General features: G+C 46.8%; 2 protein-coding genes across 2 annotated transcripts; one reads left to right on the top strand and one right to left on the bottom strand.

The window, feature by feature from the left end:
- Window positions 1–27838: 27838 nt before the first annotated feature.
- Window positions 27839–102813, top strand: NMNAT2 (nicotinamide nucleotide adenylyltransferase 2). The gene is made up of 11 exons (XM_030573810.1): window positions 27839–28019; window positions 75521–75609; window positions 76646–76713; window positions 80170–80248; window positions 85821–85947; window positions 87247–87327; window positions 88113–88157; window positions 90475–90551; window positions 97572–97673; window positions 98158–98225; window positions 98856–102813. The coding sequence occupies exons 1-11, from the start codon at window positions 27935–27937 to the stop codon at window positions 98956–98958; spliced, it is 924 nt and encodes a 307-aa protein (XP_030429670.1). The 5' UTR covers window positions 27839–27934; the 3' UTR covers window positions 98959–102813.
- An 877-nt stretch (window positions 102814–103690) lies between these two features.
- Window positions 103691–140133, bottom strand: LAMC2 (laminin subunit gamma 2). The gene is made up of 23 exons (XM_030572320.1): window positions 139901–140133; window positions 127967–128155; window positions 123955–124090; window positions 122708–122806; window positions 121347–121483; window positions 120213–120335; window positions 118956–119145; window positions 118226–118338; window positions 117617–117835; window positions 116178–116357; window positions 115054–115299; window positions 114124–114260; window positions 113211–113367; window positions 112552–112757; window positions 111710–111789; window positions 110866–111003; window positions 109675–109819; window positions 109112–109261; window positions 108689–108803; window positions 108025–108224; window positions 106990–107148; window positions 106804–106903; window positions 103691–105853 (listed from the first exon to the last, which is right to left on the bottom strand). The coding sequence occupies exons 1-23, from the start codon at window positions 140001–140003 to the stop codon at window positions 105603–105605; spliced, it is 3573 nt and encodes a 1190-aa protein (XP_030428180.1). The 5' UTR covers window positions 140004–140133; the 3' UTR covers window positions 103691–105602.
- Between the last annotated feature and the right edge of the window lie 4046 nt (window positions 140134–144179).

Here is a 144179-nt window from a genome sequence, read left to right as displayed (position 1 = left end):
TAAGAATATATTTGAAAAATGGAAAATCCTTTAGAACACTGGGTTTCAATGAGGAGGTCATGATCCTCAGGCACAGGCGTTCTCAGATTGGGGGTTGGGATCCCTCAGGGGGTTGTGAGGTTATTACATGGGGAGTCACGAGCTGTCAGCTTCCACCCTAAACTCTGCTTTGCTTCCAGAATTTATAATGGTGTTAAATATATAAAAAGGTGTTTTTAATTGTAAGAGGTGTCACACTCAGAGGGTTGCTATGTGAAAAGGGGTCTCCAGTACAAAAGTTTGAGAACAACTACTAAAGAAGGTAGTGGAAAGATTGGGGTGGGTGGTCATGCCACTCTCCCTTTCTTTATGGCTAGATGAGAGGGGAGATCCTGATTTTTCTATTGCAGTATGTGAAATCTAGAGAGGCTGACATTCTTAGTCCGGGACCTGAAAAGGTAACTTTTAGATACAAAAGTAACAAAGACAAATTATTCAAAGGGAAGTATTTGGAGAAGTGAAATCCAGAGCTAAAAGGTGTAACAAAGTAAGCATTCAAAAGAATCAACTTGTAGATTAGATCAGAAAATGTAGTTACAGTTAAACAGGACAAGGAAAGTTTTTAAAAAGGGTTACTCCTGATCTTCATTAAGAATTAAAACTATGATAAAAACAAGTTATGGCTGAGAGTACATATCGGTAATTTACAAGTAAAAGAATATGACAATCACATAAATGTTATTATCCCAACTTCACGCATTACAAACCCAGGAAATTCATAGTTAAACATAAAAGAGTTAAACATATGGAAATACAAAGCTAAGGCATCCAAACAACCTTAACTCTGCTCTGTAGTGATACCATTAAGGAGAGAGAAGGGAAAAACAAACAAACAACAACAAAACACACAAAACCAACTCTACCCCCCAAAACCAACCAACCAACCAACCAACCCACTACCATGTCTTTCAAATCAGTTTAATCTAATCTGAGACTACACTCTACAATGCATTAATCATAACTGAACAGTTCTTGCATAATGTCACCACAGGAACCAAAAGCTGCTCCAATTTACTTCAGGGCAAGACAGAATCGTCTGCACAGCTCCAAAATATAGGGAGCATAAGGGTTTCTTAAGACTCAACCTAAATCCCACTCTGACCCAGTTTTTCCTGCGGAAATGGAGTTCACTGAGATTTAGGCCTTCACAGTGGAATGGATCAATGGATAGTAAGAGATTATTATTATTATTTCTCAAATGCGTGATTGTCTTGTAGAATACTTAATTATGTCAGTATATAAACACTACCTATGAATTCATTATCTACTTCAGTATTCATTTTATGTCTGAACCTGTCTTTATGTAGACAAATCTGCCATTGAGTTTAGTAGTGCAGGGGCCACCCGAGGGGATGAAGCTGATACAATTTCGGGCCAATCACACACAAATGCTCTTTGCATATGCAAATTCTGAGATTTTTGCATGCACACGTGAGTCAGAGCAAAACTAGAGCTGATGTTTTGAAAACAAGTCCCTTACCCTTCTAACATGTTTCAGGTTAAAATGTGTTAAGGAAAAACATGTTAATTTAGCTGCTTTAAGTGTGGCCTGTGTGCGGAAACAGTGGCCTCTCAGGATGTCGGACATGAGTTTAGTTGTGTCAGTTCAGTTGCAGGTGGCATAATCCCTCCAGTGCAGAGTTGAAATTTGCATTGCTCTTGCCTGGGCAGTCCCTGTCCTAGGGATAAATAGAGCACTTCAGTCTCCACGACTGTTATCTAGAAGGAGGATGCTCAAAGGGGAGGCTTTTTGCAGCTGTGAAGTCATATTCCTAGTACTCATAGGCACATGCATTCAGACAGAGTTCCTCTGAGTGACAACCATTGACTCCTTGGACTCCTTCTAAGGGCAAAGGGTGTTGTCTGGGATTCTGTGCTTGACGTCCACCATCTGGATCTTTTGTTTTGACCCTGTCACCTGCAGCCCCAGCCCTGCGTTTTCATGTTTTGTCCCCTGCTATTAATTGTTTCCTGGGTTCTGGGGCTCCTCTGTTCACCTGAAGGAGTTAGCCCTTTATTCTCCTGGTGGGCTCTGCCCCCCATTGCTGGAATCAAACGGGCAGGAGGAGGAAAATTGATGGGAAGGCTCTCTGTGATTGTGAGGCTATATTCCTAGCGCTCATATGCACACGTATCCAGGCAGAGTTCCACTGGGCAGCATCCACTGATGCGCTTGACAATACTTTGGAGCTCCTTCTTTGAGGCCAAACAGAATGACACAACCACATTGCATATTTAATGTAAACATTTACGTTACATTTAAAATGGCATATGACATTTGAGCTGCCTTATGTTTCATATCTGAGCTCACACTGTCCCATGGATAACTTCAGTAGTATTACTTTAAAAGAAAAGATGGCTGCAATGCACCAATTTTTATTTTTTGTAATCCAAGTTTAGCATTGGTTTCAACCTTTAACTAACCAGAGCACAGATTTTCTTTGACTGCTAGCACTTGCATGAGTTGAATATGATATATGTGCACAAATACACGAGCCTTCATAACTGCAAGCCGGCCCTCTCTGCTTTTGCATGTGGATGTTAAAAGGAAACTTTTCAAAGTCAGAGCTTGAGTTTGGGCATTCTGCTCTAGGTGGGACAGCCCATTTTCCACCTATTCATAAGAAGTTGTTCTGCTTTTCTTCATTGTCATCTTCTGCAGAAGAAAGTGAGTCCTCTCAGTTAGCATGTGCAGTGCCCGGAGGGAGCAGGACGAGTCGCCTCACATCACGTATGTATATAAACTATGCAAGGAGTGCCAATTGCAGGATGAGAGGGCATGGCTGTCTTGTTTATTCTTGTTTGAGTCAGATGAGATTCAGCATGTTTTGGCTTTAGGGTGGATCTTGAGAGAGACTCTGCTATAGTAAAACTAGTTGCTTATACTTTGCTGACTGTCATATCGGAAGGAAAATGGACCTGTGGATTTTCAAGTAAAGCTAGTTGTGTTGCTTACTGAAGGCTTAATTTGAAATGTCTTTTTGCGCAGGATTATATTTAAGATCCTTGAATCTTCTGGAGTGTGAAGTATTTAGTACTTTTGTCCTTTATTGGTTCATCAATTTACTGTGCTACTAAAATGTAGTGGGTGCCATCTGAATAACAGGGGTTTCAATTACATGTCAAAAGCACCGATTAGAACAGTGGATTATCATCAGCAAAATGAGTTAAAATCACTTCCTTTTAGGCTGCCTAAGTGTCAAATTTCACCTTCAGTGGCAGTGGAAAGAACCACAGTTTCGTCTATGATGCCATCAGCTAAGCCTTGATTCATATCTACCCTTTTTGCCCCTCTCCTCATGGGTGCCCCTTGGAAGGAAAAAGAAAGGAGAAGGGAAACTTTTCACTGATAATCTCAACCTGCCCCACTCCACATCTCTAAATAAACTGCATACAGTTGGGTCAAATTTGCTTTCCCAAAGTGACTGTCTCTATGGAGACAGGTTTCAGAGTGGTAGCCGTGTTAGTCTGTATCAGCAAAAAGAATGAGGAGTACTTGTGGCACCTTAGAGACTAACAAATTTATTTGAGCATAAGCTTTCATGGGCTAAAGCCCACTTCATCAGATGCAGACCTAAAAGTCACAATTCTTTAACGAAAAAACTTCAAAAACAGACTCCAATGAGAAACTGCAGAACTGGAATTAATTTGCAAACTGGACACCATTAAATTAGGCTTGAATAAGGACTGGGAGTGGATGGGTCATTACACAAAGTAAAAACTATTTCCCCATGCTAATTCCCCCTGCTACTGTTACTTGCACCTTCTTGTCAACTGTTTGAAATGGGCCATCCTGATTATCACTACAAAAGTTTTATCTCCTGCTGATAACACTGCTCCACAGCCAAAATGCTTCTGAAATAAATGTAGTCCAACTTTACTAATTCTGGGTCACTGAGAATGAAAATGATGCTTAAAATTGTTGATTGGCTCTAGTTTTCAAGATATGCTATTGGGTCAGTATATACGACCCTTGACTTGGGAATGCCGGAGGATAAGTGAGTTATAAAGGGAAGGGATCTCAATTTAAACCAGAAATGACTAAAATACATCTTTGACTGGATCTATGAACAAATCTATGACTGGGTTTGGACAGTACTTGGTTTTTAGGCAAAACAATGAATGATGCAATCTGAAGCTGGTATTGTGTCATACATGATATGAATTGCATCATGTTATTCCTAGAAGTCATGGATGATGCAATCATAACGAAGCTTACATCACTCTGCTGAACAAATTGCCCTATATCAGCTCTAGAAACCATACAGTGTCGTGCTCTCTTATTTGTCAGTGTCTGATTTTGCAAAGGGACACATTTCTTTTTAGCCAAAGTGAGCAGAGATGCCTCGTACTTGTGTGAACAGTGCAGATAACTTCTGCTATGTTTGTGGTGAAGTGACTTTTGCATGACAAAAGCGTAGTATAACCACTATGGTTAAGAAAGCCTCTCACCTTTATTTTGGTTGCAAAATTGGAGATCAGGACAAGAGGTGGGACCCACACATATGCTGCAACGCTTGTGCAACAAATCTTGGCCAGTGGTTGAACAGGAAAAGGAAATCTATGCCTTTTGCAGTGCCAATGATTTGGAGAGAGCCAACAGATCATACCAGCAATTGTTACTTCTGCATGGTGCCTCCAGTTGGGAAAGGTGTGTCAAAGAAGAAAAAGTGGACTGTGTATTATCCAACCATTCCATCAGCTATACGCCCAGTACCCCACGGAGAAGGACTGCCAGTTCCTGATGCACCAGAATCATTCTCACTTGAGTCAGATGAGGAAGAGGAAGAGGATGAAACTTCTGGTCCTGAACCATCAATGTCACAGGACCCACATTTTCTCCCATCCTCCTCCTCTGAACCACACCTCATAACACAAGGTGAACTGAATGACCTTGTCAGGGATTTGGAACTACCCAAGAGTAAGGCAGAGCTGTTGGGCTCCCGACTACAGCAGTGGAATCTCCTGGCAGGCTATCAGGGCAAATGGAGCCCATCAATGCTTGCAGACTATTGCTGGACAGTGACAAGAGATGCTCCATTTAATGAATACAAGAGACAAGCCAAGAAGCACCGAGTAGATACTGAATAGGACTAAACTATGTACATAATAGGTTTTTTGCCTTTTGTTTCAATTTTAGTTATATAACCCTTTTGCTGATTTTTAAAGTGTTACATAAACAGGACAGGTGAAATATCATGTAAAGCAACCATAAACACATGAAAAGACCTAGGTTTACAATTTATGATTAAAACTCTACTTTCTACACAATATACATAGACATAAAATGTAAAAACTTAAATATCTTAGAAACAGTAGCCAATTAGTTGTTTTAATTGTCATATTTGAATTCAGCACATCAAAATACATAATAAATAGCACATTTTATCTCTGAAGCAGACGACTTCTCAAAAATTGTAGACCAGTGTAATAGCCTACCTTAACTGGTCTCATTAGAGTTGATATGGCAACACTCATTTTTTCATGTTCTCTGTATATATATATATATCTTCCTACTGTATTTTCCACTGCATGCATCTGATGAAGTGGGCTTTAGCCCACAAAAGCTTATGCCCAAATAAATTTGTTAGTCTCTAAGGTGCCACAAGTACTCGTTTATCTCTATGGAGTATTTTTTTACTTCCCAGGGAAATGTACCTCCCCCTGCCACACTCCAGCGAACAGTAGGGAAATAGACCCTTGGCCAGCTCACCCCACAGACAGCCTGCTTAATAGAAATAGTTGTATTAATTGAAGAGAGCTTCAAAAAATTTACTCCACAGCTGAGTAAGAGAGACCAGATGGTCTTTGAATCCAGGTACACAGCAACCTACACCTCTTCTATACCCACAGCTCAAGGGAATGCATCAGCCAAGTGGCAGGGAGTGCAGTGCTGTCATCATCCCGAGCCAGAATCTATTTTGGGTGTTTATTATTGCCATAGCAGCTGAATTCCTCACAAGCTGAGATGTATTTATTCTCATACCGTCCCTCTCAGGGCTGGTCCACACTGGGGGGGGGGGGGGGGGAATCGATCTTAGATACGCAACTTCAGCTACATGAATAGCTGAAGTCGAATATCTAAGATCGGATTACTCACCCGTCCACACCGCGCGGGATCAATGTTCGCGGCTCTCCGTGTCGATTCCGGAACTCCGTTGGGGTTGATGGAGTTCCGGAATCGATATAAGCGCGCTCGGGGATCGATTTTAACCTGCCGATACGGCGGGTAGTCTGGACATGGCCTCAGATAAAGAAGCGATGGTCTCCTCATTGTATAGATGGACCTAAAGCGATTGAGATGCTTGCTTAAGGTCACACTATCCAGAGCAGGGAACTGATCCCGGGCTGCTCACGTACCAGGTTAGTGCCCTAACCACAAGGCTATTCTTCCTCTCGAACACTACCCCTCCATCCTTAATTTATCTGAGGGTGTCCTATGTACATTGTGGCATCCTAACATTTTCCAAAGGTTCCCCCACTCCCTCTCCCAGTGTTTTCCCATAATGGCCTAGCCATTGGACTAACCTTCCTCTTAGTAAGCTACCTAATCTTTTTTGACCATGAGATCTTTGATGCAGTGAGTATTTCTCCCATTCCTAGACAGAAAACAATGGATTGAGAGTACATATCTGTAACTAAAGGGTGAAAAAGAACAGACAAACAAACTAACCATTCCAGGGATGTTATAGTCATCTCAAAAATTAAACCCAGAGTTAAAGTTACACTTAAATCTAAATATGTTAAAGTAAGAAATGCACAGTTAAGGCATCCAAACAGCCTTATCTGTGCCATGTTGTGATCCCATGCAATAAGCACACAATTATGATTAAGTCATTTTAGTTTGTGGTCCGAGGTTAGATTAAACTGATTTTAATAGTCTTCTGCATAGGATGTGTCATAAACAGATAGTTAAGGGTTAATGTCTCTTTTACCTGTAAAGGGTTACAAGCAGTGAACCTGGACCACCTGGCCAGAGGACCAATCAGAAAATAAGATACTTTCAAATCTCGGTGGAGAGAAGTCTTTGTTTTGCGTTGTTTGTTTTGTCTGTTGTTCTCTCTGGGTTCTGAGAGTAACAGGCTCTCTAATTTTCTGTTCAAATAATAAGTACCAGTAGAAGGCGGTTTAGTCTTTTTGATTGTTTTCTTTATTTGCAAATGTGTATTTTGCTGGAAGGATTTTAATTTGTATTTGTGCTGGGGGGAAGGCTTCTCTCTAGTGTCTATAGGCTGAAAGACCCTGTAACCCTTACCATCTTAATTACAGAGACAACTTTTACTTTTTCCTTTCTTTTATTAAAAACTTTTCTTTTTTAAGACCTGATTGATTTTTCCCCCTTGTTGAGGTTCAAGGGAATTGAGTCTGTACTCACCAGGGAATTGGTGGGAGACAGGGAAAGAAAGAGGAGGGGGGAAGGTGCATTTCCCTTTGTTTTAAGATTCAAGGAGTTTGAATCATAATGATCTTCCAGGGTAACCCAGGGAGGGAAAGCCTGGGAGAGGCAACGGTGAGGGAAAGGGTTTACTTTCCTTGTGTAAGATCCAGGGGGTCTGGGCCTTGGGGTCCTCTGGGAAGGTTTTGGGGGGACCAGAGTGTACCAGGCACTCCAAGTCCTGGTTGGTGGCAGCACTACAGGATCTAAGCTGGTAATTAAGCTTAGAGGAATTCATGCTGGTACCCCATCTTTTAGACTCTAAGGTTCAGAGTGGGGATTTATACCATGACAGGATGTATAAGGAGAAATTAGATGCACAAGATTTTAATTAAATTTAACTATATGGAGAGTGTGAAGTATCTGCATTATTCACTTGTTAAGATCATTCAGGACAAAAATCGAAAAACAAAACAACAAAAACACAGCCCACAACTAAAACTCTGAAACAGGTACTACATTTCTTAAAGTGCCCAGTTTTTAATTAATTACCACTCAGACTAATTAATATAATTACTTGTAACATCTCAGAAAATCCATTCTGTACTCAGAAATAAATGCTATAGATCTGAGGAGGAGATGCTTTATTTTTCACATAAAACAAAGGCTGAATCCCTTCTTTAAGTGCAGACTAGAAACTAAGGACCAGATCTTCCATAATGTTTAGTACAGCTACACCACCAAGCCCAATGCTAGTGCTCAATAAGAATAATTCCTTGCAGCAGCTTAGAAATGAAATTGGGGCAAGGAAGCAGCTTCTTAAAATGTAAGGCAGGTTATTGGAAACTATTCAGCTATTTTACAGACTTCGTGCAGAGCTGTGGCCTTGAAAGTGACAACCCAAAGGCATTATGAGCATGATGCCAGAACAAGCACTCCTCATATGCTGCCCAAACAAACAAAAAAAAGCTTATGAGGTGCATGCATAAAATGTGATATTACAGTAACTGTGTCACAGTCAAAGATCCAATTGAGAGGAGAAGCAAAACAGTCAAAAGATTTTCACAAGTGCTATGTTCCTCACACTTAGAAGTTTTGTACTAGATGATTAATTCTTTCCTGGATCATATACATTTACCACAGCTTGGAGATGCTGAGAGGTCCGCACTGCAAGCTCCCACCTACCCCCATTTCAGAGGAAGCCGTAAACACCAAGAAAGTATTTGCCCCAATTTTCAAAGACAATGTTAGAAAAAAGTTTGCTCCAATTTTGCCTTAGCTCTTTCTTTGCTATTTGCTGTATTTAGTGCCATTGAAAGGGGCCAGCTTTACACCTCTAGAGACCATCCCTAGAAGGTACTTACATAGACCTCCATTACCTTACAATATTTAATGTCACCACACCCCTGTGAGGTAGAGCAGTGCTATTATCCCCACCTGAACTGAGGCCCAGAGAGACTAAGTGAGCTACACAGGAAGTCTGTGGTGGAGCCACAAATTGAAAAGCGGGTCTCCCAAGCAAGCACCCTAACCGCTGGACAAGTTTTCCTCTCAGACTGGACTCCACTGACCAGGTACGTAACACAGTCAGTGACAATGCAAGTTTTCCATGAATATAGCCTATTAACATGTTCCAGCGCTGAGCTGGAGATACCTTCACCAGAGGTGGAAGAACGACCATTTAGTCTCTCGTGCTAGTTAGTGCTTGGCCCCTTTGCTGAAACAGTCATTAATGGAGCCATTTGTGATGTGTACATGAGGAAGAAGCTGTATGGAGTGCACTAACACATTTCACACAGGCCACCCACGAGCCTGCAGAAGGTGATGTCTTTCAGTCATCACCAACCTGAACTAACTTAGAACCAGAGCTCTAGAAGTGAAAGGTATTATACCTAGTTACCTTAGCTAGCCACACCTAGTTGGCTTGTTATTTCCTTCAGTCTATATATCTCAGTGCCCAAAAACATAGCTCAGGTTATTACTATGTAGACCTATAAATCTAGTAAGGCTGGGCAATGGGTTATATAACCTCATATAATCCCTAATGAAGATAGAATTAGATCTGTGAAGATACTTAAATAAATAATTAAGTTTGTGGGCCAACTTTCAGCTGCTGAATATAGGCATAATGGGAAATTTATAAGTAGGCTGCTCTTGCTCCTTGGAATGTCCTGGAAAGCCAGCCCCAGACCCCATATGGACTTGAACAAATGTAGTAGAGACCATCTCAAAGAGAATTAATTTCATGTTTTAATATAAGACCCTGGGTGAAATCCTGACCCTACTGAAGCCCACAGGAGTTTTGTCATTGACTTAATGGGATCAGAACATAAGAATGGCAATACTGGGTCAGACCAATGGTCCATCTAGCCTGGGGTAGGCATACTATGGCCTAGGGGGCTGCATCCGGCCCTTTAGATGTTTTAATCCAGCCCTCAAGCTCCTGCCCGGGAGTGGAGTCTGGGGCTTGCGCCACTCCAGTGCTCCAGCCAGGGAGTAGGGTTGGGGGCTTGCCCTGCTCTGCCTGTGCCATGGCTCTGCATGGCTCCCGGAAGCAGCAGCATGTCCTCCCCCTGGCTCCTACATGGAGTGGCAGCCAAGGGGCTCTACATGCTGCTCCTGCCCCAAGCAGTATCCCTGCAGCTCCTACTGGCCGGGAACCATGGCCAACTGGAGCTGCAGGAGCAATGCCCGCAGACGGGACAGGATGTAGAGCTGCCTGGCTGAACCTCTGCGTAGGAGCCGGAGAAGAGGCATGCTTCTGGGAGCTCCTTGAGGTGAGCGCTGCCTGGCGCCTGCACCCCTGAGCCTCCTGCCACGCTCCAACCCCCTTCCCCATTCCTGATCCCCCTTCCGCCCTCCAAACCCCTCGGTCCCAGCCCGAAGCACCCTCCTGCACCTTCAACCCCTCATCCCCATCCCCACCCCCACCCCAGAGCCCATACCACCAGCTGGAGCCCTCACCCCCACCAGCTGCACCTCAACACCAAATTTTGTGAGCGTTTATGGCCCACCATACAATTTCCATACCCAGATGTGGCCCTCGGGCCAAAAAGTTTGCCCAGCCCTGATCTAGCCCAATATACTGTTTCCTAACAGTGGCCAATGCCGGATGCTTCAGAGGAAACGAACAGAACAGGGAAATTTTTAAGTGATCCATTCCATCGTCCACCCTCAGCTTCTGGCAGTTGTAGGTTTAGGGACAACCAGAACATGAGGTGGCATCACTGACCATCTTGGCTAATAGCCATTCATGGCCCTATTCTCCATGAACTTATCTAATTTTTCTTTTGAACCCACTTATACTTATGGCCTTCACAACATCTCCTGGCAATGAGTCCCACAGTTTGACTGTGCATTTTGTGAAGAAGTATTTTTTGGTCATTTTTTTTAAATGAAAACTGTCATCCAGTTCTTTAGTTCCCTCCTTGCTGAAGGTGACTTTGTTTGGCCCATGGCCTTTGAAAGGGATTGCTCTGTTCCAAACAAGCCAACTGGCTGCCACTGTCGTGTCCCTGTCCGACACCTGATTATGTTCACAGACAGCTGTGTCTGGCTCTAAAGCAGGTTCAGATGCAGCTGTTTCCACCTGCCACAAGACACCATCCAACGCAGTCCAAAGTGGCCCTTCTGCTGACAGTCTGAGCAGAGGGCAAGAAGCGTCAGGGTAGAGGTGGTTCTCCTGCTCTGGGTGGAAGCCTCGTTCCAGAGTCTCTGCCTACCCTGCTGCTCCTTGGTTCTGCCTATTCTGGGGCCATGCAACACTTCATTCTCCAGGGCTGTCAATCCATCACTGTTCACCAGCACAGCACTGCCCATGATCCAGCTCAAACTAAGGGTTTGGTGACTGTTCTTTGTCAATGTTTTATAGAGGGTTGGCTGTCAATAGCCAGGCTCTTGCGGGCAGTGGCTAATGACCACTTAGCTTATAAGTAAGCTTAGGTGTTTGTTTCCTGCTCATGTTAAGCTTTAGTCCCATGGGGTTATGCTACTTCAGGAGTTGCAGCTTCTATAGAGGGCAGGGGAAAATTAAAGTTATGCTGGATATCTGAACACGGTTAAAAGATTTAGAACATAAGACTGGCCATATTGGGTCAGATCAATGGTCCATCTAGACCGGTATCCTGTCTTCTGCCAGTGGCCAGTTCCAGATGCTTCAGAAGGAATGAACAGAACAGGCAATTATCAAGTGATCAATCCCCTGTTGTCCACTCCCAGCTTCTGCCAGTCAGAGGTTTAGGGACACCCAGAGCATGAGGTTGCTTCCTTGACCATCTTGGCTAATAGCCATTGATGAACCTGTCCTCTACGAACTGATCTAATTCTCTTTTGAACCCAGTTATACTTCTGGCTTTCACAACATCCCTGGGCAAAGCATTCCACAGGTTGACTGCGTATTGTGTGATGCGCTACTTCCTTATGTCTGCTGTAAATCTACTGCCTGTTAATTTCACTGGGTGATCTCTGATTCTTGTGTTCTGTGAAAGGATAGATAACACTTCCCCATTCACTTTCTCCACACCATTCACAATTTTATAGACCTATATTATAACCCCCCTTAGTTGTCTCTTTTCTAAGCCGAAAAGTCCCAGTCTTTTTAATCTCACCTCATATGGAGCTATTTCATACCCCTAATCATTTTGTTGCCCTTCTTTGTACCTACGGTGACCAGATGTCCTGATTTTATAGGGACAGTCCCAATTTTTGGGTCTTTTTCTTATATAGGCTCCTATTACTCTCCACCCCCTGTCCTGATTTTTCACATTTGCTGTCTGTTCACCCTATCTGTACCTTTTCCAATTCTAATTTAATTTTTTTTTAATAGGGTGAGCAGAACTGCATGCAGTATTCAAGGTGTGGGCATACCATGGGTTTATATGGTGGCATTATGATAGTTTATGTCTTATTATCTATCCCTTGCCTAATGATTCCCAACATTCTGTTCCCTTTTTTGACTGCCGCTGCACACTGAGTGGATGTTTTCAGAGAACTATCCACAATGACTCCAAGAACTATCCACAATGACTCCAAGATCTCTTTCTTGAATGGCAACAGCTAATTTAGACCCATCATTTCAAAAGAGGCCTGTGCTCTGTATACATAGGGTGCATGGATTTGCAAATGTATGCTTTTTGAGAGCTACTTTAAAATGATGTATTGTAAACAGAAATAGCAACAACTCTTTTCATTCAATGATGGAAAACATTCTGAACTCATCTGGACTGAGGAGAATGGGAAAAATCGGCCAGATTCTGCACTGTATCCACAGTGCAGCCTTGGGGAGGAAGATGCTCACCCTCTGCCTATCCAGGACCCAGCACACCCTTATGATGGGGAATACGAGGTGGCAGCTTGGGGATGCATTTTGCCAGCCCTACACTGCCTCTGCTCTAGACAATTCCCTGAGGGACCTCTCTTCCTGCTTTATGACTACTGAAGGAGTGTAAGGGGGCGATAGCAGAGACCAAAACCTGTCCAAGCTACTCTCTGATACTTGCTTGATGTGGTCCCCAGGTTGCTCTGACACATGGCTACTCCTTTAGCAATTGTTGAATCTTGTTACACTCATACTCATTAAATCGGACATCCTAAACCATTATGTTTTTGCAGCCCAGTGCCTTATTCTCCATGGACTGGATTTATAGGCCTGGCTTTGTTAGGTGTATTAACAACACAGCTCAAAAAAACAGTGTAAACACAGAACCTGCTGCTACTCCCTATCTTGTTGGAACCAGTGGGTATCATTCTAGATGTCTCCCAGAGCAAGTGGCTCCTTCATTTTTAAGGATGTACAAGTGTCAGAGGTTTTTAAACTTTGGAATGTTGCATTGCAAAATTCACTAGGGGAGGAGAGCTGGTTGCTAGGGTTCTGTAAACAGCAGAAATCTCTTATTTATTAGCTCTACACACCAAGGAATCCAATATCTCTCCATTTAAATGTCTTAAGGGGAAAGGTCTTCCCTCCTCCCACCCAGCACAATTGAGTTGACAATGTGAAAGTGAGACACAGACTTGTGAATAGCAACTTCGCTCTCTCTCTCTCTCTCACACACACTCCCCCGCTCTCATTCTTGTCTCTCCTGCTTTCTTCTTGGGCATCCCCCACTCTAGCATTGTCTGACATTCTCATACTGTCACACTGGAAAGGGAAGGAAGAAATCAGAACACATCCCCAAATACATACCTTGGCTGTGAATCCTGGGCACAGAATTAGATCATTCTATACAAAGCCAAACTGCTCTGTGAATTCAGTGTTAAGGTTTATTCTGAAGCTATGAACTGATTCAGTCAGGGCTTGATCCAAAGCCCTGAAGCATGGAGGGGATAATTCACTAGGAGAGGGGAACTGGAGTTTGAGGATTTACAAGATCTGTGCTCATTTCCCAATGTGGCCACACTTCTTGTGTGATCTTGGGCAGCTCATGCCATCTCTCTATGTCCCATTTCCCCATCTATAAAATGGGGATAATAATCCTTCCTATCTCCTACTCACCCTGTCTGTCTTGCCTATTTAGCCTGTGAGCTCTTCAGGGCAGAGGTGTTTTTCTTACTATGAGTGTGCATGGTGCTTAGCACAATGGGACTGGGACTGTCAATAAAGGGTCTCTAGACACTACTGTAATGCAAATAATAATAATAATAGCTGGCTGTGGGAGAATCATCATCCAGTGGCACAGAGCTGACTGCCAACGTAGAGCGCAAGGTGACAGGAAAAAGAAAGTAGAAGGTTTCCTTGTGCCCTGGTGATGCCAGCTACAGCCATTGGCAGCAATGCGTGTTAGAGGTGACCTCAGCACCAGGGTGGGACCTCCGCACCATAGGGACATGGCTCAAGCTACCTTTTCATCCCCCTGCCTCCTAGAGAGTTGCACTGTGTTTTTTGTCAACTGATGAGAATTTGGACCACGGTGTCCAAGTATTCAACAAAGGGACAGAAAAGAAAGGTACAGGACAGGCTGGACTGTAAACTGCTTTACAGATGATGCGACACAAAATGCTGCTTCATATTACAGCTGATGATTCTAAGTCAGGAAAATGCATGCACCACAAACTCATTCTTAGATCCATCTAAAGCCTCTCCTTTTAACATCTCCTTTTTTCCTTTGTTCTGCAGCATGGCTGTGAGAATAGCAAGTGTTGACAGCCCCGTATTACCTCTTCAGCATTATTCCAACACCCATGAGCACCTCATCTCACACACCCAGGGAAGGTTGCTAAAAGACATCAATGTACTTACCTGCCACACCTCTGCCAAAACCCAGGCCCTGGAAAATGAATAGTCAAGGACATCATAGGCCAGATCCTCAGCTGTGGCCTAGGAATGCACAGACTATGGAGGCCACCTTAAAACTGCCCTGATCTAGGATTGACTGCATGCTGGGCAAATCTCCAGTGTAAATTAAGAGTAGTTGGAGGGCTGCTTAAACTTGCACAAGTTGCCAACATTTCCAAGGGGCTGCTATGCCAGTCAGGGCTCACTGGGGCTCCTGGTAATCTCAGCCACACCCCATTTTCACCAGCTACACTTTCTTCTAGAATAGCTGCTGAGTGGAGGGGTGGCATAGGAGCCATTATGCTGGCCCTGAACCACAGTGGAGGGTCTGATCCTCCTATGCTTGGTTATAGTCCAACCCTATTCTTATTGAAGTCAATATCAAAAAAGATTCCTACTATCATGAATGCGGGATTTAGAATTGGGCCCAAAACATCCATTTGAAATGACTAGTACATGATTAGACCCAAAATTATTTTAATAATATTTACTTTCCTGAAATTCAACCTGTTTACTTCAAATGTAGCCAGTGCAGAAATTTTCAAGAAGATTCCCTTTATGTTCACAGCACACAGACAGAGAAATTAAATAAAAATCCTAAAATATGCTTGGTGGAAGGTTGCAATGCAAAACTACTTTATTTGTTACAGTCCAGAACCCTGACACACAAGAATCAAAAACAGAGAGTGAGAAAACAGACTGCTCCCTAAGGTAGCAAAGCACAACTCACCCCACCTTGCTTTAAACTGGCTCTTTCCAGACTTGTTGCAAAGGACCTAGCTCAGATGTTTCCTTCAGAACCCCCTGGCTTGCAAACAGGACCAGGAAACCCCTTAGGATTTAAAGTGAGAGATTGTCGGTAATCCTTAACAGTAGCCATATTTTCTAAGCTATGTTACTGGATAGAGTACAATAGAAGAAGTCTAACGAGTGCCCTGTATACTGATCAAAGCATCTCTTCTCCTAGGTGTCACATTTCTTTAGCAGTCCAGTCCAGCATCTTATTAGCACTGCATTTTCAGGCTAGATGGAAGGTTTTAAAGGTTTTCTTATCTTCCCTTTCCCCTAACCTGACTCCACCTTTTTCTCATTCAGCTGCTATTCCCACTTTTGAAGTCATTTGCTTCTAGACACTCATTATCCTGCACTCACTGAATAACAGTATATCCTGTCCATTAACTCTGGCAGTTAGACAATCATAAACCACCCCAAGATCACTGCATCATTATTTAGTTCCTCGCAGCTTCCTGAGCCCCATCTTGCAAATGGTTCTTTTAATCCTTTGGTGTCACCAGGGCTAGCGCTACCATTTAGGCAGCCTAGGCAATTGCCTAGGGCTCCAGAATAAATGGTGGGCGCCGTTTTGCCGGAGGGGGCGGCAGGCGACTCTGGTGGAGCTGCCGCAGTGGTGCCTGTGGAGGGTCCGCTGGTCCGCAGCTCCGGTGGAGCTGCCGCAGTCGTGTCTGTGGAGGGTCGGCTGCTCGCACAGCTCGGGTGAACCTCCCGCAGGCATGACTGCAGCAGCTCCACTGGAGCCACGGAGCACCGGACCTTCCGCAGGCACCACTGCGGCAGCTCCACCGGAGCCGCGGACCAGTGCGCGGGGCAGCGAAATTCCCGTCCACCTACGGCGCTCAAACCCCTAGCGCCGGTCCTGGGTGTCACTTGCTAGGGTTCTGCTGTGGCTTTTAGCCATAGCCCCATACTGATGCTGGGAAAGGGCTGCACTGGGAGCTATTATACCTCAGGAACACAGCGTGGATCAGGTCTCACAGGGACCGTGCTCCGTCCCATGCATAGTTGGCTGGATTTGTTGGAGGTGTAGGAGGAGAGTGGGGTCATTGACATGGCTTCTGAGCCAGGTGGTGTTATGCCGGAGCAGTCTCTGTGCTCAGGAGAGGGCAGGAACTGCAACTGGGGCTGGCCCTTACCAAGGAAGAGGCTTTTTGAACCCTTCTCCACCATTGTGCACCCATCCAAGGGTCGGATACACCCAATCCAGGATGTCAGATTTACCCACAACTCGACACCCTCAACATCAGCGACACTTTGGTCAAGTGCTTTGTGAAAAGGAAACTGACTTGATTCACCTTCACCCCCTTTTCTGGGCTGTCAGGCTTTTGCTGTGTAAACTGCAGCTCTTTGTATAGACTCCAAAGTCCCTACTTGCTCATGCAATGGACTTTTGACTGCCTCACACTGCTCTTCCTTTATGTGATCATCATCCTTGAATCAGTAACTTCAAACAATTGTCTCTTCTCCAGCCCGTTGGTAGAGTGGAACATATCTGTAGGATTCAGATTCTGTGGTGATGGGAACCAGAATAATAATTTAGATGGAGAAAGGGTAGAAGAAAGAAAGGGACTTATCTAGTTTCTGAAACAGGTAGTAATTTGGGGAATAATGCTGGAGCTCCTATGAAGGTAAGGAAAGCATCCTCCTTCTCTTAGTTTCTTCTCCCTTTCTACTGAGGAGTAACTGGATGGCTCAGAGGACTGCAAATAAGAAGTGAAGACTTTGTCTCTATTAGCAGTTTAAATCTGAGCCAAGCTGGTAGTGTCTGAAAGGTGTTACCATCTGATAGCTACCCAGAAACTTATGTGAAATGATTTGATGAACTTTGGCCATTTCCTTGCGTGCAGGTGACCACATCATAAAAGCCACCATCACAGCTCTGTTTAGCACCATTACTGGCTGCGTTAACAAAGAAGTGAAGGTTGAAAGGAGAATGGAGGCTGAACTAATCCTTTACCTAGAAGCAATGCCTCCAGAGAAGAGCTGATGCCTGAGAGTGAGACAACATGGTGCAAAGACTGCACTGCCTGAGCTTCGCATAAATAGAAATATTTGCCATCAATATAGATATCGAAGCACATTCCAAGGGAAATAAGAACAATTATCCCCATTTTACAGATGTAGAAACTGACTTACTCAAAGTCACACAGCAGATTAATGATGAAGGAACTGAAATGAGAACCCAAGTCCCCTGGCTGCCATCTAAATGTTTTATCCAACAGACACCTCAGTCTCCAGGGCTGTCAGGATGGAAAATTAACTGAAAATTTTAAAAGGAACAAAAATCAATGTGTTATTGAATCAGTTTTGAAAAAGCCCCAAACCTAGCAGTGCCCCAGTGCACAAAGGATTATATTAACTAAATATTTTAAATGCAGTGCATCATTTGCTCATCAGTGCTTATAACTAATGGCACTGTCTGACCCCTAAGAACATGGCACAGACTTCACTAAGTGCATCTCATGGATCTTCTATATTAGATTTGGCATGTGTCTGAGCCTTGGGCTGCAGTCAGAGAGACAAGAGAAGAATGAAAGTTCAGTCTGATTGTTCAAATTTCTCCTGTCCTCAATATTTGCTGGAGAGCGACTTTAAAATCTTCTGCTCTGCTGAGAAAAGATGGACTAGTCAAGGCATCTTAATCTTCAAAGTACTGAATTCCAGAGTATAATCCATTGATGTCATTGTGCAATAATTTTGTAAGCTCAGTCTGCAGGAGAGTTTGTGACACTTTCATATACTTTTGATCATCTGGTTTATTTTAGGCTGAAAATTGGATAAATTAGAAAGAGTGACCGATGTGTCTCCATAATCTCAGCCTGTAGTCCTGTGAGCAGCCGTTTCTCCTTGCAGTTTAGAGTCTGAAGTTTGTGACTCTTTTCTGTTGATGGATGTAATGCTCTAGATTCCCCCCTCCTTCATATCTGTATATGATCCCCTCCCATCTCCTCACTTTACACACACACACCCAGACACACACACGACAATCATATTTCTGCAACCACTTGCTAAAGTATATTTAGACCCCGATCCTGCAAGCTGCTCCTTGCACACGGCAGCTTGAAGGATCAGAGCCCTATTTTGCGCTTTTGGCCAGATAATCTACACTCTGCCCACAAATCCATCTCCACCAGGACTACTAAGATTCCAAGCCTCTGAGCAGCCTCAAGTAGCCACGCTCTGATCAACAAAATAAAAAATTCAAGCTTTTAGAGAACTGATTCCTCCTTTCCCAGGGAAAGCACAATTCCCCCCGGCCCATTGCTCTGAAGTCCAGGAAGGTCTAGGCCCCACCACATTTTTAAGGTCTGACACCTTGTGATGGTGTCCACTCACTTAAACATGACCCTCCTGGCTCTGGCTAGGTGTTGGGCCTCCTCAGGTGGTGTTTCTGCCATTGTCCTCTCATCCTGTGGACCCCTCACACTCCAGGAACCACAGCCTCCTCTTCAAGACTTGGCCCTCCAGCTGGATCACCATACTTATTCCCCTTTCCAGGCTGATGGCATTACAGAGTGTGGCGGAGTCAAGGCTTCCTGCAATTCATCATGACTCTCAGCCAGCCAGAAAACAGGTTTATTTAGACGACAGAAACACAGTCCAAGACAGGCCTTGCAGGTACTGACAACAGGACCCCCTCAGTTAGGTCCATCTGTGGGGCTAGGGAGGCCAGAGGCACATTGGGAGACCAGAGTCCCATCTGGGCTCCCCTCCATTCTCCCTGAAACTCCCTCCAGCTGTCTCACTTAGCCTCCCCCCAACTCTTCCCCAATCCTTTGTCCAGTTTCCCCGGGCAGAGGTGTCACCTGGCCTCCAACCCCCTTCCTGAGTTCTCATGTTATGTGCTCAGGTATCCTCCCTCAAGGAAAGTCTCCCATACCCAGTGCAGACAGTCCCAGCAACATTCCCCACTTAGCATTCAAAGAACACATTAAGACCATTCCCAGTTAGTCATAGATGCAAAAAAGTCTGTCCTTGCACACACAGTCCCAGGCCAAGGCCTGCACTGTCTTGCCTTACTGCTTTTCCCATCTTTCTCATATCCCTCTCTCTGGGTTTGCCAGCCTCAACTCCCTCCTCTCAGAAAGTACTGTGGACTATCCTCTAGCCCAGGGGCGGGCAAACTTTTTTCTCTGAGGGGCACATCAGATTTCCAAAATTGTATGGAGGGCTGGTTAGAGGAGGCTGAGCCTCCCCAAACAGCCAGGCGTGGCCCCGCCCTCTGCTTCTTGCCCCCTGACAGCCCCCGTGGAACTTCTGCCCCATCCAACTCCCCCATTCCCAGTCCTCTGATGGCCCCCCCCAGGACCCTTGCCCCCATTCAACCACCCTGTTTCCCACCCTCATCAGACCCCCATCCACACTCTTGCCCCCTGACCACCACCCCAAACTCCCCTGCCCCCTTATTGCACTGCCTGGAGCACTGGTGGCTGGCGGCACTACAGTCATACTGCCCAGAGCACCAGGATAGGCAGCCGTGCCACCCAGCTGGAGCCAGCCACGCCACCATGGAGCTCAGAGCACTGGGTCAGGCACTCTGCAGCTGCGCTGCCCAGCCAGAGCTCGGAGCTCCAACCCCCAGAGCGTTGAGCTGGGGTCGGAGCGAGCTGAGGCTGCAGGGGAGGGGGAACAGCAGGGGAGGGGCCGGGGGCAAGCCTCCCAGGCCAGAAGCTCAGGGGCCGAGCAGGAAGGTCCCAAGGGCTGGATGTGGCCCACGGGCTGTAGTTTGCCCACCTCTGCTCTAGCCCCTAATGCACCTCTCTTCTCCCAGGGAGTGGCTGCAGCCTACTTTCCTGCAGCCCCCTTCTGCTGTCTGCTCCCTGGCTTTATGGGAGTCCCACCTGTTCCTGCCCAGCTGAGCCTGCTCCCAATCAATTCCCTGCTCCCTGGCTGCTCCTCCAGGTACTGCCTGTGGAGTTAATTGGCCTGCCTGGCCATCTTAACCCCTTCCAGTCTTGTATGGGGTGGACCTCCATCACACCCCTCATGAACCATTAAAGCTAGAAACTCAAGACTGGATCCATTGTAGAGCAGGGAAGTCTCCCTTCCCAGTGACAGAAAACATTTTTAGCAATTATGAACAACTCGTAGTTTCAGAAAAGGCAGACCTTAAAAATCATGACCATTTTATGTATAGCAAAAGCTAGAGGTTTAAAAATGTATTCTCATTTTCACAGAAACGTAGGGTGGGAAGGGACTTCAAGAGGTCATCAAGTCCACCCCCCTGCGCCGAGGCCGGACCAAATAAACCTAGGCCATCTGTGGTAGTCGTTTGTCCAACCTGTTCTTGAAAACCTCCAATGATGGGGATTCCCCCACCTCCCTTGTCTATCACCCCAGTGCAGGTACATGGCCATGGAAACACTTGTTTTTAAAGGCAGAATGACACAGAAAAAAGCACCCCTATAAAACTGCAGTGCTCTAAAGGATTTCCTAAAGTAACTTTTCCCTAACTTGGAGTGTAAGCCAAGGGGTCCCCAATTTATTTAGAGTCTGGACCACTCCATTGTAGAAAGACTGTTTGGCAGACACTTCCCTCCATTCATCATTACATAACACCCTGGTGACAACAAAATTTCATTTCTTTTGAATCTTTTCGCAAAATATACTTCCCTTTTTTCAGCTAGCTGTAGTGCTGAAGTGACATTGCTGCACCTCTTGTAGTAGGCTATGGCAGGAGGAAAATAATGGGGACCATAGAATAAAAGTATCAAGAAGGGGGGTCTGTGCCCTCAAGCCAGCCAAACAAGTCCCCTTTACTCCAATCCCTGCTCTGTATCTCTAGCTTCCTGGTCTGATGTCAAAGTTCTTGGTCCAAGTTGAGGTCACTAGCTCAGCAATTTTAGCATGCCAGGCTGATGTGAAGGCTGAAGGTTACTGGCTTGCTTTTTGCTTGATTTTTGCTAGTCTAACGGTAAAAGACGGACCTCTGTGACTTCATAGACTCAATATCTCTAGCTTGCTAAGTGACATCAAGGCAGGGGCCCTGCTGGGATCACTGGCTCAGCATCTCCAGCTGGCTTGGGGTTATTTCAAGGAAGAAGCCTCTGAGATCTAGCTCTAGCTCGGTCCCGCTAGCCCGCTGGTCTGAAGGGAAGGCTTAGGTTCCTCTGAACTTGTATTTCATTTAAAATACATCATTGCTTTAAAAAAATGTAGAGCTGATTGATTCAGACTACATTTGTGGTTCAATATGAAAAATGCTCAAGAGACCAAATAGACAATAACCAAGCTCAGCCAATGCATCAACAAAACAGTATGATACAGGAAAGAAAGGATTAATACATCACCTATCCATCTGGGAAGCTGGTTCTTGCATTGTGTTCAGTTCATCTTATGCAGTTGCTGCCCAAAATACAGTCCCCAAATCACTGCTATTTATAGGATAGTTGATTACAAGTTAGGAAGCACTTTATAGATCACCTAAGATCCAGCCCCCCAGTTGAGACCAGTTCGTTAATTTTTTGTCCTGTATCTTCCTTACCTGTGCTTTGGAGACTAGCATTCCAGGTATTGGTCCATGGAATTATTGCCCCAGCTTGTACCTGGCCAGCACATTAAATGTATTTCCCCTTTGACAGTTTTCCTATCCACTTAGGCCAAATGCTGAGTTGTTCTGTTCCAAGACATTGTGGGACATTCCAGTGAACCGCAGTGTGGGAAAAACAATACAATGCGGCTGGCATAGCTGCCCAACAGTCATACATACAACAATCTCACCTTGTGCTTGATCCATATTACTATGCTGTAAGTGATACATGTAACATATACATTGGCAAATGCTGCAAAAGAAAATGAATCATAAAAGTTCATAGGACCCCACAAAATCTTAAAGATTAACCAAGAGCATTCTGTGGACACCAGCCTCTCTTTTTGCAGAACGGTATTCATATTAATAAGAAAACCAAATATTCAGCTTCTGACCAAACACAGGAAATTAAAGGACTATTTTCAAGTGACACAGTGGATTTGACCTTCCACTCTTAACCCTACTCAGGACAGAGTCAGTAACAGCCCTTTCCCAGCTGGAAGAGAATGCCCCAGGTGCAAGCATCTTGTGCAGTGTCACTTGCAAGCCCCAGCATAGCATGCAGGAAGTGGGGCAAGGGCAGGGCTGTGGACAGGGCCACAGAACACAATACTATCGGAGATTTTGATCTGCTCCCAGGCATGGCTATGATAAATTTACGCAGCTTCCTGAGCTGCCTAAGTTAGGCCAGTGTTTGTTTTGGCCCCCAGACCACACCAGAATACGCATGGCATAAAAGTGGGCTTTAAGCTACCTTAGCTCTCCCTCTCCCTGGACTGCCCATCTAGGAGGCATAGCACAAAAGTTTCGCCTTGAATCACTAAAATGTTGTTATTTTTACTATTAATGACACCTTGGTTTACTATTAACACTGAGAGAACTTTAAAAATTGAATATGCCTTTCTCTCATTGGGGTTGAGAGTTTATTTTTTGCCTCTCTCTTAGCCCATGTAAAGATAATAGACCAGTCAGCTTTACCTTTAGGGTCTCAAAGCCTAGCACAATGCTGCAATGAGGCTGGCAGGAGAATGTTCATTTGCTTTAAAAAATGGTGTACACTTGAATTGCAAAAATAATAATAAAACAATAATAATAATGGAGGCATTTCTATAGGTCTGCCTAGTTGTGAACACTTATTTTTATAAAACCTAAATGCAAGGCCAAATCTGACCTCTGCCAATGTTCCTTTAAAAGAACATGTGTGACCAAATATCATATGTATGTCTGGCTCATTCACTTACTCTGTTCCATTTTATTTCAGATCCTTAAGTATGATGGTCAAGGGGGATCCCATGGATATAGTGTATTAAGATTTTCAAAAAGCCTTCAACAAGGTCCCTCACCAATGACTCTTAAACGAAATAAGCAGTCATGGGATAAGACAGAAGGATCTCTCTTGGATTGGTAACTGATTAAAAGATAGGGAACAAAGGGTAGGAATAAATGGTCAGTTTTCAGAATGGAGAGAGAGAAATAGTGGTGTCCCCCAGGGGTCTGTACTGGGCCCAGTCCTGGTCAACATATTCATAAATTATCTTGACAAAAGTGTAAACAGTGAGGTGGCAAAATTTGCAAATGATACAAAACTGCTCAAGATAGTTAAGTCCCAACCATACTGTGAAGAGCTACAAAAGGACCTCACAAAACTGGGTGACTGGACAACAAAATGGCAGCTTAAATTCAGTGTTGAGAAATGCAAAGTAATGCACATTGGAAAATATAATCCCAACTATACATATAAAATGGTGGGGTCTAAATTAGCTATTACAACTCAAGGAAGATTTTGGAGTCATTGTGGATAGTTCTCTGAAACCATCCACTCAATGTGCAGTGGCAGTCAAAAACAAACAATGTTGGCAATTATTAAGAAAGGGATAGTTAATAAGATAGAAAATATCATATATACACCCACATCTTGAAAACTGTGTGCAGATGTGGTCACCTCATCTCAAAAAGATATATTGGAATTGGAAAAGGTTCAGAAAAGGGCAACAAAAATGATTAGGGGTGTGGAACAGCTTCATATGAGGAGAGATTAACAGGACTGGGACTTTTCAGCTTGGAAAAAAGATGACTAAGGGAGAATAAGATAGAGGTCTATAAAATCTTGATGGTGTGGAAAAAGTAAACAAGGAAGTGTTATTTACTCCTTCTCATAACACAAGAATTAGAGGTCACCAAATGAAATTAATAGGCAGCAGGTTTAAAACAAACAAAAGGAAGTATTTTTTCATATAATGCACAGTCAATCTGTGGATCTTCTTGCCAGAGGATGTTGTAAAGGCCAAAACTATAACAGGGTTCAAAAAAGAACTAGATACATTCATGGAGGCTAGGTCCATCAATGGCTATTAGCCAGGATGGGCAGGGATGGCGTCCCTGTCCTCTGTTTGCCAGAAGCCTGGAATGAGCAACAGAGGATGGATCACTTGATGATTAACTGTTCTGTTCATTCCCTCTGGGGCACCTGGCATTGGCCACTGTTGGAAGACAGGTTACTGGAATAGATGGACCTTTGGTCTGAACCAGTATGGCCATTCTTATGGTGAAATTCACCCCCAGGCAGAGAACCAGCACAAAATATTTGTACCACTTAAGCCCTCTGTGAGGTTTTAGGGCAGTACGGGGACTATTATGAACACCCATGTCTGATCTCTTGCATGATGCAGGCCATAGAACCTCACCCAATGAAGGCTTCCTCTAATGCCTGACTGTGGCACATTATTTTCATACTAGCTGATGGCTGGAGGGGTTTTTTCAAAACAGTCATGTGAACTTTGAACTCTCAGGATCTCCAATATTTTTGTGTTTTGAGGAAACAATGTTCCCTTAAGGATTTTTCCCTGAAATGGCTGAGAGATATTGGAAATCTTAACACAATTTCTTTCTGCCTGGGAGTATTTTCTAGTGCTTCTTCCATTTCAGTTGTCAATGTATTTTCTTAAAAGAGCCCTCGCTGCTGCATTTAAACTGCTTCCTGTTTTCTGTGCTTTGTGCAGAGAGTGCTGTTTGTTTAATTTTGACAGATGATAAGTATGGATAGAAATGGTCCCTGTCAGACTTTCCAAAAGTCTTCAGCTTTCAAGGACTATTCAGAAGGGGGCTTCGAGGTATCAACCACGAAGAAGTTTGAACAAGCTTGTCTAGAGAGAAAAATGCCATCAACACTCAATCTTCACAGTAGCTTATCCAGGGCGCCAGTTCCTCTGGAATTCTAGACAGCTGAATAACACAACAAAAAAGAGGCAAGGGAAGAAAACATTCTTTCAACATCTTGGCAGCTTTCTCACTGACAATGGCAATCCAGTAGGGGGACAAAGGACAGCCTCTGTGTACAGTGGGTCTAAAGAAACTCCATGTGTGTGTTTTACTGGGTCCCATCACTTTTGGGATGGATGGACTGTCTCTAGTTATGTATTTATGCATTGCCTATTACAATGGGGCCCCTAGGTGCTCCCATAATGCAAGTAATAAATAAGATTTTTCCTGCACAAATGGGCTTGAATTCTCTGTAGCTGGAAGAACTTTCCCATTAGCTTAAAGATTTCATCGATTGCTATCAGAACTTGGATCTGTGGCCTTTCGCAAAACAAAACTTTTCAAGTCCAATCCAGGAAATAAAAAGATTCATCCATAGTAGCAAACAGGGGATTGTGCAGATTGATAGTGAGAACCATAAAGAGGAATACATAAACTGGGGCCATACAGACCTTTGTTGTTAGCAGAGATGAAAGACAGAGAGACAGAAGGAAGAGAGAAGAGAAGGATGGGTACAGTATCGTGGGACTAGCAGAGACAAAGAGCCTGCAATATAAACAATAAATGTTTGGTACTTTGAAATCTCTTAAGGAAAAGGGCATAAAGAAATCTGTGTTTTTGTTAGAGGAAGGGCAAGAAAGAGAAAGCTGCATGCAGAATTACTCTGTGTGAGGAAGGAAGCTGCTTGCAACAGACAGAATCTCCCTGGTGTTAGGAGGAATTCAAGGGGTAGAGATACTCTTGAGCTGGGAGGGCGGGGGAGAGCATTTGTGAGTGTTTGAATCCAGTCTGCTGTAGCCCACCCTGGTGTGAGTGTATAAATGTAATCCAGTCCTGGGGGTGGGAGGGAGAGGAGATCCAGTCTCCAGAAACCCCTTTGTGCTGTGTGTAACCCTGACTCCAGCAGTCCCTCCTAGCTACGTGTGTGTATGAAATTCAGTGTCCATTAGCCCCCTCTTGGCATATACATATGGGGATCCATCTCCAACAGTTCCGGCTAGCTGTGTGGTGTTGGGGGAGGGGAAGCCTGTCTTCCGAAACCCCTCCCAGGTGTGTGTATATGAGGGAGGGAAATCCAGTCTCCAGCAGCCCTTCTCTGGGGAAGGTAGTGGGGTGTGAGCATGTCTGGATTGTCTATTACTATGTGTACAGAGCCTAGTACAATGAGGCCCTGATTTCAGCTGAGCCCCTAGGTGCTGCTGTAATACAAATAATAAATAAAATAAATATTATTGTGGTGCTGCTGTGCCAGTGTGCAACAGGAGGCGGGGCGGCAGGAGGGGGGGAGGGTTGGTGCACTGGGAACTCCTATAGTCCCCTCCCCGCCCAACCTCCCTTCAGACAGAGTTTGGAGTAAAAATTGGCAGGATCCATTGACTCAGATTCCAAAGCCATAAGGAGCCCATTTTGATCATTTAGTGACTAGTCTGACTCCCTTGTAACACAGGCCACAGACCCTGCCTAGAACAACTCCTTTTAAACTAGAGCACATCTTTCCCAAAACAAGCTAATCATGATTTTAAAATTACCAGTGATAGAGAATCCACCACAACCCTTGGTAAATTGTTCCCATGGTTAAACATTTATGCTTGATCACCAGTATGAATTTGACTAGCTTCAGCTTCCAACCATTGGATCTTGCCAGGTAATAGATGTGCGTTTTTCCAGGGCTATGGGCCAGGCTGCATCAAGATCCATATTTTCCTAGCAAAGTAGGAGGGGCTAGACCCTGTTTTCTATTTAGTTTATACATACTGGGGTTTGAGGCCAAACATTTTGAAGATCCAGCTGCCAGATATGTAGTTTGTTGGGTTGTCTGTGGCATTAATGCTCTGGGCTATATTATGGTTTGGAATATTTTAGTGCAGCAGGATCGGCTACACTTGGTTTGTGCTCATACCATGCTCCTTGGGTGGTAAGGGCAAAAATTATATCATTCTGGCAGGTGTCATGTGCTGGGGCCTGAGTTTTGTGGTGCTGATGCATTGAGGTGTGCCAGGGTCCAGAGTCTGGGGGCAGTAGGAGTGGCTAAACTTGTTCTCTAATCAGGCATTTTAATTTGGCTGGCTCCAGAAAGATCCTGGTGTGACAGCTAATTTGGAGTGTGACCCAGTCTCCAGCTGCCCCTCTCTGGTGTGTATGTGAATGTGACCCAGGTGCTAGCAGCCCCTGTCTGGTGTGCATGTGTGAGTAAGTATATATCCAGGCACCAACAGCCCCTCTCCAGGGTGTGTGTGTGTCTGTCTGTCTCCAGCAGCCCTTGTGTGTGTGTGTGTCTGTCTGTCTCCAGCAGCCCTTGTGTGTGTGTGTGTGTCTGTCTGCCTCCAGCAAGCCCTTGTGTGTGTGTCTGCCTCCAGCAAGCCCTTGTGTGTGTGTCTGCCTCCAGCAAGCCCTGTGTGTGTGTGTCTGCCTCCAGCAAGCCCTGTGTGTGTGTGTGTGTGTGTCTGTGTGTCTCCAGCAGCCCCTGTGTGTGTGTGTGTCTGTCTGTCTCCAGCAGCCCCTCTCTGGCTCTGAAAGCGTTAAGGGAGGAGGGGAGAGATGCTGCTTGCGTCTGGCTCGGCTCCTTGGAGCCCACAGCGCCGGCTGCGCCTCGCCTCCCTCCTCCCTCTGCAGACACATCGAGACACAAAAAGAGGCTGGAGCGAGCTGGCAGAAAGGCAGCACCATGACCGAAACCACCAAGACCCACGTTATCCTGTTGTCCTGCGGCAGCTTCAACCCCATCACCAAGGGGCACATCCAGATGTTCGGTGAGTCCCACCCCCCCAGCTCCCAGCCCCTGTATTTTTCAGTGCGATTGAATTTGCTGGCGCCGGGCCACCAGGGAGGATGCTGGATGCATCGGAGCCGGCCTGTTCTGCGGGGAGGCCACATGCCCGGGGCGCAGGGAAGCTGGATTGCACCAGCCCTGGGCCTGGGGCTAAGGTGGCCAGGTAGCAGGGGTGAAAAATGGGGACACATTTTCAGGGGAGATAGTTGCCTATACAAGACAAAGCCCCTAATATACAGACACCTGCTCACCCTCCTTGGGCCCCTAGCGAGCAGGGCTGCCCTGCGTGGCTGGCTTGGCAGGGCTAGGACCCTGGCAGGGGTCACTCGTGAGAGAGAGAGCCCAGGGCAGGATGGAGGTGCAATGGCTCGTTGTCAGGCAAGGGGCCATCAGTGCCAGGGGCAGCCAGGCTCTGCCTGCCTAGGCTGAGGCTGGGAACTGCAGGGGCTTTGGGGACAGGGATCTTTTGTTAGTGGGATGGGTAGGGGGATCAATCTGGCGTGTGTGTGTGTGGAACTCCCCGGGGGTGGGAGTGGGCAGGAGGAGATGGGGCATTGGTTGATTCTTTAGGGGCTCTGTCAGTCGGATGAAGATTTCATGGCGGCGCAGGATTTGGGGTGAGTGGGGTGGCTGGGGGTGTGTTCAAAGGCAGACGGGTGTTTGCTAGACTGGACAGGGGCCTCGGAAGAAGAGGCAGCTGTTTGAGCTTTGGTGCCTGTGGAGAGTGGGTGGGGAATATGACTGGCTGGGATCAGGTGGCAGTAGGACGGGAGAGGGGCCCTGCCTGGCTCAGAGCTGGTGGCACTAGGCTGGTAGTGGGTTTCCCTGGTTGTGTGGGATCAGCTGGCAGCAGGAAGGAAAGAGGCTTTGCTGCTGTGGGTCTAGGAGCACCGTGCCCAGAGTGGGTTCACTGCTTGCTAGCTGGTGTCAGAAAAGCGTCAGCAGCTATTGTTTGGTGCCAGTAGGAGAGAAGTGCCAGGGGTAGGTGAGAGATCAATGCTAAGGGCTGGGCGCTGTCCGCAGGGAAGGTGCTGAAATGTCCTGCTTGCTAGTAGGAGCGGGATAGGTAAGCCTGATATGTGATATATTGAAGCACACGCAGTTTGGTGGGGGTAGGGAACTGAGGGGACAAGGTCATGTTAGCTAAGAAGCCCTGGAATTTTTAAGGGCTAATTACACACCATTGTAGCTAAACATCTCATTGAGGGATTAATGAAACTGAATAAGTTCCTGCTACTACTCTAGAGAAAAGGCCCATAATATTCCCAAAAGGACCTGAGGAAGAGCTCTGGGTAAGCACCAATGCTAGTCTCTCTCACCCGTAGAAGTTGATGCAATACAAGATATCACCTCACCCACCTTGTCTCCCCAAAGGGATAAACATGAGTGAAGTCAGGTTAGTAGATGTGGGTACTATTCACAACCTATTTTAATTCAGTATAAAATTGTGTGCATCTATATAGCTAGAGATGAGTAAGAATCCACTAGATCTTCCTTTATTTACACAGGGCTCTATATAGAACTCTATTGTCCAAAAATCCTCTCCTAGACTTTAATTTGCCCCAAAGTTCTTAAATATGGGTCTGGAGAGATCTGCACACTCATACCTCCCCCCCAATATATATATATATACACACACACACACATATATACACACACACACACACACCATCACATTTACATTAGAAACTGAGCAACATTCCCTTTGAAATGATCCACCTACCCACAAAACTGGGTTGGATCTTGTTTAAACAACAACATCTAAGATAATGTGTAAAGAAATTCAAAACAAAGCTACTGTACAGGGCAGAAAGGTATTTTGAGTATTTTATACCACTTTACCATGCAGAGAAAGGGTGGGAACCAATGCTCAGTTTGCACCTCCACAACAGACCATAATGAGAACCATTAAGTACTATTTTCTAACAGGTTCTTGGTGCATCTTTTCAAGTTCTTGGATTCTCCCATTTTAATTTCCCCTGATTCAACACAACCAGAGACAAACACCAAACATGGCCTTACATGTGGCTGGGATGCCTTTTGGAGTGCACTTATTCTCTGGGATATTCTCTTCCCTAGGAACTTATTCTCTATGGCATTTTCATTTCCTATCTGTCTGGAAAATGTGAGACTGGACCAAGGTGTCAGCTCCAGCTCTTGTGTGTGATAGACCAGGGTACTAAACAGAGAGCCAAATAAAATATTAAGTGCTAGAAGCCTGGGTGATTTTTAAAAAAGGGAATTAGAAACACTAATTTCTGAAAGGAATTTGTTCTGATTTGTATTAGTGAAACCTGGTGGGATGATTCAGATGACTGAAATGTTAAAATCACTGGAAACTCCTGAGTTAGAGCAAAGAATGGACAGAAGGGGAGATGTGTTACCTTCTTTAGAATTACTGACAGTTTGGAAGGAGAGCACCTGAAATGCTTATGGATCAATGCACTAACTGATAAATCACAAGACAAGGTACTGGGGAGAGGGGGCAGGTCTGCTATATACTATTGAATCAGAACAAGGAACAGAAAGAGCAGCTCCTTAATCATCTATCAATAATGTGTGGAAAGAACAAAGTGCAATATCATGGGGGATTTCAGTCTGATAGATATATGCTAGAGGTCTCATGCCAACGCTTGTAAAACATACATGGAGTTTATAAAAGTTATCAATAACTTTCTAATACACAAAATAATATCACTAACTTAGTTGTTCAGTATTAGTCCTCATTCTGATGAGGAAAGATGAATTGATAACCAAACTAAAAACTGATTGTTGTGTAGGTGCAAGTGATCACAATTTAATTTCCATTACTATGTGCAAGCAGAATATAGTCCTCACCAATAATATACTTGGTAATTTTAAATGGCCAATTCCCCAAAGCTGAAAACAATTATGAGCAAAATTGGATGGGAGGAAATATTTAAATATAAAAATGTGAATAATTGGAAATTGTTTAAGAATGTTTTATTAAGTGAAAAATAAATACCTTCACAATGCTGCAGTCATAAATGAAAGATGAAATCAACAATAAAATAACAAATAGAAAAATGTGGACACTGATAGTAATGAATACAAATTGGCAGTTAGTAAATGCAAGTGATTGATAAGGAAAGCTAAAAGTATCAGTAAATAAATCTGTGGCCAATATGATTAAAGGACAAGAAGTAGTTATTTAAATATACCAGGAACACATGAAATTCTAGTAATGGCATAACTCAGAACTAGATCAAGATGGTAAACTTATCAATCCTGGTCCAGAAAAGGCAGAAGTAGTCAATATTTCTGTTCTGCATTCAGAAAGAATCTTGAGGATGTATTCATATCTTACAATGATAAAGAAGTACTTTCTATTCAATCAGTAATTAGGAAGGATGGTAAACAGCAATTATTAAGGTTAAATGTTTTTAAATCATAAGTGCATAACTTGCACCCAAAAATATTCTTTTAGAATTTGCTGAGGAGTGCTCAGAAGTGTTATAGCTGATTTTTTTTAACAAATCCTGAATCACTGGGGAAGTTTCAGAGGACTGAAAAAAAGCAAATGTTGTGCCAATATTTTAAAAGGGTAAACAGGATGACCCTGGAAACTATAGTCTGACATCAGTCCTGAGCAAAATAATGGATAGGCTAACATCAGATGCAGTCAGCACGGAATTAAAGGATGATAATATAACCAATGCTAATCAATATAGTTTTATGGAAAATAGGTCTTGTCAAACAAACTTGTTATGGTATTTGGATGAGATAAGTTTTGTTAATAAAGGTAACTGTGTTGACATAATGTACTTGGACTTCTGTATAGCATTTAGTCCTCATGACGTTCTGATGAAAAAAAATCAACATTTAAAAAAAAAAGATCAATGCCTCCCATATTAAATGGATTAAAATCCGTTTAACTGATTGATCATAAAAAGCAATTGTAAATGGGAAATTGTCATCCAGTAGGGGTGTTACTATCGGGGTCCTACAAGAATCTGTTCTTGGTGATTGCTATTCCACATCTTTATCAATAACCTGGAAGAAAATATAAAATAATTGCTGGTACAATTTGGAGATTACCACTCCACCAATTTTTTTGTCATTAGTGATGGGACCAGGTCAGCTATGGTAAAGTGGGCTCATTTGAACAACATATGTTTTAGCACAGCAAAATGCTAGGTCAAACACCTAGGAATGAAGAATGTAAGTCATATTTATAAGATGGGGGATTGTATCCTGGAAAACAGCAAGTCTGAAAAGCATTTAGGGATCATGGTAGATAACCAGTTGGACATGGGCTTCCAGTGCAATGCTGTAGCTAAGAGAGCAATTGTGATCCTTGGCTATATAAGCTGAGAAATATCAAATAGTACTAGAAAGGTGGTATACCTTATGTATATGGGATTACTGAGACTATTACTGGAATATTGTGTCCACTGATGGTGTCCAAACTTCAAAAAGGCTGTTGAAAAATTGGAAGGGGTTCAGAAAAGAGCTACAAGAATGGTATGAGGTGTGGAAAACATGCCTTCTAGTGAGAGACTAAATAAACTTAATTTATTTAGTTTATCCAAGTGAAAGTTAAGAGGTGACTTGATCAAGGTCTATGAGTATCCACACAGGGAAGAGATTGCTGCTAATAAAGGGCTCTTTAGCAGAAAATGGTAGAATGAAATCCAGTGGTTGGAAACTGAAGCTTGACAAATTCAGACTAGAAATAATGCTCACATTTTAAAGTGAGGGGAATTAACCATTGGAACAACTTATATAGGTATGTGATGGATTCTCCTTCACTTGGAGTCTTTAAATCAAGACTGGGTATCTTTCTAAAAGATATGCTATCGCTCAATCAGAAGTTACAGGCTTGGTGCAAAAGTTATTAAGGGAGGCTCTTTGGTCTGTGTTATGTGGGAGGTTAGATCACATGGTCATATAGGTCCCTTCTGGTCTTAAAAATCTATGAATACATTATAAATTTGGACCCAATTCTGCAACCTTTACTTAACCATCAGCCCATACTTACCCCAGTAGGATTACTGGTATGAGTAAGGGCTGAGAACTCTCATAGCAAGTAAGGACTGCTCCTGTGAGCAAAGGTTACAGAACTGGGCTTTTAAGACCACATCCTGGTCATCTTACTCACGGAAGCCAGCCACTAAGTCAGTGGGAGTAACCAGGTGAGATAGGCAAGTAGGATTTGGTCCTTAGTTTCTGTGGCTTCTTTGACTCTGTCCTCAACAAAGAGCAGAACAGTGCTGCTTTCTGTAAATAACATGTTCCAAACAACTAACTAAATGTGTATTCAAAAGACCATCTTCGTCTCTCAGGTAAAGAAATGGCCCTCATAAACCAGACAGAAAACACTTGCTCGTCAATATCAGAAAAATTATATTAGCTTAAAATACAAACTAACAGAAAGAGGAAATGCCAGGTAAAGGCTGATACTCAGTCTTTCACTTATGGAGCTGAATCCTGTAGTCTACTCAGGCCAAAGGCCAGCTGAGTTTGCCTGGAGGATTAGGACTAGGGTGTCTTTTTTTTGATCCATGCTATTGTCGACTGGGTCCTTTCTTCACCGGTCACTTGAGTTTAATGTGGAACGTCCTCCTTAGGTGCAGATTTTCAGGTGGTTGTGATTTTGTTACAACCATGCATTTTACAACATTCTCCACAACCATGGCAAATCCCACTGACCTCAGCACGGCTCTGGCCACACTTTGTAAATTGCAGGATCAGGCCATTAACCCTATCCAAGTTTAATTTTATTTACAGAAGTGTGTACAATATATGCAGGTATAATGCAGCTGAAATATAAGGCTATGCACCCACCCATATGAAGTAGTTCTGATGACACCATAATAGGTTGAAAACACACCTTGAATTGTTTGTAATGTTATATGTACTCTGAAATGTATGTGTAGCCTGAGTCACAGTGTTTGAGTTGCATTTTGTTTATTTAAAGGAACATTGTCCACTTTGCTTAGGATCCAAATTTCAGTTTTGTTTATAAGAAGGGGAAGTGGGAGGGACGGGCTTGTTTTGTAAAATCTAAAATGAATAGAAATATTTGTGATTCTTTTTAATTTAAGTGAAATCACATTTCCTTTATATTCCAAAACAGGCATTACTATATGAAAACAGACCCTATGCAAAAATCACAATAGTATGCAATTGATTGTGAGTCTCAGAACAAAGTCCTCAGTAAAAAACAAATGGAAAAGACCTCAAATATTAGACATTAAAAGCCATACCTGCTTGCCTTAGTCACATGCATAGGGTGGTTCCATTGAACTCAATTGAATTCAGTTTTCATTTCAAGTTAATACTCAGCAAAATATTGTGTGGCATTTGCCTAGCTCTGCACAGTATATGTATTACTGTAAGAAGCAGAACTTCTGAGGCAAAGCCTACTTCTAAGTAATCCCCAGCTGATTGCAATTCTGTGTGCAGAAGGATGGGGCAGCTGCAATGAGAGATACGCCCATGGCCCACACCCTGAGGTGCCAAGACAAGAAAACCAACAGCTGTGAAGGGGATCTGCCTATATCACAGTTCCCCAGCACCTTCTTTATGTTAAAAAGGCAAAGCAATGCCACCAAAGGACAAACTGTACAACAAATGTCAAGAGCAAAAAAAAAAATCTGTGCAGTGCCACTAACAAAACAATGCAAAAAGTGCCAAGTATCCAGCTGACAAGAATGTGTTTGCTTTTTAATGAAATCATTCCCCTCTATCATAGGTAATCCCCATGTAACAGCAACCTGCTAAGGCACGAGAACCAGGAAGCAAAGCTGATGAGAAACCAAAGTTGAACCCACCAGTCTAGTTTAAATCTCCAGCAGAATGCAAAGTCAAATGTAAACAAACTGCATAGAGGGTGAAAAGTACATTCAGGTGTTAAATGACCTAGGATGTGACACTAGAAAAGAAATGTATCAAGGCATGAGGCCAGCTAGCCCGACCAAGATTTACATGAAGCTCTCTCAGTCTGTCCTTAGCCATAAGGGATACAGCAAACAGGCAGAGCTGTAGGAAAGAGATCTTTATTGAACATGCATAGAAGGCAGTATTACCTGTAGAGTAAGAGAACTCTGTTTAGTAGCAACCTGGCCTGAGCTTGCATTCCACAGCTTCTGGTGACCCACCAAACTTGGTCTCCTCCTGAAACCCAACCCTCTTTTTTCAGTTCCACTCATCATACTACAGCCAGAAATGTGGGAGGATCAGCTGCCTCCACAGCACCCTCCCCTCCTGAGTTCCCTGGATCCTGAGCAAAGCCCTTTACAGGGCTAGGGGGTGATAGGTTGCAGGTGTATATATTGTCCACCCCTAAATCCATAGGGAAATCATGTAAAAGTTAATGCAGCTTTATTCTGATCTCCCTGCCTTTCTCCTAGGCTGTGGAAGCCCTGTTCATGGTGAGTTCCAGAGGCAGCCACTGATGGAAGATGCCCTTGGTAGTGTGGGTCCAATGGAGCCCAGCTGCCTGGGGGCAGGGAGGTCCAGTGCCAGTGGGAGGCCCAGGTCTCTCCTTATCCTTCAGGATCTGTGGATGGCTCGCCTGGTCCTTGTGCTCGGGGCAAATCCCTGACGGAGTGATTTGGGGAGAACACTGCAAGGGGAACCTGGTGTATTTTCCTTCCTCCCTGCAGAACCTTCTCCTACAGATTTTCCTGGTGAGACTTTACTAACTAACCCATGGTTTTAATTACATCTATGACATCCATATGCACACAACTTTACTAATCTCCTGCAGGCTGGGTTATTGTAAGATTATATTTGATACAACCCTGTTATTGCAAGAGGGAAATGCTTTTCTCTTAGGAGCTTACAAAATAGCATAAGAACAGCCATACCAGCTCAGATCACTGGTCCATTTAGCCCAGTATCCTGTCTTCCAACAGTGGCTGGGGCCAGATAGTTTAGAAGGAATTAACAGAACAGGGCAATTATCAAATGATCCATCCCTGTCATTCAGTCCCAGCTTCTGGTAGTCTAGAGCCCTACATCACTTAGGTGCTTTAAAGATTTTTTTTTTTATCCAAGATGACTCTCTCAGCCCTCCCCCGCCACCCTCCATTTAAGGTACATTTGCTTTTCAGACAGTTACAAAATAAACCATTGGGATTGTGGCATCACAGGCAATGTGGTGAGCAGAACATAGCGCCCTCTAGTTCACATTCATATTGGCAGTGAATCACAGCTGCAACCCTCTATTTTTTCTTTTTGTCTAATGTGAAGTGAATTTCTGCCCATATCTATTCATCTATGTACCTACTAATGGTGAGTGCATGCCAGCTATCTCCTCACCAAAAGTTTAGATCTGAAACATTTTTACTGAAGAAATAAGGAAGTGCTTCGCTGCCCAAAGTAAAAACTCCATTGCAGCACAGTTCAAAGAAAATTCCAGCAATTAAAAATCCCAGCGGGCTGCGCTTTGATTAATCAAAGTAACCATCAAAGGGGAGCCACTGAAATCTGTTACATTATGTAAATAGGCTTTAAGATAAAGAGACTAAGTTTTGTAAGTAACGAACAGAAAGGAGATGGAGAGTTTCTTTGTTTTGTTATTTTAATCGCTTGAGTTTTAAAAATAGGGTTTTCTTAGGGGTGGAGATGACTGGACTGCAAAAAGAGCTGAATCAAATGATCTCTTCTCAGAACCCCACAGTTGTGAAATCCCATGTCATCAACGAGATGTTAACATTTCCCTTTTCCTACTTTCACTTCAATTGTGATAGTATCTGCACATGACCACAAGCAAAATTCCCATCCCATGAAGGGCACTCAGAAATCTAAAAGAGGAGATTTTTTTTCTCAGCAATATGTGAGTAAGACCTAAAAGCTTCTGTCAGGCTGACTTGCTTTTCCATTGCATTTCACTTTTGAATCCTTTATACAAAATTATCTCAATCAATCGATAGAGCTGTAGTTGGTAATGTGACTTTAGCAGCTGTTGGGTACATCACAGACAGATAGGCCTGATTTTCCACCTTGATGCACCAGTTTTAGTTCTGTGGAAATAAAGTGGGGTAACAGAGTGTAGACTCAGACACACAAACAGTGTAGGGAGATGCCGTCCTTACACTGCTCTGGGTGTACCATTAGTGGGGCTTTGGAGAAACCACCTCTGAAATTGAAACCACTGAAAACTATGACAGAGAACAATGTAGAAAAAATGGGAAGGACCAGAGCTCCAGCAATTCCCACGGCCCCTTGTTGACACTGGAAATTGCTGGTGTGGGATAATCCCCAACCCATGATCCCAATTTAATGCTCCAGAGGAAGGTGAAATCCCAGGGCCCTTACTAATGTACCCCAGGGAAGGGAGCATTTCCTTTTTGATCCCCCTTATGTGGAAATAAGTCCAACTCTGTACATGTAATCACCCTACATATGATTCTAATCCTAGTTAATGCATCACATTTCTGTCTAGCATAGCCAACAAAGGCGGGAAAGTTGTCCAAGCATCTCTTCTTCAACCTGTATAAGTCTAGGGTGACTGCATGGTAGCATCCTTCCTTCCTCTCTTTTCACTGCAAACTTTAGTCTCTTCTGGCTGGGAAGTAACTGATTTCTAATACTTCCCCAAACAATAGAGGAGAATAGCAGTTCTGTAAGCGCTTTGGGGCAAGGGGAACCAACTTTGTCTGCATTTCAAGGTGGCAGGCACATCTATGGTGCAGACACAGTTAGAATAAACAGTGTTCAGTATATAAAGCTGTCCACTGTATGGCCATTTAAACCAGTGGGCCTGGTTCTTGTCTCACTCACACTGACATCACATTCTGAACTGTGGTAGAGTTAGCCTGACTTGTGCATGTGTAAGCGCGAGCAGACTCAGGCCAATAATAACTAAAAAGCCTTATTTTGTCATAGAAAATGATGGCATTGGATCACCCCTCCCTGTGGTAAAATGCATGGGACGGGAGCCAGGGGAGGAAGTCTTTGCAAACATCTCTCGTGGAGATTCCCTCACATATTCCACAAGGCAGGGATGTGGAGTGTGTGCTCTGTGATGGTACAGACCATCGCCCCCAGGCCCTCCAATTTTCTGGGGTCTGCAGAGATCCCAGGGGTCAGTGGGAGGCCAGCACCATCCTTATCTCTATGCCAGCTCTGGTCCCTGGCAGCTCCATTAGTGCCACCCTAGCAGGGACTCCTGGCCACACCTATCCTGAGATTCTCCCTTAAGAGGAACCCCCTGTTGCAGAGGGAGCTGCATGGAAAAGACACTTTAGACCCAGGCCATATTAGCCATTTCTTGTAAACTCCACAGGGATGAGAGGGAGATTGATACTCACCTTGGCCCAGCCCATCTTTCCTCCCTGGGCAGCCCCCAGCCCACAGAGTACATTGTGCTGGGTCTAGGGGGAAAGAGGGACAGTACTCTGCAGGTGACAGTCTCCTTTCTATGCAGAAAGGGGGCAGTCCCTGCTCAGAGGGCCTCCTCCACCACACAAAGATAGAGAAGGGAGAGGCTCCTTGAGAGGCAACACGGTCTAGTGCCCAGGGTACTAGGCAGGGAGTCCCAAAACACTTGGGTTCTGCTCCTGCCACTGACCTGCTTTGTTACCTTGGGTAAGTCAACTTTTCCTGAGTGTCCCCTCCCAGCCTTTGTCTGTCTTGTCTAGTTAGACTGCAAGCTGTTCGGGACAGGCACTGGGTGTCACTGCGTTTGTACAGCACCTAGCACACTGGGGATCTAGGTGCTGCCATCCTGCTAAGAATTAAGATCAATACATTCTTCTCCCCTGCAATAGACTCTTTTTTTTCCAGCATTCTTCTGTAGCTTCCTGCGGCCCAAGCCTTTGTCTTCTTTATGCCTCACAGAGCTTAAACTCCATCCCTAACCCTTCCTGGGTCTCTCTAAAATATTTAGGCGCTGTTAAATATTTAGCAGTGTTTATTACATTCCATAGACCATGGTGCTGTCTAAAACAGCACCGTTTAACAGAATGGGGGAAGGACTGGATCTCATTTTCAAATAAAAAGATTAAAATAAGCCCAGACTGGAGAAATGTAACCCAATAATTTCATTAGAAAAGAAACAAAGGCCCCAGTTCATTTTAAAATACTTGCCATTTATTAGTATGCCCACGCAGCTCTGGCTACTAGTTTGTTATGTTTTAATAAGGGGAGCCCATATGCTGCAAAGAAAACTAACGAATTCACTTGTATGATTAATAATACATATTCCTGTGTGTAGGGGTGCCAGCCTGGGACTAAATTCAAGTCCCTGCTCTGTGTGATCTTGGGCAAGCCACAATCTACCCAGGCTTCAGTTCTCCATCTCTCCAATGGGGATATAAGAGCACTGCCCTACCTCACAGGGGTGTTGTGAGGACAGATGGGATAGTCAAATCTTTGAGGCAGGGACTGTCTCGTATTGTATGTCTGTGAAGCACCTAGCACAATGGAGCTGCTCTGGTGGAGGGCTGTAGGCACAAATAATAATAAGCAATACCAAAAATCAAGCATAATGCTTTGTACCTAGAGCGTCTTTCATCCGAGGCTAGCAAAGCACTTTACAGACACTGGTCTCACAGCTCCATTGGGTAGGTATGAGCCCCAATTTACAACTGAGAAAATGGAAGGGCAAAGAAGATACCATATGACTAACCTAAGGTCCCAATAAGTCTAGGGACAGACCCATGAAGAGGACCCAGGAGTCTTGGCTTCCTGGTCCCCTACTGTAGCTGCACTCCTCATAGTTTTACAAGAAACTCCTCTGAATCACGATGCCCTCAGTAAATAGCCTTTCAGACTAAGAAGGAATTCCCCACTAAAAGCACTAGCTGCACTGGAAAAATAGGGACTGCAACTGCTGCCGAGCCGGCGCCCGGGGCAGTAAGGAGATGCCTGGTTAGATTCCTCTGCATGTGTCACTGGTGTGGTATGAGCCAGGACCAGACAGTTGAAACAATCCCCAGCAGCTATGGAAAGACTGGAAGGTGTTAAAAGAGCAGACAAATCAGCATGGGACTCAGATACACAGAAGGTCCACTTCAGAATCCAAAGGCATCCTCCCAGTTAGGGGCCTGATTTTCAGGGGTGTTATCAGCCCCCAGAACTCCTGCATGTGCTCAATACCTCTGAAAAAAATCAGGCCCAAGGCAGAATTCCAATCCCCTTTAAGCAGCAGCGCTATTAAAACTATTGGTCTTAAGTCAGCTTCCTGGAAGATGATGTGATTCAGTGATTTGGCTGGTGCTCACCTGTGTTTTCCCTCTTTCCAGTGGGAGCTGGTTTCCTGCAATGGGTCTGAGCACAAGATTCAAAGATACAGTTTTATCTTTTGGTCCCCAAGGCAGAACAATCCTAAGACACCAATGCATTTTGTCATTGGAGGATGCTACCATGAGCGACGCCCAGGAGTTCACCCCAGTATAGGGGTGCAGTTAGATTCACGCTGCTTTCTGGTTTGGGAGATAGGCTGGCAAAAAGAAAATCCAAACAAGGAGGAACTTCCCTTTGCATACAAATGGATTCTTCCTTCCCAGGGGAAGAGTGTCAGGAATTGCTCAGCATCTGAATCACAGCAATGTATGCTTGGGAAGGAAATCCAACAGCCCTAATTGAGCTCAAGACCTCCCTGAGGAGAGCCCATTTTACTGTGCCTTAGCATCAGGGGAAATGCATAAGAAATCCGCTTTGTTTCCAAGATCTTGCAGCTGGGTCTGTGAGTCTGAACGGAAAATCTTTGCTTCCAGCTGCCTTCCTCAGTGCAAAGATGTTATCAACAATCTCTTATGAAGAAAGCAGGTGCTGGGTATAGATTCTTAAAGAAAGCTGGTGTTTGCTGAACTGTCCCATTAGAGGAGACAGGGTTGTGGTGACAGGCTGCAAGTCTCCAGTGTGTCACTGTAGCGACTTCTCAAGTTTCAACATTGACTCAATGGGTAGCAGGTGAAAGTGATGAGAGGCAGTGGGGTCTATGGCTAGATCACTAAACTGTGAGTCATGAGACAGATGTTCTTTTCCCAGCTCAGCCACTGACTTACTGCATGACCTTGGGCAAGTCACCTGATTGCTATTTCCTCTGCTAGCCTTGGCTATTTACATGGTGAGCTCTTCAGTGCAGGGATAGCTGTGTCTGTACAATGCCTGGCTCAATGGAGCCCAGAGCCCCACCTGGGCCTCTGAGGTGCTGCTGTAATACAAATAATTGAAGTGTAGAAGATGACAGGGCTACCGTATGGCAATCTGGGAAGTAGAAGCCACTGTAGTTCAAATTGTGCTCACCTCCCTTATGTAAGCAGTCCCATGGATTTCAGTAGGACGACTCACACACATAGGAGGAGCTAAAATTTGGCCCTTCAAAGTCAAGGTGATATGTTTTCAAATCCACATTGGCACAGGCAGATTGCCTGCAGCTGTATGCACCTTACATACAGTGCATACCATTGACAGGGAAGTTTGTCCTGCTTTCCCACCCCCACATTTGAGAAGGCTCCCAAGCCAAGTGGCATTGCGACCTGGCGGGCCAGATCACAGCGCTACTAAGGTTTGGTTCAGCATCCTGTTGATGAAGGAATCACTGGGCCAAAGCAGAGTGGCACTGCAGCCCCACCCGCTCGGTCACAGTGCCATTCGTTGAAATTTGGCCCATTGGCCCCTTTCACAATGGAAACATGAGTGACACTGTGACCCTCTGCACTGGGTTGCGATCCCCAGAGCAGCGAGCTGGAGCCAGCCCCATGTGCCAGGAGCCACCGCTGCTCTTCCAGACAAAGCACAGCAAGTGTACATTTCTTTTCATTGGTATTTTTGTTTTTATCAGTATCTAGGATTAAAATGCATAATACATTTTCCTGCTCATTGCTGCAAACATACAAGTTGTGTTGTTTTTGGTTTAGTCTTTTAATTGCCTGTTTTAGTCTTAAATCAACCCCATTTTCCTGCCAGTACTGGGGCTTGCAGCTATTCTTCCTTTCTTCGCCAGCTCCCTCCTAGCCAAGGCAATGTTGACTGAAATCGCCTTGATGCACACATTATGATCTTGGTCACAGATTCTCCCTTGCGCTGTGGCCACCCATACAGAGGATGCAAAGCAGCACTAAAGCTGATAAAGAAGGATCACCTGGGTGTGCAGAACCAGTGCAGCAAGCTTCTCCTCTTCCAGTCCCATCCCTGCAGCTGGCAGAGGGAGCACAGCCAGGGCTACCTTGTACTCCAGCTACAATACTGGTCTCTTGGGTGTAGTTAGGGCACTAGCCTGACACATAGCCAACCCAAGATTGGTTTTGAACACCACCCCACTGGCACAAGCTGTCCAGTGCACTCCTGTGCCATGGCCAAGGGCCTGGGACTGTAAACCCATTGCTTCTCAGACTCCTGTGCTCAAGCTGTGTATCTGCCTAAAGGAATATCGTCACAGATGCCAGAAGCTACAAAGTACTCCCCTTGCTATGATACAATGGCTCAAAAATTAAAACAACTAGAAATGCTTAAGAAGGGAAATTAGGCCAGAGAAAAAAACTGAATTTAAGAAAAAAATGTTACTGACACCATTTGACAAGCCTGATATTGGCTGAGCTGTGCATCACGGCCTCTTCTGGGCTATCGGGCCAGGATGCTGTCCCATTTCAGTCATGTGGGTTGACTTTTGATATAAAGCAAATCAGGCTACTCCAGAGGGAGGAAAAGGAAAATGCTCATACAGCAGGTTTTCTTTTCACATACTTACCATTTAAAAACATTTGTGGAGCCAAGGCAGTAACAATCTTTTCAAAAGGGAGCTGTGAAATAGCTGGAATACATTCTTCTCTGTTTGCCAAATAGCTTGTTTTTGACAAGAGTCTAACTGAAATAAAATGTAGCCACATGATGCAGATTCTGGGTTGGATCCTTAATTGGTGTAAATAGGTGCAGCTCCACTGAAGACGACAGAGTTATGCAGATTTACACCAGCTAAGAATCTGTTCTTCTGTATGGTATTTATAGAGTAATGTTTCAACCCACATAATCTGCAGTGTTAACATCCAAACGATTCATTGCAGGTCTGTTTTCAAGTTATGCTGCTTTGATTGCATCCTACTATAGCGTGGCTTGCTTTTAGATATTGTCAGAGCATCACCAGTGTCCTGTGCTAATGAGCTCATTTAAGCCCAGCGATAGAGCCCATATCAGATTTTCATCTTAGGGTATGTCGACACTGCAAGTGAAGGTATAATTGTAGCATATCCAAGCTAACTTTAATCTAGATAGCATGGGTAACAATAATAGCATAGACACAGCAGCATGGGCCTTAGAGTGATCTACCAGCCCTAGTATATACCCTGCCTGGTGCCTCAGCAGGCTTGTACTCAGCTGACTAGCACATTACAGTACTATTGTCACGTGGGCTAGTTACATCAAAGCTGGCATGGGTCTGCCTACTCATGCTATGTTCACAACTTAACTTGCAGTGTAGACACAGTCCAGACGCAGGCAGCTGCTGCCTTCCTAACCCTCCTTGGAAATCAGACAAGAAAGAAAAGACATACAGAGGTGAAATCTAGTTTGCAATAAGCATTTTGTGGGTTAAGTGGGAAACAGAGAGCATGTTCCCTCTGAGTGGCAGACTGTCCTCTACTGATCAGGCAGAGATGCTACCACAACTATCTTTATTATTGAATTAAGCCTTTCAACACCTTGGGTGGTAGGTATTTTTACAGATGAGGAGAGCCCAGTCCCCCTCAGAAGTGGTAGTGGGGCTGAACCCTAACTCCAGACATAGAAATAATACATGCAAACAAATAGGATGAACACACTCAGAGGATTATAAGTTTTGCAATAATACCTTACAAGAGACCTTTTGCATGAAGCATATTCCAGTTACATCATATTCACATTTATAAACATATTTTCATAACGCTTATGGAGTGAAATGTCACAATCTAGCCCTTTGTAATCTCTCTCTCCTAGCTCTTGGTTAGAGGAGAGAATGGGGGGCAGTGCAACACTGACTGTGTATTGTGATCCAATTGTATTACTGTAAAGCTTAGTACTGAACTAGAGCCCCATGGAGCTTGCACTGGTCAGACACATTATAACAGAGAGATTCTGCCTGAAGATCTTACAGTGTTTACCTAGACAAGACAGTCAGAAGGTGGGAGTGTAAATAGAGGCACAGAGAGGTGAAATGGCCTGGCCAAGGTCACACAGCAGGTCAGTGGCAGGGCCAGAAATAGAATCTAGATCTCTCTGCTAGACTGCACCGCCTGTCCATAATGCAATGTCTATTTCACAATCCTTGGTGTAACTTATTTTAACTAAGACTGAAACCCTCCAGCATCCTTACTTCTCCTGGGGCCAACTCTGATATTTGCAGCACTTTGCAAGTCTCTTTGCCTGGGACCAGCTATTCCACTAGTAACTCCTCTCCTTATCTGAGGTCAAACTTTCCCGAGGCACCCACAGCAGCTAAGCCCCACTCAAGAGAAGACGTCAGGTTAAAAAAGAATACATTCTTAGACAAACAAGTTATCTGTATTACAAAAAATACCTAGGATAACAGATGCTGAAAAAATATTTAAAAAAAATCACATTCACACCTCACTGCTTGCGCAGTTGATTTGACGTCGTCACTTCTTTCAAAGTCAAAACAGTCTTGGGTTCAGAGTTGTAAAAGAATGCTCCATAGACCACCAATGCTGATCTACCCAGTGAAAAGTTCTTAGAACCAAATGGTGGGTGATGGGGGAGCTCGATATGTTCACTGAGTGGGTTCTCTCTTTCTCGTATAGAGATCTGAAGAATTACAGAGTTGTAGTTCCACCGGATTAATTAATTTTACTTTTGTTTAGAGCCAATTCTTGGTCATTTTTACTTTCAGGTTCCCATGTATTGGCATAACGATGTAATGTTTTGGTTATAAACCATGCAGGGACTTATTTATTTATTTTAAAGAAAACTCTGCCTATGGCAACAAGTTTAAATAATGGAAACATTTTCTATTGGTCTCAGTCTTTGTAAACGATTCTTGTTTTTATTATACAAATCCTACATTTTAGGTCAAGTTTGACCCAAAAGTATCTTTTTAATGAACAGCGCTGTGTTGAGTGCATCTTAGTTTCACCTCCATCAGCAGGATATTTCATAAATCCAATCAAACTAGAAACATTCCTATGTAAAGAATAAATCCTGGGAGTGTGTGTCACTTTTCAAAGTGCCTGAGACCCCCCCCAAAGCAAATAATATATTAAATCAGGCCTTGAAAACTAAACACAAAAATGTCTGATTTCACTCATGTAAATTGTATGTGACTGGAGAAATGCCAGAGGAGCTGAAACACTGATGATTAAACTTATTCAGTGTGAACGACTGAAAATAAATGCATAAATAACCAGTACTTTCCAATCTGGGAAGCAGGAAACTTTATTTATCTAGATTGCATTAAATGATCACTTATCTTTTATAACCCTGCAGTGTGTCCTGTGATCAGTCTTTCCTCACAGTGATCTTGCTAGAAATAAAAGTGGCAAAAATAAACAGCATTCATTTAAAGTAGAAGAAGGTAAAGGTGAACTGGAGAAACACCAGTATAAGTGAAGAATTTACCTCTCGGGGTTATATGATCTGAGGGGCCTCATGGGGATTTGTTAGGATCAGGAGCAGGCCTGTCAGGTCCCAACGAGCGCAGTCACGGCCAAAGGTCAGAGCAGGGGCTAACCTGAGGCTGGGAATAGTAGAGGAGTTCGTAGTGATGTCCCAGGCCAGACCTGAAGTTCAAATCAAGCTGAGGTGAAACCGGGAATTCAAGAGCAGGAACAGTCATGGCAAGCCACAGAAGATCCATCCTGATGCCTGGACACTTCTTGGAACACCCTTTGGGTTTACACAGGGCAGGGAGCCAATCAGGAACCATGGGGCTGCTGTCTGACAAACCCCTGAGACGGAACTTCCCATGGTCTGTATCCACAGCAGGTCCTGGGAAGTGGAGCACAAGGTGGTTACAGCTGCTGCTGGGTAGCAGCCTGGATCTGCCATCTCTACAGGTCTAGGTTCCAGACCATGGGGCCTTAGGTGGCCTGAGCTCTGTGCTGACTTTCCAGGGATAGATGTCAGTCAGTGGATTGTTTTCCTAAAACTGCCTTTTACAGCAATGCACAGTTAGTCTGTGGAACCCATTGCCATATATTATTAAGGCCATAAGTTTAGCAGGCTTCAGAATAGGATTAGACAGAAATATCCACAGCTAGCCCAGCAAATATGTGAAGAAACTAAACAAGAGTTTTGGAAACTAAGTAAAACCTCTTGCTTCAGAGCATAAACCAGCCTCTATCTAGTGGGATTTAGGAGGAAGCTTTCTAGGGGCAGGTTATCCTGTAACCGTCTACTGTGGAGTTTCTTGCTTCTTCCTCTAAAGCAGCTGATAGCATTGCAGCCTGAGGTGGGATGGCAGCAGGTGGATTAGCTCCATCCCAGGAAGAGGAGAGTGACAAAGATGTCACGGGTCATTCTCTGGAGCGGCATAGAGCACAGATGATGCTTTCCCAGGAAAGGGACATGCACAGATGTTTTTGGCATTTTCTAATATAGGCTTTTACCCAAGGGCTTCAGGACCTAAACTATTCAAATTTCTGCAGGGTTAAGGAGTTGTTGTGGAATCTCATCATGTGCAGGTTGAAGGCTCTGCACTATTAGTGGACAGTGGTTTGGGTTAAAAGCTCTGAATTTCTTAACTGTGGCTGGTAACTCATGATCATTGCCAAAAGGGGATCTGTCACTTCAGATAGAATCAGGATTTAATCAATCCAAGAAACTCTGGGCATCACTGTCACACTTCTCCATCAACACCCTGAGGCTGAGACACAGCATGGAAGGCCAATGTGTTCAGTTAGCCAGCTCTGCGACATGTCCCCCACCAATGAATTAGCACTTACTTAAGCACTAAATCACAGCAAGGTGTGCATTATGGGGGCACTGGTGCACACCTTAGGAGTGTTATGAGGCAGAAGGCTGAATGTTTTTCCCGACAGGCTATTGAACACCTCGGCAAGGTTTATTGCTGTTTTATTTATTTATGTAGAAAAAACTGTTTGGAGCATTAAGAACAATTTACTTTGGAAAAGAGACACGTTTTTCTGTGCAGGAGCATCACAGCTCATGTGCAATTCCTAGAGAAAGAAAACAATTCAGGAGAGGCCATTTGCCAGTTCCACAGGTGCCATTGAACCACTGATGGAGAACTGACAGGAGGTGTTGAATAACTGTAGGTTCTTACACTTGACTCCCCATGGTCCAGTGCCATGTTGTGGACACTGCATGTGTCTAACTGGAAGTGCAGATGTCAATGGAAGAAAGCTAGAGAGACAAGGAGATACTTTGGGAACTCTGAGTGAGAAAGTAAATCCCATTTAGTCCATTACATTCCACATGTAATAGTTCAATTATAGCATTTAACTGAAAACTGAGATTCCCAGCTTCTTCATCAGTACCGCACTCACCCTGCACCATTCTCCCACTCAAGGCTTCACACCTTCTTTCAAGGTCCCCGCTGAGGCCATCTGCATTGAATTTAGAGGGAGTAGCACAAGTTGCAGGAAGGAAGAGTTTGGAGGAGGCACCAACAAGACAGTCTGTGTACATGTGGCTGGAATGTTGTCTGCAATTGCAGCTTCTCTCTCTCTCAGTAAAGAGCTAGTTTAGTTTTAGAAACATGGAGTCCTCTCATGTTGTTACTCAGCACACGGTACCTGAAATACCCACCATGCGTGGAACTTTGTGTTGGGACCTACCCACAGTATAAATTCAACCATCTTGGAGAGACTCACGGTTATAACCCAATTGACCCAACATAGTCAAAGCAATTTCTGCCTTGCAGCATAAACAGAACTTAACCTTGTCCCCATGTCATGCTAAAGCCTTGACCATGCAGTGAACAGGTGACAACTGCAGTCCTGAAGAGACATTAGAGATGGGCTCAAGTTATGAAATTTAGATCCAAATCTGGGTCTGAATCCAAACTTCCCTCAGAGTTAGTAGGGGTTTGACATCTGGGTCGGTCCCATCTCTCCCTTCAAATATCTCCTTTACGCCCACTTCATTTTTAGTGAAGCTTTCCAGTGTTTATCTCCACAGATGGCCCTTCCTCACGCAGTCAAACTGCTGCCAGTCTATAAATAACCCAACCCAACAACACTGTTGACTTTCTGTTAAATTTATTAAATTAGTGCCCACGTACAAAAGCAGCAGTGACAAAGCTTTACAGTTAAAGAAATGAAACATGCAGACATTTGGAAATGCTGTTTAATTGATACACGGAAAATTAGAAAACTAACCCCTAAAAATGGAACCTTCACTTGGCACTTCTGTGTTGTAGTATTATTACATGATATTGCAATGGCACCTAGAGGTCCCAACTAAGTCTAGGGGTGTGGCGTGCCAGGCGCTGTACAGACATATTCTAAGAAACAGTTCCTGTCCCCAAGAGCTTACATTCTAAATTGGCAAGACAGACAAAGGATGAGAGGAGTAACAAGCACAGAGAGGCTAAGTAACTTGTTGCAGACCATAGGCAGAACCAAGAATATTGTAGTGTCATCCTCAATGTTAATCTTCCATAGATGTATAATCCAATAACTGGCTTTTCTCAGTGTCTATATCCTGCATCTTCTTGCATTTATTTCCCACGATCTATATTTATTAAATTGCAAGCTGTTTGAAGCACGGATCTTGTCTTTTTATATGTCTTTTTAGAGCAGCACAGAACTCTATAAATAATCATGTCCAATTTAAAAAGTGAATGGGCAATTTTTACAAGCAAGCACAGAACAATACTGTGTGCATCTCCATAATAGTGTAGCATTCTGTGGAAGCAGAAAGGACAATTAAATATTAACAAGATTTGAAATGATTTATGCTACCAAAGATACTGTCATGCCTATAGAAAGTTGTGAATAATTTTCTAGTTCAAGTTAAATGCATCACAAATGTTTTCTTGCATTTCTGGGCAGTGCTAAATCTTCCCTTGAATATATTCATCGGAGGTGAAAAGTTTGTTTCTAATGGGCAAGATTTTAAAAAATGACTAGTGATTTGGGGTGCCTGTTCTGGGGAGCTCAGCTTGACACCCTTCAAAGGGCCCTGATGTTTAGAAAGTTCTGAGCACTCACCCTATCAGAATCAGATGTCTTCAAGATATGGACAGGCTGCAGGAATCACCAGGTGGGATTATATGGCCTGTGTTGTACAGGAGGTCACACTAAATGGTCCCTTGAAGTCTTAAAATCTGTTAGTTTATTGTATGTCAAAGTTGTCCACCCAACAACTGTAGCAACCCAAAATCACTAGTCACTTAGGAAAATGTGGAACGGTGCTTTTTTTAGGATGAGTTCCGATTCCATTTTTAAGAGTTAGTTTGTAAATTGAGTAATATAATATTATAAATTCATGAGACTGTGCATAGACAAACTGAAATTAGTATTTCTAATCTTTTGTTAAATTTTCTTTAACCATAAGCTTACCTTCTTCCTCTTGCTGATTTGTTAAGTGGGGAACAATTCAATGATGCTAAAGTTAATGAAGTTTTTGCTTGGGAATTTCATTTTTTTAATTGAATTGTGATGGGGGCTAAAGTTAAGCAATCTGAATCCAGATTTAGGCACTTTAGTGACTTGATTTTCATTTGTGTTCAATACTGGCGATTTCTATTGCAGTCCCATTTCAATACTTCTGAAAATCAGACCACATATTTAAGTGCTTAAGTTTAGGCACTCAGGTTTGAAAGTTCTGAGCCCTACTTTTGTGTGTGCTTAAACTACTGTGAATATGGTGCTGCAATCTTCCTGTAAATTTCCACCTCATTTTGAATCTCATCTGAAAACATATCTTTTCTCCTCTAATTTTTCTCTCGCTTGACTTCCAGCTTTATGACACAGTGCTTTAATTTATCTACACTAGCAAATCTTTACTATAGCAGTTTTCTGTAATTTATATCACACAGTCTTCTGCTTAAGGCTGTAAGGCAGGGGTGGGCAAATTATGGCCTGGGAGCCGCATCCAGCCCTTCAGACGTTTTAATCCAGCCCTCGAGCTTCTGCCCAGGAGTGGGGTCAGGGGCTTGCACTGCTCCGGTACTCCAGACAGGGAGCAGGGTTGGGGGCTTGCCCCATGCCACACATGCCATGGCTGTGCATGGCTCCTGGAAGCAACGGCATGTCCCCCCTCTGGCTCCTATGCACAATGGCAGCCAAGAGGCTCTGCACGCTCCCCCTGCTTCAAGTGCCACCCTCACAACTCCTATTGGCTGGAAACCACGGCCAATGGGAGCTGCATGAGCAGCTCCTGCAGACGGGGCAGGGCACAGAGCTACCTGGCCGCACCTCTGCATAGGAGCTGGAGGAGGGATATGCTGCTGCTTCTTTGAGGTTAAGCGCCACCCAGAGCCTGCACCTCCGACCCCCTTCTGCGCTCCAACCCCCTGCCCCAGCCCTGATCCCCTCTTCCTCCCTCCAAACCCCTCAGTTCGAGCCCAGAGCACCCTCCTTCACCTCCATCCCTCATCCCCAGCCCCACCCCAGAGCCCCACCACCAGCTGGAGCCTTCACTCCCAGTCCCGAACCCCAACCCTCAATTTTGTGAGCATTCATGGCCCGCCATACAATTTCCATATCCAGATGTGGCTCTTGGGCCAAAAAGTTTGCCCACCCCTGCTGTAAGGTGTCCTGAGAAATTGTTTATATCAGTGATACTCAGATTCAGTGGTTCAGAAGCTAAATTAGCAATCAACATTATCCAAAAGAGCCACAGTAGTGTGAATTCATTGTTTCATTTTCACAGCAAAATGACTAAGTATTATTATTTAATCAACAACAATTGGTTAGTAACCTAGTAAAATCATCCTGATTGGTTAATAACTTAGACTGGTTAATAATTAAGTCACTTAATAGTTAAGTTTTAATATTATGTGTTGCAAAGAGCCACAGGAGACACATTAAAGAGCCACTTGCAGCTCCCGAGCCTCCGTCTGAGTATCACTGGTTTCTACAAAAGACACTACGGAAAAGGATAGTAGAAAAAGCCTGTCCCGAGAGAATCCATTCTAGGTTTTACACCGAGCCTTTTGAATTGGGAGAATAGTCTGTGCTGGATAAATATCCATGCAGGGCAGACAGGCTCAATAAAGCTCCTAGTTTTGTTTATCACCAGAGAGTCTCGGTAGCTAGATTTAAGAAGCTCCCAGTAAACAGGAATGCAATAGTATTACCCCACAGGAAACAGTATGAGGCACATGACTTTGCCCAGGTCACACAAGAAGTCAGTGGAAGAGCAGGACAGAACCTCAGAGTCCTTGTTCCCAGTCCCCCACTACAAGGCATCAGGTCAGTGCTATGGATCAACGTCAAGCACAGAAAGGAGGCAGCAGACTACAGCCCACACAGGCATTATGAAGAGGGGCAAGGGAAGAGGTTTACCTTGTCAGGCTGACCTGGATTTAAGATCAGGACAGCAATGATACAAGGTGTGTGTCTCTCCGAATTCAGTGCAGAGGGCTGGTGATGCATCTCCAGCTGTGGCTGAGCGGAGGATAATTTATACTAAGGAACACAGCAGGATAAACATTATCAAACAAGTAATTTAGAAATAAACTGATGATCCCATAGGAGCAAATGCCCAGCTCGCATAAACCAGGGTAGCTCCATTAAAGTCAATGAAACTATGCTGATTGATCCAGATCCTCAGCTGGTGTCAAACTAGTTGTGTTCCAGGGTATGTGGTTCTCCCACACTCTTCCCCAAAGTCATCAACTTTTCCCAACCCCACTGCCTCTTGTTTCCTCTTCTTTCTCCCGCTCCTCTAAGGATGAGAGGATGCAGTTAGGTTTTACTCAAAAGCTCATGTGGTTTGAAATTCACAAGCAGTTTCTCCTCCGCTCCCCTTAATTTAAGCTAGTTTCCAAGGGAAATTTTATTCCAGAGCATTTCCCCCTAATTAAACAGAAGCCTGCACTGTGCAAGCAAGAAAGCAGATTCCTTGCCATTAATTCTCACCCTGCCTCTAGAGCTACCGGGGAATAAAACAAATGTGCAGGCTCTAGAGCTCGAAAGCTGATCCAGAGCCCATTGAAGGCCACCAGAACCTTCCCATTGGCTTTGGCAAACTGAAGGCCCATTCCAGAGCATGAACTGTGACAGGTGCAGATTCTGTTCTGAATGTCGAATCTCATCCAAAAGGGTGGGTACCCAAACTGAGTCCCAATTTCCTTGTTCAGGGCCTAATTCTGATCTCACTTATACTGGTGTCGCCCCGTTGAATTCAGTGGAGTTACTCCTGATTGATGCCAGCATGAAAGGAGAATCAAACCCTCTCTCTCCCCATCTGCCCCCCCAGTATATTAGAGAATGAAAACTCAGATGCAGCAGAGCACAGCTCATTTTATCTCCATCTCCATCCCCTGCTCGAGAGCGAATTCATTCCCAGACTCTGTTCAACACAGCAGTTCCCTTCTCCTCTCTCATACATCACCTCCGCCACAATTGATCTCTAGCCTCAGCCTTGCATTGTGATGCCTTCCCTACCTACTCAGCTTTGCATATGGGGATGTTTGAGTGTCTTTACCCTCTAGGGATGTGCAGTTGGGGCTGGGGTGCACAGTTGAGCTCAGAAAATTGCAGGTTCAGAAGAATGTTTTTTACCCCCTCTTCTTCATTTGATTGATTATTTTAAAGGCAATGATGGAAAAGCCATTATTAGCAAAGGCAAAAGCAGTGCGTTCGGAAGAGAAGCCACCAATTCCTTCTCTCCCTGTTACAAAAGAGAAAAGAGCAAAGAGGGAAAGGCAAATACAGATTTTTTTTTAAGAGCACAGACAGGCATCAGCCCAGACAGTTGTTAAAAGGAAAAGCTCGTCTCCATCAATAGCCCATAAAGTGAGTCCAGCATCTAATAAGGACAGACACTTTTAAAAGGAAAGAAAGAGCAAGACATTTTATAAGGAAAAAAAGTTTAATCAAAAAAGCTCCCTGAGACACAGGTTTCATGCTTTAACTTGTACTGTTATTTGGTGCTTCTGTGGCAGTAACTTGATGGTTAGAGCTGCAGCTCAGCAGACTGATTTTCCCCTCCAATAATAAAACAAATAATAATAATTAATTATAATAATAATTAATAATAATACCATCACCATCTTATGTGGCACTTTGCATCTATAAATACCTGTATGGGCAACCGGGATTGAATAATGGGCTCTTCCATCTAACAGAGAAAAGTGTAACATGATCCAATGGCTGGAAACTGAAGCCAGACACATTCAGACTGGAAATGAGGTGTACATATTTAACGGTGAGAGTAATTAACCACTGGAACAATTTATCAAGAGTCATGGTGAATTCTCCAGCACTGACCACATTTAAATCAAGCTTGGATATTTTTCTAAAATATCTCCTTTTGGGGGACTCCTCTAGCCTGTGCTATACAGGTATCCAGACTTGATGATCACAGTGGTCCCTCCTGGCCTTGACTCGATGAATCTTTAGAGCCCAGCGCACTATACAGAGATCAGTAGCATTATCTCTGATGTACAGAGATGGTCAGTAGCATCAAAAATACACTTTTGCCCCTGAAGTCTCACCCTGCACTTATAAAGAAACAAAGGACATTCTTTTCTTCCTCTGGAGAGACTCCCTGGGTGACTATGGAAGAGCCCCTGCATCTCTCTGTGCCTCAATTCCCCCATCTGTAAAATTGGGATAATAATACTGTCTTTCTCCACCCCCCTACCCCGCTTTGCCTGTGGTGTCTGCTTGGGGGCTGATCCAGAGCCCACTGAAATCTATGGAAAGCCTTAGACTGTGTAAACCCCTTTGGGTGAGGATGGTCTCTGACTGGCCTTGTGGACAGCACCCTGTATAATGGGGCCTTTATCTTTCTTAACTGGGGCCTCTAGGTGCTACTGAATACAGATAGATAATGAAATTCACCCAAAACAATGGCCTTCCAATGGGCTTGCAGAGTCTCCCAGAAGGTGCCCTAGGAGCTCTGGCATTCACCCCTCCCCCCCATCCCTGCTCATAACACACACCACAGGAGTTACAGGGAACAGAGTTGTAGTGAAATGAGAGGGTTTGCAGCAGCTCTGCAATGCCTGGCTCTCCAGCTGAGCTTTCCTTCAGCACCACCCTCCAGATGCTCGATTCCCTTCTCCTGCCATCCACCCCACAGCCTATCCCTAGCTGGAGAAACTAATTCTACTCAGCCCATTGTAACTAGCCTGCTTTGCTAACAGGGCTTTTCTCCACCTCACCCACAGGGATTATCAGGACAATGACAATGGCTCCAACCAACCTTCACAGACACAAAATATAACTTGATAACCTACAAAGCCTGTCATTCTTTTTATAGCCGGGATCTGAGCACTACAATAAAACTACAGCTATGTTCACAGAAGAGCCAGGGCTTTTCCACCAGCCTTTTGAGAACTGATTCACTCCATTGCCTGGAGGAAAATAGCCATCACTTAGCCCCCAGCACCATCCAGTTTTTGAAGCCCCTCTTAAATCAAGTGGTTGCTTTTCTCCCACTCTGCTGCTGCAGGGCCATCCTTGGTGTATCATTGTTCCCAGCCTTACAAACTAGCTGGTGTGTGTATGCTTCCTACTGCCTTCTGCTGGGTGGAACCAGCACTGCTGGGCTGTCCTCAAATGGAGCCTCTCCTTTAGTTTAAGCCAGAGAGCCCCGTGCTACTGGCACAGGATGGCTGGCCTTCTGGCCCTGCTGTTGGTGTGACATTGCAAGAGGCCACAGCGTGCAGGGAAGAGACAACTGTGATGCTCCTATACAGACAGGGGTCCCCTTTATCCTACCAGCAGAAGAGGAGGCAGCAATGGCAGAAACTCTTGCTGCCTTGTGGTCTGGCCTTTTAAAGGGATCTTATTCCAGACCTTTCTGAAGCCAGACCCCACATGGGGAACATTGCCTGCCTTGGCTCTCTCTGTGGTAAGTCTCCCGAATGGAATATACAACTGTAATCCACTTCCCAACCTCTGCTCTTCCTCTTAACCCCCCCCTGTCAGGACCCCCATGTTGAACCCAGGCCTTCTCTAGACCACATCCTTAGCTGCTGCAGTGCACTGACCCACCCACCACCCCGATCAACAGCCTTAGCACTAAACGTCTACAGACCCACAGCAGCCATGACCCAGGCACCTGATTGGCTGGGCAGGCAGCACTCTCATTGGATACCTGGACTATATAAAGGCTCCAACAGGCAGAGGAAGCTGTTTGAGCAATAGGCCATTGCCTGCTGATTGTTGCCTAGACTATCTTGCCACATCACCAGATCTTGCCTCCCTAACCCGCTGATCCAGCCCCCTGGATTGGATCTGCCGGCTACAGACCCCCGCAAGATCTCGAACCATTGCCATGGACTGCCTCTGATACCATTTGACCTCCTGGCTACCCAACCACCGCGCACACTTGACTACTGCTCTGGGTTGCCCCTGAGACTGCCTCAGCTATTGGGCATTACAGTTTGCTCAGACTGCTTTAGTCTCCTTCTAGGTTCATCCTACCTGAAACAGGTATGGAACCCACAGGTGCTCCAGGGGATGCTGCACCTCCAGGAGCAGGTCACTCACTAACAGGCCACAATGGACCAGCTTTGGGTGGAAAACCACACACGGTGAGAACAGATCAGAGGACTGCAGGTGGGAACATCTCCTGCAGCCCCACAGGCCCACGTCACCATCAGAACTCATGGTATTTTTATTAGACTGCTATGATGGGACCTGCAATGGGAAGACAGATGCTCTGTCCCACAAAAGGGAATATGCCAGTGATCCTAAGAGACTGGAAGGCCCTCCCTGCACCCTGTTGCAGGGGGACATGGAAAATTACAATAGGGTCCAAGGAGCAACAAGAAGGAAATCAGTGGGGGAATCCAATCAACATTTAGCTGTCTGTACACAAACGCAGGTAGTATGGGGAAAAAAACAGGAAGAACTGGAAGTACATAAGGTACACCATGATTTAATTGGCATCACAGAGATTTGGTGAGATAAGTCTTTTGACTGGAATATTGGTAGAGAGGGGTATAGCTTGTTCAGAACAGACAGGCAGGGAAAAAGGGAGGAGGGGTTGCATTAAACATAAAAGATATACACACTTGTTCTAATGTCCAAAAGGAGGGGGGAGGCAGAGCGACCAGCTGAAAATCTCTGGGTAAGGATAAAAGGCTTAAAAAAATAGGGGTGATGTCATGGTGGCGGTCTACTATAGACCACCAAATCAGGAAGAGGAGGTGGATGAAGCATTTCTAAAACAAGCAACAGAAATATCTTAAGCACAGGACCTGGTAGTAATGGGGGACTAACTAGACACCTGTTGGGAAAATAATGCAGCAAAACACAAAATTTCCAAAAAAAACCTTAGACGGTATCAGAGAAAAAAAAATTGTTCCAGAAAGTGGAGGAAGTAAACAGGGGACAGCCATTTTAGACTTGATTCTGACTGACAGGGAGGAATTGATAGTGAATCTGAACATGAAAGGTAATTTGGGTGACAGTGATCAGGAAATGATAGATTCATGAGTCTAAGGAAAGGAAGGAGAATAAGGATAATGGACTTCAAAAATCAGATTTCAGCAAACCTAGAGAACTGGCAGATAGGGGCGCTTGGGAAGAAAATTTATGGGAAAAATTAATTCAGGCAGTTCCTTGAGGAGACAATATTAAAGGCACAACTGCAAACTATTCTGATGCAAAGGAAAGATAGGAAGAATAATTCGAGGCCAATATTGCTCCATTAGGAGCTCTTTAATGACCTGAAAATAAAAAAGAAATGCTACAGGAAGTGGAAACATCGCCAAATTGATTAGGAGGAGTACAAAAGAACAGCACAAGCATGTAGGGACAAAATCAGAAAGGCTAAGGCACAAAATGAGTTAGACCTGGCAAAGGACATAAAAGCAACAAGAAGAGGTTCTTTAAATATATTAGGAGCAAGAGAAAGACAAAGAAAAGTGTAGGCCCTCTGCTTAGCAGGGAAGGAGAGCCAATAACTGATGACATCAAGAAAGCTGAGGTGTTTAATGTCTATTTTGCTTCAGCCTACACGAAAAAGGTTAATGATAATATTAATTGTGTTGAGTATCAGGTTAACACCCAGGGGAAGAAAAACAAGCCAAAACAGGGAAAGAGCAGGTTAAAGAATATTTATACAAGTTAGATGTATTCAAGTAGGTAGAGCCATATGAAATTAATGCTAGGGTATTTAAGGATCTAGCTGAAGCAATTATCTCTGAGAACTCCTGGAGGACGGAAGAGGTCCCAGAAGACTGGAGATGGGCAAACATAGTACCTATGTTTAAAAAAAGGGGAACAAGGAGGACCCAGGGAATTATAGGCCAGTCAGTCTAATTTCAATACCTGGAAAGATACTGGAGAAAATTATTAAACAATCAGCTTGTAAGCACCTGGAGGATAATAGGGTGGAAAGTAACAGTCAGCATGGATTTGTCAAGAACAAATCATGCCAAACCAACTTAATTTCCTTCTTTGATAGGATTACTGACCTAGCGGATAGAGGGGAATCAGTAGACCTCATATACCTTGATTTTAGTAAGGCTTTTGACACAGTTCCTCATGCAATTCTCATAAGCATACTAGGGAAATGTGTCTACATGAAATTACCATAAAGGGGTGCACAATTGGTTGAAAAACTGTACTCAAAGTGTAGTTATCAATGGTTTGCTGTTAAATTGGGAGGGTGTCACTAATGGGGTCCTGCAGGGGTCAGTCCTGGATCCAATACTATATAACATTTTCATTGATGACTTGAATAGTGGAGTAGAGAGGATGCTTATGAAATTTACAGATGACACCAAGCTGGGAGGAGCTGCTAGCACTTTGGAGGACAGGTTTAAAATTCAAAATGACTTTGACAAATTGGAGAATTGGTCTGAATTCAACAAGATGAAATTCAATAAGCAGAGAGCAAAGTACTTCACTTAGGAAGAAAAAATCAAATGCACAGCTACAAAACAGGCAATAACTGGTTTGGTGGCAGTACTGCTCAGGGCTGCCCAGGGGCGGGGCAAGTGGGGCAATTTGCCCCAGGCCCCGGGCTCCACAGGGGACCCCACGAGAGTTTTTCGGGACCCCTGGAGCAGGGTTCTTAACTCGCTCCGGGGGCTCCGGAAAACTCTTGCGGGGCCCAGGCCCCCGGAGCTTCTCCCACTCCAGGTCTTCGGCACCGGGGAGTCCTTCCGCTCTGGGGTGGAAGAACCCCCTGCCGCCGAAGCGGGACATACCGCTGAAGTGCAGCCAGGTCTTCAGCGATAATTCAGCAGCGGGGAGTCCTTCCGCTCCACGACCCGCCGCTGAAGTGCCCCGAAGACCCACGGCGGGGGTCCTTTGCCGCCGAATTACGCTGAAGATCTGGCCTGCACTTTGGTGGCGGGTCCTGCTTCAGTGGTAATTCGGCAGTGGGGAGCCCCGCCGCGGGTCTTCGGGGGACTTCAGCAGCGAATTCCGGAGCAGAAGGACCCCCCCGCCGCCAAATTACTGCCGAAGTGGGGGCCCCCCCATCGCCAAAGACTCCAGGCCCCCTGAATCTTTTGGGCGGTCCTGGTACTACTGAAAAGGATCTGGCGGTTAGAGTGGACCACAAACTGAATATGAATTGTCAATGTGATGCAGCTGCAAAAAATGCTAATGGAGTCCGGGGTGTATTAACAGGAGTGTTGTATGTAGGACACAGGAGCTAATTGTCCTGCTGTATTTGGCAGTTGGGGTATTGTATCTAGTTATAGGCACCGCAGTTTAGGAAATATGTGGACAAATTGGAAAGAGCCCAGAGGAAAGCAACAAAAATGATAAAAAGTTTAGAAAACCTGACTTATGGGGGAAGGGGGAAAAAAAACTGGGCGTGTTCAGTCTTGAGAAAAGAAGATTGAGGGTGGTCTTGTTAACAGTCTTTCAATATAGTAAAGTCTATTATTTAAAGGATGGTGACCAATTGTTCCCATGTCCACTGAATGTAGTAGTAATGGGCTTAACGTGTAGCAAGAGAGATTTAGGTTAGATATTAGGAAAAACTTTCTAACTATCAGGGTAGTTAAGCTCTGGAATAGGCTTCGTAGGGAGGTCATGGAGCCCCCATCATTGGAAGCTTTTAAAAACAAGTTGGACAAACACCTGTCCAGAATGGTCTAGGTTTACTTGGTCCTGCCACAGCTCAGAGGGCTGGACTTAGTGACTTCTCGAAGTCCCTGCCATTTCTAAGATTCTCTCCTGAAACCACATCACTCCTGCAGAGGATCACTGCTACCTGATTTGTTCATGATAATACATTCCGGCCTACCAAATAACCCCTTCACCCAGACACTCCTAATTTCCAATGCCAGAGTAAATTCCAACAAAAGGATGGACTCCTCCTTGTTCACAGGCATATCTGCGTCCCTGGGGGCCACCCTCATTTGGAAGCCGTATGCATTTGACGTGACAGCCCTTGGGCTGGACATTTTGGCAAGGCAAAGATCATTCGCATGGGACGTCTGCCATCCTGGGAGCCAAAACTGAATTCCGATGTTCATGCCTCAGGCCTTGTGACACTGCAGCTTGTACCAAAGTCCCCCGAACTAAACCCTTTGGAATGTTAATGCCCATTGAGACCCACTCTGCTCGAGGCCTTAGGGTAATATTACAATGGACTTCATTGTTGAATTACCAGCATCTGAGGGATGCCATGCCACATTGACCGTAATGGATCAACTGATGAAGATGGCGCACTTCATTCCCTGCATACATCTCCCTACCTCTGAGGACACTGCTCATCTCCTCATCACATACGTGTTCCATTTTCATGGCCTCCCAGACCATATCACTTCAGACTGGGGATCCTAGTTCATATCTCAGTTTTGGCAGGAATATTCCACCTCCTCCTACAGGTGGATCTCCATGCATCAGCTGCCTACCAACCACAAACTGATGGTCAATCAAAGAGAGTAAACCACGTGTTAGAACAATTCCTGTGATGCTTCACAAACTACCACCAAAATGACTGGGCCTCACTGAATCCATACGCAGAATTCATGGAAAACAATGCAGTTCTCACCTCCGCTAAAGTGAGCCTGGAGTTTTTTGGTTTGGTTTGGTTCAGGTTTTCTTTTTTGTAAATTAGGGCTTCTATCCGCACTTCCACCCTGCACTGGCCATAGCAGCCCCAGTTCCCCCAGCCTCAGACCTGGTTTGTCAAATCCATCAAACACAAGATGAGTTGAAACAAAACCTAGATGTGGCCAAGACAGCATACAAACATCATGCTGACCATCACCAGCAGGTGGGCCCTACATTTGCAGTAGGACAAAAGATATGGCTATCTCCTAATCACCTCAAGACAGGCAGACCTGTGCGTAAACTGGACAACCAGTACCTAGGACCCTACTAGATCCGGACGGGGTAGACACATTTCCACATGGCTTCTGACTCTAGACTCCCTGGGCAGCATTCAGCTCCCAGAAACAAACAATCCAGAAGCTGAAAAGAAAAGATGAAGTTGATTAAAATTAATACCCTGAAATTAACCCTTTAGGACCCAGGATTTCAAGGGCAATGGCATCTGAAGTTGCAGAGGGAGCAGAACAGTCTGCTGATGCCAACATCTTAATTTGGCTCTTGCATGGGAACGCTGAACCCGTTAGACTCTGCTTGCTCTCAGTTCTGACCAGTGACTGCCTCCATCACCCCAATCCTTGAAATGGAATAGCTGCAGACCAGGGATTTCTGTGGTGAGCTGCCAAAGGCGGCTCTCTAATTCCAGCCACAGCTGCACAGAACCAGTGAGGCTAATGCAAGTGCCTGTATATTCAAGGAGCACTTGCAGGTGTTAATTTTCATCCAGTCATAGATCTTGGCCTCTCCCCTGACGAAGGGCCGAGTCTCTGACACGAAGTTCTGTGAAGGAACAGAGCTCTTGCTCATATTCTGTGCCCTTTCCTCCACACCCCAGCATCCTGTGACCTCTCCCCAGGAATCCCAGGAACAGCCTCAAGACAAGTTTTTAAACTTGTCGGGACCCATTCCCCCTCCACTTGCCCACCCCCAACATCTTCCCACACCTGACTGCTAACTTCATGGCCCTGGTGCCCTCCTGAGGAGAAATGGTGTGACTTCTGCAATGCAGGTCCTACCAGATTCCCACTGAGAATGGAATCATCAAAGGCCACATCACCTTTCTAATCCCCTTCCCCTATCAACCCTTCCCTCCCAATTCAGACATACCAGCCCATCAACCCTTCTCCCTCCCAACCCTGCTACAACTCCCTAATAGCTGCCAGTTCAAGACATTAATGATCTGGAAGTGGGCGGGGAAGAGCATATGTTAATGAAATCCACAGACGATACTAACTTAGGAGGAGTTGCAGATAGTATGGAGGACAGACAAATACACAGCTCTCAAGAGAAATCAGACACATGGCCAGGAAAATCACAACATAAGGTTTGCCTTGGAAAAACTGAAGTTAATGTATCAAGGAAAAAAACCAATACCAAACACACACATTCAATGGGTAACAGTAATGCTGAAAGCACCACAGTGGGGGACAGTGAATATCAAAGACGACATGATATGGTGGCAACCAAAGCCAGTGTCATTTTGTGTTTAATGTGGAGACATCATATCACAGAGCAGGGCAAGTAATAGTTCCACATTACATGAACTGAATGCAATTGCATCAGAAATACTGTATTCATTCTGGACACCTCATTAGCAAAAAGATAGACACAATGGAGGCAGTTCAGAGAAAAGCTCCACAAATGAGGAGCAGGCTGGAAGGGCTGACTTTATATGGGCAAATCAAAAGAACTCATTATGCAGATTTTGGCTAAATAACCAATATAGTGGGGATACATTTTCACAGTCTGCAAATATCCAAGGGTGCAAAAACCCTAAGAAAGGAGAGATTGTTTAGTGAGACACATGGGGTATCACTGGGAGGAATGTGATGAAATCCAGAGAGACAATTTAGAGTATCAAGAAGAACTGCCAGAACGGGGTGTATTAGAGTATAGACAAAGAGCCAAAGGGAGCAGGGAAAATTGCATCCTTTGGACCTAGATCTAGTTAAACAACAGGAAAAACATTGACTAATAATTTTATTACATTTCCCGCTCTTCAACAAAAATTCTACATTTTGACACCCCAATAGCGGGTCAAAAGCTATAAAAAATATGTTTATTAATATTGTTCCTATTTTGAATTTTAACAAACTCTACATTGGACTTTTACGAACTAGGTGAGACCACACAGTAGACAATATGGATATGGAACACTCCTGAATTGTTTGGGAATGCACCTGAGGACCTATTTATCTCATAGAACTGGAAGGGACCCCAAAAAGTCATTGAGTCCAGCCCCCTGCCTTCACTAGCAGAACCAAGTACTGATTTTTGTCCCAGATCCCTAAGTGGCCCCCTTAAAGGCTGAACTCACAACCCTGGGATTAGCAGGCCAATGCTCAAGCCACCTAGGTAGCTCTTTTCTATTCCTAACTTCTATGATGCCCCATCTGTCCCCACCACCAGATTGCAAAATATTCTCAATTTCTCCCAACCTAATCCAAACTGTCTGAATAGGGCAGGCTCCAGAGCTGACAATTGTTCTCAATAATGCAACTCTGGCTTCCTAACAACAGCTTCAGAGTTCATAGGTGCACAACTAGGTAGGCTATCTATAGCACAAAGCTACCCAAGTACTAAGACATGTGACAGCTAGAATCCAAACAGAATAAATGGCGAAAAACAGGAGAGCATACACAATACTGTAGTTAATTTTCCAGCAGCAGAGGGACAATGAGAAGTCATTTTTGTTACTTGAAATAGCATCTTAAAGACTTGCCAGCAGAGTCTCAGTTGATGTATATTAATACAGCTTCTTTGGCTTGGAACTATGCCAAATTAAACCAACTAAGGATCTGGTCCCTTCCTCTTCTATTCAGCTCTACAGATTTTCTCTGATTTCTTTTCTCTTGTTTTTTATGGTTTCTTTTGGGGGTAAAGTGCAAACATAATTGGCTTTGCTTAACAATAATAAATTTGTGTAGCAGTTTATCCTGCCAAAACACTGCTGTCAGTGCATCAGCAATTGACGTCAGTGTACTTCATTACACAGCAGCCACTGCAGAGCCAGTAGAGGGAACATGGACAGAAAGGCCCAATACATAGTGGCTATGTTTGTTGTCAATTTCACAGCCATGGAGTAATTCACTGCATGCAACTATCCCTCCTAGCAATGCAATAACACCAGATCTCACAAATAAGGGAGGGATCCCATTGATTTCAATGTGCTTTCGATCAGGCCCTAAGAAGGGTGGGGGGCCTGGTAAGTACTTAGAAGGGAAAAAACAGTTCTGGAGGAAGCTTATGTTGGTGATTCAGATGGAAGCACTATTGTCTCAGGGTTAGCACTGATCCCATGTCCCTTGAGTCGCACTAGAGAGGGCTGTGCTGCTGGAGGGGGTGTTTATAGGATGAGACATAAAACCAAAATCCTGACCACTCTGCGTTGCCAACTCTCATCATTTTTATTGCAAGTCTTATCATATTTGGCAGTTTTTATTCAAGCCCCAGCTTCTAGAGTCATATTCTTTTGTGTGAATCTCAATTTTCTCATTTAAAATAAAAACAAGTGTCTAGCTGTTGTGGTTGCACAGAAAAGCTGGAAAACGTAACCTGAGTGCACCCTAAAGGCTCAGAGATAAAAGGGCCAAGAAAAAAAAGCCCCAAATATATTATTTTTAAAAATCTCATGATTTTTAAGCCAGTCTCGTGATTTTTGAACACTTGCAGTTGGCAATACTGCCACGTGTGCTCACTAAAGAGCCTAGAGTGCTTTTGAAAGAGGAGAGGTTTTAGCCCTAGCTTCCTGGCTAAGTTCCAGGAGCAGTAATTCTATCAAGTTTACCAAACTATGCTCTGCAGTTTGTTTAATTGGTGTTTCTTCTTCATTTCCTGTCCAAAAGTGTTGTGCTATGTTGAAATGTGCTTTCAACAGCTGCTGCATTTCATCGAGAGGGGGCTGTATTTCGTAGATGGGTGCAGTGTTTCTTGCATATAGATATGCACAGTATAAGAACTTGCATAGGTAGGTTGATTATTATAATACCAACTGTAAATGCTTTCAGATCCTTTGGGATGGAAGGCATTAGATAAATGTTCAGTATCGTTATTACATTATTCAAAAGTGAGGTTCATAATCCAGAGGGGGCTATCACAACAGAGTTTAGCAAAAACACATGGCACTGTCAGAACATGGTTTTAATTTTTAAACAGACTCCAAAGGAAGGACAATGCACCTGCAAAGTTATATTTCTCTTGTGTCCTAATAAAGGTTTAGGTTGGGATTTTTCAAAGGCCCCCTCAGGGAGTTACATTAAAATTCATTGAGATTGGCAGCACCTACTAGATTTCTTTGAAAATCACACCCTTAGACGAAGGGTCAATTTGCAAAAGCGAGAGAGATTTTGGAGCCTAAGCCCCATTTTCAAAAGTGATCTGGGCACTTAGGCCAAGATTGTCAAAAGTGAGTAGTGCCCTTGAATGCCTCCATTTTGGGGCGCCCAAGTGGAGACACTTGAAAGGGGTCTGATTTTCAGAGGGCAGAGGTTCAGTGCTTTCTGAAGCGTAGGCCCTTTAAGGTATCTTTGTAGGCACCAAACTCCTTAGTGGCTTCAGGGTCCTAAGTCAATTAGACACTTTTCCAAAATGTGACCCCCGTGCTCTACCTGCACACTGACAAGTGCAAAGCCACCAACCTACAAACCTCTCTTCTTCTGGGCCTTGCTCAAGAAAAAAGAACCAACTGATTTTGTGACCTTTTCTTTCCAACAAAACAGACCTCTGCTCAGAAGCTGAGCCTTTGAGGACAAAGCGGGTCTTGATATGTGAGCTCTCGCCCCCTGAAAAAGACACTTTATACTGGACGCACTGACAGTCCTGTGATTGTGGCAGTGCTAGCGTGGGCCACTGAAATAGATTCAAGAGGCAGAGCTCTTATTTCACATCATCAGTCCCTAGAGCAACCATGGAATTGGTTTGACTCCTAAGTGACCTGCAACGCAGCAGCTGGGCTACTCCTGCAGATGCTGGCTTTATGTTGAAAGCAACCCCCTTCTACTTCCCTCCCCAGCGTTTACTGCTGGGTAGGGGAAGCTGAAGGGAAGGAAAAGAAGAGGGAGGGGAGGCCATTTGCTCATTAAATCCTGTTCTCCAGCAAGAACTGCAGGCATTTCTCCTCTCTCTCTCACTCTGGTAGGGGTGCTCCCATCTGTGCCTGGAGAAAGGAACTGCTGCTGTTCTGTAGCAGTGCCAAGGACAGGAATGCAAAGGAGGCCACAGCCCAGATCCTCCAAGAGGGACACCCCAATTTACACCAGCTGAAGATTTGGCCCCATTTCTCCTCCCAGAGGCAGCTCATTTAATGCCGAGGGGGTGAAAAAGCTCGGGTCATTTGGGGCAACAGAAGGAAAGAAACCCCCTTCCTACGTCTCCCTTTCTCGGCCCTATCTTGCTTCATAAAAAGATCCAGTTAGAACCAAGTGGAAGCAATCCAGTGAGTGGGGAGTATTTGTGCAAGGTCTGGGAGCCTGTCAGGAGCCTGCCCTGTGGTACAATGCACAGTGCAAGTGCTCAGTCTTGGAGAGGGGAACTGCACTGGATGAAGAGAAGAAATTATCTGATCTCATTAATAACCCATCCTCGCCAGCAGAGAGAGTTGCTGGCTGCCTTCCTGGAGGCTGGGATTTTATCTGTTAGCAGCAGTTGTTCTGGTCACGCTCCTATGCCATCATTCTCCTTGCCCCCAATGGTTCGGTCTGACCCTGGCAGCCCCCTTTCTGCTCTATCAATTCCTCCCATGCAGGATTTCCTCCCCCGGAAAGGATGTTCACTGTCTGCCAGAGATCAGCCTGGCTCAGCTGCGTTTCAAAGTACAGGAGAGGTTTTAATTCTTCTGTCCTGGGGGGCTCTGCCCCTCTTCTCCAGTTTGATGAGAGGCTGTAGAGATTAATGTGTCCTCTGAACTGCCAGGGCTTTGTCTCAGAGCACCAGAACTGTGACCTGGCAATTGTCTGGAGGCTGGAGTGAACAGGGACAGAGTGAACTGCTTTGCTAATACAGCCATATCAGACACAGCTTCCAAATGTCCCTCTTTAGAAAAAAGCATCTCAAAGCGCTTGACCAGATCTGCTGCATTCGGAAGCCTGGGAGTGTGAATACTGCTTCTCTCAGAGAGTGACTAGCACTTGGACAATTGTGGCGAATCCCACCACACGCCCAGAGACCGGACAAGTGCAGGGGGACGGAACTTCTTCTGCACTCAGAGACTACGAGTGTGAATCTCTACAACAGTGCCTGCACAGAGGGCCGATCCTTCTCGCACAGCATCGGAGTAATGCTCATCTTGCATGGAGAGAGATTGAGCTTGGCATGAGGAACCGACTGTGTGGGAGTCCCTAAGGAAGCTGGCGCGGTTACTGCTAAACCGATCTCTGTTATAGAATCGTAGAAATGCAGGGCTGTAAGAGACTGTGAGAAGTCTGCAAGTCCAGCCCCTGGCCCTGAGGCAGGGCCAACCAAACCTGGTGTGTCCCTGACAGTTATGCTACTTCTAAAAAGAGCAGGGAAGGACTGCAGGGTTTTTAGAAGCCCGAGGGCCAAATTCTACACCTCACCCAACCCCACAAACCTCTGTGGGAACAAGAAGTATGTGAATCAGCCTGGAATTTACACACATGATTTTTCCCACCCCCCCAAGTAAAATACTTTGAACTAGGCAGGATCAGGGCCAGTCTTTAGCTTTTTGGCTTGTGTTAGTATTGTCCTTTGCACAAGAGGGTTGCTCTGTCTCACATGCAGGCAAGAGGTGTGTTTAGCTACATCGTCATGATCTAGCGGTGACCAATATGTACAGTCTGCTCTCACCGTTACCTGTAAGCGACCCCTTATAATTACTGCCAGATTTGGTGGAACCATGCGCACTCCATGTGGAAATGAGGCTAAGAGCCAAAGAGAGGTCGGAGGGTAAGTGCATTGCAGATGTTCATCGCGCACCCATCCTGCATAGCTAATCCTGGTTACATTCACGGGGCAGTCAGTGCCACACAATATTAAAGACAAAGTCCCAAGCACATAAAGGTTTTGACATAAGATGATGAGACAAAGCAAAGAAATTAAGACCTAAGGCTGACAACCCTTCCTGAACCTGAGCAACTTTTGGGGGTAGGGAGTGGGGGCAGACAACCAGTCTGAATTAAAGATAGAGTGACAGTCTGAACTTTGCGTTTCAGAGCTTTGGCAGGGTTCCTTGGCAGCCCTTCTGTTATGTAAACAAGGTCTTGCTGGGCAATGGAATTGAAAGCCATTTGTGTCTGCGAGTCACTCTTGCTGAGAATGTGTCGCATTACTTTTATATTGCTATTGCAGTAGCACTGAGGCACAGGCCCTGCCCCAAAAAGCCACAGTCTAACAAGATCAGGCAGGCAAAGGGTGGAAGGGGAAACAGAGGCACTGAGTGATGAAGTGACTTGCCCAAAGTGACAGCAGCTCAGAGGCAGAGTCAGGAATAGAACTCAGGTCCCCTGAGTTGCAGTCCAGTGCTCTGTCCCCACTGGACTACATACCCTAGAGGGTCCGAATGGCAACCAATATAGCTTCTGCTCCACCGATCTCCTGCTGGTGCAGATCCATTCCATTGAAGTCAATGGAGCTAAGCCAGTTTACACCAGCTGAGGATCTAGGAGCCAGGGGCAACAGCAGTACAATACTGCCCCCAGGAAGGGGAACATTGGCTCCTGAGGTCCCTTCCAACCCTAATATTCTATGATTCAGGTGATATGTACAGTCCAGGGAACTTTTTTCTCCAGCAGGGCTATTGCGTTGAAGCCAGCAGATACTTGCTTTTTATTCCCTTTGGCGTTCTCTGCTTCTCCCCCTGCTCCTGCCTCCCTAGCCTGACTTCTCCTCCTCCTTCCCAGCTCAGCAGCTTCCCCGCCCTACTTCAGTGACCAGATGTCCCAATCTTATAGGGACAGTCTTGATTTTTGGGTCTTTTTCTTATATAGGCTCCTGTACCCCCCACCCCTGTCCTGATTTTTCACACTTGCTGTCTGGTCACCCTAGCCCTACTGGCAGGGAGAGGCTCTGCTGTTCCCCACTCCCCCCACCCCCCTCTGAACCTTGTGGCCAGGGAAGTGAGATGGAGAGGCCAGAGGTGATTTTAATGAAGGAAACCAGGAGAGAAAGAACCATATTGGCCTGGGGAGCTGAGAGTGCAGCCGCCAGAACCAACTGGATGGGACATGTGCCTGCCCACGAGGAAGGGGAAAGGGACTTTCCTCAGCACCCAGCCCTGGCGAGCAGTGCCAAGTCTCCATGAAAGGAACTTCTGTTTCTATCGCAAAGCATCAGGACCCGAACAAACAGCAAAACCAACTCCACAGAAGACCCTGGGTAACAGCGCTGCTCCCCACACACTCACTAGCCTGCCAGCTCCCATCGGCCCTGCCGTGCACAAAGCAACAGTGGCCAGAGCATGCAGCATATTGCAAGTCTGTGGACAAACTGTTACCACCAAAGCACTAGAAGCTGGGCCAAATTCATCTCTGGTGTATCTCCATTGCAGTCAAGGGAGTTACACCACCAAAGATTAATATGGTTCCTTGTTTTAATGGAGAATCCTATTTGTAGCTGACACTCTTGTTTGTGCCCAATGGGGATGTCACCACCAATGGGAAGGTCCTAGGGTTATTACTACTCCCATTTGAATGAGAGGAGCAGGCCAGGTTCCTCAAGGGGCTGGAGAGGAAGGCAGGGTTTTTCTTCTCTCCAGTTTTAAGGCCCTAAAAAAAGAAAGATTTAGACACATCTTTGTAATAGCAGCATCCACAGTTATCTTAGATGGGATTAAAAAAATCATCCTGAACATACCCCCTCCTGTGCCAGGGCATTAGCCAGCTGCTAACTGATGGGGGTTAGGAAGAAAGTTCCCCTGCCATTATTCCATAATTGTCTAGTTGAGGGTTTCTTGCACTTTCCTCAGAAGCAGCTGTACTGGCCCCTTTCACAGAGACAAGATACAGGACTGGATGGGTCACAAGTCTGATCTGGCAAGGCTATTCCTGTCGTTGTATGAAAGGGGGATTCTTAGGCAATCCAGACTGGCATCCTCCATGTGGTGTGGCCTCACACAAGCGGGGCATGCGAAGTCATGCAGTGAGGAGGACATCATTTATTCTCCTGAATGGCATGACCTTGCACACATGGGGCCTGCGTGGTTATACCATGCAGAGGATGCCATTTTGTGTCCTCCATGGGGGCCAGATGGAATCACCCAGCCCACAGGCTGCTTGCTGGACAATGCCCATCCGGTTGGGCGTGCCCTGCATACATAGCGTATCACTGCACTCTAAGGTGACTGTTGCACATCTCCTCAGTGCTTATCAGACACCCCTCACTGTGACTGGGGCCACGACTGGGGGAGAGGAGATCACCACTGCAGAATATTTTGGGAATGCAAGTAGCCATTTTCGACTAATTACTAAGACACTGGCTTCCACATTCAGCTCATAAACATCATCATCAACTACGAACTCTCTGTACTGATGTGGGAGCAGCCACCACACAAACGACACCTCAGCTTCTTGCCATCTGGAGCTGAGCCTTATCCAGCCATCTCACATCCCCAGCCAGGCAGACAGCGCAGAGACGAAGCCTTGTTCGGAGAGACTGTGACACAGTCCCAAGTATCTCCACTGTGCTGATGACGCCTTAGGCCATGCTACTGGATTGGTTCTCTGAGCACATTCCTATACTCACTGCATAACAAAGCTGACAACACTGACCTTTGTGGGACTCTACAGGAGGGTGCTGGGGCAGATAAATTATTATCCAAAAGGCAGAGCAACTCCAAAGCAATCTCATCAGCTCTGGCTATTCCACGGGACTGATCTGGAAGCGATGCATGAACCAGGCTATTGAGAGCAAAGGATGGCTTTAACAGTGCACCACTTGATCAGTTTAATTTCTGTTTTAAAATCAAAGCTATTTATGAATTCAAGGAGCTCAGAAAACTTAATTAACTAGTCAGCTCCTGGTCCCTCTGTCATTAAAACAAACACACACACACACCCCTCAACTGACTCCATAGAAATTTTGTTTCAAAACATTATCTCCTGGGCAGAAGCCTCCAATGCAGAATTTCAGGTGAAAGCGCATTTTAACGGATGTAATCAATCACTGGAAATTGAAGGTTGTAAAAAAAAGTGCTGATGCCTCCTTAACTTCCAACACTCTACCCACAATATCACGCCCAGCAGCTCTTCCAATACACTATCTCAACTCCTTGTAAACTTTGTTACACGCTGTTGAGTTTTAAAATGATTATCTTCAAAAACCTAATGCACCTTGGATGGAAAACTGCTCCACCTCTTTTTTCCTCTCTGCGCACCTTCATTTTTTCTTCTTCCCTTTAGCATCTGTATGTTGGCAAATCTTTCTGCCGCAGCAGGTGAAGTCCCTGCAGGGATGGCACCTGAGGAACTTTTCAAGTGGAGAGGATGCAGGTCACCATAGACAGGCAGGAATGAGTGAGCTGGAAGCAAATTCTCTAACAATAATGATAAAGCGTCCCAGTGCCCTAGCAGTGATGGAAGCCTCTGGTGCTTCCCTTCCTTCAAAAAGTAGTCAGAAGTGACATTTGGGAAATTGGGAGCCAAAAACCCATTCCCCAGCTACTAGGAACTCCTAAGCCAGATACAGTGAACGGCAAACCAGATCAACAACATGAACAGAGAGTGAGAATTTTGTTTAAGCAGCAGCAGCTGGAGACAGCAACTAAATGGAAAGTGAAGGGAATCAAGAAAATGGTACGTTTTCATCCTGGAGAATTAGCCAGCCTAACGAGTGGGCTCCTGGGTTTGATTTGGCCTCTCTGGCACTGCTGAATGAGAGCAGGGACCACACGCTTACAGAAAACATGGAACTCAACCTGTGCAAGAGTGCAAGTTTGGTTCCCAAAAGGAGTCACATGCAGGCAATTGAAGGGAGTGGTGACTGCAGTATTTTCACACTGAACTTTGTGTGTGTGTGTGTACACACACACACCCACACCCACCCACCCACACACACACACCCCAAAACCATTATACAGGAATGAAGAAATCTCACCTTGTGTGCAAACTCAGGCATGGGGCTACTCCAGTCTTAGCCTGCAGAGGTTTCACTTTATTCTTCTACAGCATTTTCTGACAAGTTAATGAACTGAGCCTCACAGCAGCCCTGTGAGGTTGTAAGTATTATTACACCCTCCCCTGCTGCCCCCCGCCCCCGACAGGGAAACCAAGGCACAGAGAGATTAAGTGACTTCCCTACAGCCCCACAACAAGTCCATGGCAGAGCTGGGAACAGAACCCAGATCTGACTCCTACTTCTACTGTTAACCAGAGGGCCAGTTTTCCTTGTTCTGCAGAGAAAGAACACACGACATGGTGCTACGTAACAGATTTTCACAAGCAGTTCCAGTGTCCAGGTGTGAGCACCTTGAAAGCAAAATGTTTCTATACAGCTAAATACACTGAAATACCCTGCCAAGAGAGGGATCTGATTAACAACCAGACAACACTCAGAATGTCAAAAAGATTAGTACTAACACTTCACCCTTAATTTCTTTCTCTGTGGCTCTTAAGCCTGGTGTACACAGGGCATTTCATTGGTACTGAGGTTTTGTGCACTTAGGAACTTACATTGCCTCCCATTAATATTTCAGTACCTCACAGGTGGTACGTCTGCATTGCATTCAGACGTGCGATTGGAGCCCAGGCAACTTCACCCACACTAGCTTTGATCTAGCTAACATGGCTAAAAATGGCAGTGAAGATGTGGGAGCGCAGACTCCAACGCAAATGGTACAAGCCTACCCAGAACCCTGTGTCATACCTGCATTGCTCTCTTGTGCTGCAGGCCGGGCTGGTGCATCTGCACTGCTCTTTTTAGCTAGAGTAAGACTAGCATGCATGTGCCTGCCCCAGCTGCAGTCACACCTCCAGTTGCAGCATAGACAGACCAGCAGTCTTGTCACAACAATAGGGCAGTGCTTTGATCCATGGCTTACAGGAGGGGCTCGAGGCACAGAGGGACTAAGTGACTCACCCAAGGTCACACAGGAACTTTGTGACAGAGCAGGGACTTGAATGCAGATTTACCAAGTCCTAGGCTGGAGCCTTAACCCCTGGACCAGCCTTTCCTCCTGGGGATGGGCTATGAATATTGTATGGTCCTGACATTTTCCAACAGTCTCCCCTGTTCCATTGTAGATCCCCCTTCTTCCACTGTCTATATGTAATGGGAAAGGGCCAGCATCAGCTGTGCTAAAAGCCCTTCTAACCCATGAGGGCTAAACAGCCTGTGCACTGAATTTCTCAGCTGTGTTGGTCCAGCTCAGTCCCTCTTAGCTCAGTTTCTCTTCACATTCAGTTCTCTTGCTCCGTCAGTTCACAGCACAGTGGACACCAAACTCCACTTGGGGGATAAAAAAGTTAATTTCCTTGTTCCTGGAGAGGCTGGCAGACAACTGCTCACAAAGATCTTGTTAGAGAACATGCGCCAGCAGCTCTGCTACTCTTACAGCATAGCTGCCTGCAACATTGTGCTGCTGAGCCTGACATGTAGTCTGGCACTTTACAGCCTGGAGGGCAGGGCACTGACCGGGACAAAGCCTGCTCTGATGCAGGCGGAACAGAGATTTGAGGCTCCCACATATCAGGCAAGTGCACATACATGCAGCAAGTTCCATTGTAATCATAGGCATTCTGAGGGCGAGCAATGGGCTCTGAGGGCAGAACATGGCACTTAGTTAACAATTCCATGTGGATGCATGAGACTGAAACTCATCCTGCCCATTCTCTAGAGGTGTGTTGGCTCTGGAGTGCTAAGGACTAAACCCATCATACAAGCACAGGGCTTCTGCACACTGCAGGTTTTAACCTCTGTTATGCTTACTCCCCACTGCAGCTGCTCCCATGTACTGCAGTGCTGCATCACTATAACTGTGACTTGTGCTGCACCAAACCAGAGTTAGCTGCTCCAGGACAAGTGAAGCCCAGTCCTGCCATCGGGTCTGTGCAGGAGAACCCTTACCCCACCTGGAGCCATGTACAGGCACAGGGGCTTATCTCTATGGATCCAAATGCAGGACAAGGACCTAACTAGCCACTAAAGTGAGCACCCATAATTCTGGACACACGCAAGGGGAAGATCTGTGCAATTTCTACCTAGCCATTTCTCAGAGCAGAACTACATTTTGAACATCGGTGCTGACCAGCTGGTGTCTTTATTCTTCCTTCTGTTTTATTTTCAGACTATTTCTGTTACAGATGTGTCTCTTTTTAAATCCAGCTGTTAAATTTGGAACTAATGGGGGGAGGGAGATTCTTCCAGAGCTGCAGCTGGGACTGTAGAAGGGTTCTATCGAAACCCCACTAAAATGGAAATGCAAATTGGCAACAATGGTTTGACCAGGAGGTCATCTCCCTTAGCAATGTACATGGGGGAAGTAGAAGTAGGGCCGCGTGCTGTATTCCAGTACTATAGATGGGGCATACATGATGCACACGTGTTTATCTACTATGCAAACTATCTGTGCTCTATACTGCCTGTCCTAGTCACTCATGTGCTACTGTGTATGGAGTGGAGCCTATGCATAGTTTTAATATCTTTCTATAACTCCAGATGTGTTAACAGAATTGTTCTAAAACATAATTCCTGCTAACATAATCTAGACCAAAGTATAACATTGTTAGTTATATCACAGTAGCACCTAGATGCCTCATAATACCAGGGTCCCACTGTGCTAGACATGGTAAAGACACATAATAAGAGACAGTCTCTACCCTAAAGAGCTTACGGTGAGATTGACAAGACAAAAGATGGGAGGGAAAACTGAGGCACGGCGAGGTGACGTGATTTGCCCCAGGTCACACAACAGGCCAGTGGCAGAGCAAGAAATAGAGACAAGGCTTTGGAACTGTGCTGTGGCTCCGCTCCAGCTCCAGGCAAAAACCTGCAGCTCCACTGCTCCGGAGCTGCTCCACGCTCCAGCTCCGGGCTCTGCTCCAAAGCCCTGAATAGAGACTAGATCTGCTGAGCCCCCAGCCAATGTCTTAGTCACTACACCACGCTGTCGCTCATATACATGGGAAATGTAGTTTGTAAAACTGCATCCGCTAGCCTGACAAGCTGTGTCAGCAGGAGCTGTTTTTAAATTGCGTTTTAAAACAGTTTCACCAGCTCCATTAACATACTCACACAGACAGCGCCAAAGAGAATAAACGCAAACAACAAGCACAACAGACATGTATGGGACCCATTTTCAATCTGCCACAATGATTTAGCTGCACTCCACCCGGCAATGTTGTCGCAAGGCAGGTCACTCCATTGCACGCATTGTCGTTTTAATTACTGCGTTGTTAAATGAATTCAGCAATGGTCTGACAGCCCTGAAGACTGAGGGGCTAGATTTAATCACAGACCAGACCCTACAGCAGTTGCCATGGCAATGCAACCTTTCCCCTCAGCCTCTCACCAATGACCACTTCTAGGGGTCAGACAGGAAGTCAGTCTCCAGACCCCATCATTCCTGTGCTCTTTGCCAAGATTGCCAACTGTGATGGTGGTTTCTGTGGTGTGGACACCTGTGTTCACTAAGAATGGGGCAGAGTCAACCAGCTCATTTCACATAGGTCACCAAACACCTTTCAGGTGGTAATGGCTGTGTTCACTATTAACCTGGATCCAATTAAAACCAATTACATCCTTTACCTGGGGTCTCCCTCAATGCCATGATGAACTCTGCCACACTGGCATGACAGAGCAAGCTAAAGGGAGCATTGGTAGCCTTACATTCCGAAAATACAACAATCTCCGCTCTTCCCACCCCCTCACACACACAGGGCTGGGTCATCAGCTGGGTTTGAAATCAACTCATGATGTTTAGCACTGCAGGTCACACCTCTGTTATTTGAGCTGAGGGATTAACTTCATTAGCTGATGGTGATGGTAGTACATGGTTATCCTGGAGTGTGCCAGCCACTGGAAGGAGATTAATAGGTTCTTTGCCATTGTATTACAAATGCACTTTGTTTTTGTATATTTCAATATTTCACATTACTGAAATATTCAGAGCCAGCATCTGTGCTGGTGTTAATAGCACAGCTGGACTTCAGTTGCGTGTTACTCAATTACACAATGGAGAATTTAGCCCTGATTTTGCTCTTAATATCCTCATCTTTATCCTAAAGGCAAAGGGACAGTTTCCAACAGGCCTCAGTCCAGCCACCACTTTTACACAGTGAATTTTGCTTGCACAATTATGTGCAGGAGAAAATTCAGGGATTTGCACAAACTGCATGTGAAAATTGAGACCAGTTTTTCAAATCTGGCTCAAAACGCTAGCTAACTTTTGGCTTTACTGAGTGGAATTTACACAGTGATCCCCTCCCCCTCCTTTTTTGTTTGTTTCCTTCATTAGAAAGAGCCCGGGATTATCTGCACAAGACTGGAAGGTTCATTGTAATTGGTGGAATCGTCTCACCTGTACATGACTCCTATGGGAAGCAGGTTAGTTGATCAAGTTCTTGCTCTCTCCTGTGTGATATTGCCAAAGTAATATGCAGGAAGCTGGGAGTGTGCATGAATGACAGGAGGAGTTAGGTCTGAGGTTTCTAGTTCAATGAACACCCTGGGGAATCAGGTAATGCTGGTTCCAAAACTGAGTCTGCAGGAGAGCGAAACCTTACAGCTCAGCTGATGCCAGAGTGAAAGCTGTGGGGAAGCTGAGCAGAAGGCTGGGATAAGATTGCGTGGGTCACATAGTACCCATTCATAGTTCTGATTAACCTGATGTAGGGACAGCAGTGTTACCAGCTCTTGTGATTTTACCTCAAGTCTAGCTTTTTTCTTAAAGCTGCAGCTCCTGGAGTCCTGTGATTACACAAAAATCTCAGCTTTCATTTAACTTTTGCCCCCAAGTTTCTAGCCCTTGTGATTACAGAGGAAAGCTGGAAAATGTGATCCCTAAAGGCAAAAAAACCAGAAAGCAAATAATGGGCTTTTAAAAATCTCATGTTTTTAAACCAATTTTATAAGTTTGGGGGCCTGGCTCATGACTTTCATATGCTTGGATTTGGCAATACAGGGGCAGGAGCTGTTAAAAGCATCTTCTGGAGAACGAAATCCAAAGATGGGGAAATCTCTACATTTGAGCTGCAGAAGTCTCCTCCTAACCAAAAAGAGACTCGAGACAATGCTGTCCCTATCATTAGCCCCCAGGCCAAACAGGATTCAGAGAGAAGCAAAGCTCTTATGATGTCATATAGGCTGTTTAGTTCTGCCCTCTGAATCCGGGCAAAACATAGATACCTCTGCCCTATGCTGATGAGTAACCTTGGTGATGGCCCATCTGTGGGGGTGCTATTGGGTTCACACTCAATTTTGGTGGACCTGTGTCCCTCTGGTGCATTCAAGAGAGCTTAGACTAGGTTTTGGTGGGGAAATCACAGAATTGAGTCAGGTCCAAGCTTGAGGGAGGACTGGACATTGGACAAAGCTTCATTGATTCTCCCTGCATCCTCTATTAGTTACTATTCTCTTTCAGGGCCTGGTCTCCAGCCGACACCGTCTGACCATGTGCCAACTGGCCGTCCAGTCCTCTGACTGGATCAGGTGAGGTAACAGCTTATGTATTGCCAGCAGGGTTATACAGGGAGCCTTTGAAAGACACGACGCTCCTTTTATGGGGCAACGCTGGCCTGTAGGAATCCAGTTCGAGTCACATCCACCAGTTCAGGGGAAGGTCAGTTCAGACTGAGCTTGGAGAGGATTTTCAAGGGGCTCATCTCAGAGTCAGCAAGTAGTAGCTAGTGATGTGCATCAAACATCCCCACCAAAGGAGGAGGTGAAAGCAAAGCTCCAGTCAGCCCTTCTGGCTGCGGCTGATGACAGACACCCTTATGGGCTAAGCACGCAGTGTGTAATTAAAGCAAGCTTCCACTAATTATGTTAATTATGCACCAGAAAAGTTTGTGCCATTATAATTTGCATGGAAAGAGCATGTTTTAATAATGGCTCATTGTTACTGTGAGTGCCCATGCCTGTATAAAAAAACTCAGCAATCTTTGTAGGTCAGAGGAAGCGCACGTTCCTCACACAAGGAGAGAAAGTGGGAGGAGGCTGCTGAAAAGAAAGATAATGAGCAAACAGGCTATGGAGGAGAGTAGGGAAGGGGAAGAACAAGGAGAGAGGGACAAGTACCAGGAGGAATTGCAAGGGAGGAAGATCAAGAAGGTTGAGAAAAGCAGTAACAAATAGGGCACACCGGACCCTGATCCAAATCCATTGACTTCAGCGGGATTCTTCCATTGGATGAGGACCCAGATAGAGTTGACTAATATTGATGGCCACATGGAGAGACACCAAGTTGCATCAGATGATATGGAAGCTATCAGAAGGATTGGGTGGATGGTCATGACTGCATGAGTGAGCGTCTGCCTGGCTTTGGTCAGCCTGTGTGTCTGACACAGCTGGGAGCATCTGGCCATACATGTAGAAGCTTGTCTGTATGCACAAGCTCTGAGTGCTATTGTTTATTATTACCACTAGTGTCAATCTCAGATATACAGACCCTAATGATGAGCAGAGATGGTTTCTAACTTAGCTCAGGCGTGTGCAGCAGAGAGGTTACACAGCCATTAGGCACTCCGCATGTTTTTAATTAGTGAGATCACGTCTGAGAGTCCTCAGGTGGGGTGTGAGAGAAAAAATATATTCAGCTGCTAAGAAAATGTTTAAGAAACATCCCAATTTAGCAGCTCATTAAGTTTTCAATTAAGCCAGGCTGTAGCGTTGGAGGTTTGTCTTTCACAACCTGGTGTATAGAGGAGAGATGGAAATTCCTGCATCCACATTCTGTGTAAGACAGGCATGAAATCTCATTGCCAGGAAAGGCCCTGGGAACATCCAGGGCGTGATTAGCAATTCATGAAAGACTGGCGGCTTTCAGAAGGTCTGAGAAAAGCAAAGAAAAGAAGAGTTTTCCTGCTCTGGGAAAAAGGCCCAGTGAAGGAGCGGTGGGGGAAGCTTTTCCTAGAAAAAGACTGCCTTTCATATTGTCTTTGTGCAAAAAGACAAAGGCTCCAGACTAATGAATTCCCCTATGGCCTCAAGAAACAACCGCTGGATAAATTTTGTGTCTCCCAAATGATTTTACAAACATCCGGCTATGGGGAAGGATGGTCCAGTGGTTAGAACACTAGCTGTGAGGATAAGAGACACTACAGTTCAATTCCCTGTTCTGCCATAGACTTTCTATGTGACCTAGGGCAAGTCCCATAGCTTCCCATCTGTACAATGGGGATAAGAGCACTGTCCTCTCTCACAAGTCAGAGGCCAGCCAAGGGGGAGAAAGCAAGAGGTAGGGATAATTTTTATGAATAATGTCACAGCTCCTGGACACTGCATCCCAAGGCACAGTTACATCCCCTCTCACCCAGATCCCTACCTGGGGCTTCTCTTCACTGGCACCAGCTGCGCCAGTGCATATCACTTGTTACCCAAGCCAGCACGTCTAATGCAAGAGGCTCATGCTGGTGTGGTGACAGCCCCAGCACCGACAAGGCTTTCGCCACATTCCCCGTTTCCACTCTTCCTTGTACTGCTCTGACCTTTCAGTAATGCAACAGAGGACAGCGGGTTATTTCACCAGAGGTTGGTGCAGTAAATGATGTTACCTCACCTGCCTTGTCTTGCTAAAAGCCAGCAATGACCGTCAGTGGGACGGCCCTTCCCTTTCTCTGTGAGGGCCGCATCATGTAACTGTTGCTCAGGCACGTGACAGTGAGTCAGGCTGGTATGCTGCCGGTGCCATCGTGTTTGGTGGTGCTCAGCTATCAGGACTGCACCTGCACGCAGTTTAATTTCCTGAAAGAAAAGTTTAAACCCTTAAAAATTTCCCCCTTTGGCTTTAGCTGTGGCACTTCAGGGTGGGAAGGGTTAAAGATGCTTCCTCCCATATGGATAGAACCACAATAGGTCAAGGCCCAAGAAAGGGGGCAGGTAAGAGCCTCTCTACAGGGTTTTACACCCCTCTGTGATGTAAGTTGCCAACAGGCTGGGCTAGTGCCCAGCAGGGCCGACGAGATGGGGGGGAAGCCGGTACAAATTACCGGGGCCTGGCGGCCCGGGCCCCAGCTTCTTTGCCCCTGTTTAGCCAGTCCGCCCTTGCTGGGGAGCCCAAACCTGCTCTCGGCGGCCCTGGTGCCCAATATCCCCATGGAAGTGCCCTCCAGGCCAGTGCTCTGCCTGCAGTGCTGGTGTAGTTCAGTGACACCATGTCCCAACAGCCACTGAGCTTCATGCAACTTCTGCCAGCTCCTCCCAGACGCTGTTTGGGTGAGGAGGCAGAAAGAGGAAGCACTTCGTTGCGAGCAGCAGTGGCGTGGGCAGCCATGCGCATGTATGCATGGTGCACACCATTGGAAGGGGCAGGGCAAAAGAGGCAGTTTGCTGCAGGCTCTCCTGCATTGAGAGGTCCCCCAAACAAAGTCATGCTGAGACACAACGTGCTGGGGTTGCAACACCACTCACGGAAATTTGTCCCCATGGATGCTGTGAGCCCTGCCTTGAGAGTGGTTCAGCTGTGCACACCATGGGAAAAATTTCTGGGACCGACCCTGGAGAGCAGAAACCCTGGACAGACATTGCATCTATTCTTTTTCAGGAGCCCAGTGTGCTTCTCTGTCCCATTGTCATGTTGGCAACCAAAGCTGCTGTTCAATACATTCCATGCAGTGTCTGGCACCTGGGCGGAGGCCAGAGGAGAAGAGCTTTTAGATGGGCATGCCCAGGACTGGGGAGGGATGAGGAAATGGAGCAGGGATGGAGGAGTTTAACCAAAGGCAGGTAGGGAGAATACAATGAGAATGTGATGGCTGGAAAAGCTGCATTTGGCATTTTATTCCAGCCACTAATCACAGGCAGACATGAGGAAGTTAACTTGGATGGTTCCCAGCAGCATGATTGTCTCTTTCTGGCCTCTCCACTGCAACTGAGCATGCTGGATGGTGAAGGACAGAGCAAGATTCACATGCAAACCCTCTGTGTCATGTTCTCTCCTCTCCACAGGGTTGACCCCTGGGAGTGCTATCAGGACACCTGGCAGACTACCTGCAGCGTACTGGAACACCACCGTGATCTGATGAAGGTGAGTCACACCTGGGCAGGTGTGTCACAGAGGGGAGAGGGGAAAGCTGTGGCTAGTGGGAGAAGTGGTATAGGAAAGTGGTTAGACCAATGCATTTTTAATGCACGACTCGAATGTCCCTCTAATAGTTTTGATTTGTAGCACTTTCAGGGCTGAGTTCAGGCTCAGCGGTAGCCAATGCAGGGCAGGTTTTTTTCTCTTTCAGGTTGATTCAATTATACCAACGTGATATATATGTTCCATGAACTGATCCTTAGCTGTGGAAAAACAGCATAGCTCCCCTGAAACCTGTGGAGCTGTGACGATTTACCAAGCTGAGGTTCTGGCCCAACACAGGTAGAGGAGACAGAATATTACACAGGCACGTGTCCTCCTCTCCCAGCTGGGAAAAAAAAAAAAAAGGAGTCAGCCCTCTAGGATTGGGTGTGCACATCATCATCAGACAGCAAAGTACCAATCACACGTTGCAGCAAACAATCCAGCCCAGATCAATACACCCACACGGAGAGGCTAAAAATGCCATCAGTAACAAGGAGCAAGAGGGACATGCCAATTAAAACAAACCCCTGCTCCTTGCAAAAGAATCGCTCAAACAAGGGATTCCAAACAGCTGCCATTCCTGGAAACTGAATGGTTCTCCAGACTAGCAAATAGGAAAGGCTCCCAGGAATGCACCAAGGCCCAAATGCCAACAATCTCCAATCAGAGATAGTCACAGCACCTGCTATGCAGATCTTGCAGGGTATTAGGACTTGTCAGTACACGGTGTGATAAACTCACTGTCCCGGAACACCCCCTTTTGGCAAGTCCTGGCATTGCCCCCCTTTTGCCTCCTCTCAACCTCAGGGATCACATGGTCTGCTGTGTGACTCCGCCTGCTGGCCAGGTCACAATAGTCCACCCATTACAGAGTATCAATGTCCTGCACCAACAGCGTCACCCTTATGACATTCCCCCCCTCCAGGGGTCCCAGACTTCTTCCAGCAGAACTCAAACCCCCACAAACAGAACCAAAGCACCAGTTCAGCCATTCCACCCATCCTGGTGTTGAGCCTCTCTGGGTTCTTCCTAACTTTCTGGGACAGCAAGCCCACCCGGCAGCCTGCACTGGACCTTGTCCTTTCATTAGGGCTCATCATAGGAATCCACTCCATGCCTGCGCTTTCCCATGTCCCTTCTGCCCCTGGCCATTTGCCACAGCTCCTTTCTCAGGAGAGACTCCCAGGCTTCTCTCCCTCTGAGCCCCCTCCCCACTGGACTCTCTTCCTCACTGCTCTGAGTGCCTCGCTTTATGAAGGTGACTCTCCTCCCCAGCTGAGTCTGCCTATGAACTGTACCTAATGCACCCTCCAGGTGCCACCAAGTGGGCTAAATGAGCCCTTGGCCTCCCATTAACCCTTTTGCTGCCAGTGTGGGGTGTACACACCCCATCACGGTGGAGTTATTCAGGAGTAGCTGTCACACTGTAAATTCACACCCTTCTTTAATCTGAAGTTTCACTGTGTAGATGAGTCCTCACAGTAAGGGAGCTAGGCAAAAGGAGATTAGAAGAAAGTGGAATGAAAAGAACATTGTGCTGCACATGACCGAATTTAATACACCTTTGGAAAAGGGCTAAGGACAAACTCCCAGCACTGTCTACTCCAGGGAAATGCCAAGCTTCTATATACGGGGGTAGGAAAAAAAAAATCCTTGTCAGGACGCACACAAGAACGAGGCTGCAATGAGAGCAGTTGGGGAAGGCAAACTCACAGCTAAGCAATCATCATCCCTGCTGGCCACACAGTCAATCCAGGGGAAAAGAGGGCATTTGAAAGACAAGTGAATGAAGCCCTGCTTACTCACCTAGCAAAATAACCCCCTGGGACAAACCTGGCTCCATTGGCTCTCAGAAATGACTCACAGCAACAGGAAAATTCAAGGGTATCTTCCGTGCTGGGTAAACCCCAGAGAATACGTGACACCGTAAGTGAAAACCCCTCCACAGGCGCAGGCAGAAGTGAGAATGAAGATCACAAACCCTGAACAGAAATGGGACTTCCCACCACCTCTTCAGCTAATGATCTTAGGCCATTACCCTACCCTCCAGCAATAGCAATGGGGAGGTTGGCATTAAAGCTGCCCTGGACCTGGATGAAAGGGACAAACCAGTCAGGGCTTAACTGGGCAAAGAAGGGCAGAAGGAGGAACCAATGAGACAAACCGAGTTGAGAAGAAAGCAGATGGCTCAGCCATGCCACTTGCCTGGTCCAGTGCCAGGCAGGAAGGATCTGCAGGCATCACAGCAGGGGCAGGTATGGAGGAAGCAGTTAAAAGAAGAGAAGGTGGAAGCTTTAGGCATTTGGCCAGGGAGTTTTTGCCATGTGTGTGTTTGGAGGTGGGGGGTAGGTGGGAGAAAGCATGGAGGTGTTTTTGAGGGAGACGCTGATGGGTGAGTGACTGAGGCTGGCACCACTGGCAGAGTGATGTCAGGATGTCCACAGCTCAGTAAGCTAGTAGATCTGGTGGTTAGGGAGGGGATAAATGGAGAAGGCTTTAAAGGCAATGACCAGGCACGCATGGGAGAGGGAGAGCCATTAGAGGAATGCCAGCAGAGAAGTGATGTGGTGAAAGTGGAAGTCAAGATGACCACTCTGGGGGAGAGGGGGTATAAACAGGATTGCCCTATGTAAGACACAGCAACTGACCTGCTCTACTCAGCACTGGGGAGACCTCAGCTGGAGTGCTCTGTCCAGTTCTGGGCACCACACTTGAAGAAAGATATGGACAAATGGAGAGAGCCCAGAGAAGAGCAACAAATGGTAAAAAATTTAGCAGACCTGACCTATAAAGAAAGCTTAAAAACACTGGACATGTTTAGTCTTGGAAAATACCTGATGATAGTCTTCATCTATGTTAAGGGCTCCTATAAAGAGGACAGCAATCATTTGTTCTCCATGTCCATGGAAGGTAGGACAATAAGTAATGGGCTTAATCTGCAGCAAGATTAGATTAGATATTAGAAAAACCTTTCTAACTTTAAGGATGGTTAAGCTCTGGAATAGGCTTCTCAGGGAGGTTGTGGAATCCCCATCATTGGAGGTTTTTAAGAAGAGGTTGGACAAACACCTGTCAGGGATGGTCTGGGTTTAGGGTCCTTCCTCAGTGCAGGGGCTTGGACTACACGACCTCTCAAGGTCCCTTCCTGCCCTACATTTCTATGATTCTGTAACCCTACTAGCAGCATTTTGACTAGACTGAGGGAGGCAGCGTGGCTGGCAACAAGGCCAGAGAGGGGCAGATTGCAGTAGTCGAGACACAAGATGAGGAAAGCCTGAACTCATGCCTCAGTAGTCTGGACAGGCAGGCTAGGCTGAATATAGTGTCTCACACAACACTGCTTTCCATTGCTGTTCTGCCTCTCTGGATCCTACTAGCCCGTGCCCCATGGAGCAGAACTGAAGGGAGGAGAGCTGTCGTCTCAGTGCTATCGTTACTTGAGAGAAAAATTCTGGGAACAAGCCAAGTTGTTCTGAATCATTTTCAAATCTACCCTCAGTCAGATGAAATTTTTATAATGGTTCCAATTCCTCTGAAGGGAAGTGAGCAGTGTGGATACGAGGGAAGGGATATAGTGAGAGCTCAGGGTTGGTTGGATTCTCCCCACCACTACCACATAACATTCCTTTAAAGTTCTTAGCTAGCAGGGCAGGAGCACCCCAGGATTCCGCAGTTAATGAGGCCCCGTCTGTTCACTTCTTGCCTCCAGTTCAAAGGGAGCGGAAGGAAGGAGCAAGTGGGATTGGCTCAGGAAATAAGATTTGATGCAAGAATGTGTGTTGAGTGCAGTCATTATTCTGCTGTCTTTCTCTCCTAGCACAGGGTGAGTTAGCAACATTGCAGTCTTATCCTGGGCAGCAACCTGGGGGCTGGGGACCCAGAATGGTGCTAACTCACTGCAGGGCTAAAACAATGTTTAAAGCCTGCCTGGCTCTTTGAGATGTGTGCAGCAATCTCCTCACAGAAGCAGGTTCACACGCAGCCAAATCAGGAGCCAGCTTTTCTATTCCTCTTAGGATCACGGCCTGAAAGGGGAATGCATGGCTCAGGGGACCGGCAACTCATGGGAGTGGGAGCCTTCACCTCTGGGGACTGGCTCCAATCTGGCACAGTTGACACTGACTGAAGCGACTGTCATCTAGCAGCTGTTCACAGTGGCCTTTGTAAAATGACTTCGGAGAGCATAGCCCAGCTCCTAGCACGCAGGTGGCTGCATCACAAAACCCACCACCAATTAGCACTAATTGGAAGTCCTTTATCATATGCAGGAGAGAAGACTGATTGGGCTGTAAGGCTGAAGGCCCCTCTCACCCCAGAGATGGTCATGCAGGCACTCGGATATACTACCACTGGCCAACACCCATTTTAGCAGATGCAGCAGAGGGGACAAAGACTGAATGGGCCCTGGAGACTGAATTACCCCAGAGCCAGTCCCTACCAGAACAGGGGAAGGGCCACCAACATGGCAGCATGGGGGAAGCTGACACGGCCTTTCCCTCTCCCAACCTCATGGTGTGGGTACAGAGAGTTTTTCACTCCCCAGAGTTGCCAGACTGATGCCAAATTCACTTTAAAAGAACAGAGAATGTTTGAAGTCTCTTATTCCCATGAGGTCCATGTGTGCTAGAAGAACAGTAGGGGGGGAGGGCGGGGAATCTCGAGTCATTAGAAATAAAATGAAATGGCAAATGAAGTTGCAATGTATAAATCCGCCTTGCAAAATTGTCCAGCCTGGGCACCAAAATCTGCTCAGTTGCCTTTTACTGTGATTGAAATCATGGAAAATCCAGTGACAATTTACCTGCCTGACAAAACATTACTCAGCTCTGGCGAGTGGGTGACTAGAATGTTGCCAAGCTGGTATAAGATCCGCCTGCATGTGGACAGACATCTCCAGTGATAACAGCATCTCCCCTCTTGCTTAGCTTTGGCCTTCATCTTATGCCTAAGAATCCAGGAGAGGAATACTTGAAAACACACAATTGTCCTGATTAATTCACGCTAAGGGTTAAGGCAGCATGAAATATACCAGGCTAAATGGAAGAGGGCATTTGGGCTAGTATTTTGTCAATACCAGTTTTTGAATTGTATCCTTATAATGGTTTTGCACAGATCAAGCCTGTCTCATCACACATACTAGAAATCATTCCGGTGGTATCCCATTTATGGAGATGCTTAGGGTATGCTAAGCGAGCCTCCCAGCCCAGGCCTGCAGACTTGGGTTATTATGGGCACTCTAAAAATAGCTGTATAAACAGCGCTTTGAAGATGCACTTCAGGTTGGAGCTAGGGCTCTGAAGCCTATCACCTTCCCCGCTTCATTGCCTTTCATTAGGTAATATGGTCCGGTCTCATTTTACTGGCTGGGAACGGGAAGCTATGAAATGAGGCTGGATAGTCTCCTAGTAACGACTTGAGAATGTTGTTAATTTGTGAGCTGTAAGGCGGCTACAAGCTATAGCGAGAGATCTATGGATGTGTTTCTGGCTCTGGAGTTATGTTACTGACTCCTTACATTTCATCCCCACCCTAGCGGGTGACTGGCTGCATCCTCTCCAATGTGAACACGCCTTCCATGACCCCAGTGATTGGACAGCCCCAGAATGAGTCTCCACAGCCCATTTACCAGAACAGAAACATTTCCAACAAGCCCACAGCAGGTAGGTCTCAGCAGAGAGGTGGTCTCCAAATGGAGCAGAGGTAAGCACTGTAGACAGCACCAATCTGAAATCCCCAGACCTGTTCCCCCAGAAATAGGGAAGGGAAACAGACCTGTCCAAGAAACAATGAATGAAGGTTTCAGGTAAGACTGTGTATGGTTCCAAAATGTATAATTTGAGTGAATTGAGATTCCAGACCCATGCAATTCAGCAATATTTGGGTTCAGGTTTGGAAAATGCAACCTACCTGTCACTGGGTCCTTTTGCTATCTTCTCTCACTTCCCCTACTCCCTATTGACTGGGATCCATTGGCAGAGTCCACCTGAGCGTCCACACAATTGGCACCGGGAGCAACATGGGAAAAAGACCAAACGGGCCATGGAGACTGAACCAAGCTCCACAGCTAAAAGTGGTCTCTTCAGGTTCAAGTTAAGGTGCATAGGCAGAGTATGGGAGGAAGTTCACACTGCCAGTGTCTATGCTCTATCTGTTCTGTGAATGAATAGAGGACGTCCCTTTCAAAGGGCTGTCACTCTGGCACTAAATCTACATGAAAAATGTATCTTAGAATTGCCCCAAACCAGGCTTGATCCTTAAACATGGTAGAAGTGCAATTTCTTGCCTATTTTTTACATGTAAGTACTGCATGTCACACTTAAATCAATGATTAACCATTCAGGGGGCTGTCTGAGGACATTTTAAATATGCTGTTACCTGTTTTGTATTTGCAATCATGGTCATTCCAGGTGCAGATTAGTTAGGCACAATCCTGAGTGCATGGTCACCCACACTGCACACCTAGCTTCATTAAAATCCAAACAGGGTGAAATTAAAGAGTTTTAAGAGGGGGCTGAAATCAAGAAACAATTATCATCTCCGTAGATTGGGGTGTTAGTAACCAAACCAGTAAGGGGTCATTTGCACCAAGTTGCTGATCAGATCCTTAGCAGAAAAATATTGGTTTCTTTCCAATTCTTGGTGCGGTGGAAAAACTCTTCAGGATGACGAACGTCTACATGAAATAACTTCAATCCAGCAACAAGGCTCTAAACAAGTCATTCAAACAGACCTGAAGTGGATACAAACAGTACAGAAAGTGGGGACAAGAGCGTATTGATTTAAGAACCCAGCCAGCAGAGGTGGCCAGCAGGGATTCCCCCACGCCCTCAGGGTCAAATGCCCTGTGTGTTCTGAGAGCTCTGTACGGGAATAACAGACAGACCTTGTGCAGTGAGACGTGGTTCCTGCAGGGAACTCAGACTCTGAACCTGCCTTTTACCTGTTCTCTCTCCCTCCAGCAAGGATCTTGGGGAAGATGGGAGAAAGCCTGAGCCGGATTTGCTGTGTCCGTCCGCCAATGGAGCGCTTCACCTTTGTGGGTACGTTATGAAAATGTAGATGCTTGCATTCATCTACGTTCCTCCCCACTCCACGGTCTTCCTCCTCCTCTCTGCCTCCCATCCAACCCACTCACAGTCAGATCCTCAGCGAGTGCAAATCAGTGTAGATCCATTGACAACAGTGATGCTGTGTCCATTTATACCAGCTGATGAGCAGGCCCCCACTCTCTCCCTGACAGCATCTCCCTGATTGTCACAGAGATTGCCAGGGGTTATGCCAAAATTCATTGCAGGTAGTCACTCAGATCCCACCCACGATTTCCCTGGATTGCTCAGCAGGAAGCAGCATTAGCTTAACTGGGGAAAGCTGCCCCGCCTGAGCCCGGCTATGCTAGGGGAAGAGGCATAGCGACTCCTTGAATTTGCAATGCCTTGATATAGACAGACACCACCAAGGTGAAAGAATCCCCGGAAGTATTAACTCCAACCACTAACAGGAAATCTACGCAGTCTCTCTCACCATTGATTGTAAGGCTGGATGATCCCTTTATGATCACTTGGCCTGACCTCTTGCACACGTGGGCCCTAGAACCTCGCCCAGCCATTCCCCCGTGAGCGAGAGATGCCCAATCTCCTTTGAAAGGCTCTGAGTGACCGGAAATCCACCACCAGGTGCTAGGTACACAGGTATGCACTGGTAGAGCAGGAATCCTGTTAACACTAAGAGCCACTGTTGAACAGTTAAAGAGCTGTCTCCCCTCCTGGGCACACTCCGGCACAGATGCTTATTTGAAGCTTGGACTCTGGTACTTCTCTTTCTCCAGATGAGAATGCGAATTTGGGGACCGTGATGAGATACGAAGAAATTGGTGAGTACGCGCTCTGCCCTCAGAAGGGCGGGCCCTGCAAAGCGCAGCTCTCTCCCCCCAGGCTGATGCAGTGGGTGATATGGGAGGGGCCACACAGGAAATGGGGATGAACAGTCTGTTTTAGTGACCGACCATAACACAGATGCCAAATTAGGAGACTGGGTCATCGCTCCTATTGGACACCAGGCATCTGGATTTGGGCTGGCTCAAAAGGGTGATGAACTGCCCTGGGCTGATTCCCATCCTCACGAGGAGGGAGGACAGCATTGCTATAGGGTTAGAAAGAGGACTGGGAGTTGGGACACCTGACTTCTCTTCCTAATTCTGACATGACTCACTGTGACCTTAGGCCAATCATTTAACAGCTCAGAGCCTCTAGGGTTGCATCTAACGCTAGGGCTGGCTTTTGATGACATAGCTATGTTGGTTAGGGATGTGATCTCATCTGGGAAATTGTGGGTAAGGTATACCAACCAAAGAACTCTCTTCTAGTATAAACTGCATCTCCACTAGCAGGGTTTGATGGTAGAGCTATCCCAGTATAACCCTCTCTAGTGTAGACAAGGCCAAAAGTAGAGTCAGAATCTTACTTATCCACTATTGTAAGGTGCTTTGAAATCCTCCATTGGAAGTTGCTATACATGGTACGGCCTGTTCTAAGTGTTCCTTGCCCACCTCTCCCCAGCCCCAATAAAGTAACTCTCAGGCATTAAAGAAACACAGCAGGGCTGCCGTGTTAGCACAAAGAGAGGGTCCCTGGTCCAACTGCAGAAGAAAGGACTTCATGCCAACTTGGTGAAAGATCTTTCTGTGTTCTCTAATGATGAATACACTTCTCCCATCACATAAAATACCCTGGAGAGCCTGGCATGACCCACCCAGACTGAGATACCGAGTCACCAGTGCATCAGAAATTGGTCAGACCCCTTCTGGAATTTTTATAGCCCCAGATGATGAACAGAGAGTTAAGACCATCTCCCACCAACCCCTCCTAGCTCCAGCTGCCTCCAGTCCAATGGCAGATGTGTCTAGCTCTTACAAGTGAGGGAGTCCCTTTCAATATTTCTTTAAAACGCTGATCCATTTTGTGGCATGTCCAAATATAAAAATCCTTCACATCCTTATAAGCCTCTCTGTACTTCACAAGCAGAGGATAGCCGAACCCTGGCAAGAAGTATCCTGCTGATGCTGCTAACCCATTTCATTGTTACAATTCCCAGCCACCCACCCCATCACCACTAGCTAGCTGTAAAAGCAGCTTAAAACCTTAGAAATAGCATGGATACCTCAGGCAGGAGATGATCACTGGAGCCTTCTGTGCACCCCTTTAGTGTTAACCCAGCCCAGAGTTCAGAAGTTGAGAAAAGTGCTGACTTACGCTCAGCTACAGGTGGCTAAGACAAGGAGTGTGTGCAGGGGGCGAGAGGGGAGGCTGCGTTAAATAGCATGTTCCTCTATCCTTACAGATTAAGCAATATTGCTGCTTCCCTCTGGTGGCCAAAGGTGGTGATGTAGACAGAGAAATCTGTTCAGCAACACTCAGTTCTAACACTGAACACTGCTGTTTCTGTGCCTTTAAACATCCAAGGTTCTGAGGGTCAATAAGTGATATGTACACATCTCCGAGTAAATGCCAGCAGTTGTGCAGGTCAGCAAGCTACTGAGGGGAGAGTGATCCAAACGGAGAAGTTAAAGGGAAGACATGAAGTCTATACAGGTTTGCCCTCCAGTGAACAAGTATTGGGGCTTTCTGTCAAATACCTTATTCTGCCATGACAGTGACGATGTAGCTGGGAGCAGTGGGACACTCCATTAGAGTCCTTGGTTTTAACCAGTTGTCCGGGTCCTTGTAATATCTAACAGAGAACTAATAGAACATCTGTCATTTTAAAGATCTGAAATCTGTGCACCTACCTACCTCAGAATCACTTCTTTCCCCATAAGATACGTACCGTGCCGTGGTAAAGTATGCTGAAATGCAGCCATCACTGGGGCGGAATGCAGCAGCTGTTAACCGCCAACAGCAATGCTGCACAGCAGTGTAGGAGAGGAAATGAAATGCTGTTTGAAACTAGAGAGGTATTTAGGGTAGGCAGATGGCTTGGCCAGAGTACTGCACTGCAGCTAACATCACTGTTATTGCAGAAAGTGCGACAGGATCTTGAATAGCCACAAAGCATCAGGCCCTGTTTTGTGTGTCTTGTGGAAAGGGTCTCTCCAGCAGCACAGTGCAAGGATTGTTGGTTTAGTAGTATCATAGGGGGAAGCCATCAGCCCACGTCTCTAAACTTCTCCATTCTCTACTCTCTTTCTTCAGAGCTTCGTATCTTATTGCTTTGTGGCAGTGACCTGCTGGAGTCGTTCTGTATCCCAGGCCTCTGGAATGAGTCTGACGTGAGTAGCCGGCTACCATTGCATGCAATCCATTGTGCAGTGTTTCCTTCCCTCCCCTCTCATTTTTCTCACCTCTTTGCTCTCTCCCACGGTGACCTTACATGTGGCATAACATTCCCAGGAAACAACTGAGTCAACTCACATGGGAAACCTTGAACAGTCTGCCTCTATCCCCCATTCCATCCTCCCCCCTGCCCCTTCCATTAACAGCCTCAGCCAAGCGAGCCAAAGAGATATCCTGCTTCTGACTCTCAGAACCTACTTGGCTCTTATTTCAGGTTGGAGCCAGAAACTTTCCCTTTTGCATCACGTTTTCTCCCCATCCTCAGAGGATGAGTGGCAGAGAGACAGCTGGGGACTGCAGCTACTTATGTCTAATTCTGAGGGTGTAGGGAAATTTTTAAAGGCCATCTCCCAAACTCATTTTCTTTTATAAACTGTTAAATAGATTTAGGCCCTAAATTTAGAATATGGGGAGTGGGATATAGGGATATGCAAGATCCAATTTTCATGACACTATAGGGAACAGAAATTTAAATAAACCAAGTAAAACAGTGTTCGTGTAGTATAAACCTACCACTAGTAATAATAATTCCAGCCTAGCTGTTATATAGCACTACAGTGTTAGGAACCCAAACACAACTGCTTTGTGCTAGGGCATGAGAACCCGGAAGTGAAACTGACCAGTCTCATTTCACTGTCCAAACTGAATGAAGTGAGACATTACAGCATCCATGATGAAAAGCAAATTAAATTATTTAAATTATTTCTTCTAATCTGTGTTGCGTTAAATGCATTTTATAGTCTTTAATTTTTTTTTTTTTTACCTTGGCAGATTATTTTGTCCTTAAAGCTGAGTACTGTATTGCCAGCCCCCAATATTCCTAATCACGACTCAGGCCCCCAAAAATAATGAAAATTGGTTTAAAAATCTCATGATTAAAAAAAATTTGTGTCGGGGGGGTTGAGTTTTGTCTGTGGGCATCTGGCATTTTTAGTTCCCACTTGGGTCACATTTTCAGACATTTTCTTTGCAACCATGAGGGCTAGATGCTGACTTTTTAAATTATGAACGCTGAGATTCTCACAGACATCTGACTCCAGGGGATGGTGCTTAAGTAAAAAACATCAAATACCACAAGATTCATGTTAAAATAACAAGAGTCCACAACACTACATATGGAGAAAAGGACATTGATATGCTTTTCTAATACACCATCAGTATAGGGGCTCTGGTACTTACCAATAAAAGTAAGAATGTGGCTTGGTCATCAAAACCCAGTTTATCATCATACTGACCCATACTAACAAACAGAGGTAAGGCCCCTACATTAATACTCCTGCTAGCTAGAAATATTCACCTCCAGCAAACCTATGTTCATGGATTCCAAGACCAGATGCAACCAGTGTGATAATCTAATCCCATGGTTTTCAACCTTTTTTCATTTGTGGACCCCTAAAAAATTTCACATGGAGGTGCAGCCCCTTTGGAAATCTTAGACATGGTCTGCAGACCCCCAGGGGTCCATGGACCACAGATCGAAAACCACTGATCTAGTCTGACCCTCCTGTATAAAACAGGCCATGGAACTTCCCCAGATAATTACAGATAGAATTCTGTTGTCTTGACAATGTTGTTTTAAGGACGAAGGACCAAGTCCAGCGAAGCCTGTAAGCATGTGAATAATCTGTTCCCTGATTGTGTAAGTGTGTGATTAGAGTGAGGTTTTCAGGTGTGCCTGGAATTAGTTCAAAATTTGCTTTCCATGATTATTCTGTATTAATCACATATAATTTGCTGCTTCCTTGAACATTTCCCCCAGTGAATTCATGCACTAGAATATCTGCAAAGGGAACACAAAACAAATGCAAACACAAACAGCTATAATGCATTTTTGGGGAGAAACATGCTAGGAAATTGGATTTGGGAGTATATTGCCCAAGCTTTGCCCATCTGTCCAGATGATCTCTTCTGTCAGAGCCAAAAAATACTGAACTACCTAAATCAGACACATGCATAAAAGCAAACAGCTCCATCTTGCAAGGACATAGCTAGTTCTGCTGATGTTCTAATGCCAAAGCAGGTCAGACAGGTCTTAAATGACATGCCCGCAAGCAGTTACATTCTGTCTCTACTGACCTGAGTGGAGCTCAGGAAGAGGTGAGATTTCCTTTCTACCTTTGAAAGCAGCAGACATGTTTTCCAGAGAAATTCTTTGTTTGGTGCTTTAGGAGACACAGCAGGCTATGTGGTCCTACCCGAGTCATTTAAACAGACACAGACGACACAGATCAGACATGCTGGGAGATATAGAGAGAAGTTCAACTGTTGCTTTTTCCTTGGTATTGAGCAGGCAACAGTGTTACTGACCTGGACGATTGTTAGCTGGCTTTGTGGGAGAGGAGAGTTTTAAGTGAGCATTTGAATCAAGGAAGGAAAGTCCTTCCTGAACAATGACACAGAGGGAGCTCCAGGTCTATGGGGCTGTGTGAAAGGAAGATGAGAGGTGTGGTGTGGTTCATTTGCAATGTGGCACAGTCCTTGAAGACTGAATGAGGAACTTAGGCTTGATGAAGAAGGCTACAGGAAGTTTGTGCAAGAACTTGGAGGATGGCAACAAGGTCAGAACAGTGGACATAGAGGAAGATAATTGTGGGGTATATCTACACTGCAATGTAAGCCTAGGGTTCGAGTTCAGGCTTAAGCCTAATCCCCCTTTCCATCTACACACAAGTGTTCTAAACTGTGGCTCAGGTCCAAGGATCCACAGTTCAAGTCCTATTGTTTTGCAGTGTAGACACAACCCATTGAACTTGTGCTCTGGGAGTCTGCCACAGTATCCCACAATCCCATGAGCTGACTTATCTGGTCCTCTGAACAGTCAAGTTTGGTGGACAGTCAAGTTTTCACTGCACCCATGAACAAAGGGCTAGAGCAGCCACAAGAAAGTCTGGGATGGGGGTGATTGGACTTGTACCCGCATAATGAAGCCTAGATGCTGCAGCCTCAGTTTGGGACCCAGGTTTCAACAATTCTTACTTGGGGGTTACAAATAAGCAAAGACACTCAAGCCCTAGGTTAACAAACCCAGGATCTGCTAACAGAAGGTCTGCTAGCCCTGGCTTGTATTGCAGTATATGAGGTATGCCTACATTACAATGTAAACCGAGGGTTAGTGGGACTCAAGTCAGTGGACCCTGCGTTAGAGAACTCAGGGCTCGAGCGTCTACACTGATAACCCTACATTAACCTGGGTTCAAACTGGAGGCTCCGGCATCCTCCCTGCAGCACGCAGACCCAAGTCAAGCCAACCATATCCCAGATTCACTAGTGCCATCGCACAATGTGGCCACTCTAGCCTTTGGCTGTGGTGCACTGTGGGAAAACTTGACTGTCCACCCCTTGTGTGGCAGGAAGTTTGAATGGTCTGCTAAGCAGTCACTTTGGTCAGTGCGTTCCCAGCTACCAGAGCCAGCAATACAGAGGAGGCACCTTTTGAAGAACTTCTCATGTTTCCACTTGTACTCCTGTGTCAGGAAATGAGCAGAGCTTCTGTGAGATGTTGGTGGACATTTCAGCAGCGTTTTCTGATCCACCAAAGGCACCTGACAAAACTTGTGATGGAACAGAAAGATGACACAGACATGGCAGATGCAAACTGGCTGAAGCTGCTGATGACATTCATTACAGCCGCTGGTGACTTGGGCTTCTGGAGCAGGGCCACAAGCTCAGCCTGGTGGGGTCACAGCACATGCAGACCTGGGATGACCAGCAAGGGGGCCAGAAGAAGAAACATGAAGCAAGCTATGTTTCTGGTGCTTTGTGAGCAGTTTGCTGTGACATTCCTCCATAAAGACACATGAATGAGGGTGGCCATTCTGATCCAGAGCAAGTTGCTACAACCATCTGGAAGTTGGCTACCCCAGACTGCTACAGGTCCATTGCCAAGCATTAGGTGTTGGAAAGTCGACTGTGGATAAAGTGGTGGTGGAGGTTTCTGAGGTCAGGCATGTGATTTACCTCAAGGTGGCAGCCATATGTGAAATTTGCTGAAGTAATTGCCGGCTATGAGAGAATGCGGGTTCCACATTTTGGATGGATGTCAGGGGAGAAAGCTGGAAAATGGAGAGGACCCAAGAGGGGAGATAATCTAGATGAGGGAGGAAAAAGTCCTGGACAAGAGTGGAACACATACACCAGACCACCAGAAAATGGCTTTGGGAGTTGTCTTTGATCCAGTGCCAGATGATCTCTAACGGCAAATTCCTCTGGCATCCCACACTGAGTACTCAAGCAAACAAACTTCTAACACGGATACAGTGAGATCAACAGAGAGACTCAATTTCAGTAATTATGTCCAGTCTAGGAAACAGCAGCCACTCCCGTCTCCTTCTCTGCAACTGGGCAAACCAGAAAGGAGACCCCGAGAAATGAATCACTTTGTGAACTGCTTTCCATCCAGACGCGCCTCTGGGAAGTCAACTCTCAGACTGAAAAGTAACGGATCATTTTGTAATTTGAGGACCTAAATTAAGGCAGCTAGTCCTGCATCTCAGTGCTCAGATTGGCACTTGAGCACCCCAGTCTGATAATTACAGATGGTCTGAGTGCTCAGGTCAGGATTGGGTGCTCTAATTTAAACCGAGGTTTGACACTTTGGCTATTTTTCCCCCAGAATCCAGTCCTATTTTGCATGGGATCCCAACACCCTCCCCTTCAATTAAAGCACATGAGAGACTGAAGACAGCAGCTCACTGCAGATTCTGCTTTGCTTCCTGCAAGCAGCACCTGCTTAGAGGACTAACATTTATATCGGGTTAAAATAATGCTGTTTAGCAAGTGGCAGTTTATTTGCTCAGATATTTCCTGATATGCTTAAGAGCACTAAGTTGTGGGGAGTTGTTTGAAAGGAGAAAGTGCTTCAAAGAGCTGGTCAAGATGTTGTCTCACCTTCCACTGAAGGTGCACAGCTTCCATTCACCAAGGTGGGCAAGCATCGGGGTCTGTCTGAATCCTCGCTAAGCTTGGATGATCAGGTAGCATCAGTTTCACAGCACTCCATGCATTTGTCACCCTCCAGGCTGGCTTGCTGTAACTGAAGCTGAATGTGAAGATGGTGCACAGGCATGAATGTGGCTTCATCTTCACCATGGCTTAGACCACAAAAAGTGAGCACATCAGGTGTGTGCTCAAGTCCCTCACTGGCTCCCAGTCAGTTATGATGCCAATTTAAGACCCTGATCCTAGTTTCAAAGCAACGAGTGGCTCAACCCCCAACTACCTCAAAGACTGGATTTTGATCTAGGAACCCCCGTGACAGCTGCACTCCCCTGAGCCAATGCAGATCACAAAGCCTAGATTGAAGCAAGTGAGAGCTGGGACAATGCGTTCGCTTAGGAGGGCATCCAGCTGTGGCACAGAGTCCTGGGGGTGATCAGGCCAGAGCCTGACCATCTTCAGGAAATGTTGCAAAGCCGTTCTCTTGGAGGAAGCCTTTCCACCACCATCAGTGATGCTCACAGTTCAATACCCCTTTATTTCCAACTCCCTGCTCCCCCCAAAAAAGCCTGCTCTAAAGGAGCAGTTTAACGCCAAAAAGGGAGACATTCCAGAGACCCATTAGGGACTTGGTATTGATTTAGGTGAGGATTCTCATGCTACAGTGATGGGCGGCAGGATAAATCTTAAGACAGACAAACACATGAAATGCTCTAAGTGGAAACAGTGGGATTCTAGGACTGAACTTTGGTTCAAGCAGTATCATTGAATACTCCATTGAGTCACTGTACAGAACACGCTGCTGGGGAGCTTTAGCAAGGTCGTCACTGGAACAAAACCCAAAGGAAAGGGAGCAGTGTCAGTGTCATCTTGGGAAGAAAAATCCCAGGATTGTAGGGCAAAGGGAGCAAAGATAAACTTTAAATTAGGAGGGTGGAGGCTGTTCGTATTAGATTTAAAATCTGCCAAGGTGAAACCAGGAAACCAGCTTGAAACTCAGCACAACTCTGCTGACTGATAAGGAGCTCAGTTGGATTTTCCTCCTTCGAGGAGTATGGCTCAGCCTTGCAGAGGAAATTCCCTCATCATTAGCTCTTCCATTACTGTGGTTGGACCCAGACCAGATTTTGCAGAGTGATCTATAGAAATGGGCTGAAGTCAGAACCTTTAATCTGAAACCCAACAAACCATAGTGGTTTGAATGGAATGGAACCTAGATCTGAACCGGCTTTGGATTAGGTTTTGCCAGACTGAAATCTTGCCAGCCACCACTGCCAACGTCTCCATGGGAACTGAATATGCACACGCTGGAACAGAAGGGCCAGTTCGGCATAGCCGTGAGGTTAAACTTGCCCCTTCTGCCACCTCATTGGTACTTACTGCTAGCATTTGGCAACAAGCTATTTGGAAGAGCTTTTCCTTACAGACCCAATTCAGCAGCTCCTTCAGTGAACTGTGTGTGTGGAGTGGGACTGCAGACCGAGGCCCATAGGAAGAGAATGCACCTGAAAAGTCCTGTAAGAACATCTGATCAGAATACCTGCAGGTCTGTCTACACTTCACGCATAGGGGGCGATTGTTAACTCAAAAAGACATACCCACCCTAGCTCGGTTCGAGCTACCACGCTAAACCAGCCGTGCAGCCACGCTGCCCCAAGTACATAGCTAGGTGGGATCGTACTCAGGGCAGCTAGTGCCTCCTGCCACTCACACCACCCCAGCTACACTTTATTTTTAGTGCACTAGCGTAGGTGTCGGTCCTTGAGCTAGAATTTGTATCCTCCAACTGGCAGTGTGGATATCCCTGGGAAGTTGCCAATTAGCCTCCTCAATGACATTAATCTTTCTGGCAAAGACTTTCCAGGAAGTTTGCAGAAAGAAGGTAAGTAAAACACATCACAGAATATTTCAGCACATCTTTCATTTGAGTCAGGGACCTGTGAGCTGGTTCCTGGGCCAGCATCACTCTGGTGCAGGAGGCTTAAAAGGTTCTGAAACATCCCTCTTTGCATTGCTCCCAGATGGAGGTGATTGTCGGGGACTTTGGGATTGTGGTGGTGCCCCGGGACGGCACAGACACAGACCGGATTATGAACCATTCCTCAATACTCCGCAAGTACAAAGTAAGTGACTTTGCACAACACAGACATTCCCTGCATCATGGCTGGGACTGGGTCCACTTGTCCTGGCTCTGCCTTCCACCCCCGGTTTCTTACTGTGCCATGATGCTATTGCGGGGCAGGCCAATGGGCAGGGTGAGCTGGCTGCACAGTGGCAGCTATGAAGCTTTACTGCTGCACCACTTCCATAAAGAGCATCAATACATGTAAGTGCTCCCAGCCTCTGCATTCAGGGAGACATTCACCCCTGTGCACAGGACTAGCATGAGGCCTGTGTGTCACTTACGTCTTCAGCACTCATAGGCCTTGTTCCAGACCTCAGTGACTGGGATGGAGAACCCAGAAGCCCTCAAACCATCCCCAGGAGGCCCAGTTGCCCAAGTCACCTTTGGGCACTAGTGTCCTCACAGCCAGAGAACCCCAACATGCTGGGAGCACAAGCCATAAGGTCAGTCATGTTCATTTGCTCTTCTTGTTTTCGCCACAGAACAACATCCTCGTTGTGAAGGATGACGTGAACCACCCAATGTCTGTCGTCAGTTCAACTAAAAGCAGGTGCGTGACTCGAAGGGCCTCCTGCTGCAGGGTACAGAGACCCGACCTGCCCTCAATTCCCACTGCAGGGCATCTCATCTTCCACCCAGTGGATCCAAGAATTTCCCACAATCAACCACAAATATTTCCCCATCTATCTAGGTACTTACATAGCCCCATTTCAATAGTATCTGAGTACCTCATAATCATAGCTCCATCGTGTGAGGGAGGGAAGTGGTCTGATCCCCTAGTTACAGATGGGGAAGTGAGATACGGAGCGATTAAGTGACAGGAAGTCAGTGATGGAATAGGGAATTGAACCCGTGTCTCCTGAATCCAGTGCCTTAATCACTGAGCCGTCCTCCCTCGGCAGCCTTGTCCCATCCACTTGCATTGATCTCACACACGTTCAGACCAATGGCTCCTTTGGCTAAAATGTTACCAGGTGCATACGTGTGAGAGACAGTGACCCTCTTAAATGCAGCTTCCCTGTGGAGCTGTGACCAGCTCCTCCATGGACTGAGCTCACATGAAGCCTGATTTGAACCCTATCCAAACAGCTGCTTCCTGTTGGGGAAGAGAAAGCAGGCTGGGCAACGTGGGGCAGGTAACTGGCAAGCACTGACTCCCTCTGTTCTCTTGCCCCCGCAGACTGGCCCTGCAGCACGGGGATGGACACGTTGTGGATTACCTGTCTCAGCCCGTCATTGACTACATCCTCAAGAGCCAGCTATATATCAACGCCTCTGGTTAAAGCCTGAGGCGCTGCAGCAAGGCAGCCTCATCGCTCCACTTCCCTCCAGCTCTCCATCACACTTCTCGCTCTGCGTGTCTGTCTCTCTCTCTCACAGCCTCCGGCGCGTCCGCCTGTCTCACTCACTGACTCTAGTGCTCCATAGTGCAGGAATCTCCAGGGAGCTGTGGCAAACCCCCAATGCTACACAGCTTGGCAATCTGCTTTGGAGAACCTTCCCCTTCATACACCGGGGAGCAGGGGGTATGGTAAATAGAGATGTACCCAGCATGCTTTAGGGAGGTGGCTCTGGTGTCCACCTTCTCAGCATGCCCTAGGGAAGTGGCCCTGGTGTCCACCTTCCCAGCATGCTCCGGGAACAGGGGCTCAGTCTTTTCCCATCTTACGGCACTTAAGCCAAATAAAACATGGTGGATCTTTTTATTAATAGTTTTAGTGTGAGCCCCTTGGCCTCGTGACATGATGCACTATATCCATGCTTGGGAATGGGAGATCCTAAACCACTTAGCTCAATGCCCAGACTTGGACTAGGCTGAGAGCACTGCTCAGGCCCACTTATGGGACAGTTTAGCTTTGAAGTAGAAAAGAACTGTGAAAATTCTGAAATGTTTTCGGAGCTAAGGCTTGGGGTGGTGGGGTGGCAGAGGGAAGCAAACCTCAGCCTGGCAGCAATTGCTTCTGCTGTAGATAATTATTCATTCGGAGGGGCCTCCTTTAATCTTAACTTGACATGAACCTGGTCACTCCAGGATGTCTCTTAAGTGGTCATGAGTATTTGAGTCTCAGATGGCGGGTACCGACACAGATCCTGGAAAGGAACGTGTCATACCAGACTAGATCACGGGAACTCAAAAGCAAATGGCAGCTGAAGGCCACTGGTTGTGCTTCTCTCAAGCCCAACCATTAGGTTTTGTAGTGTCAACAACATGGCAGGATCTGTCCATAGGGATGCTGACAGGCGGAGAGGCTCTGTAACCTGATATTTTCCAAAAGTCCATAAGCGTCTTTCTGATCAACAGGCAGCATATCCTGCTGTGCAGGGAGGCACAGAGGTCTCAGTGGGGGTTACAATGACATGTCAAAGGGGCTGATGAATTCATTAGCAGGGAGGGGGGCTTGCCATCATAGCTAACCCCTGAAGCAAACTTGCCTTACGCAGATGCAGATGGGTAGAGTAGTGCTCAGGGATGTCATTTGATCTATAGGCACAAGCTGCTCCCTTCATAGCCAGCCTCTGGGATCTACTTGCTGGCACCTCCCTGGTTAGTATGGTCTCCACTCCTGCCTGCCTCCCTTCCCTTTCCCTCTCCCGCTCCTCCCTCCTGGGTTTAAGCACGTGGGGTTCAAGCTGCCTGAGAGGAGTCTGTTAAATACAGGCTATTCACCCTGCGAGCTCTGCAGCTTGCATCTTCCCCATCTCCCGCATGCATCTCTCGGGACAAACCCTCTTGTGCTTTGCTGTCCGGGCTGTGGTTGCAGCACATTGGGCCAAATGCCGGCAAGGGGAATAGAGTGCAAGGGGGACCTACACTGGCCAAGAATGCTGAGATGGGTTGGAGAGAGCAGGGATGTTTAAGAGGCACAAAGGCCCCACACTGGCCCCGGCAAGCAGGCTGCAGTGCTGGGTACCACTGACTCGCAGAGGGCTCCTAGCCCTGTGACAGTGCATGCGCTGGAGTTATTGCATCCTTAGAGAAGAAGGCAAAGCCCAGCTTTAGGGTTTGTCCTTCTGCTTTTCCCAGTTAGCCCTTTTATTTGGAGTTTAGCGCTTGTCTTTAGTTCTCAGACACCTGCCATTACTTCCCTGTTATGCTTGTGCTAACCTGGGCTGTTTCAACCCGATTGCATTCCTGTAAGAAGGCACTGTAGCTATTCTGCGCTGGGTTCTCTGCATTCCCACCCAGGTGCCATGAAAAGCAGGAGAGCACTAGAATCCCACCAAGGGAACTTGCTGCTTGTGCCCCTCAGAGGGCTGTGATCCCCCCAGGGAGAAGGAGCATTTCAGGAAAGGATTCTTAAAGCAAAAGCCCTAAAGGGCTGCATATGAAGCACAACCTGCTCCAGCGGAAGCTTCAAAGAGAAGATGCTGCATTAGATTTGGTGACCCGGTGCTCAACACGGCCACCTTGCTTGCTGTGAACTCACTATGGCCTGTTACCAAGACCAAAGCCAGAGTCCCAGGAAGGCGTCTCTGTCATGGCAACCACTGCTGTCAGCCCTTCAGCGAGAAAAACCATATGTAGCAGTTGTAAACTCACTGCAGTTTATCGTGCTTTATAAGAACTTCAGTGATCAGTCCTCCAGAGGTAGGTATTGTCACCCCCATTTCACAGAGGGAAAGTCAGAAGTCCGGAGGTTAGTGATTTGCCCCAGGCCCCCAAAAATCAGTGTCAGAGCAGAGATTAGAACCCAGGAATCCCTAGGCGCTGCTCAGATCACTAGCCCATTCCTGACCTATTGGAAAGGCAACAGGATCATCAGTGGTACCACCAGCAAGATTTCCCTTCCCAGCTTTACCCCCACCTGGAAACATTAGTTCAGGAATTGTCACTGTTGCACGGAGTTTCCCATGACAAGCAGAATGGTAGGAAAGGGAGTGGGGAGATTGGACTGGTTTTGCCAGACTCTGGTTTCCTTGCTCTTCCTGCCACTCATGGCACCAACGTGTATATCCAGGTGGGCACCAAGTAACTCAGAATCCATGAGGGCTGAGGGGAGCAGGTAGAAATGTGTACGGTCACCTGTTCTTCAGGGATGTCTCCATCTGGAGTTCCTACTGCTAGCACCCACTGCTCTACATACTAGCATGGGGGAACCTGGAATGAGCAGCCTTCCTGGAGGCCCCTGCTCTCACACACTGCAGGTGGATATAAGGGGCATGGTCATTTTGTGGGGGAGGTGAGGGAAGAGTTCTCTCTATCTATACAACGTCCCGTAGCTAAGCTCTTCTAGAACAAACTCTTCTACACCCTGTGTGGGTGAAGCTTTCATGAGCTCTGACTCACACACAAGCTATTTCAGAGAATAGCAATGGCTACTTGCCAGAACCTACTGCACTTCTCCACTCCAAGCTGGAGGAGATAAAGCAATCAATGTCTAGAATGAGCCACCAAGACACAACAAGGGAATAAACTCAGAGAGAAGAGGCTTGCCCCTGAAGTGTGAGGTAGGACAATTGCTCTTAACTGAGGAAGATGGAGAAAGGAAATAAAAAGGAATTAAGAAAGTGGTTTATAGAGGCAAAAAGCTCTCGATCCCCCGCTCCTTCAGGTGATCAAAGGGTGTGAGATAGGAAACAGACCAGTTTCGATCTCATCCAGTTTAGGACGGCATGCCTTAGAAACATAGCATTGTGGTATGGATGATGAATATACTATGTCTTACTAGTCTTATCTATGCCTTCATTTATCTGCTCAGTAAAACTCATGGTACGGGGGGGATGGTGTGTAGCATATCTTTGGAGTGGACTGTCTAACTGTTGGGATCAGTTGGATTTGATCCTTGGGTTGGCGTGAGCAGTCGCGCTCCATCTCTAACCCATGCAACAAGGGTTGGCAAGAAATGGTTTTTTTTTCAGTGTATGAGGGGAAGACGGTGGGATGGTCCTTGAATCCGCATTTTAATAACACCGTTTTGCTTTATTGAAATGAATAAAAAAAAGTTTTAAAAGAAAAAAAAAACCTCAATGGGGTTGAAGTTGCCATGTTGCCAACTGCATCTTCGTGAAAGAGTTTGGAGTTGGATTTCTGTTGCTAAAAGTGGTCGACAAAAAAAAACCAACCCAAAACAAAGACTCCCCTACCCCTTTTATCAGCAAAGTGTTTAAATTATGTAATAAAAAATGATGCTATTAGACTGTAGTGTTTCACTGCTGCTTCAGCTAGGGAAGTGTCCCGCTCCTCTTTGTGACAGCTGGATGGCTGTCTTTGAAAACAAGGAGAATACTTTGCACTTATAGCCACTTTCATCAGGGAGGCAGCGTGGTCTAATGCTGCAGTTTGGAATGGAGGTCCTTGGATCACACGTTCTGTAGGGAGCTGGCAGGTCACATTGTGTTGGCTCCACCTCCTTCTAAAGTTATCAAAATTCACCCATTGCAAAGAAGAGCCTGGAGGCCTGTAAAAGCAGCTGCAAACAAGGGAGAAGGGCCAGACCAGCAGCTGCTGCTGCTACATAAGGCAGAGGAGGAGAAGATGGCCTCAGCCAGAGCCATCAGGAGAGAAACTTAATGCTCCTCTATTACTACTTATCCTCTAAAGGAACGGCCAAAGCTGCTGGGGGACACTGTATGATCACGAATGGGAGGGAAGGTCTCCATGGGACACTTCTTCTAGTGAAGCCTGGTTCCCCCCATGAAAGTCTGAGAACCTAGAGGGTAGAGAAGAGGACTGAGAGTCAGGACTCCAGGGTTCTATTCCCCTGGAAGGTCACTCAACCACTCCATTCCTCACTTTCTCCATCTGTGAAACAAGGATAATGGTCATTACCAATCACTGTACAGCACTCTGAGAAGACGCACACTAGAAAGTATCATCATCATCTCAATAGCTCAGCCTTCTCTAGCCACTAACCCACGCTGCCGCCTCCTTTCCCCAACAGTCAGTTCACCTCTTCTAGACACAGTGATACCTATCTCCAGAAGGAGAGCAGGAAGAAAGAAAGAAACCGCAACATCCAACCACAAGGATTTGTTGTTTATTGACCTTTTTTTTTTTCCAAGTAAAAAGTGCACTCAAGCAAAAACACAAAACAAAAAAAAGTCAGCTCCATAACATCTGTCCTGTGCAGTGGGAGAAATCGCAGAACAAGCCAGAGGTTAGTGTGTTTCACTATAAATAGAAATATACCATAGATGATTATTTTAACATATAATATTCAAACAAGGAGGTGGCACTTTATCAGAGAAGAGGAGCAACTGAGGGGTAAGTTTAACCCCAGAAAGTGACCACCTCCTCTGGGGCACAGTTGAGATTGCTCATCCTGCCACACTATGTGGGGCACAAGAGAGACAAGTATCCAGCAGAGCCATTCTCCAGTGGTCAGAAGGGCCAGGGGACTGTCTCCACTGAGACAGAGGAACAAAATGGAATCGGACCCATAGGAAACCCACCGGTGGTAGAGATTTGTCTCCAGTTCCTCCAGTTTTAGAGAATGATTGATTAAGAATCAGTCACAATTCCTCTGACGCAAGGCTGCTCTATGTAAAACATTGAACATTGTCTGTTGGGAGGCAGCACCAAACTTCTTCCAAACTGGAAGTGGAGACACATCTGGTTACCTTTACGGTGTTGGGGGGGGGTTGATAGGGCAATCAATATGCTAACAGTGTGAAGGGTAAGCTGGGCTCTTGGGTGCCAGTAATTTTGGCCAAGGTCAACAGGACAACACCCCCATTATTACAGAAAGTGCCAGGGGATCTTTGATGTCCATGCAGAGAAGACAAGAATTTGCTTTTCAAAGTCTCATCTGAAAGACACACAGTAAACTGCATGGTACTCGATTGTCCTCAGAAGGATGAAGGGCTAAGTCATCCCTCTTGGGGCTTGCACCTCTGCTTTCAGTGCGCCTAGATACTGCAAACTTGAGGTTTTGATCAAGAAGACATCCCCTCCGGTTAATCCCTGAGAACCCGCCTGAATGAAAAGCCCAGGATGAGAAGGGGGAGGAGACAGGGGTGTGAAATTTTCCCCAGGAGCTGGGTGTGCTGGTAGGAAGGACTTTCCAGCTGAGGGCCCCTTCAACAGTCTAAGGAGTTACTGACCATCCTCCCACCCCCTTCAGTGTGATCATTTTTAAACTATCAAAAATAAATCCCTTCCCTTGGACTAAACAGGAGTTTAGTCACCTTGCTAAGATACACTGGGGAAGACCTACACTTTAATGAATGGGTCCTTCCCCTGCACAAGTCTAAAGCACAAAACAGATGTACAGGCAGTGCTAGTGTCAGTGTCGAGACTGGAAAGACAGTGAGGACAGTACCGCAGTAGGGAACCCTGACCTCCCTGGTCCTGCAACCGTCCCTGTCATTGCTGAGTTCGGAAAGGATTGCTGGTGAAAAAGGGTCTTGCAATACACCGAGGGGAACCAATGCTGCGTTGGGTGGTGAAAGGCAATGAGAGAGTCGCTGGCATTGGAGGAGAGTGGCAAGTTCTGCTGGCTGTGCCCAAGCGTCAGGGCCTTGGGTAGGGACAGGAAGATCCACAGGAGTCAGAGTTCAGCTTCTATAAGACATTTGTTTGGTGACTCTCCAGAAGCTGAACTGGGTGCCACTGCCTCCTCAGGCCATACTCTAGGGATGGGCTCCTACTAGCTATGGCTCTTCTTGGCCAGCAGCTTCTTCATGCAGCCGGGTCTCTCATTCCTTCCTCCTGCACTCCAGGGAGCGATACCAGAGTATCAGGTTTTCCCGGCTCAGGGGCACCTTGTGGTGATGTTGGCATCAAAACGCAATGTCGTGAGGCAAACGTCAGCACATTGCCACACCGAGTCTGACCAACTGTACCCAAAGGGTCTGTGTTCAGCTCAGCAGAGTCAAAGGCAGCTGGTCCTGGCAGGCTTGGCTTCCTCATCCCCCACGACCCATCAGGCCATGGCCTAGTATCCACAGCCTGAGAGACCCAGTCCAGAGAGTCTTCCTAAAGGTCTCAAGGTTTTTCAATGGAATTTGTGTTGTAGCAACCTGGGGGGAGGTTGTTGCGGATCTCCTCCAGGTTCCTAATGTCTGCCAGGATCTCATTAACGCTTCTCTCTAGAGTCTGAACCCGGAGCCTCTGCAGACTGGCCGTTTTCTCCAGTTCGGCCATCTGCTCTTTCAACTGGCTGTTCTTTGTCCTGGCCCCGCTGAGGTTGAGTTCGAGCAATCTCAGCGCCTGCTCATCCACAGGGCCAGGCTGGTCTATTTCCAAGGAGGAAAATAAAGAAAAGGAAACAATGAACAGATGCTGGGAACTGGATCTTTCTAAGTACATACCCCTTAGCCCCATGCCTCAGCTGCAGTTATCCATGGCACTCAACCTGCCTAGGCCAAATGGCTTTGAAAAGAAGGGTGACAAAGACTCAGATTGGAGGACACAGCACAAAACAGGAGAGAAAGAGGAAGCTGGGAAATACTTGGAATTCATTTCTTTGCACTCGTGTGAAGCTCTTCACAACCTCAGCTCGGAGAGGTTATGTTTCTGAGATCAGTACTTGACAGGCAATCAACTATTAAATTCCTCCAGGCTGGTGTGGGGTGGAGGAAAGTTTGGGTCTGAAATCAACAACATCCCAAGCAATGAGGCACAGTCACGGATAGAGAAGAAAGCTGGTCTTGTGGTTAAGGCATTGGACTGGGACTCAGGAGATCAGGATTCAATTTCTGGCTCTGCCACACAGCCCAGGCGGGAAGCATTCATACCACTCTTTCTCTATGGCTATGAGGGGTGATTCCCTTTCTCGTGCACACACACTCATGGCAGCTCAATAATGAGAGCTAGTGAGAGTGTAAATTGCTGTGTAGCCACGGCAGCACCAGTGGATACATACTCGGCATGGCTCCGCTACTGCAGCTACACTGCTATTTTCACTCACACTCGCTCATCAAGCTACTGCGAGTATAGGACATGGGCAGGGAACCACACCCTTAGCTCATAGTGGAGACATCTCATTCCCATTTTATAAATGGATAACCAAGGCCAATATTTCCCATCTCACACCCTTTGTCTTAAATTAGAAGCAAGGCAGAAATTACCTCTCAACATGTGCTTGTCCAGCATGTAGTGCAATGGGGGCGTCCAGACACTACCTTGGTGAGGCCTCCGGACACTACCATGACACAAAGAATGAAGAAGGTGCTTATACACTTACCCATCAGCTGTAGAAAGTCTTCCAGGGCATGCAGTGTCTCTTGGACAGCAGCCTCAGCAGTGCGGGCACTGGCATGGGCACCCTGCGCCTCCTGACCAGTCTGAGAGAGGCAAGAACAAGGCAGTAAGGGCATGTGTCATCCAAACCGTTTTGCAGTCGCTTTATAGGCAAGGGATGAGAACTCACTTTCTGTGCAGCGGTGGCATCTATATCGACCTCCAGAGCCTTCCTCGTGAGCTCCCTTTCGGCTTCTCTGGCTTCGTTCAGTAAAGTTATGACTCCTTTCTCCAGTGCCAAGACCTCATCTGCTGTCCTGTTGGCTTCCAAGTTCAACCGCCTTATCTCCTAAGAAAGAAAAGGCAGTAAGAGTAGGAGATATCGGAGAGGCAAGAAGGCCCAACAAGGATTCATTCAAGAGAGAAACATTGGCAACACCCACTTGAAAAGACAGACTAGAGGCTTGATTTTCAGATGTGCTATGCACCCGCAACCATCACCGATTTCAGCACGGGACTGCTAGTCCTTAGCGCCTCTGAAAATCAGACCAGAGATGAATAGGCAGAAAGATGACCCAGTTCATGGAAACATGGGCCCATCAGGCCCAAGTTATATCGGATTCATCCACTTGCATCAACATCATGTTCTTTTCCCAGCTAGTTTTATTTCCCTTCTGCAGAGCTTTACTCTGCTTTGCAGCCACTCCCTGAACTCACCCTCTCAGACACATTAATGACATGGAATTACTGTGTGCGACTTTGGGCACACCTATGCTGCAGCTGCGAGGTGCGATTCCCAACTGGGGTAGACGTACATGCACCAGTTCTCATCGAGCTAACACACTAACAGCCACAGTGCAGCCGCAGTGTCCAAGTACAATCCCGTCCCACCTCCTCGCTATGTACTTGGGGGGCTAGCTGAGCTAGGAATTACGCCTTCCACCTGCAGTCTCACTGATGCCAGGCCAGTGTCACAAAACCTTCCGGTCTGCACTTGGGGCTCAGACTATGCATATCATTTATCAGGACACACTGACATGATACATTCAAGTAACTCACACCCTTCATGTTGACCGAGAGCTGAACAGGACTTTGGGTTAGTGTCTAACCCAGGAAGATGACTGCTTCTCAGTAACCTCTCTCCGTTTTCTTCTGTCACTCCCCATCCTTACCCCTGCCATTCCCCCAATGCTCTGCTTATCAAAGAACCCAGACTTCCCTTTACCTGCTGGATACCACCAGTGATCTCCTTTGCCTCCCCAGCCATGCTTCTGGCTGTCTTTGCATCTGTAGCAGCACTGCCCAGGGCGCCTTCTGCTCGTCTAGTCTTATCATTGGCATTCGTGACCATATTGCTGATGAGAGGGAGTCTTCTCATGGCTTCCTCAGCTTCTCTTCTCCTACCATCTACCTGCAGGTGAAACCCTAATATGGAAAAAATACACAACCCCATCAGATCCCAGAGGGGAGAGGGTATTCCTCAGAGTCAGGGATGGGCTTCATTGATGGAGGAACAAATGAGAGACTACTGGAAGCAGAGTCTCGCTCTCAGCTTAGGAAAGACTGGCACCTCTGGAGCTGCTTATTCCATGGAAGAATGTCCACAGTCAGAGAATGGGGAAACAGGTGAGTGGATGTACTCCAGAAGAGAAAGATTCCCAGGAGGTTTGCTCCACTGTCACACAGCTCAGGAACTGTTAAAATGATCTGCCTGGAATGATCCTTTAAACCTTTGATGCTAGGAACTGGGATTACCTGGCATACGTTACATTGCAATGGAACATACTGTGACTATCAGCAGCTAGGGAAACAGCAATGTGGAGATTTCAGAGCAATTGATTGGAACCGGTGACCGCTGCTGAAGTAAGATGCTTTTGCCATAGACTCACCTCTGAGATTTTTCAAGATGAGTTCAACTTCATAAAAAGTGGCATTGCCAGCACTCAGTGCCTGCTGTGCTCTGCTCTTGGCAAGGTTGGCGCGGGACAACAGCTGACTCGAAACCTGTAATGAACCGAAGGGACACAAGGAGACAGCAGATCAAGCAGAGAGCACAGGAGGCCCAGCCCTGTTCCCAAAGCTGTCTCTGAGGCAGCTTCATTTCACCAGGGAAGATTAAATTTACAGCTTGCCAGAAAAGGCTTAAGGGCCGTCCCAGTCTGAGTCACATGAACAGAATAATGGAGCTGGGATTGCAGTCTGTCTGCTGACCCACCTCCTGCTCTTTAACACAGACAGGATAAAGTAGTGTATAGATCACAGAGATGGCAGCTCTCTCAGGATACCTACTAACATGGGGAATGATATCTTACCAGCCTCTTGCTTTCCCCACTCTGTAACAATTGTTTGATTTCTTCCTCCCAGGTTCTAGTGTTGCTTTGCAGCCGCCTGTATTCTGCCATGTACGTCTCCACCAAGCCCATTAGAGCGTCTGCCTCCTGCCTGAGCCGGTTTGCCTCCTCCTGAGACACCAAGGAAACAAGAGTTTACTTTGATCACAGGTACTCGGCGCCAGTCGCAAGGCCTGGTCCCCAGCACTGATTGGCTGCCACAGCGGTATCACTTGGAAACTGGAGCAGGCCTGAAAGGGACATACATTTAGCAGGGTGACAACATGCGACGCCGCAGGTGGTGAGGCTTTCCATAGGCTGATGGGCCACCTAGCAGGACTAAGAATCCATTACATTCAGCCTCAAGATGGGCAAAGACTTGTCAGCCCCTGTGCTCATGGGAGGAAAGGAGACGGGGACAGAGTGAGGTGAGAGAAGCATATCAGTTCCTTCCCAACAGGACACCGGGACGGCTGGCAGACGATGATTTGCATCTATAAAGTGCAGCAAGGTTCTCTGGTGTCTAGCAGACAAGAAATCCTCACCTGGAAGGACCCAGTGTCAATCTTTGAGAAGCGCGACATGGAGCTGAGGAGCACCAGGCTGCCCTGATAAGCCCTGTCTGCATCCAAGGCAGATCTGCTGGTGTCAGTCTCCAGCTCGCTGGCCAGCAATTTGGCTTCATCATATCTGCCAAAAAGAAAAGCATCGTAAGCCAGAACACTCGCCTCATGTTTAACAGCCCATGAGACACAGAGACCAGATCCTCCCTGCTGGGTCAGGTCACCAGGCCATTTGCCTCAGATCAGCGAGTCTGCAAGCTGGTCAGTGGCTCCATCTTTGCAAAGCATCGTGTACATTTCCCACACTGGAGCAATTCATTTTATTTAACACGGCCTCCCCCACCATGTCAGCCAGGAAGTGAAAAGCAGCAGGTCCTCCTGTGTCACATGCTCCTTCAGACCCAGGCTCACACACAGGTCAAGGTTTTCAAAAGGGACTAACGATGGGCAAACAAACTCATGAGATGCCTTAAAGGGGCCTGAATTTCAGAAGTGGGCGCTCAGCTCTTTCTATAAATCAGGCCCCTTTAAGGTGTCTCAAGTTGGGCACTCAAAATCAATAGGCACTTTGCAAATCCTGGTCATCCCACTTTCATATATCCCTATAGATCAGTCCCCTCCAATCCCAAATCACCTGTGCAGCTCTTCTCTGTAGTTACCTTATTACTATCACTCTGAGGGCTTATCTACACATAAGCTGCGCAGCTGCAGTGGATCAGTGAAGACGCCCCCCACGTCGACGGGAGAGATTCTCCAGTTGGCATAGGTAAGTCACCTCCCAAAAGGTGGTAGCTAGGTTGACAGCAGAATTTTCCCATTGACCTAGCGCTGTCTACACCAGGGCGTAGGTCCGTTTCACTGAGTCACTCGGGGGTTGGATTTTTCACACCCCTGAGCGACATAGTTATACCAGCCTAGCGTAGATCCGTGCTTACTATATCTGAGACTGTCTGAGCCAAACCCATCCCTGGTGGAAATCATTGACACCAATGGATGATTTGCTCAAGGGATGAGTTTGGCCCCACAAATGTGTGTAATACACAAAGGAAATTGTATACCCCCGACAGACACCTCATAAGGAGAATGGGATTCTTAGAGGCACTTCTTACTATACTCTCTTCTCGCCCCTCCCGCCACCATGGAGACCTAAACACACGAGTGCTGTGAACCTACTTTCGCAGCAGCCCTTGCACAGAGCTAGCCAGGATGCCTCCTCCGCTCACAGCTGAGCGCACCAGCTCCAGGGCCTGTCCTGAGTCATCCACCGCCGCCCTGACTGCCTGTTCAATGGCATTTGCTGATTGCACGTGGCTGGAAAACAGAAGGGCTCCCATGAGACATGGGCCTGCAAAGGCTGCCTCACTTCCTCCATCCACTACTTATTCAGATGGGTCGTCATCAGAGTTGTAGCCGTGTTGGTCCCAGGATATTAGAGAGACAAGGTGGGTGAGGTCATAGGCGGCAAGTTATATGGGCCCATGATGCCCATACTCCACCAATATTTAGGAACGTGGGCCCAGCTCCAGCAATGTTTGGGCTTACTGCACATTAGGGGGCCCCGCGCTAGCACCCCAGGCTGCCCTGGACCCCACATCCCTCTGAAGTACGAGGCTCAGGGCTGTTTCCCTAGTCCATCCTATGGACAGGACAGCTATGCTTGGACCTGTTCTGGGGCAACACCAAAAATTATATAAACCTGGCACTCGTGGTGAGGTGGTATCTTTTATTAGAGATATATAATACACACACAGACACACAGATTCCGGCTCAAAAGCTTGTCTCTCTCACCAACAGAAGCGAGTCCAATAAAAGATATTATCTCATCTACCTTGTCTCCATCACGAGAGCAGGTCTTTCTGGGAAACTCAGCGAGCTAAGAAACAGAACCACTCCCCTGCAAAATATGTGCTTCTTGGCAATAGTGTTTACCCGTTGTGCATCTATTACCAGTAGATCTGGACTGGGGGAGAGGCAGTCATGGCCTAGAACGTGCCAGTGGATGCGGCAATCTGCTCACCTGTTTGCTAGTCTGAGAGCTTCTTGGGCCAGCATCAAAAAACTGTTTGACCCGCCAGGGAGGTGTGAAGTTGGAATATTCTGAGGAGAAAGAGAAATGAATTGCACTGTCTTTCTCTCCATCTCTCTGATTTAATGCTGGCAAAAGGGAGGGATTGATAATGACTGGCTGGAGGTAAGAGAGTGCATCACACAGACACAGCTTTGCCACAGCGCCCAAATTTGCCTAGCCAGCCATTCCCGTCTGTTTGAACCCCGGTAAAAGAGCAATGCTAATGAACTCCTATCATAGAGCAAGGTGCTGGCCAAAGCTCCCCTGTTACTCTGCACCCACAAAATAATGTGTACTGTACTTGCAGCATCCCTGTAAGAAAACCGAAGCAGCCTATGGAGAAACAGGACACCTCCTTCCACCCTTAGTCAGGGTACATCGACACAGCCTGGGTCTCAGAGCACAGGCTGATAAATGGGACCTCGCATCACTGCGCTTAAAAGAGCTGCGTAGACACTGCAGCTCAGGGTGGAGCTCAGGCTTTGGAGCCTAAGGACAGGGGGAGGTTTCAAAGCCCAAGCTCCAGCCTGAGCCATAATGTCTAGAACGCTATTTTTAGTTTGGTAGCACGAACTGTGCAGGGGAAGATTAGGGAAGAAGGGAGTAGAGGGGGTGGGAGAAGGGCTTGAGGCAGGAAGTTTGGAGAGCTCAGGGAGTCAGCATTGGATGCTGGGAAAACATCACCATGGAGAGCAAAGGAACAGAAGTAAGCAGAAGAGGATTCCTCTGGCCTCTGCAGCAGTGGCCAGGGATGTTGCTGGTCTGGAGTGTCTGTGCTGGGGAGAACTTACCAGCCCGCTCAGGGTCACTTTGCTTTGCCCCAGGTCCAAATGGGCTTTCTCAATCAGCCTCCTAATGTCCTGCACCTGGGCCTGGTACTGATGCCCCAGCACCTGCAGCCTCTGCACCATCACCCTGATGTCGGCCAAGCGGCTCTGGTAGCTGGACTCTTGTCCCTTCATTTTGGACATCCGGCTCTCCAGGGACTTGTCAGAGGCTGGCAAGAGAGACCAAGAGAGATTTACTGTGCTACAGGGGAGCCGCCGGATACAAAACAAGAACTGAGCACAAACAGGCAGACAGCTCAATGGAGAAAAAAGACAGTTCTGACATGCTACAGTCGGGGGGGAGGGGCTGTCCCAGAGTGTTGTCCCCTCCTCCATCCCCATACTGCACCAGCAGTTGGGGGCTGTCCTAGAGTGTCCCCCTCATACTCATACTGTACCAGCAGTCGGGGGGTTGTCCAAGACTGCACCCCCCATCTGTATAGTTGGGTGTGGGAAGAGGGGAAAGCCTGTCCCAGAATTTTATCTCTGAAGTGCATGGTTCAGAACTGCACGCCTTGCCCTGCACTCCAGTATCTAGCATTGGTTCCTTTCACTGCATTGAGCCTCCAGGAGCCCCTCTGCTGTCTCTCCAACCCCATCCAAGGGGAGGTGCCTGGCATTACCTTGTAAACTCAGAGTTTCTCTCAGGATTTCACGCAGAGTCTCCTCAGCCTGTTGCATCTTCCCCTCCAGCTCCTCATTGGCCCCTGCCCCACTGCCAAGCTGCAGCCGAGACACAAGAACCTCCAGATGCTGCAGCTGCTGCAAGTACTGATCCACCTGAAACCAAGGCAGGCCATGGGGTCAGCAAGTGGCTGAGAAACATGGGTTACAGAGGCAAAGAGACAAGGGCTTGGGCCAGGTTCACAGACACTAGGAGGTGGGAAGAAGAGATGCCCCAGGATTTGTGAGAAGTAGAGAACCCAGCACAATCTGGAAGAGTTACTTGGACAAAGAGCCCTTTTAGCGAATGTTAATTCTGATTAAAACGGCAGATTAACAGCCCTGACGGCTGAAATCCTCTACTGACAGACCAGGCAGTGTAAGCTCCCCCACACAGCCTGGGCAAAGTGCTCCAAACCTCTCCTGGAGGGAGCGTAATTAGCAGCAAGAAGCTAACCAATAGGGTGACCAGATGAGAGAGATGAAATATTGGGACACCTCCGCCGCGTCCTGCTTCTCCCCCCTCACTCTCCACAGAGCAGAGCTGAAAGTCTGTCAGTGTGGTCCCTAAGTCTGCATGGAGCTGTTTCTTAGGGAGAGGGGATCTATATTTCTGGGCCTATCTGAGCTCTCAGGGCATGGGTGGTTAATTTCCTTTGTATCTGGAAAGGAGCATTTGCTGAGCCTCATCTGTGGATTAGCCTTGGCAACTACTGGGTTCAATGTGATAGAAATGCAAAGAAATTAGTGCAGGGTGAGGAGAGGGAATTATCACTGAAATCTTTTGCTGGAGAAGTGATGTCAGGCAGAGTTGGCAGGTAAGTCCAGCTCAGATACCATGGTCATGGGCATCCAGCTGACAGAGAAACTTACCTGTGTTTTCACATGGCTGTAGCAGGCTGGGCACTGTGTGTGCTCACAGTTGGGTCCCTCAAATCCTGGCTTGCAAACACAGCTCCCATCACTTCTGCACTTCAGGGGGTCAGAACCTACCGAATTGCAGTTACAGGCTGTAGAGAAAGCAAAGGGTTGGAAGGAGCCACAAATCAGATCAATACTGAGAACCAAAGAGCGTAAGGAAACACAGCAACTCTCATTAAAACACGTCTGTCCTCACCAGAACATCTTCCCGTCTGCCTCTGCGGGGGTCTCACACTTCTGCTTCTGCACTGTTTTTCAAAGATGCACAACAACCTACATCCTGACCGACCTCTCTGCCCAGTGCCCACCTCCCATTCTGGGCTAAACAGAGACCAATGAACTCCACCCTACCCTGCTGCTTGAGTCACTGTTCCCCTGAATGCTGACTGCCTCCGAATATCCATAACTCCATATTGAAGGAGTTCAGGCCTGGTTTGTACGCGCATGGGGAACCTCCAAGGAAAACCAGTGGTGCTACAAGGAGCTGTGCTGGTTATTTATCTTTTGCCTCTGAATCAGCACTGTGCTAATAAGGTACTGCTGGAACTCCCCACCCTCGGCCTTTTTTTTTTTTAATGAGACCTAATATGTGGAGTTCAGGCTTGTGGCCTAGCCACTATATTCCAGCTACCTAAAATTCTCCCCAGGGTTTCAGCTGGACACAGTATTACGGACTTGTCCTAAAATAATGTGTAATGTTGCTGATAATAATGTGTAATGTTGTTGTACAGAGCATGTGAAAAGCTGTCTGGGACCCCTTAAAATGAAAGGTGCTATGAAAGCACATCACAACCTTAGTACCAGGTTTGTGAGTCCATTCTCTGTCCAAATACACTGTCCAATTGCACTCTCACAGGTGCACACTCCAGCTTATACTCCTACCTTGACACTTTTCTGCTGGGTTGAGGGCTAAGGGGTTCCCAAAGAACCCGTCCCTGCACTGGTCACAGGCGAAGCCAGCCGTGTTATAAAGGCATTTCAGGCATTCACCCGTCAGCCGGTTACAGTTCCCCACAGCACTGGGATCAACATTATTGTTACACTGGCAGGGCTGGCAGGGTCTCACATGGCCATTGTCACCCAAGGGGTTTCCAAAATAGCCATCAGCACAGCGTTCACAGTTAGCGCCTGGGGAGGGAGACACAAACAAGACAGGGGTCAGTTGCCCTCCAGAACTACAGGGCCCCAAAGCAGTGGCCAAACCCCATCTAACACTGCCCTCCCCCTCCTGCTGGCGGACACAGGCACTACGCCCTGCTGGGCAATGAATTTCACAATCTCGGCTCCGTTCTTGGGGAGGGGAACTCACCCTCCTTGTACAGTTAGGAGAAGTGGATTTAGCTCCATTGTGCCTTTGACCCAAAACATCCCAGAAAGCAAGTCACCCTCCATCCCAGATGAGGGATGAGAAGGGGATTGACAAACTCTCTCCAGGGATAGGAAGGAACCGTAGGCAGTGGTATCTTGAGAGGGAGCCTGTTCTGACCAACAGGGGCACTGCACTGGGACTGAGGAGATCTGGGATCTGCTCATGGCTCTGCCACTGCCCTGCTGTGTGACCTTGACCCAGGCACTTCATCTCACTGTGCCTCTTTCCCCCCAGCGCCCCCTTGTCTTTTCAGTGTGAGCGCTCTAGGGGCAGGGTCTGTCTCTCACTGTGCATTTGTACAGCAGCTAGCACAACAGGATCCTGATCTCAGCTGGGGCCGCTCCGTGCTACTGGGAATACATAGAATAAAGAACAACAGAGAGGTAGAGTAGGGGACAGATCAGATAGCCAGGCTGTATAAACACAATCACACTGCAGCCATCACAACCCCACTCTGTACTAACCAGGGGCTAGGGAGAGATCTTAGGGCTTCTCTGGGAATACATGTAATAATCAATGGAAAAGGACAGGGTAACTCTTTCAACACCCCCCCTTTCCTATCCTGCTGTCCTGCAGGAGACTGGAAGGACCCTAGAAAGGAAACAAATCTCCAGATAAACCAGAGGGAGGCCATTACCAGTGACTCCCAGAGGGCAGTTATTGCAAATGACTTCCTTTCTCCCTGGCGCCACTGAGCAGCCCTGGCCATTTCTACAAGGGCACAGCTGGCAGCTCTGCAGATTCCAGGGGTCCCTGTAGAAACCAAATGGACAGTTGGCGTTGGGGTCCATGTTTTCATCTCCTGAATAGCAGTCTCCTGGGAAAGACACAAAAAGGTATCAACAGCCAGTGCAGATCTGGCCTATATTCTGGTGCAGGCCACGACAGCCTGGCACTGCCACTGTACATGTAAGAAAAGACCCTTCCCCATAACCCCAGGCCACCTCCTACCACCTGCACTGTCCTATGTGAGTCAGCACCTGCCTGTAACCGAGCAGTGAACCACCTAGAACAATTTTCCTCACAACCCAACATTGCTATCTGCAGCCTGGCACCATTCATTATAACTTGGCAACCCCTCTGCAGCATGTGTGAGACTTGGCACCATTCCTCTCCTCCATAACTCAACACAGTCCTTCGTAACTTGAGGCAACGTTCACTCCTCCAGTCAATAACAGGCTATCATGTTATGATGCTCCATATCTAGACAGCTAGCTCTCAGGCCTAGACACTCGGGCTATGTAAGTATAAGTCCAGCCCTTAGAACTGACTGTAACAATCAGAGTTCTGCACCTAGACAGAACACAAAGAGCTTCATGGAGCATAAGATATTCCTGATAAAGACATAGGCATGTGTACCAGGCACTTGACACCACTGCCCAGAATCCAGCATTTTTTCCTGTTACTCAGCACCTTGCCCATCACCCAGTTTTATCTTCTGCAAGCTTACGACAAAAGCTGGTTGGGAGACTGGAATTTCCGTTCTGTTGGAATTTCTAACATTCCAAACTCGGCTTGCATTCTGAATTGGAATGAAGAGCCGCAACGTTAAAACTTCCCACAGAATAAAAATTCTGAAAACTTCAAATTCAGGACTGTTGAAATGCACCGTTTCAACTAGGGAAAAACATGAAGCTTTGATAAAGTAAAAAGCGTCGGCTTTATGATTTCAATTGATTCTATGTGGGTTTTTATTTTAAAATATTAAATACAGGTACATTGGATCTACTATTAAAATTAATGTTTTAATAGCATATAAAAGTCCAAACAAAATGGTTCAACATCAAAACAAAACAAAACAAAATTTTCCCTGTTGAAAGTTTAATCGAAATTGAGAGGTTCCTACCAAACATTAAGATTTTGATGAAACTGCATTTTTCAAAGCAAAACTGTCGTGCCTATATTTCTGGGAGTGGTTTGCCTGGTAGCATTCCTATCACCCAGCAGCCTCACCTATAACCCTGGTGCCCGTCATGCAGCAACACCTCCCTTCCCCCAGTTCTATCCACAGTGCACAGGCACCCCCGGCAGCACCCAGCAGTCCTTGGCTATGGTTATGGTTTTGGTTTTCCTTACCAGTGTCTGGATCGCAGTTTCCTCCCCCCTGGCAGTTACATAGCACACAAGTGCTGAAAGGCCCAAGGTTGGAAGCATCTCTCTTGTACCCAGGAGCACAACGTTCACAGAACTGCCCCTGATAGCCAGCAGGACACACACATTGTTCCACCCAGGATGCTGGGGCTCCAGAGGTCAGCTGTGCAGAAACCAGGGTGACATTATCGATGTACCCAGTGCCTGATGGAGGAGACAACACATTACATTTACAGCCAGCAGCTGCACCCTGAACTGCTCCCCAGGGCCATGACAATGGGCATTCTAAAGACTGTGTCTGCATCAGAGACTAGCGGGTGTTTTCTGTGCAAACTGAACTCATTGCCAGACAATGTGTGCAGTGGTTATGCAAGGAACTCGGAGTGGAGTCTCTCCTGTTTCCAACTCTGCCACTGACTCATTGCATGGCCTTGGGCAAGTCACTTAACTGGTCTGTGCCTCAGTTTTCTCATCTGTAAGTGGCATGCAAGATTTATCCACTTTGCAGGGTGCTGTGAGGCTTAATACAGTGTTTTGAAGATGACAAGTGTTATGTGATGCTCTCCCCAGGTCCCAACCCTCCCCCACACTCACTGTATTCTCCATACGTGGCTCGGATCCAAAGGGCCGTCAGGTTGCCGAGTAACCTGCGATACTCAAAGTAACTCAGCTTGGGGCTCCATCCACTGCGCGGGTGCTCGTCCAGTCTGCATATCGGAAGTGAAAGAAATTGAGAACAAGGAATAAATTGAAGAGCGTCTTGCTGTCGGCTCTTTCCAAACTCCCATCAAAACAGAAGGAACCCGGGCGCCTATGATTAGCAGAGCGTTACTGACATGGGACAAAGACCAGCATGGAGCCCTGATAGGGGGACACCTATGATTCCTCCTTATGCAGTCAACCCCACAGCACCTTGAGGCAAGAAGCAGGGTGAGCTGCAGTGGCAGGGAAAGCATCCAGCCCAAACTATGAACAGGAGTGTCACCCTCACCACTGCAGATAGACCGACTCACTAGCACACTAGGAATCAACAACTCCAGCCTCTCTTGCTTATGGAAGGCCTGGGGTCCCACAGACTAAGTGCCAGGCCTCCCACCTCCCCAGGGATGGATAGTCTCATGCACTGGGAACTGAACTGCAGCCTCCTCTGGTTGTGAAGGGTGCAACACACTAGAGCACAGGGAATCTACCTAGTTAGGGTGGGTCTGGCAGCTGGACTATCCAGAAACCTCAGTGATTATGGCACATCTTTGGCACTGGATCACTAGGCAGCTGCTCTGCAGTCGCTGAGAGGTGAGAGAGCCCCAACACCCTCCTGTTTTACCTGAACGTATATGTTTTGCTGATCCCACAGGGCAGCATCTTCCCATGAGGCACGAGGGAGGCAGTGACTCGTAGGCCAGCTCCTTCCAGGACCACATCCTGGGGAGAAGGACGACGACCCCCTCGGTCCATGCGATAATCAAAGGACAGAGTCTGGCCATAGCTCACCTGCTGGTTCCCAAGAAATCGGGCTGTGAAGGGACATAAGAGACCCAGAGGGAGAAGGTTAAAGGGTCAAATCCTCCCATTAGGAAGTCTTAATTCCTGGGGCTGGCCCCAGGCACATGTCATGCATGGGGCTACCCAGGAGCCCACACTTTGGAAGGTCCCAGTATCCCATCTGCTGTGATGCCCACCACCAGCCTGAGTGATGAATCTGGGGATCCGGCATTTACCGACTCTCCAGTGGCAAGTCCAACCCCCTGCTGCTGAAACTCACTCTAGGCCCCGGTAAAGAGCATCCAAACTCCCTCATATTTGAAAAACGCTCCTGCATCCCCCTTGCATTACTGCCTGCCCTCTCTCCATCAAATGTAATAGTCTCAAGTTGCAGTGGGGGAGAGGTTTAGGTTGGATATTAGGAAAAAACTTTTTTACTAGAAGGGTGGTGAAGCACTGGAATAGGTTACCCAGGGAGGTGGTGGAATCTCCATCCTTAAAGGTTTTTAAGGTCAGGCTTGACAAAGTCCTGGCTGGGATGATTTAGTTGGGGATTGGTCCTGCTTTGAGCAGGGGGGTGGACTAGATGACCTCCTGAGGTCTCTTCCAACCCTGATAGTCTATGATCCCCAGACCAGAGAGGGCTGTCTAGGCCCCACCCCTCTTCCTTCATGTCAGGCCCTGCTAGCTCACACGGTCATGCCAGAGACAGGGAGAGCCAGTAGATGAACACCAGGAAACCCACTCCTTCCGCAGTGCAATTGGCATATTCCCTCTCAAAAACCAATATCTCCCACCACAGAGTCATGAAAAAGGGAAGCCCCCCTTTGTCAATCAGTATTAATTATCCAATCACAGCAACAGCAAGCCAGCAGGTGGCATGAGACTGAGCAAGTCAGTATTATTCTAGGGTGTTTTTCTAGCTAGATTTCCCGGGCGTGACAGGTGCAAGCACAGCAGCATGAAGGAGAGGGGTCTGTGAGATCACATCTGTGCTATGCACTGAGCACAGCTTTGCAGAGCTTGGTTGCTTTATATGGCGCTTCCTCTTTTGGCTGCTTCCCTACACACGTCTCCCACATTCTGCACACTTCCATACCCGGCGCCAGGAAATAGGTGGGCTCTGATTGCCTGGCTGTGACAAACACATCCCGATGGCGGGGAGACCACTGGAGCTGTACAGGGGACCCATTCACATACACTCCTCTCCAGCCCTCAGAATCTAGAAGGGAAAATAAAACAGTTTGCAGCCATCAGAGCCAGGAAACAGAAGCAAAGGAAAGGCAGTCAGAAGGTCATTTATAATCAATCATTTCTGCCCTGCACACTTCCACTCTCCCTTGCCTCTCCCCAGGGCAGCAGTCTGGCCAACGCTACCCATTTCCTCATGCCGTACATTAGTGACCACCTTGACCACAGTCACCAGTCAAGGTCCTCGTACGCCAGTTGTCTCTGACTGGAGATATCCTTGCTCACAGCAGGGATCATGTGCCAAAGAGCAGGAAGATGGAATTAGATGGACTTGGTGTTCTCAGACACAGCTTTCCATGATCTGCAAATCAGTCCATGAGTAAATGCTGTAAAGGGAAGCTTGAGCGGCTGGGAGGTCAGAACTGCTAGCCACATGGCGCTCTGATGAGAGCGAAGAGGACACACAACTGAATTAGAAACTACTCTGAATAAAAGGCTTCTGCTATTTAATAAATACGCACCCCGCAACAGATCCTCAGCGGGTGTACATCCGTGTAGTGTGCTGATTTCCCCAGCTGGGGATCTGGCCCGCTGATTTCTTTAAAAACAAGCCACTGGCTGCCCTCCCCCCACAGCATAATGCATATCTGAGAGGTGACAATGGCATCCATGAGTAGAAAGCTGAATATCTGCATTTGTCTCAAGTGCTGCTCTCTATGCACTTAAGTAAAACACATATCCACAGAAGGAAGAAAAATTCATCAGGCTTGCCATGGAATGAAAGAAGATAGCTGGCTGGCTGGAAAGGAGGCTGAGCGATCACTGAGAACTGGTCACCGTGTGATAGGTTGGTCTAGCAGGATGATTTTCACTCTCTCCATCCCCACCAGGGAACATCATGTGAAAGGAAGATTCACACACACACCGTAGAGCAGAAGGTAACAGACCCACAGCCACCCAGCAGGCAGCATACACAAAGGTGCAAACACTCTTGGAAGGTAATGCAGTAATACAAACATGGGGACAGAGCGGGAGGTTTTACCTTGCTGGAAGGTGGAAGTAATTTTATAGATGTTGTAATTTTCTGCACTAGCGCACATGGCCGAGTGGCCATAGCAGAAGCACTGGGAACATCCCTCGGGGTTTCCTGCTTCCAGATGATAGTAGCCCTGCTTGCACCTGCCAAAAGAGAATGCATCAATCCACTGGGCTTTACGGGACATTTCACATCAGCACAGAACACCCAGTGTCACACACATTGTGCTCCACCTCACCTGCTTGTGGGGTGAGCCTCCTTGTATACACCCATGAAACCCAACCAGCCCAAAGCACCCACTGACCACCTGAAGGCTGATGGCTCTGAGTGCAGCTGTCAGCACGTGTATCTGTCTCTGGGCATTGGTTACGGGCAGAGGTTACAGCCAGAGGGTCACTCACTGTCCTTTTGTGCTCAATACTGCCAGGAATAACTGAGCTGCAGAGAAGGTACTTCAAACTAGCCGTGTGCAAGTTCTCTCACAGTCCTCCACCACAACCCCTCCCCCAGCACCAACCAGCTATTGTCCAAACAGCTGCTAAAGAGCCACAAGCAGTTTCCTTCCCAAAGGCCCAACATCGGCCATATATTAAAGAGCTCAAGAACCCCCATTACGGACCAGAATTTCTAAAGCACATGCTGGGTGCTGAGCTCTTTGGCTCCACTTGTGGGTGCTTGCGAAAACTAGCCCCTGTGTAAAGGCTTCATAAACAAGTGTGATTCACCATCTCTGGGGTGGACTCCCCCGCCGGCCCTCTGCCCCTCTCCATCCCACACAAGAGCAGCTTTAGAGCACAGCATGTACTGGAGGAATGTACTGTAGCAGGTCTGGGGCGGATCTTGCTATGCAGCTTCACCTGCCTGGACATGGCTCTGCTCCAGAGGGCTGGGAGGAACAACAGCTCCCTGCTGGGTGTGTGATGGTGCAACTGGCTCTGAAGAACTCATCCAGAGGCACTTCATGACTTAGGCTCTGCTGTTCAGTCAGTGCCCTGCTCCTGTTTGTGTCAGTTGATGCTATTGCCACGCCTCCAGGTTACTCTGTGACCTGGCACCTGGGCAGAGAGATGCTGGGTATCCTCACAAAGGGAAAGGCCAATGGGAACCACACAAGGCTTTGGGCCTAGTGGCAGCCCCTTGAAAGCAAAAGGTCTGGCACTCCAGTCTGAGGGCAAAGGGCATAGCTGGGCTCTGGGAAGCATGAGGGGAAACAGGCTTTGGGACTAGAAATCGCAGCCTGTGGAGGTGGCTCACACCCCCACTTCCTCCCCCCTCCCTTCCCCCTAGCCACCTCTGGGTCTGCAGTCTGTATTTGGAAGGGGCCCTTTAAAGCCTGCTCTGTAGAAGCGAAGGGCTCATGCACATACCTGTCACATCGCTCTCCCGAGACACTTGCCTTGCAGACGCAGCGACCTGAAACACAATGCCCCGCGCTACCGGCTGGATCGCAGTCACACTGAGCACTCCTGAGACGGAAAGAAAGCGTCCTGGATTGATTTCCGGTCAGCTCAATCACTGCCGCAGGCATATGTAAACAGCTTGGTATACACAGCTAGTAAATGGTCCAGCCTGGCTGGTCCACCAACAGTGGTACACGGTGATGTTTTAGAAACACAGGAATTGCCATACTGCAATGGTTCTCAGCCATGCCCCCTCTCTAGTGGGGACCCCCTCCTGCTTAATATAGACACAGCAGGCTGGTCGCTGCTCCTGATATTTGTTCACACCTCCAGGTTGAGAACTCTCTCCACATTGGATTAGATCTGAGGTCCAGCACCCTGTCTCTGACAGTAGCCAGCACCAGACGTGTGAGAGGAAGATGCAAGAAACCCCATAAGGATAATTCTGGATTAACCTGTCCATGGGGGCAGGTCCTTCCTAACTCCTGTCTCTTCAAGTCTGGGTTGTGCCTAGGATCATGAGCCATTATGTCCCTGTTTTATTTATTTGCATGTGGTAGTGTCACAGTACTCTACTCAGGACTGGCACTCCATTATGCTAAGTGATATGCAGCACACCCGTAGGCAGGGTTTGTTTTGTTTTATTTATTTATTGTAACTGTTCATGTTCTCATTGTGCAAATAAATGACTACACTTTTTTGAACACTTAAATTTGTGGCTTCTGCAATATCATGTGGCAGAGAGTTCCACGGATTAATTGTGCACTGTGTCCAAGCATCTCTTTCCATCAGCTTTGAATGTGTTGTCTTAGAATTTCAGTACTCCAGATGAATCGGGATAAGAGTAGATAAGCAACTGCAGGACGTGAACTGCCAGAATGTGTGAAGATATGGCGCATTTCACCTCTGGGAGGGGGACATGTTAGGGCATGAGCTCTGCATGGAGATGCACTGGAGTGTTATTAATGAGCACTTCACTTTCTGTCCTCATGGCCACTTCTAGAATGGCAATGGTCACCGTGTTAGGAGTAAGGATCAGAGAGAAGCCTATACTTCGTATCCCATCACTAGGAAGGGGAATGAAACTACCATACCATGCTACCTGTGCACAGTGCCCATGAACAAATTGTCTCCAGTTACCACAGGCTCCACACAAAGCTTGAAAAGCTCTGGAGAGGATAGTCCAGCCTGCATAGCTCCTATCAGGTACTTACGACACTTGTTCGCCTGCCTGGCACCCAGCCTCTGAGAAGGAATGGAACCCCCACTGGCACCGGTCACACTTATCACCCATCACACCGGGTTTGCAGCTGCACCGGCCGTAGTTATCACACTGCAGGCCAAGAGAGCCTATGGGAAGAGGAGAAGCAGAGAATTCAATAGTCTCACCGTCACTGTGTTGTCTCTGGTTATCTCAGATTGAGAACACTCCTGAAGGAATTTAACACCCACTGAGGCCCTTCGGAAAAATATGAGGGGGGAAAAAAATCTAATTTGAGACAAATCTCACTATTTATCATGTACTATTGCAGGGGTGGCCAAACTTGGAGCATGGGGGGCCGTGAGCAGCACTTTTACTGTAAATGAGCTGCATGTGCATCCCAAGCCACATTTTGGCCACCCCTGTACTATTGTATAATCAATTCCCCCATATTGGGGATATCCAAGGTAACTGGCTGAAGGCAGGTGCTTTCGTTTTAATATCTCCATTGCCCCTGCTGCTAATTCCCTCCAGGAGCAGAGCCTTGCAAATCTGTGGCTATCCATAGACCACGTCTGCGGATCGTGGATGGATGCAGATCCAAATTTTATATCTAAAGCCCTGCAAATCTGCGGCTATCTGCTTTATATCTGAGTCAGATCACAAACTGATGTAAATTGATGTAATTCCATTGACTTCAATGCAGCTGCACCAATTTTATATCGGTTGAGGCTCTGGACCAAAATTGTTTCCACGCTTGCCCATATGACATCAAGTCATACCATCTTCCTGAACTGGCTGTCTCTATTCCCAGCTAACCTCCTGTCCTGCCTGCCTGAGCGACAGGGAGACAGACTACAGCAGAGAACAGATTCACATTCACACTGCCATATTCACAGTGTGCTCTCATGCACTGGTTTCCATTCCTGTTAGAATACAGTACATGGGAGCAATCGAAGGAGTAGATATTTTCAGTCCTAGAATTTAAACCAGCCAACAAACAGAAGAAAACCTCTGTGCATTTCTATTCAGTGTTAACGAATGGTTCTAGAGACTACTTGATTTCTGTGTTTGTGGACAACGGACGTGTGCAGAGTTTCATTGACATGTACAGCGTGTCTGTAGCATTTAAGAAATGCAGGTATTTTCTGCACACAGATAATTGGCTATTACCACCAGAACTAGACAAGCAACAGACATCCCTGCCATGTAACTGCAACAAGGAGAACACCTCTGCTGGGATTCCCTCCAGGACATCAAAGCCATTAAGCCCATCTCTTGTCACAAGAATGAGCTGCCATGGGTCAGTGCGCTGTAAACAGCATCGAGGGCATTTACGCTGTGTGTGGTTCATCTACTATTTCCTCTTTTAAAGTGGCAGTGCTGGGGGGAGGTAGCAGGCTACAACTTTGGTGACTGAAGTCTTCTATTTATCCACAGAACAGGTACAGCAGCCTGGTGAGCGTCTGTACATTGCCACCCACCCCCAGACATGGTACTTCACACTTGGGAACAGAACTATGCTTACACCTCTATGGCCTAGTCAATCCTCAGCAGGGCTGGCGCTTCCATTTAGGCGACCGCAGGATTTGGGGGGGGGCGGCAATTCAGTGGCAGGGGGTCCTTCTGCGCTCCAGGTCTTCGGCGGCAATTCCGCGTCTGGTCCTTCACTCACTCCGGGACCCGCCGCCGAAGTGCCCCGAAGACCGGGAGCTCGGAAGGACCCCCCCCACACAGCCGAATTGCTGCCAGCCAGGAGTGCGGGAAGGACCCCCGCCTGGGCAGGGCCGACTCCAACCAGGAGCGCGGGAGGGCGGCTGGTGGCTCCAGTGGACCTCCCGCAGGCATCCCTGCAGAGGGTCTGCTGGTCCTGCAGCTCCAGTGGATCATCCGCAGGCACACCTGTGGCAGGTCTACTGGAGCCGCGGGACCAGCGAGCGGCAGAGCTTGGGGCGGCGAAATGGCTAGAGCCAGCCCTGCGCCTAGGGCGCCAAAAACCCTGGCACCGCTCCTGATCCTCAGCCTCTTGCGAGAACACCAATTACTTCAAAATGTGGGGCAGCTGTGGACCTGGCTCAAGGCTCACTGAGGTCCAGGGCTTTGGCTAAGATCCTTTGTGATGTGGATACCTGTCCTCTGGGATCTGGACAAAGGCCAGCAAATGCATTTCATATAGACCTCTGCACAGCAATCAGATGGTCTTACCTTTTGATCACCCTCAGCCTGCTGAGTTCAAACCTTTAACGGAGTGGGGACAGGTTCCACTCCTAGTTGACTGGCAGGCTGAGAGCAAGCGTGACAGTTAAAAGTGGACGTGAAGGACATATTTCGGTGGTAGGCTGAGTTTAAGAACCAGCAGCTGTTTGGAGCTGCTCAGCGGTTTGGAATCCTCAAAGCACCTGTCCAGCAGAGATGGAATACTGCGCAGAGTGCACAAGTGGTGCATGCAATGACAAATGCAATTTAGCACATGGGTCTGCATCCCCTACTCCTGCCACTCACAGGATATGCCTGTGCTTCCTGACAGTCTTGGTTTTAGGGTATACCACTCACTAAAAATGACAAGAGCCTTTAACATAGTGCAGATGGTAAAGAGAAGAGGGGATGGTGAAGCCAAAAGCTCCGGTTTCACTCTATTAAGCAGCCTGCTATCTTGTGTGCTCTTTGAATGCCAGGCCTGTCCCGGAGCCAAACCCCAAAGCTTTCCACCAGATCTATGTTCTCAATGAAATTTCTAAAGGGTGATGAACTTGCATGACTCACTGAGTAGCAACCTAACCCCAGGCTATGTGGTTTTTTTGCAAAGGTTAAGTGCCTTGTAAGGCTGAGCTTCTCTCACTAAATCCTTCTTTCTCCATCTGCAATCTCTTAATCCATGGCAGAGGTTTAGATTCCAATTCAGGTTATAGCCACAAAGTTCAGCCAACCCAGCCTGAAGCGAACAATGAATTAGTGCTGTCTAAGCCATCACATTGTGACGGCAGCCCAGCTAAGGCTGCAGCATGGGTTCTTCTGGGTTGTTCTGAACCCTCACTACAAATTTCTCTAGATCTGTTGGATCTGAACAGGCAAGAGCTCATATTCATTCGCCGGACTTGAACAGGCTGGCCTGGATGTGCTCAGATGAACTAATTTAGAACATTTGCTATCCGTGAGCCATGCCCGCAGAACGCCTCGCGCTGGCCTCCAGGGTTATACCACCATATTATTAAAATGTTACAAGGGAAAGGCACTGCAGGGAGGGCAGCCATTGCAAGACACAGCTTGCTGCAGTAGGTGGGACCCACTCCTTCCCCCTCTCCCTCCCTCTGGAAAGGGTTGGCGAGGAAGTTGTTAGTGCAGTGACACTGTACACAACCTAAGGGAGGATTTCAGCAGCATGAGCTGCCTCGGAGCATTGCCGTGCTGATGACAATGGAGACTCCGGCAGCGTGACCATCCCAGCAGCATCTGGCCACACAGAGCTTTTCAAGGGCCGGGGGCAAAATCTGAAATCGAGCCACCACACCCTGCGCTCACCCTGCAGCAGCAGCTCCTGTCACATGGGTGTTGCATCTTGGCACACAGGAGTGCAGCACCACTCAGGTTTGGCCTGGCAGCCCCTAAGTCATGACATTACGATGGAGGGGCAGCAGGCCAAATTTGAGGGAGGCAGCATCACTCAGGTGTGGCCCGGCCACCCTCCAAACCCAAATGGCGCTGCATCCCCGTATGCTAGGTCTCAGTGCCATTCAGTTTGGGGGCCCTCTCAAAAGGGGGGCCCAGGGCAAACTGTCCCTTCTTCCCACAACCCAGCCAGCACTCACCATAACAGATAGAGTTTGGGAGAGATGTGGCTAAGGATCCATTCAATTTAATCCACCAGAATCAGGCAAGAATCATTTTAATTGGCAATTCATAGCAGCTTCAAGACAGCTGTTGGATTGAATCACTTCTAGCCCAGGCCCCCTCCCTAGGGGCAATCCCTTCCCCCCTCTGAAGTGCCTCCCACCTCCTCCTGTATCCCCATCTAGCTGCTCAGGTACCTCTGGGACTGCAGTTACAGGGCAGACAGCTTTCTCCATCCCGCTGGCGATAGAACTCCTCCTTGCACCTCTCGCAGTGAATGCCATCGGTGTTGTCAATGCAGTTGAGGCAACGGTACCCATTTCCTGTTTCTCGGAGCAGGTCCCTGTCAAAGATGCACTGACTGGACTTCCCATTGCAGTCACAGACTGAAAGAACAGAGGAGATGGCCACAGTTAAACAGAGGGACCTCAGTTGCTCTTCCACACAAGAGGTCAGGTTTGGAGGTTAAGTTTTCATGCGCAAACATCGTGCTGGTAAAGAGCCCTATGTGGCTCACAAGCTCAGGTTTGGCCACCCCTGGTTTATGCCAATTGGTGTGAGGTATGTTGGGTTCTTTTGGTGATTTGGACTCTTGGGAACCACCATAAGTTCTCTTAAGAAAGCAAAATCCTGAGGCTAGATTTTGTAGGAGGCCAAAGTCTGTTAGTCACTTCTGGGAGTCTGACACCACAGCAGCGCTCACAGTGCAGAGGGCTGTTGGGCTGGGATCACAACAAATTTAAAAGAAATATTCTCCCCCCAGCCCGCCCTTCAGTTTGGCTGTATTTGAACACCACCAATCACACACGCAGCCAGATTCTGAGCCTCTGTGATTTGGAGTCTCTCCTTGTAGGTCAGTGGGGCGATGCAGGTTTACACGAGCTGAGCCTGTGTCCCATTGTCCAGACTTCCTGAGAGAGCAAAAGGGACAGGTATTTAGGGCAAATGGAAAGTGAATCTCATGTAATTGATCTAATTTCGTGTGTCTATACAAAGGGTAGGGGGAGCATCACCATTTACAATGAAACAAAGGGGAAAATGGCAGAAATACGTCCAGCACAAAGTCCTCTGCAACAGAAAGTAACAGGTTGTGTTTGTTCAGTGCTTTACGTGGGGTGAAGGCTCGGAAATAAGGAACCAAACCAAAGGGGAAAGAGAGGCGAGGGAAAGAGGCCACACAGAACGCAGTGCGCTGCACAGACAAACACCCACCGAGCTGGAAATCTGTCACCATGCGGTGATGATGTCACTCTACAACTATCCCCAGGCCCACCAAACAGGAAGAGACTGGATAAGCTCTTCCAAACGTGCTGAGAATCCAGGGCAGCGGCTGGCAGTGCGTCTGTTAGGTTACTGACATCGGCGCTCAGGGACGCCCGCAGGCCAACTGCTTCACAAGGCTGCCCTGCCTCCTGGAACAGCTTGCTGACCTATTGCAGCCACTGGCCAGGGCTGGCTGCTGCAGGGGGAGCACTGGGTGCAAAAGGAAACTGGGCTGAGGCCAGGGCACAGCTGGTCTGCATGTCCGAGTGTGCTGATTAACAGGGAGAGACATCACCCGATAAGGACAGCTGGGAAGAATGGTGTGTTCAGAAATTGTTCCCTGCACTCACACACCCATTAGCATCCAAACACTCCTGTGATCGGAGATTAGCAGTAGGAATCCTGGGAGCCCCTGGCAGCAGCAGCTGTACGTTTGCCCCAGCTGGCTGCCAGCACACACCGCCAGGTTCAGACACGACCGGAATTCCAAACACCTGAGACAGCCGCACACATCAGCTCAACCCTGGGCCTGCTAGCACTGCCAAACCAACCAGAGCTGATCTCATCCTCTCCACCACACAGCAGCCTGCTGCTCCCTGATGATTGTACTCAGCAGCATCTCACTGCTGAGACCTACCTCCATCCTGCCAGACTCACCTCCTCCTTGCTTCAACTCAGCCACTGAGTCCGTGTGGAGCCCAACTCAATATGCAACAGTACATGGGCCACGGTGAGAGAGAGGGGGACAGCTGCAGCCTAGGGAACCCCAGTGCTGCTATGTCCCCAGCCAGGGATGCTGCAGCATTGGAGATAGCAGATTGCATTAACAGGTGTGTTGTAAACAAGACACGAGAAGTCATTCTTCCGCTTTACTCTGCGCTGGTTAGGCCTCAACTGGAGTATTGTGTCCAGTTCTGGGCACCGCATTTCAAGAAATATGTGGAGAAATTGGAGAGGGTCCAGAGAAGAGCAACAAGAATGATTAAAGGTCTTGAGAACATGACCTATGAAGGAAGGCTGAAGGAATTGGGTTTGTTTAGTTTGGAAAAGAGAAGACTGAGAGGGGACATGATAGCAGTTTTCAGGTATCTAAAAGGGTGTCATCAGGAGGAGGGAGAAAACTTGTTCACTTTAGCCTCCAATGATAGAACAAGAAGCAATGGGCTTAAACTGCAGCAAGGGAGATTTAGGTTGGACATTCGGAAAAAGTTCCTAACTGTCAGGGTAGTTAAACACTGGAATAGATTGCCTAGGGAAGTTGTGGAATCTCCATCGCTGGAGATATTTAAGAGTAGGTTAGATAGATGTCTATCAGGGATGGTCTAGACAGTATTTGGTCCTGCCATGAGGGCAGGGGACTGGACTTGATGACCTCTCGAGGTCCCTTCCAGTCCTAGAGTCTATGAGATATCCCCCCATTTACGTATCAAATGTAGTAATTGTTGGCAAATACTCCATATCATTAATGTAATGTTGCAACTAGTTCTCTGGAATTTTCACATGCAAAACCCCTTTAAGTAAAGAAATCTCTTCAGCCAGGGATAAAGAGCCTGATCCTGTAATGTGCAGAGCACCTCCCACCCCACTACAGTCTTTGAAGCGAGGACACTGACATCACTTGCAACGTGTCTGTACCTGTATGCTCTCTCATGTGTAATTTTCTGTTTCCCTTCACACTGTCCCTGCCTGCCTCGTTTCTCCATGACTCCTTCAAAACGAGATTCCAGAGCTCAGAAGGGTTTCTTATTAAGATCTCTTGCAAATCTGTGCTTACTGTCAGAGCCACATGTACCTGCTGCCACCCCCCTGCATGGTCCCCACTTCCACACACAGATGGATGTGACAGCCTCTCTCTGGGGCTGTGAATAACTTGCACCACCTTCCAGTCTTGAACAGTCATCTCCCCTAGACACAAAAACCTGCAGGATGCACTGAGTCAGGCTATAGACATTTAGTAATAACAACATTTGAGCATCTCTCCTGTACAGAATGACACAAGGTCCCTCCTTCACTCTCTGGCTGGCTAGCGGTAATAAACCCTTTGCCAATATAAGCTGCATCCACACGAAGAGAGCTTTGCTGGTACAAAATATCAGTATCGTTATACCAGCAGATCCTGCCAAGTGTAGACCTGGCTTTCCCCTAAGGAACAGAACTTCAGAGAATGGATTGTCTGAATAGCCTACCAGGGATGCTGCTTGAGAACTTCTCTACTGCTGTGTAAGCAAGCTCTGAAAGAGCTCTTCCCTGACTGCTAGCCACGAGCTGGGGAGAAAAGGCTTCAGGACCAGACCTTATGTATATGAACACACCTACTCCACCTATGATTACAGCAGACAGAGCATATGTGTTGCCCAAGCGATCAATTTTGGCTGCTGTTGGGTTACAAATCACTTTAGTAAGACGTATAGACATGCTTTCCTTAACCTGTATATTAGACAATTTTAACATTAGCTTTAATTAAAAAAAAATTGAATGCAGGGGTAATGAAATGTTGTTACCTTTATTGTATGAGTAAAGGGCAGCAGAACTGTACTTAGCCTGTCCAGATTAACAGCCGAACTGAACTCACTAACAGGGGCTTTGGTGGAGAATGAGGGGGTGGGGACAGGTGTTTCTGCCTGGAAGTGTGGGTTCTGCCTAAGACTCCTGGGTGCCATTTAACCTACCCTCTCCTCTGTTTAAAGACAGAGCTAATTAGGCTCCATTGAGAGTCTTTTGTTTTGTGAAGTGATCACTAGAGCTGAAATCACCAGTAATCAGGTCTAAGGGTATGGCTACACTTCAAATTTCAAAGTGCTGCCGTGGCAGCGCTTTGAAGTGTGAGTGTGGTCGGAGCGCCAGCGCTGGGAGAGAGCTCTCCCAGCGCTGCGCGTAAACCACATCCTACACGGGTGTAGCTTGCAGCGCTGGGAGCCGTGCTTCCAGCGCTGCGGCACTGATTACACTGAGGCTTTACAGAGCTGTATCTTGCAGCGCTCAGGGTTTTTTTTTTTTTCACACCCCTGAGCGCGAAAGTTGCAGCGCTGTAAAGTGCCAGTGTAGCCAAGGGCTAAGTGCTGCTTAGATCTGCTGTGGAACAGCCTTTCCGCAGGTGAGACTGTCCAGCCTGCACTAGCAGTGACGTGAGGTACCCACACTGAGAGCTGAAATCACTGGGAACTGGGTGGAACCTCAAGAGACCGACTTGCAGAGGTCACAGTAGAGAAGCAGGTGACAGCACAGGGCCATTGGTGATGGAGCAGATGATGGTGCAGTGGACTGAACGGTGGCACAACAAATGTCAGCAGCAGAGTGAACAATGGTGCAGCAGTGACACAGCGTGAACTGTGAGCCAGTGCAGGGGCAGCGGCAGGGAAGGCATTGCTCGACATTCCTTCCCCCTCCGGATGGGAGGTGAACTCACACGAACGCATCTCTGAATGCTGGGTCTCCACTGCCCAAGGACAGCAACTGGGAGTGGGAGGCACTGGAGGGAGAGGGGAGTGGCATCTTAAAGGTAAGAGACATTAGTTTGTTGGATTTTTACACCACAAGGTGAGAAACAGAGGCAAAGGACACTGCCCAGTGTACTCTGGGGCGGGAGTTTTGCTCATGGTCAGATGTGTTTGAATCATGGTTGTGGTATTTCCCTAAATTAATGCCAGATTCCTTTCCCCTTTGTAGTAAAAGTTTTCTCTGCCCTACACAGACTCAGTGCTCGCAAGAGGGGAAGCGTTGCCTCTTAGAGGTGCCAAAGGGTGGTGTTTAATTTTCCCAGATTACTGGGTGGGGACTCAAGCCAGTTCTATGTTGTATTGTTAAGAGGCACCCTGGATATTGAATTCAGCCCTTGTTGTTGCTGACTTCACGTGGCAGAAGGGTTACAACTGAAGAGAATTACATTATTCTCTTCAAGGCATCAGAATTGCTTTCACGTACCTGGCACACCCAGGCATGTCTAGACACAGATCACTTTTCAGTACCACAATTTTTTAAAAGAGAAACTCAGCTGTAGGGCCAAAGTCCCCTTTAAGAGGCAGTTGAAAGGACAGGGCCTGTGGGTTCCTTAGCAACTACAGGTGACATTTGATCAGTGGGAGGACAAAGATGCTGTCAAAAGAACAGACAGGGGCTGAGAACAGAGAGACAGGAAGAGAGGAGCAATTTAGCAAAAGTTTAGAGCGTGGGGAAGATGTGGGGAATGGGATGCAGACTGCTCTAGGTCACTGGCTCAAAATCATCCCCATCTGCAAACTGTTTGGATATTGTAACATCTCAGCTTCTAGCATCCAAGTGTCCACGTTAGAAAAACCCTGCTAATCACTGGCCAACTTGTATCAAAGAGGCCAAGGACTGAATGGGCCATTGGGGTGACCTGCCCTTGTAGAGATTGTCCCTGGTAGGGAAGTCTGTCCTGCTGCACCTCATCTAGACCAAAAAGTTGGGTTTCCCAGGCTGCTAATCCAGCATCTTCTACCAGCACTAACCTCACTTTACAGATGGATACAAAATGCAGGAGGGCGAAAGAAAAGGGAGACACTGGAAAGAGAAACCAGGGAAAGTCTCCTAAGACAAACAAGAGAGAGGGAGACAGAGAGGAGCTTGTGAACAGAACAAAGAAGAAATCTCTTGCTTAGGGAAGGAGAGAGACTGATCGGGGGAATTCCAGAGCAAGCAGAAATCTAGTGCATAGGGCGAGGACGGGTAACACATTGTAGCCATCGTCCACTTCCCTTGAGTGCTAACATCTGCCTCGAGACACAGAGCCACCCATGCTGCAGAAGGGGATAGCCTCTGCCTTTCTGCTGGCAGTGCTCACTCCCCATCGCCACTTCGTGGTTGTGCTCCCCAGCCCCAGGATGGGCAACATGCAAGGGAAAGCCTCCTACGAACCTGCTTGCCTCCAGCACAGCTGCAGGGGGCAGAGCTAGCTCTCCCCAGGTATTTTAGCATTCAGATTTTTACTTAGGAATTAGATGCATTGTCCCCTTCCTTTAACAATGTTTGTGACCCACCGTGTTGGCCTAGCCCTTTACTCCCTCCCCCTAGCCATACTGTGCCCAGGGCCCCTCCAAACACACACACACACGTCCTTGCCCAGGCACCATTAACGTGCATGGCAGACAAACACATTCACATACTCTGTCAGGGCTGCTAATGTAATGAAATACGCCGTCCAAGTTAGGTCCACTCCAGTATCATTCTCTACTTGCAATCCTGCCACTGGGAGACTGGTCCATTCCAGAGCCACAGAACTGGTTCCTTGAGCCAGATTTTTCTCAAAAGGTTTCCATTCTCATCTGACTCCCTTGTGTGGTTCACAGTAGCCGGCTTAATGCTGTCTGATCACGTGGACACAGCATCCAAGAAGTTTTTGCATATCCCAGAAGTTTGGCCAGGTTAAACTGATGTCAGCGCATCCTATGGGGGATAAGAGCAGGGCACATTTTCACATCTTGCCTTCACATGGCGTATGCTGGGGACTACATCTATAGCCTTGGCCCAGGGCAACAGATTGGGCTCATGCATTATTAACCTGAAGTGGTCTCCCATACTGGACTGCGTGTTTGTTCCTACTGGGGACCCTCACCAGGAGCCTCTGCCCAGGACAGCTAAAGCAGATTAAATTTTAAAACCCCCCTAAACTGTCTGGGTCAATAATGCGATGCTGTGTTTGCGGGCTGAGGGAAAGAAGGGGATTTACAGTGGAAAGCTTTTTCCTATCTGGTGCTGAGAGGCCCTACCTTGGGAAAACTGAATTCTCCAGCTGTTCGGAAAAGGTGAGGCCTGCAGATAGAACAGCTGGGGTTCTTTAATGCTGTGCCAAGATGGAGGGGTCCAGAGTACGTGCCCAGCAAAACCTCATTCTCAAAGCATTCCTGACACCATACAAAGGGAGAAACTCTCGCCTGCTGTTCTGATCATGACTCCAGCTTCTGGAGGGCGGGAGCATGAGACGGGCAAAGCCCTGGGCTCCCTGCAATGTTGTACTCTTAAATTCATGTATAAAGAAGGGTGTGTCTATATGCTGTATAGGAATGCTATAGTGGCACAGTGAAGTTTTTCCACTGCTGTAGTAAACCCACCTCTCCAAGAGGCAGTAGCTAGGGTCTCAGAAGAATTCTGCTGTCGACCTTGCAGCATCTACCCTGGGGCTTAGGTCGGCTCGATTACAACACACGGGTGTGGAATTTTTCACAGCCCTGAGCGATATCGTTGAGCAGACCTAACTATTTTCCTTATTTTCCTCTAAGACTAGCCCTTAAAGGAAAATAGGGCTGGTCCTGAATCTGTGCAACTCACATTTCAGCGGTAGCAAGGAATGAGGCTGGCAACGTTACAGACCAAACCAGCATGCAAAGAGTCTCTTCAGCACATGGGAACCAACACATTTAAATGTAATAAATCTTCCATGAGAACCATAACCTCTCCCCTTTCCGTGGAAGGTCCCACGGAGATGACTGAATCCTCCGGCAATCTTCTTTTCCTATTTGTTTATTCTAGGAGATGAATAAAACCAGCAGATGGTCAGTTCAGTGCAGCTAGAATTCACCTCTGGACTGCCGCCTCCATAGCAGACTCTTCACTGGATTGTGCCTGCTCTAGGCAAATGACTCCACAGTCCACAAAGTTCTATGCCGTCAAAGCCTGGAATTCTTCCTCTTTGCCATAGAGCTGACAGGGAGCCCAAACTGGGTCCCAAAATGGGGAAAGAGGTTCATTTTCTCCCCTGAAGTCTCAGCCGTGTTGATCACTCATCAAGCAGGGGAGAACAGAAAATCTTGCTTGCCTCCATGCACTGACCACATCTTGCGTCAGTCAGCAGCAGCAGCGTCACCAGCCAGCCTCTGCCCACAGGATGTCAGAGTCGTGGCTTGGCAATGCTATTTATTTAATTGTAATGAGCTAAACCATAACTCATGTCACAGCCCTGCACTTAGCTGTAGGCACTGTGGTATTGCTATGCTGAGAGAGACTGGGGGCTGCTTGAATCACAAACTGCTTTGAATGCACCCTTCAATTAGCATAACTGTCAGGATGAGTTAAGGGGAAGCCCCTCCCTCCCCCAAGAGAAAAGAGGATTGTGAACCCACCCAGGAGTTCTGGACTGAGGGTATGTGTGCACTGCAATTAGACACCTGCTGCTAGCCCCTGCCAGCTGACTTGGGCTATGGGGCCATTTAATTGGGATGTAGCTGTTTGGGCTCAGGCTGCAGCATGAACGGTGGGACTCTCCCACCTCACAGGATCCTAGAGCCGAGGTTCCAATCCAAGCCCAAACATCTACACCTCAGTTAAACAGCCCTTACCAGAGCCCCATGAGCCCAAGTCAGCTGGCTCTGGCCAGTGACAGGTGTCTGATTGCAGTGTAGACAGACCCTGAGAAGACAGGGGGCTTTGGGGGAGGGGATCATGTGCACGTGTGTGTAAAAAAGACAAGCCGGAGACAGAGAGGCTCAGAGGAGGAAGAAAACCAAACAGGAGCCCATGAGCACAGCATGACTCGGGAGAAGGCGAGAGAGCACTTTTGGGTCAGGTCCTGGCTAAAGCAGCTTGGGATTGTAAGCTAGGAAACTGCTCCTTTTGTTCCTAGTTCCTCCTGCGTTGGGAGAAGTGGGCTTTGTACATTCCTTGCAAACGAACAAAATTGCACCAAAGACGATCTCAGACTCCATCAATTTCTACTTCAAAATGGAATGTCCCCAGGGCTTCGAACTTTGATCAGTATTTCTCCTCTATGTGCTCTCCAGGGCTCTGCAATTCCCACATTGAATGTATTTTGCGTCAGTGCTTCCTGGGAGGAGCAGAGCAGTGGAGTGTGATGTTGCAGGATGATGCCTCTTCTAACCTGACCCTGCTTTTCCTATGCACATCTGGGCTGGACAAACACAAAGAGAGCTGGGGAGACATGGCAGAGATGTCCCTCTTGTCTGGTTTCCAAGTGGCACACAGTATTGGTCCAAGTGGTCCAGCCAATGGAGCTTGCCAGGCCTCTGCCAGGCAAAGGCCTGAGTTTGAGATCTCTAAGCCAGCCTGAAGTATGAGCCCTGGGAACCTGACAGGGTCTGTACATCCCAGAGGAGAGTGCAGAGGAATCCCTGTCAGGTGGAAAGAAGCAGGCCAGGGGTGGCTGTCTTTGCTGGTCAGTGAGCCCTAAACACCCACCAATTCGTTCCTACAGTTAAACATCACAAGTGGAAGCACTAGGGAGGCCAGCCCATGGCATGTGCCAACTGCACAGAGCTGTGTATTTCTCAGGGCCCCAGACCAGCATGCCACTTACTCCACCCCATCACAGCAAGATGAACCTGTGGCCTGAACCCTTGTAAGCTAGCACCCAAATCCAACCCATTCCTCCAGCCCCAGAAACACACACAGGTATCCAGCACTCACTCAGTCTCCCTTCCAGCTGCCAAAGCCTCCCTCATCCCTGAATAATGAGAGCACCTACAATCCATGTGCCAGATTCTCCGCACTTGAAGGGGACAACAAACACTGCTGAGCCCCATGCATCTGACTCCACCAGGGTCCTGATACATCCAAGGATGTTTTTCCCACCAGAGATGCTTGAGAACCAGCCTTTAACAGATGCAAAGCACAGGTAACCTAGATCTCCCTTTCTGGCACCAGTACCTGCAAGGGTACAGGCAAACATCACTGTTTAAACCCACAGCCAACCGAAAGAGAGACACACCCCACAAGTGACAGACAGCTCGCACCATCACATATAATGGCACATGGAAAAAATTGTTTCATGCTAGTGCGCAGCCTTCCTTGCCCAAATAATTATAAACAATGCCATGCTCACAACCATGCATGCACTCATTGAATGACACACCGCCCACATCAGGAAACTTTCAGTGTCATACACCTGTCTACATCACAACATACACATCTATTATAACGGGTTTTGCTGAGCAGTTTGAAAAACCAGCCTATGATCTTCTGTAACTAAATGAGATTTCATATTTCGCTAACCTGATTTAAATAGTTCCGTTGTAAACAAAAGTGTATTAATTGTGCTGACATGGCTGGTTAGTGAGTGCAGGAGAGAGAGAACCAACAACATTAACATTGAGCTGCTTTTGATTAACTGATTCAGGAAGTTTGTAATAGATTAATCCTGCTCAATAAGAGCTTGTCAATAATTTGCCTTTGGTTGTCACTTTATACCAAGTGCAATAATAAGTTCGAAGTCCACATAAGCTGAATGTCTGACTACACGGATTCATTTACTGAAGGAAAAGGGAAGAGAAACTATGATGGTTTATTAAGAGATTTCATTTCAGATAGAATTATTGCACCTTACATAAATCAAATCTGTTTTTGCAAAATGGGATTGTTTTCAATACTTCTTCCTTTACTTTTTCTACCATCTCTTGGTATGCTTACATTAAAAATAATTGAAATTATAGACCCTACTTCCAAGCCACTAAAAATTAAAACGTATTAAACTCTTAACATAAATACATTTAGGCAAATATGAAGTATACACAGCAGCACACCTTTATCAGTGTAGTCACAGATGCTGCCCTCAAACTGACAGTGTTAAGCAAATATCTATAAACAAACTTAGTGGCATGTCATTACCTACAACACACATTCAAGTCAGTCACAAACACACATATCCAATGGTGTGACACTGTCATGAGTTATGATACGTAGTAGCAACAATAGCCATAAGATCAGACCAGCTTGCACAGTCTGTGAAGACCCTATTACTGTCAATACACACTCTGTAACCATACATCAAATACAATGCAATGTAGCAAAACATACTATACAGCAGGGGTCAGCAACCTTTCAGAAGTGGTGTGCTGAGTCTTCATTTATTCACTCTAATTTAAGATTTCGCATGCCAGTAATACATTTAAATGTTTTTAGAAGGTCTCTTTCTATAAGTCTATGATATATAACTGAACTATTGTTGTATGTAAAGTAAATAAGGTTTTTAAAATGTTTAAGAAGCTTCATTTAAAATTAAGTTAAAATGCAGAGCCCCCCCGGACTGGTGGCCAGGACCCGGGCACTGTGAGTGCCACTGAAAATCAGCTCGCGTGCCGCCTTTGGTATGCATGCCATAAGGTGCCTATCCCTGCAGTACAGGCTAGGTGTCACACTGTCATACAGCCACACATATAAATAGTTGCACGGTCACAGTACCGGTCACTATCACCTGTCCAAACATGTATAGATATATAACCAACACCATCATACAAAGTATCTCGTAACATATAAAAAATACTAGTTGTGTGGTGTCACAACAGATAACTGTACATGTGTTCACCTGCAAGCTGCAAACACTGCATGTGCAGACCTGGTCTAACACAAAACATTTTGAAAGGCAAACCTTCACAAGATCTGAATTCTGTAAGTGTTACTAAGCCAAAAAGGCTCTCTTCTTCCAGTTCATGCATTGGCTTAGCAGCATACACTTTGGGCTACTTAAAGTGCTGTATTAACATAATACAGCATAATGTAATTAGCATGTTCAGACCCAAATCCCTCTAAAATAGAGAGTCTTTAAAGAAAGTAGTTGCATGCCAGTAAGTTATTTAAAGAGGGTCCCAGAATAATCTGGGCTACCAATGGTCCTGATGAATCAATGCAGCATTCCTGTGATGTTTAAATTCTGAGGAAATCCAGATAATAGTATCAAGTGTTTATTTCCAACCAGAACATTACCACTCCCATCCACAAGCGTCTCTCAGAAATCTCAGGAGGGGAGTGAGATCTCACAGCTTGGTGCCGTCTCACCTAGGGGCTTTGTAGCAGTTAAGGTCATTTGGTACCCTTCACCCAGTGCAGAATTTAAAACAAAAAAAATTGTACATGGAATCAGTTTTCTAAAGTGAAGCAGGAAGATCTAATCACGTAAGACTCACCTTCTCTTCTGTTGGTACTGATAGCTGCAGGCAGGAAGAGAGAGACACAGAAGCAGCTCAGGGTTAGCAGCCAGTGCAAAGTCATTTCTGGGGATCCAGGCATGAATACACAATACACCAGAGCAGAGCAGGGAGCTTGCAGCTGGCTTTCCAATGTGCTTCACTTTCTCTTCTCAGGTGATTTTATCAGCTCCTATACCTGAGTCACTCCCGACACAGGAAGAAAGCATGTGCCTCAGTCAGACTTACTTGGTGAATAAGGAGAGCCCAGCCCATATGAAGCAGACACACCTAAACCTCAGATCTCCTTACCAGCTCTCTGGGCTGTCCTACATCAACCAAAACAGCAGCACAAACCCAGACAGGAGGGAGGTCTGGAGGGATAGAAAGGCACATCAGCCGTGTAAGCTTCCTCCCAGTCAGTGCCAAGGATTTAGTAATGAGTTTCTTCTCCTCAGCAGAAGCCCCTCAAAATTAAATAAAAGCCGCTGCAGATTCTATGAATCCTTCATTGTACCCAAGCCTGCCACTGAAATCAAGGGGGACCGGTCTCAGTCACTCTCCCTTCCTTAGTGCTCTCCGTGAATTGATCACCACCACCTGTATTACAGTTGTGTCTAGAGGGCCCAGTCAAGATCAGGGTCCCACTGTGCAAGGTGCTGTACGGATGCATTGAGAGAGGCAGTCCCTGACCCGAAGAGCTTGCAATCGAAATAGACAAAACAAAGGGCATGGAGAGGTGAAGTGACTTGCCCCAGCTCACAAAGCAGGTCAGACTCAGGATCAAAACCCAGGTCCAATACCCTATGCACTACATCCTATGCCTCCTGATTACTGTCATGGGTTGCAGCTGGGTATAACTACACCTGACCTGACACCCTGGCAAACTGCCCAGGAGCACTACTAGCTCAGGGAGAACTAGTTAAGGAGCACTACAAGCTCAGCCTTGAATCTAAGCTTTCTGGTTGCCTACTTGGTTATTCTACTCAACGGGGCCTGGGCCCATGGTTTGAAATCCAGCCCAGTTCAGTCCAGCCAATGCTTCCCAACTTACTGCTCTTCTGCTAGCTTCAGAGCCAGCCTCAATCTCTAATCCAAGTCACTAATGTCTAGGTCTCCCTCCGAATCTCTTAAACTGCCCAACAGCCTCCTAAGGATTAAATTCCTGGTGCTGACATAATGCTGCTCAGTTCCTTGCCAGGAGATCCGTCGCAGCATTTTGGGGAGTCCACGGAGTGCAACCAGCATGATGCCACTGCACAGTTGTGATTTCCTTTGGCCACGTTTACCTGCCTCTGCTTTTGAGTGATCTTTTATTAGAGCTTTTTCTCTGTTAATTTAACGCAGTAGAGCTTAACCATAGCCTGGGACAAACAATAAACACAACCCACCAAGCTGCTGATGGCATGTCGATTTCTGCCACCCAGGATTAATTATCTGATGTGTTTTAAAAGGGGAGGTGTAAATATTCCCAAAGTTGTAATTAACAGTGGGCTCTTGCCAAACCACCTTGTAGGTCGTTCAGTCATTTGGTGAAGTGCATTTAATAAAGAATCCCTGTGTGCTACAAAATACACAATTACCTCCACTTCTTCCTCTGCCGATCTACATAGCCAGCATTACACCATCCACCCACCAAAACAGAACTGATAACTGCAGTATTTTCTCTATTGCCCAGCATATCTTTAAACACCCTCATCAATGGGACTGCTACCACTTCCCTGAGAGAACAATGCAGCTCATTGTCAGGAAGATTTTCCTGATATTAATCAAAATTTTTCCTTATTTGATTTTGTTGCATTACTCCTCCTTGTCCCCCTTCACACCACTCTAACCAATTCATCTCCTTGGGTTTACCTCCTTCACACACTAGCTGGATATCTCCTCTCCCTCTTACTCATCCTTCATACATATTTACTTAATCTTTACTCATCAGCCATTCCCCACCAGGACTAAGTCATGATGTCTAGGATCCTAGCATTTAACGCGCCCCAGACACTAACCAAAAGATATCTTTCAAAACCTTATTTTCTAGACAAGCCAGTTCATTTGGACCCCAACGAAAAGAGCACATCCAGCCCCCCACAGAAATGAAATTACATATGACATTCTGTTTATATAGCCCCTTAGATATGACAGCATGGTTTGGAGAGGGTCTTAACAAACAAGAAGGGGAAGAGCCCAACCTCCACTGTGTTACTAGTTGGGGAACTTTAAAATGAAAATGATCTCTGATATGAGCCACAGGTGCTCTCTCTCTCTCTTCCCCCACCCCTTACTCTCTGGGTCTGACATTCATCTAAAGGGATTCATTCTTCAATCCGTTGTCAAAAAGAAATGTAAACGCAACAGAGCAGTCTCTGTGCTTTGCGGGGGAAATTCTCACCAGTTGATCAGAGCGGTTGTAAAGACTGACCTAATGTTTTTACAGTTCCATATTAAATGGTGGAAAAGAGTTTCTCTCCAGTGCAAGAATCCTAGGGGATTTTCCATTGCTGGATTAAAAACAGGTTGCCATCCAGGATGAACACATTCTCAAAGGTTATAGACCCTAGGTTAATATATCTGCAAAGATGGCTCTGGGCATTTTAAAAAGTAAATTTCAGGGTAATTAAATGAGCATAACTGACTGTCCCAGAGACTGCAGTGCAGAATAGGTACAGTGCAGATAGCAGCTGTACAACATCCCCCATACTCCTCCCATCAGACCGGCCTTGAGCCTGTTCTAAGTGGAAAATTTCTTTAAGTAAGTGGGTAACTCTGACTCTATGCCAATAACTAAATGCGCCTCTTTATGCTAATGTTGCCAGCAAAGCTACCCACCACAATGCCTTTCTAGAGGGGTGAGGCAACATGGGCACTAGGGCCTGGATTGAGACCACCTGTTTATTTCCAATTTGGCTACTGACCTGCAGCTGATTTAGCTTTCAGGCTATACTGACGTGGCAAGATTTAGACCAATGACAAGATAAAAAAGGTCACTATCCAGTGAAGCAGGGTCATAAAGCTGTTTTTGCTGTTTGCAAATTGGATCCTTCAATTCAGATGCATCATCTCTGGCAGCCCCATTAAAAAAAAAAAAGTTAACTCTATCGAGTTAAACGAAGAGCATAAACACTTACAGTTAGACTAAAACCTGAGTGCACAAGTTGGGATGAGGATGAGGATGTGCAGGTTTTCTGCCCTCATCTCTGTGAGAGATCTGTGACCCAGAGTGGCATAGGGCACAGGGGATACCCACAGTTTTACAGGGTGCTGTGGGTTGGGTAATTCACCCATGGGGGGCATGCGAGGTTTCCACTGAGATCCAGTAGCCTGCTAGTGGCCATAATCACTGCAAAATGCGTATAAGGATATTATTTATGAAGTTATGTATCTATAATGAAAATTATGTTACTAAGGTAAGACAAGGTCTCCATGAGGTGACAGGTGCCAGACAGGTTTGTGTCAGTCAGTGGGTAGGCTACCCTTATTTCTCTGTCTGGTCATAGTGCATTGTCCACTTCACAACAGTGGCCTATTTGCACACTAAGCCTTACACTAATTAAAAGCTTGTCAAAATCTACAGCGGAGAGAACCTAAGGAACAAAACAATCAGCAGGGGGTCATCCTGCTTGTGCTTAATACCAAAGGATTAGTCTGATACATCAGGTAATGCAAAGCAACACACAGCATCTTCCACCCAGGAGGCAAGCTTACTGTGTGACAGGGCTTAGGAACAGAAGATCATGGCCAAGCCTGGCTGCAGAACATTGGAAGGACTCTGGCTACGCATTGGTCGAAGACATGAAAGTATCTAGATAAGTCTGTCCAGGTTCTAGAATGCACGTAAATTTTATTTTATATGCAACCATCTGTTTCCAGATCTTCTGCTTGGTATCACTAGACTTAGCTAAATAAACATGCTTATTTAAACATAAGCAAGTGCTGTGTGTTAAGCAGAGCAGTGACTTAAGTGTAACTGGCAAGTTGGGGCGTACTGTTCCTTTGGGCACAGCATGTCTGTGAATACTGCAGGTGGCCAGTGGAGCGGGGCGGGACTTTTCTGGGAGGGGCTCAGGGGCTGGAGCTTGCCTACTGATAAGTGTAAAGTCACAGTGGGCCTGCAAAGGGGGTGCTTGTGCCTGGGCCAGGTCAGAGTTGGGGAGCTGACCCCAAGCAGGCAAGGACAAGGGTTCCTCACAGTAAGGGTAGGTGATAGCAGGATCCTCCCAGCCCTGGGTATCCCCAGGATGCAGCACAATATCTTCATCCCTGTTTTACAGATGGGGAAATTGGG

Source organism: Gopherus evgoodei, chromosome 8 (assembly GCF_007399415.2).
Source record: "Gopherus evgoodei ecotype Sinaloan lineage chromosome 8, rGopEvg1_v1.p, whole genome shotgun sequence".
Lineage (NCBI taxonomy): Eukaryota > Metazoa > Chordata > Testudines > Testudinidae > Gopherus > Gopherus evgoodei.
This window is presented reverse-complemented; position numbering and strand designations above follow the sequence as displayed.

What these genes read in the sequence shown, in the direction of transcription:
- NMNAT2 (XM_030573810.1), top strand. Translation starts at nt 27,935, where the DNA reads ATGACCGAAACCACCAAGACCCACGTTATCCTGTTGTCCTGCGGCAGC. An exon ending in ATGACTCCTATGGGAAGCAG is followed by an intron (nt 75,610 to 76,645) that starts GTTAGTTGATCA and finishes ATTCTCTTTCAG; the next exon opens with GGCCTGGTCTCCAGCCGACA. An exon ending in GATGAGATACGAAGAAATTG is followed by an intron (nt 88,158 to 90,474) that starts GTGAGTACGCGC and finishes CTCTTTCTTCAG; the next exon opens with AGCTTCGTATCTTATTGCTT.
- LAMC2 (XM_030572320.1), bottom strand. Translation starts at nt 140,003, where the DNA reads ATGCCTGGATCCCCAGAAATGACTTTGCACTGGCTGCTAACCCTGAGC. An exon ending in CTGCCCTCTGGGAGTCACTG is followed by an intron (nt 115,300 to 116,177) that starts GTAATGGCCTCC and finishes CTCCCTCCCCAG; the next exon opens with GCGCTAACTGTGAACGCTGT. An exon ending in GTGGGGAAAGCAAGAGGCTG is followed by an intron (nt 108,804 to 109,111) that starts GTAAGATATCAT and finishes GGTTCATTACAG; the next exon opens with GTTTCGAGTCAGCTGTTGTC.